The sequence below is a fragment of the Pteronotus mesoamericanus genome, unplaced genomic scaffold (assembly GCF_021234165.1).
Source record: "Pteronotus mesoamericanus isolate MK-2021 breed Mesoamerican mustached bat unplaced genomic scaffold, CSHL_Meso_final scaffold_21, whole genome shotgun sequence".
In the NCBI taxonomy this organism is placed as follows: domain Eukaryota; kingdom Metazoa; phylum Chordata; class Mammalia; order Chiroptera; family Mormoopidae; genus Pteronotus; species Pteronotus mesoamericanus.
The window spans coordinates 3,189,291-3,306,625 of NW_026555310.1; the positions used below are offsets into that span (position 1 = coordinate 3,189,291).

Here is a 117,335-nt window from a genome sequence, read left to right on the forward strand (position 1 = left end):
CAGCTTCCTCCATCCCACACCCCAGGGAAAGGCCTTTAGGCACAGACCTCTGGAGTATAGAGCGCCCACTCACACCCTAGACCTCAAAGCCACCACCACCCCTCTGCCTGCCCTAGTCACAGTGGCACCTTAGGGCTAAGGAGGGGGCCAGGGCCTCTGGGCACGGGGCCCAGCGTGGGTGGGATGGGGGGATACAGGGAGGCAGGCTTCCTGGGTCTCCATATGAAGACAAACAGCAGGCTTTGAGGCCTTGGAAAATCCCGCCCGGGATTCCAGGCCCTGCTAGCGTCACTGCCTTTTGACTATTGTCCCTGTCGGAAACGGGCCCAGCCCCCGGCCAGCCGGGACAGAGCGGCCATTGTGAGGCCCCACCAGACTCAATGCCCCCTTGTTCGCCCTCCCAGCCCCTAGCAAGACTTGGAGGCCAGTTCTTCCAGTTGCTCAGTGGAAAGAAAGGGCCTGTCTGCAGGCTCCAGCCCCTGGGTGGGGCAGGGCGGGGTGGGGCGGGGCTGCAGAAATCAGCCCCCAGCCCTGTACCCCAGCAGCCAGAGTTCTGTAAAGGAACCACCATTCCTGGAGCTTCTTTTATTTCCAAGGCCCTGGGCAAGGAGATCTAGTGGCTAGACACACCCAGCTCAGCAAGTACAAGCCAAGTGACCTTGGGAAAGTCATTTCCTTTCTCCAATAAGAATTCTCCTCTTTTGTAAAAACAATACTTATTATTATTGGGTGTTTGCTATGTGCCAGGCACTGTTTGAAACACTTTGTTGCATTCATTCATGTAATCATCATAGCAAGTTTATGAAATTGGTACAATTATTTTCTCCAATTACGGATGGAGACACTGAGGCTCAGAAAGGCGAAGTCACTTGCCCCAAATTCCACAGCTGTAGCCAAGATTTAAACCCAGGCAGTCTGGCTGCAGAGTCCTTTACCGCTATGCTGTGAGGTGAGAATAACCACACTTTCCTCCTCGGGTAACAGCGAGGGCTTGAAATAACAAATATGTGAAAAGAACCTAGTAGGCAGAGGAGTATGATATGTGGTAGCTATTAGCATCACTATGGGGCTGAAGAGACCTCTAGGGACCAAGATCCTCCACTGCCCACCCCATTCCCCAATCCTGGCCCCTCCTCAAGCGCCAAGTGGTTCTTTCCCTTCCCTAGGTGCTGCCCTGTGCCCCTCGTCTGTCTGGGCAAGAGAAAGGCCGGATATGGAGGAGAATGACACAAAGGCAGAAGGACTCAGTCCAGCTGCAGCTGGTGCGAGATTTCCCAGCAACCTCTGCTCCTACCCAGAGCGTGGCCACAAGAATCACCGCCCCAAGGCTCAGTGAGGAAAATGGCTTCTCAGAGAGCAGCGTGGAGATGAAGGCAGGGCTGAGAACACAGGCAGATCTCCAGGCAGCCCCACCCCCTGCCTTGCCAGGTGCTGGTGTTGCAACAAAAGCTCACTCAGGGGCTCTGGGGAGGGGGGTGGGGCACAGCAGGGACACAGGCTTGAAGTCCACACACTGCTGGGGGTGGCAGTCACCATGCACAGATCCCAGGGCTCCCCACCTGGGCAAGGATGCCTGGGGTTGGACGGTCGTCCCAGAACCCAAGTGAGGGCACATGGCTGGGGCTCCTTGAGGCCCTACAGACTGGCTGGCGCCCTAGGGAAGGCCCTTGACTCTGTCCTACTCCTGGGCAGAACCCTCTTTTGTTCGACTTCCATTCGAGAGGGGCCGCTCTCATACAGTCAGAGGCCTGGGGAGGCAGAGACTCACCCAGCAAGCGGATCCTAGGCCAAGGACACTATGGGTCATAAGGAACACGTGTGAGGGGCACTGCCTTCAGGGTTCTTGAGAAGGAAACTGTGAGGCTAGACAGGCGCCAAGAGCAGTGAGGGGGCTAGATGCTGCGTGGCCGCCACCTTGGGCCTCAGGTTGGGGTCTATCTAGATTCACACTTCTCGGAAGCGTGGCCCCCCAACCACCTGCATCGCTAGCACCTGGGTTCTTGGTAAAAGTTCAGGTTCACGGACCCACCCCTCACCAAATTCAGGTCTTTGGTGTAGAGTCTAGAAATCACATTTTAAGCCAGATGACTAAGCAACAGATGAGCTTGGAGGCTGGAAAACCTAGACGGGGACATGTGGGCACAGGTAGAGACCTCAGAACCTTTTGACAAGGACTGCCAGCAACCTGGATCCTGCTGCTGGGGCGAGCAGCACGTGGGAGGAATGCTGAAGATGAGGAGGGAAAAAAGCTTATACTGAGTAACAGCTGCTTCCACCATCCTGGGCTGCCCTGTACCAGCACTTGCTAAGTACCACACCCACACTCCTGGAATCCCAGCAACAACGTGAGGCAGGCTACGCCTCTGTTTTACAGACGTGGAAGCCAAATCAGAGATCATGGCCCCAGGTTAGGACTGCGAAGCTCTTATCCCAGTGGGCTTCCACCGCAGGCCTCACCCACGCTTTCCAGCGTCAGAATCTAGTCTGAGTGCTTTTGCATAACCACCCCATGAAGCAGATGCCATTATTATTCACCTGTTACAAAAGCGAAAACTGAGACCTGTTAGCTCAGGTGGTTAACATACAAGACTTAACCAATCACCTCTATCTCCTGTGTTATTGGAGTGGCGGGGGGTGGGGGTCAGTGTCAGAGATAGACAGGATGCCAGTGTTAGCTACATGTCTATTTTTTATTCAATATATTAAATATATTAATCAGAAAAGTCACATACTATAAATCCAGGAAAATACACAAATATAAATGTCAGAATCTGTCATTTGTCTTCCTCCTAGAGTGAGTTTATGTACATGTGGAAGGAGGTGGGAGGAGACAGCCAAGAGGAAGAGGCTGGGAAAGGCTTGCCCAGGCTGGTGGGGCCCACCCCTCCCTCTCAACTGCCCTCCCCCTACCTCACCCTCTTCCTTCCTGTATTTACAGCAACATTTGGCTTATTTACAGCATGGTGGTGTGTGTTAAAAATGGTTTATCTTACAAAAACACAAAGGCCAGGGCTGGGATGAGGGGTTAAGACAAATAGTAGGGGTCTCCCCCATGAATGCATCCCCCTGCCAGAGGGTGACCTCCCAAAGCAAGTGAGGAGGCCAGTCACTCCGCAGCTCCAGCCCAGGCAGGGGACAGTGCTCCGGGAGTCCAAGGGCCATGGGCTCAAGGCACGTGGGGTGGTGCAGGAGTATGCGTACACAGTGCACGTGTTCCTGGGCTGGGGTCAGAAGGGCAGCGTCTCCATAAAGATCTTGTCGACGATGGGTGGAGGGGGCACTAAGTCCTCCAGCTTGAGGTAGAAGATGCGCTGCAGGCCCTGGGTGCACAGGGTCCGCAGCTCGGGCAGCTTGCCCAGCAGGCGCGATAGGCAGCTGGCTGGCTGGCACTCGCCCGCCACAGCTGAAACGTGCTCCTTCAGGCAGCTGGCGATGCGGTTCTGCAGCTCCTCCACCCGCCGAGGCTCCTGCAGCCCATGCCGGTCTGTGAGGAAGGTACAGGATTCACCACCCATCTGAGAACCAGACCTTCCCAAGACCTGGCCTCCCCCCGGCCTCTGAAGCTCCTCTGGCACTTTGCGAAAGCATGTTCACACACATGACAAGCCCGTCAGAAGTCTAGGAAGGCAGTAACACTCATTATCCTCACCTTCCCGTAGGAGAAACTGAGGACCAGGGAGATTAAATGACCTGCCCAAGGTTACAAAAGAAAACAAAAATCCTAGCCAAGTTTTCTGATTAGGCCAGTGATTTTGGGGTTTTTGTTTTTTTTTCTCCCCAACTTGTTCGGAGGAGCCCTGGAGATGGGCTCTGAGGCATCCCTGCCTCAAAGCCCGCCACGCCCCTTCTGCCCAGGGCGCCTCAGGTTCCATCCCATATAGCTGGGTCCCCTGTGAAAGTTAAGTAAAAATGGGAGAGGGGCAAATTCAGGGGCTTTAAATAAAATGGAGAGATTTGAAAACCTCCATATTGAACACCCAGAGCCCACCCTGCATAATGATATTTACATAAAGCACACAGCTGGCAGGCACGGGAACCCGTGCTGTCGGAAGTCAGGACAGCAGTTACCCTTGCGGCAGCCGGTGACTGGGACACAAGGTGGGCTTCTGGGGGACTGGTCATGCCCGCCTGCGTCTTGACCTAAGTGCTGGTTATGCGAGTGTGCTTCGTTTGTGCAAATTTATCATTTGAGCAATTATGCAACATAATTCACTAAGACTTTAGAAAGAAACCACAACCCTAGGCTACATACAACACCTGCACAGTCTGGATCTTGGGTCACCTGGGATCATTGCACTCAGAAGCAGCTGGGCCTGAACCTGCGGTTCTGCCTCGTACCAGCAGCGTTGCTCTCAGCAAGTGCTGGCCCCTCTCTGCATCTAGTCACCCTAACTTCACAATGTGGGAGCTTAGGAAGTGTCCGATGCCAGCCCACCGAGGGTCCTCAAGCACCGCCCCCCCCGGCCCAACCCTGGGACTGCCCACTCACCTGTGATGAGGACAAGTGCAGAGAGGCAGGCGAAGGCAGGGACATCGACAACCAGGCTGTGCAGGGACCGAGAGAAGTCCAGAATGCTGTTGATCCAGTCGCCGAAGCCTCGGGTGCACTGCAGCTGGTGTAGCACCAGGCCGGAGCAGAAGATGAGCTTCCCCTCGGCCGGCTTAGACCTGGTGGACAGGGACACAGATGGCGGTCAGCGGGGCTCCGGAGCAGGGCAGCCGGGGAGGGGCTAGGCAGACAGCAGGCAGCTCACCGGTAGGCCAGGCGGAGGATGAAGAGCTCCAGGAAGGCCGACTCCAGCAGCAGGTCCCGGTCACCTGCACACAGCTCAGCGAAGCCAGGGATCTTCTCAGCCCACTTGCGGATGACCTCCAGGGACCCCGAGAGCAGGTCGTAGAACTGCTGCACATCCCCAGCATCCTCCTTCCCAAAGTGGGGCAGCACCAGGTCCTGGAACTAGGGGGCAGCCCAGTGGGGTCAGCACTAGGGACCTGGACAAGGGCCACGACGTAGAGCCACATCATGCACCAGAGGCCAGATCCCAGGGGTCAGAGAGGAACTGAGATTCCATCCACCCCGTGCCTGCCAATTCTCCAACATTCATCCACGATGGAGGCTACTGGAAGGAGCACATTTTTCTAATTGGCCACCCACCCAAGGGGGTATATTTTTCCATCTGGTCAGCCCACAGGGGCTCCTCTTTTTTCAGTCTGTCCAACCGGGGAGGGGCCTTTCCTAACGTGCACAGAGGCACCGGGTGTGGGCTGGCGGGGCTCACCTTGGAGTAGTCCAGCTTGGCCATGCTGGGCCCTGAGTCCAGGTGCGCCCGGACCAGGGAGGTGAGGAGGTTGGCAGGGGAGGCATCTGGGGGCTGCCTGGGCTTTGACGGGAGCCGCCCCCGCCGTCCCTTTAGGCTGTCTGTCCGGACAACTACAAAGAAATGGCAGGGGTGAGGAAGGGGCCCAGGGAAGGGCCTCTCTCAACTAAAGCTGTGTACAACAAAGCTGGGAAGCACCGAAGTCCCAGAGCTCCTGAGACCCAGGGGCTCCCTACAGGGACCACCTCCCATAAGCAAGGCAGGTGGACCAGAGGTGGAGTGGAAATATGGTCCAGGCACGCCCTTCCCCGCGGTCCACCAGGACAGATGCTTGGGGGACTCTGCCCCCTGCTTCAGGCGTGCCTCTGTCCCAGCCACCCACCTTCCTTCACCATGCCCACAGCCAGGCACTTCTGGAAGCGGCAGAACTGGCAGCGGTTTCTCCGCCTCTTGTCCACAGGGCAGTCCTTGTTAGCCAGGCAGATGTACTTGGCATTTTTCTGCACTGTGCGCTGGAGGGGGGACAACACGGAACAGGCTGTCAGAGTATGGGGAGGGGGGAGCCCAGGGGAGGGGACTGTCTAGATCCTGCTGCCATCACAGACAAAAGCGCCCTCTGTTCACAGCTATTTTTCTAACATTTGGGTGGCAGGGGAGGGAGAGGTAGAAGGGTGGCAGGAGAAAAAGTCTTGGGGACATTGGGGGAGGTTCTGCACCAGGAGGAAGACCCCTAGGACACAGATTAGGGGCGAGGGGCTCCCTGGTAGCCCAGGCACCTGTACTTCTTATGGGCCTGGATCCACCTGTCCCTTCCCAGGGGCAGACAAGAGAGGGCCGAGGAGGGCTGGGAGTGGGAGTGGGGACGGGAAGCTAAGCAGGCACCCGGGGCTGGGACAAACACACAGCCTGTTTCCAAGTCCACCCCCAGCCCTCAAGCACCAAGCCCTCTTCCCAGATCCTTTTATTTCATGCCAGGAACACGAGCGCCAGGGACCCCCCCTTCCCACCAAGACCTCTAGTTGGGGGAGGATGGGCAGAGAAAAGCAGAGGCTGGCCACTGAGCGGACCCTCCCGGGCCCCTCTACAGCCCGCACCCCCGCCCGTATCGCACGCCTCCCTCTGTCTCACTGTAGTCACACAGGCCATGAGTGCCCTAGTGTATGAATGTCCCAGCCCTGTGCCATCTCCTGGGAGCCCACAGAGAAGGGCTGCACCTCCCTGGAAAGCAGGACTAGTTGGGAGAACCCGAGAGAGGTTGTCACAGACCCCGCGGGAGCGAGAGACCAGCCCATCCACACTCCTCATGAAAACCCACACCCAGCGCAGCCCAGTACCTTGAAGAAGCCCTTGCAACCTTCACAGGTACGGACACCATAATGCTGGCATGAAGCGTTGTCCCCACACACAGCACAGCGGCCCTCGCTTCCGCCCGGAGCCCCACTCCGGGACTTAGCTGAGGTCACAGGCATATTGAGCATCCCCGGGCCATCGAGGTGTGGAGAAGTGGGCACCAGGCCTGGGAAAGCCGTTGGCATGGAATAGCTGTCTCCCTCCACCAGCTGGTGGGTGGCCTGAGAGGGGAACAGCTTCAGGGGGCTCTGAGCCAGGCTGGGGCTTGGGCCGGCGGTGGGGCTGAAGGAAAAGAAGGCTGGCGGCTGGGGGGGCCCAGGAGCCTTGGGCAGCTGCTCTGTCCATGCCCGCAGGCTTTCGTAAGTCTGGCTGGGTGAGAAGGGGCCGAAGGAGCCATCCCAGGGAGAGAGCTGGGGTGGCTGCAGGCCAGGAGTGGGCGGTGACGGGGCTGAGCAGGGGCTGCCGTAGTAATCGGAGCCGCTGGAGGACAGGGTCTCATCCAGTGGGCCACTCAGTGTGCCGGGGTAGCAGCCGTACACCTGGAAGTCCTCGAACTTGAAGGAAGCAGAGGCAGGGGAGGTGGCTGAGGATGATGATGTGGAGGAGGCTGAGGACGAGGCTGAGGAGGATGGCTGGGCCGTTCCCGGCAGCTGGTAGAGGAAGGTGTCGAACTCCCCTGTGTAGCCGTCCATGAAGGTGCTGAAGCTGGGCAGGGCGGTGGGGGCGATGGGAGCTGCCTCAGGGCTGGCCAGGTCCATGGTGGGCTTGCTGAGCTCGGAGGTCAGGGGGTCGCTTGCCAGGTGGTCACGGGGTCCTGGGCTTGGTGCTGGTGTCCCATATTGGGCTTGGATACAGGGCATCTCTGGAGAGGGAAGACACCAAGGCGGGGGTCGGGGGGAGGATATCAGTGTAAAAGGCCTGAAGCCTGACCTCTAAGTACAGACCCCCAAGCAGCCAGGTGGCAGGAACACCAGCCAGACATGGGACCCTGAGGCATTAGGGTCCCAGCCCACCACAGAACCCAGGAATCCTGACCCCTGGCCAGAGTACCGTCTCAAGCTCCGTGTCCCATAAAGCCCCTGGGCAAAGGCCCAGTGCGAGTGGGCTCAGTCAGAAGGCCGGCCACACCCAGTCAGCCTGGGAACCCGAGGGACGGCATCCAGCCAGCGGTTCTCTGCTGGAACAGGGGGGAGCTGTGTTCTTCCAGCCCCTGCCCTCCCTCACCGGGTAAGGCATGGTTGGGGGCTGGGAGAAGGGTGGGTGGGAGAGGCAGCCAGGCTCAGCCTTAGCCCAGTCTCCAGGAACAGATATACTGTTTCTCCAACCTAGCACTTCTAGGAATATTCCCAGGCGCCACCTAACCTCTGCAAAACCCCCTCCCCCCCGCCACAGTGCTGGGGAAGGAGGACATCCTGCAATGGAAGAAGAGCTGGGGGTGAAGGCCTCACTGTCTAAGAAATTGGCCTAAGCAGCAATGAACCTGTCTCCTATCCCTACCCCCACACTGCATACTGAGCAAAGCCTGAAGATCCCACATACACCCTGGTCCTGCCATCTGGGGCATAGGTACCCATTCTGTACTTGCATGGGGTGCTCCCAGGGGCCAAGAGGAAGAGAGCCCAGGCCTCTTCACCCCGTGCCCAGCCCCCCTGTGGACTGGGTAACTTGGCTCCAGACCTTTAAAGGCCATATGCTGAAAAGAGGCTGAGGGGAGGCTGGAGGGAGGAGAGAATAGCCCTTTGGACGTCCAGAAGAATGGACAGTCCCAAAGAGGAATTTCTTTCCAGCAGGCTACCCCCAAAGCATTTTTCTCTGTGATATTTATAAGAGAACTCTTGGAGTACGCCCGAAGACCTGAGGTGGCCGTGCACAGAGAAGCAGCCTGTTGGTGGGAGGGCAGAAGACATCCTGCCACAATGCCTGGCACCATCCCCCACTGAAGCGGGCCCTGAAAAATTCAGGAGCTCAGACAAAAGGGGGCTAACACCCCGCAATGCTGAGGAGCCTGAAGGAGAACTAGCATCATTCGGGGGGATCCTTAAATTTCCAGGCTGCTCATGAATTAGCAGAGAAGAAGCTCTAGAACAGTGACCCCTCCCACCTCCGTGCCTGGCGTCTGCAGGGCACCAGTCAGGGAGGGAAGCTGGGTAAGGAGCGAGCTAGAACAGAGCAAGAACCATAATCAAGGGGGACAGAAGGAAGGGGCAACGGCTGGCACCACCTCCTGGCCAAGAGTCCAAGGAGTCCTCTGGTCCGAGCCTGTCCTCCGCCTCCACGGGCCCTAGCGGGGTTAGCACCACCACTGACCTCACACTCCCACAACCAGCCTCGACGACAGAGCCCCCGGAAGCTCTGGCCCATCCACCCAGTGGCACCTATCCACAGGCACACAGCACCTGTGAGAGATAAGCGTGGCCACCTCTGCCTTCACTAGGAGAGCCTGAGCAGGGATGGGTCTGGGGTGGAGGAAAGGCAGCAGCCGCAGAGCGCTGGGCGTTCCAGCTTTATTCAAATCCTGTTTCTCCACTTGGACGTCCCACATCCGGATCAACCCCCACCAACCTATCCCTCCACCCCCATGCAGGTACTTAATGGCACAAGATATGGACCCACATGGGGGTGGGGATGACTGCACAGTCCCACAGGGAGGAGGAAGAGGCGGGGTTGAAGGAGGGAGGGGGAGAATCCGGCTTCAGGCAGGTCCTGGCAACAATGTGGCTTGCACCTGTTATGCTGAAGCTGCCTCAGGCTGCACCCTACCTGTTTGATCCAACAAGTACTATAGGGGTAGAGAGGTGACTATGGGGGTATAAGGGTGACTCTGGGGTAAAGGGGGGGGCTATCCTCCAGGTAGCACCACACCAGAGACTCCAACATTAGCAACTGCCACCCAGGATCCCCAGGACCAGGGTTTCCACATCTCTCTCTCCTTTACACACACACACACACACACACAGACACACACACACACACACACGACCCAAACTACAGCTAAAACAATCTTCCTTGTGCTTCCAAAGACCCTGCTCCCCAAGAAGACTCTTTTATTCCAGCATGCAGCAGCAGCCTCTCCACAGGTCAGCCACCAATGCTGGCCACTTCCTTGGGGAATCCAGAGATCTCCTAACATAGTTCAGGCAGAAGCTTCAGGCTGGATACCAGCAAACTAAGCCACAGCCTCTAAAGTGTTAAGAAAACTATTAGGGGCATGGGGAGGGGGCTGACAAGCTGGCAGGAAGGAGACCCTTTGGAAATCCAATCCTGGCAGGAGTTGGATGGATCCCAGCAGCTGAAGCTCTGTGTACCTTTTCCCCCACTGTACTGAGAGTCCCATCAGCACCCCAGTTCAGGGCGCCGTGCGCCCAACTGAGCACCCTGGGAGACTGAATTACGGCCAGCTTCCTACAGGACAAGTCCCGACTCCTGGCGCCAACCCTAACCCCCTGAGGCTTCCACCTTGCCCAGGCACCCCACCACCATCCCGTGTCGAGTAGACTCTAGTCCGATCTGGGTCCTCATCCCGTTCCAACTGCTCCTCACCCCAACGCCAGACCTGCACCCTACACCCCCCTCCTGCACGAAGACCCTTACAACATCCTTTCTGCCCGCGCGAACACCCGCCTCCTTCAGCAACACCGCTAAAAAACCAGAACAGCTCTGATGAGCTGCACGATCCCCGCGGGGATACCTACCCGACTGGCTCCTGCTCCCCCTGCCCGGGACCAGCGCCCCGAGTTGCAGCCTGATTCCGAGTGCGCTTCAGCAGTCCCGCACACTCCCCCAACTTTCGCAGCCTCCGCCACTGGGGCTCCCGGGCTGAGCCGACCCTCTTCTTAAGTGCTCCGTGACGCACGGAGAGGGGCGTGGTCGTCTGTGACGCACGGCCGGCGAGTCCTGGCCATACAAGGGCGCGGGGGGCGGTGCGGTTCCGGCAGGAGGCGGCGCGGGCCGGGGAGCCCGAGGGGGCGGAGCAAAAAGGGGGCCTGGAATGTCTGAGCGGGTGACGCACGCGGGGTTCCATTGACGCAGGGAGCCCGGACTGTTTGATCTATAAATAGTCCCCTCGCGCCCACTGCGCAGGCTAAAAATAGCAGCTCGTGGACTCCCGAGGCTCCCCCCGCCGGACTTAGGACCCGGCCCGGGGTCCCCAGGTCCGAAATAACCGGCCAGGGAGGGCCAGAGCCCGAGGAGAGGGCGCTCTAGAGCCGTGGCCGCAGGGCTTCCCCGACGAGGATCGCCTCACCCTCCAGCTGCTCCCGGGAGCCACGACTGACCGCGCCCGCTCCCTCCGGCTCCCTTGGCCCGCTCCGCCTTGCACCCTCCCAGGTCCTTCCTGGAGGGCTGGGACTGGGGCGGACAGTCAGGGACACACCTGGGGAATCTGCGCCCCCACCTCAACCCTGTGCATTTGATCAGTCTTCCCCAGCAGGGTATCCCCAGCAGGTTCTCAAGCTTAGAATCTGAGCCTTATTCTCTCCCCCCAGTTTCCTATGCAAAGTACCTTCCGGAGGGCAGGGGTTTGCCAGGCCGAAGATGGGCGGGCCAGTGGGCTCTACTCCACCCGTTGAACTTCATTTTTCACCAGTCCCCTCCACAGTCCCTTCCAGGTTGAGTGAACTCTGGTGGGAAATTACCGAATTTCAGAATCGGGTGGAGCCTGAGAAATCTTTTAGAATTTGTGCAAACTCTTCCCCATTTTATAAATAAACAAGCTCAGAAATAATGGCACTTGCTCAAGGTCACACAGGAAGGTGGTGGTTCACGGTGGGGGGTGGGGTGAAACCCAGGGCCACTGATTGTGGAGGTCTTTTCTCACCTTCCCCTGCCCCTAATGAAGGAGCACCCACACTCCAACCTCACCTCCAACACCTGTGTAAAGAGTAGTTCTGGCCTGCCCTATTGAAGCAGGAAGGGCCTTTCAGCGCTATACCAAGGCACAGACCAGGCTGTAGCCACCTGGAACCTTCCCTGGTCTGGCTGTAGCTCCTCCACCCCCATTCTGCCCCTAGCCTGGGGACCCCTCACCTGCTAGGTAAGGGAAGAAGGGAGGGCTAACGTTCATAAAAGAGAGCCATCCTCCTACATGTGGGGGCGCGCGCGCACACATGCACGCAGGGGCCCCACCCAGCTCCTTTCTCCCCTGCCAAGTCAACATGAAGAGTTTCTGCTTTCCCTGAGCCTGCACCCACGGACCCCAGTCTCACTTCACCTGGTCTTCCTACAGCAATTCCCTCTACCCTTGAGGCATTTCCTGCTCTCCACATCCACTCTCATCTCCCATCTCAGATTCCCCACACCCTTGTCTTCAGCCCCCACTTCTGCCCACTCAAAGGTCCTGCCAGCACCTCAAACTTCATCTGTTCCAGACAGCACTTGTCATCTCTGCACTTCCTGCCTGTCACCCGGTGTCTGCTCCTGATGCCCCACATGTAACTTTTCATTTTTTCCTGAATTCTATTTTGGAACATCTCTTGGATCCCACATTCCCACTGCCAGCCACAGCCCATGCCTCCCTGGTACCTGAAGGCGGCAGCAGCAGATCAACTGAGTGAGGCCAGTGGCCTCCCCTTTTCCTTGCCCACACCCATGAAGAAAACTGCCCCTTAACCAGCTCCTTTCCACTTTCCAAACCCCCCTGTGCACCCTGGATGGAGTAGTCTTCAGGTAATGCCAGTCTCATTCAGTGATCTAGTCAGGACCTGACAGAACTCCCCCATTACAATCTCAGTGTGGACCTGTCTTCAGAGAGCTCTGGCTTTTCCCAAGCCATCTTCCAGAGACCCTTCAAGGCTACCTGGGTAAAGGTGAAGCGTGGGCAGGATAATGCCAATGGGACCCATCCAGGATCCTCACCGCACTTCAGCTTAAAGTTTTTGTTTGTTTGTTTGTTTGTTTTTGTCTTGGGCTTTTGCTTAAGATTTTGCTTAGGAAAAAAAGGATCCAGCTTTTTTTTTAAGAACAGGCTTGAAGTACCAATATACTTTATGTTCTCCCATTTTGCAGATTAGGACCCAAGGGCTCCGAGAGGAGCTGCACCCTGCTCAGGCACACAAAGCAAGTTGGGGCTGGTGAAACTAGGCTTGCCACCCAGCCCCCAATCCTGCCCTGGGACACCTCCCTCCACCCAACAGGGCCTTCCTCAAAAAATAAAAATAATTTTAATATGTCAGCAAAAGATGACTCGCCAGATCAGCGTTCTTCCCTCCATCCCCCACCACCCAAACAGGTGTATTAGCTGTGGCTTGACTGGTGTGTGCTCAAGCCCAGCCTTAACAGTTCTTTGAGAGCTGGGCCAGCCTTGAGCCCTAGCACCTGCCTTTCCTCCCCACCCGTTTCCATCTGTAAAGAGCAGGACAGACCATCCCTACTCTCCCGTGGGGAGGCCCACCCCGGAGCCCCAGGGAACTCAGGTGTGTTGAGGAGCTGTCCAGGGCCCTGGCCTGAAGCTCCACATCTCAGCACTAGCCCCCAAACCTGCATCTGCAGCCCAGGCCCCACCTTCCTCGGCTGTTGCAGGTTTGGAGGCTGCGGTCTTGCTACTGCAAAGGCAGAGGGGAGGGGAGGCAAGTGCCTGTGCCACTTGGCCCTGCTTGTGGAGGTGGGGCATGCTGGAAGGTCTGAGTACACTACACTCTGAAAATAGGAGAAAAAGGCAGAGTCCATCTGTGGGAGCACAGCCAGGGCCACCCATTAGGCACCCATGTGGAAAGCCTAATCTAAGACAGAGGAGAGAGAGGTGAGAGGGGCTTGGGGACCCTGGGCCTTATCCCTGCTGGCCAAATGCCCTCCAGAGAGGGGGGCTGGAGCTCTGATGAGGGTGGCATCTGGCTAAGTAGGACTGGGGAAAGGCAGACTTTGGGAGGCCTAGAGTATAAGCTGGTCCCAGACTGGACAAAGACTCCCAAGGGACCCTTCCTCCTTTAAGAAGTCTAGCCTTTAAGAGCAAAATAGCTCCCTGGGGTGGGGTGGGGGACAGGTAATGATGAAGCAGGTAACAATGGGAAAGGTATCCAAAACTAGAGCGGAGAACCAGAAGGCAAGAAAGGGCTGTGATAACACAGGAAAGGCAAGGATGGAAGAAGTCACATTGGAGACAAGACAGCCACCCATGTCAGGTTCCCATGTCAAGCACCCATGGCAGGCCCAGGCCCACCAATCTACCCTCATGACCCTCCCCCTCCCCACTGCCCCCATATAAGGACCTTAGGCTAAACCTTCCCACCACCCCCTGGGCATATTGCTCCTCTTCCTTCTAACCCTGCTGAATTCCCAAGACCTCAGCTCATGTGCCACTCTCCTGGGCCGGCCTAACTTAATAATAAGCACATCCTTACTGGGAGTCGGGGGCTCGGGGGATACCACTCAAGGGTGAGCCCAGGGCCCTTCACACGGATTCTTCCACCTACCCCACTCCCCAGCCTTCCACGATTGATTTCTGACCGAGATTTTATAAATGAAGAGATGGAAGCTTGGGAACAGGACTCAAACTCAGGTTCCCTAACTCTCAGCTTTGTGCTGGACCCAGTGCCCCCTTAATTCTTATAAGGGGACCACAGAACCAGGTACACACAAGCATGGCCTATAAATTGAAAACAGCAGTGGCCATGAAGGGGTCTTTGGAAGGCCCGGGAGCATTCCAGTCACAGTCTGGAGATGGCCACCCACATGTGTTCACTCTGGAAAAGTCATCAAACTACACTTAAAATATCACACCTATTATTTACACACTTTTGGGTATGTATGTTATACTTTCAAAAATAAACATTTAATGAAAAAATAGCCATGTCTCAATAAAAGCAATATATATATGCAAATGGTACCGATGCTACTGGAATTTACTAAGTCCAAACTTATTCAAGCGTGTGTTCCTGAAATCACAGAGAAACAGTGGCTGTTTCTCATTCTTTACTTGCTCTATCGATACACAATCCGGACACAGCTACAGCTGGAGGGGCCATAATATCTGACATTAGAAAAGGGTCCTCATCCAGTGTGTTTTCTGTCAACATACTATGTTTTCTGGACAACTCAGTGGGCCCTTGCCCCTCCTAGTCACATCTTATGGGTCCTTATGTGTTCAGCCACATCCCCCCCGACCAATGTGTGAACATGAGGGCAAGGCCCTATCTCCCTCACCTTGGCAGGGGCACCCCTCATGCACCCGCAACAGTAAGTCGCCCAGGGCCGCCCCAAATGGGCAGCCAATGTTCCCCAGCCAAGAGGGAGGGCGTGGACATGGGTGAACAGGGCAGGAGGAAGCGGAACTGCACAGCCCCTTTCCCACAATGTCCCCGGCCTCAGGCTGGCCCCCTCCGCCGCTGAGCAGAGGGCAGGAACTTGCCCTACTTTCACCAAGACCATCCCCACCCACAGGCCTCCACACCCTTCCCTCCGGGTGGGCAGAGGGAGTGCGCTCTGCCTCCTCTCTCTGAGAAGTGGCCAGGGAGCTTCCCCTCGTCAGCCCCAGGCCCTAGCACCTGCCCTGACCTGGCCACTTCCTCTTCCGGCCCTGGCAGTGGGCAGGGGGATTTGTGCTGGGGGTGGGGGCACACTGCCTGCTGCCCCAAGGGGCTTCCCAGGGACAGCTCTGAGCGCTGAGGATACAGAACGAGGTCCAGGCCGCTGGCTCTGATCTCCTGGCCTGGGCTCAGGCCCTGCCGTGACCACACCTCTCCCCCGAGCCCCAGGCAGGGGCCAAAGATGGAGGAGTTCTCAGAGGCATCTGCGACCAGGAGCCAGCAAACCTGGGGTACGACGACCTGGGGCCAGTCCCTTGCCTTCTCCGGGACTGTTCCCTCATCTGTCCAATGCCGACAACATCTCAGGTCCCAGTGTTGTGAGAATTCAATCTGCTGCCCTGACTGGTGTGGCTCAGTGAGTCGGGCATTGTTCCGCAAACCAAGGGGTCACTGGTTGATTCCCCAGTCAGGGCACAGGCCTGGCTTGCGGGCCAGGTTCCTGGCTGGGGGCGTGTGGGAGACAGCTGATCCATGTCTCTTTTGTACATCGATGTTACTCTCCCTCTCTTCCTCCTTCCCCTCCCCCCTCTCTAAAAGTAAATAAATAAAATCTTTAAAAAAAAAAAAAAAGATTCTTCTCCCTCACAGAAGAGGGAGGCTCCACAGTGAAACGGAGCAGTGTCTGGGGGCGGGGACTCTCCGGACCTGCAGCAGAATCCCAGGCCATGCAAGGAAAGGTGACACCACCAGGTTCCTCAGTTCAGCTAAGGAGCCAGCGCCCCCCTTCTTAAAGAACAAGAGAGAAAAAGCAACCTCATCCCCATCTCTCCTCATCCAGGGCTTCAGTGAAAGGAAATGAGAGTGTGACCAGAGATGTGGCTCCACCTAGCACCAGAAAATTCCAGATTCTGTATGCAGCAAGTGCTCAATTACTACTCTCAAGAAAGCTAGTTAGCTAAGGAGGGCAGACCTCTCTCCATGGAGGTCATCTTTAGTTCAGTGATTTCTCAACCCCCACTCTCTTCTCAGGCCAGAAGGAATTAACATACAGCACAAAGGAATAAGATTAGACTTCAGGAAGAACAGCCAGAGCTGGGAAACCAGACAAGACCGTGGAGTTCCTTTGGGAAAGGTCGGCCCACACCTCATTTGCACCCTCCTCAAATCCCCTTCTATGCTCCTCCATCAGCTCAGCTCCTGGCCAGCTCCCCTCTCCTCCACCCTTAGAGGGTCTCCCAACACCCTGCAGAACGTCAACGTGCACCAAGTTCTCCTACCCCTGCCCAGGGTCTCCACCCAGCCACCTTGGGCAAAATTTCAAATTCCAAAATAAAAACCCTCTGATAATGAGCCCCAGCCGGAAAGACTGATGCATTTTCCTATTGTTAAAGTATTTTTAGTTGCAGGCTCTGGATTCGTTTAAAGACTCACGTTCAGAAAGGGAAGGGAAAAAGGTTGGGTTTTTTTTTTTCAAGAACTGAGAAGGAGAGCCTCCCACGTAAGGAGCTGCCACTTATTCCGTGCGGGTCCAAGCCCCTGGCCTGGGGCCTGGGGAGCATGTTTGTGGCAGACTGGTTGGCAGACCTGCCAGACCTCACTCCAGCTCCGCTTCTCAAGCACCAAAACCAGCTGGGAAGCCAGGCAGGAAAAGCAGGGCAGGGGTGCAGGGCTCAGGGAAGCCAAGCCCAGGGGCCTGCCTCCTAGTCCCGACCAGCTGGGGGACCCAGGGACCCTCCTCCAAAACCAATGCTGCAGTGCCCAGATGGACACCCAGCTCACTGCAGGGTCCCTCCCCAGCCTGGGCACACCAGGGCCTCCTCCATCCCGGTCAACAGAACAGGAGGCTCAAGACCCTGCTGGAAACCTCCAAGCGAGGACAGAGACGGCATCATGCCTCCAGCTGTCAATCACGAAGTGTTCCCAAGTCCAGCTCCCATCATCCAACTGTAGTCAAGCCCTTAACTCTCATTCCTTGGGATGTTGGCCACCTCTGCTCCCTCCTCCCCGCGACCCCCCTCAAGGCTAGAGGAACCACAAAGCAGATAGTCACAATGGAAAAAGCTCCCAAGAGCCCAGCTCTTGCGCCTCAGTTTCCCCATTCCTAAGACTCACCAGCTTCCTTCTCAAAATCTGCTTTGACTCAGAGGTCCTGGAAAGCCGCACCAAGGGAGAATCCCAGGACTGGTGGCAGGCTCTTCCCGGTGGCCTCAGGGAGCCCTGAGGGAAGAGACGTGACTACCCAGTCAGCCTGTCCTGCCCAGCCGAGGCCACGCACCAGCTGAACAGGCTCAGGACTTGGAGCTGTCTCCAAGCCAGCATGTCCTGCTCTGTTTATATAGCAGAAACCGGAGCTGGCCTCTGGGGACATGGGGAGCTGCCTCAGGGCCCCCTTGGCTGAAGCCTGACTTTGGCCCAGGTCAGCAAGAGCCCAAAATAGCCAACTGACGGGAGCCCTGGTGTGAGCGTGACGCTGGGCCCATGCCCAGGCCTGGCAGACAGGTGCCACGTCACAAGACCAGCAGCCCTTGCACTCGTGGGGCCCCAGTTGGCAGCCCCTCAGGGTGGCCTTGGCAGCGTATCTGGCACGAGAGTTCCACCCAATTACCCAGACAACACGGTGAACACGAGAAATTCTGCCGTGGAGGCTGCTAGGTACCCAGAGGGAAGCCTGAGAGCTCAGGATTCCAGGTTTGAGCTGAGAGCAAAGGTGAGGGTCGAGTGGAGAGAAAGATACCTGGCCCACTGCTGCCATCCTCACTCACGTGCTCCCCAAGTCATGATCTTTGGCTGACCGGGGACAACTGCCTCTCCCACTTACAGTAATTCCTCTTCCTGTCCCCAACCCAAGGTTGGTGGCGCAGAGCCCGCTGCCAGCATGAGGCCGGGTGCACACCCAGGACAGCCCCTGGGAAAAGAGGCCCTGCTTCCCAGGGCTTCCTCTTTCCATCCCAGCTCTAACCGGTCATCCATCCTCCCCATCCCAGCCACCTCTCTGGGGCTCTCTGCACCCTGAACACCAACTCCCCAGAGGGTAACAGTATTGGGGATGGCTAGGGGATACACTGAGCCAGCTCTGGTGTCATCAAGGGTCTCTCAAGGCCTGAGGGGGGCTGTGGCTCAGAGCTGGACCTCTGTTCCGGGGACGGAGACGGAATCACAGGGCCCCTGTGCAGGGTGCCAGGTTGAATCCCTCTTCCTCATACAAACTGGTAACCAGGACTGTGGAGTCCTTGGCCCCATCCCAGTATCTTAGGTCCCCAGGGAAAGGGCCGGTGGAAATGCCAGCCCACACCCCCACCCCTCCCTCGCAGATCAGCTGTGCCGTCTCCGGAAGCATGCTCAGGCAGAAAGGTGTGTCCTCACCAGCAAGTCAGGCCGCAGGGCTTGCCTGGAATCCAGGAGACCTGGATTCTAAGCTTGGCTCTACATGTCCTCACTGTTGGACCTTGAAAAGTCACTTCTTCCCTCAGCTTCTTCGCCCGTAAGGAGGGGAGGTACGCTAGATGGCCAAGGATCCCTCTGGCCGCGTCCACGAGACCGAGATTTTCCCTCTCAGGAATGCTCCATGAATACTGGAGGGTCTGGCCCTGCCCTTGGTTAGCAAGATCCTCCTCATTCACAAGGGCAGCTCCCCATACCAGGCCTCACGGGACCTTCAGCATGGCCACAGTGCGGAGGGGGTGGTCAGCACCCTTTCAGGGAGGGATGGGGTAATCCCCGCCTTCCCTTCCTGCACTCCCCTGCTCCAGTGTCTGTACCCTACAAACAAGCCAGCCTCTCATCCCCCGTGTCTGCCCCACTATACTCCCAGCCCGGCCTTGAACTACCCAACCCCACCCCGTTAGCTCCCTGGAAGCAGACACATGCTGCTTCGGGAACAGCTGTCATCCCCCACATCCCCCCATCACCCCATGTCACTAGGCCCAGAGTGCCCTCCTCTACCTGCCCTGCTAAGAAAATGAGGCTTCCCCCTTCCCCACCCCCACAGTACCTCCACCGAGAAATGAGACCCTCCGCCGCGCAGAGCAGCACCTCACCTACCGCCTCTGCAGGGCTTCCCCTTCATCCCCCAAACCACATCCACTTCAGGCAGCTCCGCACCTACCTCTACCCGCTAACCCCACCTGCTCGGGGGCCCCAGGGGGTACAAAGGACAACAGCAGAGCACTTACCACTCTGGATGGATGGCCCGACGTTGGAAATCACTCAAACCATCTTCTGGGCCTTCAGGGCTCAGCAAAAGAAGCCGAAACATCAGGGAGGGGCCGGGGCTGGCTTCTGTCCATGGTGGAGGCCTACAGAAGGGGAGTCAGTGTGACTGACGAGAAACCAGCCAGCAGGGCTATTCCCTGGAGACAACACAAGCCAGTAAACACAGCTGTGGGAACAGGGGCAGGACCTAGGCTACCAGGGGGAGATAAACCAGCCCAAGGCCAGGCGTCAGAGCCTGGGGCCCCTGCCCCAGGCAAGCAGTTCTTGGGGATGCGGGTTGAGGCCAGGGGATGCTGACAGCATCTGGGGCTTCTCAGGGCCATGGAGACAGCTGGCAGCACCTAACCAACCCCTCAGCCTTACACTCTACTCTGGGGTGAGGGTGCCTCAATCCAGATCTCAGCCCCTGATGTGCACAAAAGAGCATCTTGGAAGTGCGGAGAGAGCAGAATGCCCTTCTCTCCTTACTCCTAAGGTATCCCCACAAAGCTTCAGAGGCCCCACAGGGCAGGAGTTCCGTGTCCCCTTCTCCTGGCTGCCCAGCCTTCTCACCAGAACAATGGGGACTCTCGGGAATACTCTGTGAAGGGACTCCAGTCCCAAAACGGGAGGGCCCAGCTTAGAATAGAGTTCTTAAAAGCAAGCATGTGCTAGGTTCCAGACTGCCTAGGTTCAAACCCTGGCTTTATCACCTGTAACTCTGGGCAAGTTATATAACCTCTTTGTGCCTCATTTTCCTGATCTATAAAAATGACTGACATCTCTAAAATTAACAACCATAGGGTTATCATCAGGCTTGAAATGACTTATGTGTACAGGGCTTAGAACAGTACTGGACACACCTATGTGATGTCAGTTTGAAGAGAAATGAAACGCAGACACGTCAAACCTAACTCTAGACCGTGGTTCTGAGCCACTCCAGGCATGTGGCCTCTCCTTCTGGAGCCAACCGTGTACGCACCCCTCCAGCCTTTTCAAGCTCTCCCCGCTAACCCCCCTGCTGCCAAAGCCCCCTTCAGCCAGTGCACCTTAGATCCCACATCTCTCCTTCCCTTTTCCCACCGTTATTGAGCCCTCTCCTCTCTTGACTGGGCCCCAGAGGGCAGGACCAGCCAAGGCTCAGCCTTTTCTGGTTATCAGCCTGCCCTCAGGCCACAATGAGGTCTGGGAAAAGAGAAGTAGATGTTGTCATGATAGGATGCAGAGGGAACAAGGAGGAGAGGGCCCGGTTTGAGCTGAGGGTAGAGGTGACGGGATTCCTCCCCCTCCTGACTTCGGCCCCAAGGTCCTCAGTAAAGGGAGTTCCTCTGGCACACAGTGCACAGACTCTCGTCCTACAGAGCTCCCAGCACCCCCTTGTTCCTGTGAGTGTAATGGGAGCAGAGAGTGAAAGCTGAAAGAAAGGAGAAAAGGGAAAAAGAAAACTTCCAGGGGAGGGCAGTCCGGAACATTTGGAGGGTTTCCAACCCCCAAAGCAGGCATCAACCCTGCCTTGCCCACAGGCTACACCTGCTCCCCAGAGTGACACCATCATCTCCCGTACCCCAGACACAGGACTGAAGTCAGGCCGCAGGGCCACCCTTCCCTTTTCTCACTACCATCCCACAGCTGAGGAAGGGTGGGGTGGGACAAACACTGCCTACCAGTCAGGCCCAACCTGAGTGGCCTGGTCATCCCCACCTGTGTCTGAGAACAGGGGCCAGAGTCAGGGACCCAGTAGTACCCAGGAAGTGATTCCTAACCTCTTACAGCAGGTACCTGATCCCATCTCCTATCCCAGATCAAAGTCCTCTCCTCCACAATCATTCCATAAACTTACTGGGGCCCTACAGTGAGCCCAGCAGCGAGCCGTGAATGGTAGCAGAGCCAAGGAAGAACAAACCAAGATCCCTGGGCCCCGGGAGATTACAATAGGGAATGAATCAAGGTCAATTACGACCAGCACTGTGCAGAGGGCAAACCAAAGGCCTGAGTGGGCCTGGAGGATGAGAGGGTGATATCCCCCAAATGGGGTGGGAGCATCAGGCCAGACGTCAGTACCTCACTCCTGCTCTCCGTCCTCACTGTATTCCAGCTACATGGGCTTTCTAGCCTCACTCAGGGTTTTGTACTGGCTGTTCCCTCTGCCAGGAAGTCATTGCCCCGGATGTCTGCAGAGATACCTCCTCTCACCAATCAGGTTTCCATTCCCATTTCCTTGGAGAGCCTCCACCCTCACCTACCAATTAACCTATTCTTATTATCTCCATAGGACCGATGCTGTTTACTTGTTCACTTTCTCTCAGTCATTGCAGCATTCAGTCTCTGAAACAGAGTTCAGCACTAGCAGGTGCATAGTGAGCATTTGTGGAATGGGGGGAGTGCAGGGCTCCTACATGCCTGCACTGGAACTGCTCTGGCAGGAGGGTCAGCCAATTGCTTGGAAGCAGGTGGGAAGGACACTGCAGCTAAGGAGCTGTCCCTTCCATTTGGGGGCAGATTAAAAATCAGAGGGTGCTTTCCTATGCCAAGTCACAACTCTAACTCCAGGAGTCCTCAGCTCTGGGTCCCAGCTCTGCATGGGCCCACATAAAAAGTCCTTTTCTTTCCTAAAGTATTTGGGTCTTTTCTTAACTAAATTCCCCCTTGCAACAGGACATGGCTGACAGGCCCTCTGCAGCCCCGGTGGCCACCTAGGCATTAACTGCATTGCCCAATATCCTTACCCAGAAATGGGCATATTCCTATAACAAACAGTAACAACAGCTACTAATATATGTTGAACACCATTTGCTAGATTCACTAACAAGCACTTTACATGCATTTTCTCATTTCAGCCTCACAACACTATGAGGAAGGAATGATTTCTATGAACATTTTACCAATAAGGAAACGAAGGCATAGATATGCTAAGCACCTTGCCCAAGGCTACACAGCTAGGAAGTGGCAAAGCTGGGATTAGAACCCAGGAAGCCCAGCCAGAAGGCCCAGGGCCAGGCATTCCGCTTTCCCCTTGGATCTGTTTAGTGGGGAGAGGTCTCTGCACAGAGCAATCTCACGGCGGACCCCAGAGAGCAAGTGAGAAGCTCCAGGGCCTGAGCTGCTGGGCCTTTCAACCAGGCTCTAGGCCCGAATTCTTGACCTAATTTTCTTAACTCCAGCACAGGCCTGAACATTTATAATCAGTCACATTCATCTCGTTAGTCTTGGCCCATCCTTCTACCTGGTTGCCATCTTCTGGAATCTTGATTTTATCCTACTGTACACTTGTCATTCCTCTCAACTCTAGGTCACTACAAAGAATCAGCTGGCCTCCCTTTTAAGTCTTCCTCCAAGTCACTGATCTAACCATTCATCTGGAGTGGGTCTAGGGCCAAGCAAGCCTTGTAGTCACAACTCGGGCCCCTGCCCACGCTGTTGTCAGACCCCTAATCAATGAGCACCTTTTAGGACAGAACTGTTGTGAACTCACCTACCTCTGCCCAGCCTTCGTTTTCTCTGCATTCCCCTAAAACTAGCCCCAAACCCAAATTAATACATAACTGTAAAGCACTGTAAATGCCACCTTTGCAGCATTTCTAACCCCAGGTCTGCTCCTGACCTGAGACCCTCTCCGGCCTCGGTTTCTCGACTCAGTCCCACGAAGGAGTTGCACCGGGCAATCCTGGTCCGTCCCCGCTAAGTCCTGGCAGCCGAGCTCCCGAACTCCTGGAACCCGTTCCCCGAAGCCAGAGGGGGAAAGGAAGGAATTTCTCCGGTCTGGCCACCTCCAGCGCCCCTCGCGGGCCAAACCCCACCCTTGGCGGGCCAGGGAGAGAAAACGTTGGCTGCCGCAGTTGGGAGCTGAGTCGGTGCTAGCAGATTCTGCTGGGAATCCAGTCCCTACCCTCACGCTCCCCAGCTTCCAGACAGCACTCCCAGCGCGGCCCCAGCCGACCCCAGCGCATCCGCAAGACCCCCTTCTTCCCAGGCCTCTCCGGAACCAAATCGCCTCCTCTCCACCCGGCCCCCTCACCTGGCCTGGCGAGCTCGGCTCGCCTCTCCACCCTCCCCCCCGCCTTCCGGGCTCGCACACCAGCCGGCGGGGTGGCAGCTCCGAACCGCAGGGGCGCCCATGCCGAGGGGTCGCAGACGCCACGCGAGGCCCCCAGCAGTTCCGCCGCCGCCTGGCGCTTCAGCCGTCGCGCCCCCCTCCCGCCCCCAGGAAGCCCCCACCCGCACCCCGCAGTTCCGGCCTCGGCCGCGTCCCACCCCCCTCGCGCCCCCGCGGCCGCCGGCGCCGCCGTCCCAGCCCGGGGTGCGCCTCCCCCGGCAGGCGGGCAGGGACCGTGACGCGCGCTCATTGACGTCTCCGGAATCCCGGCTGCGGCGGCGGACGCAGCCTCATCAATGGGGCTAAAAATAGAGGCGCCCGGAATAGTCGCGAACGCCCCGCCCCGCGCCCCCCCATCCCCAACACACGCGCTGAACACCCGGTTACATAATCCGCCCCGCCGCAAGCTGGGCTGGGGGGTGCTGTTTTTCAAGCCGGGGTTCTGTGTCCTTGCTTACGCCGTCTGGGGCAGCAAACTTGCAGCTAAGGTATAAATAAATTTACCCGGGGCTTCCCCCGAAGAAGAGGTGGAAAAAGTGAGGCCCAGAGAGGCTTAGCAGCAGCCCAAAATCACACAGCAATTAAGCTAGCTTGAGAGGAGGGGGAAACAGCTCTCTGAGCCCTGGGCACCCTCACAGCATTGCTTGGCCTGCATGCCACCCCAAGGGCAATGAACCCAACTAGCAGAGGCCCAGAAGGGTGGTTAAGCCCTGGGACCCAGGGCAATCAGCCAGAAGGCAGCTCCTTACATAGAAAAGTAGACTTACTGGGAGGGTAAAATTTCTCCTGAAGAGAAGCATTCCCAAAGAATAGAGTGTACAGGCAGGGGCAAGACCCCCAGGGGATTGGATTCACTGATCTGGCCGCTCCCTTAATGCTGTGGGACCTAGGGCAAGTCACTTTCCATTCTGAGCCTCAGTTTCCTTACCTTAAAATGGGGATGATAATATTACTTACCTTTTCTGGTTTTGGGGAGAACTGAACAGCTAGAGAGGTGCCTTGTACACAACAGGCACTCATAATCTCCACCTTATCTCCTCTTAGAGTCTGACTTCCCCAATGGGCAGGAGTACTTAGTGCAAGAAATACCCAGAGGCTCACACCGCAGTGGCCAGGAAGCCCTGAGTGGCCCACCCTCTTCTGACCATGGTCTCCAAGCGCAGGCCTTCCCAATAAGAACCTTCTGACAGTGGGAGTACTTAGGTTTCTCTCTCCCACCTGACTGGAACACTCTTTGGAAATGGGAGAACCATCTTGTTCTGAGCAAATCTTTCTCCAGCAAGTACCAACTTAGCAGTGGCTGGTTCAGGGAGGCCAGGTCAGGGCTGGAGCAGGGGGCTGAGGTCTGGCTGAGTGGGGTTGGGGTTACCCTGTCTGCTCCTGTATTGCCAGGCAGGGACATGGGGAAACACCCATTCAGCAGGATCCAGTCCTGTGCTTTGCTGCGCCAGCCACCAGTGCCTGCTCATTTGGGGAGCCACCTTAAATTATGAGCATGCCATCCAATCCCCAGCACCCAGCAGGTCCCACGCAGCAAAGAATCTCTTCTGCATTCAAAACTCTCCATAAGAGGTCCCATGTCTCCACTCAGCCCTCATTCCAGGGGCCACATTCCTCTTCCCACCCCCTGCCAACTCCCAGAAACCCGTTTTCTGGACCTGTCCTAAACTCCTGCTACATATAGGAAGCCCCTTTCCCTCATTCTTCATAATGATCCCAAGAATCTATGGTTTGTCTCAAAATAACCTCTCAGGACCTTTACATTTTTCTTCCAAATCCAATGATTAGGCCAAAATAGAGATAAAGAAACTGAGGCTTGAAAGACAGCAAGGGCACCCTGACCGGGTGGCTCACATGGTTGGAGCATCATCCCATACACCAAAAGGCTTGAACCAAAAGGGTTCAAGTCCTAGTCAGGGCACATACCTAGGCTGCAGGTTCGATCCCTGTTGAGGCATGTGCAAGAGGCAACTGATTGATCGGGGTTTCTCTCTCACACCAATGTTTTTCTCTTCTGATATCTGTCTGTCTCTGTCTCTCTAAAAATAAAAATATAGTACGCGTGCGCGCGCGCGCACACACACACACACACACACACACACACACACACACTCTGGCTAGTGTGGCTCAGTGGACTGAGTGCCGGCCCTCAAATCAAAGGATTGGCAGTTCGATTCCCAGTCAGGGCACATGCCTGAGTTGCGGGCCAGGTCCCCAGTGGAGGTCGCACAAGAGGCAACCACACATTGATGCTTCCTTCTCTTTCTCCTTCCCTTCCCCTCTCTCTAACAATATATAAATTTTAAAAATCTTTTTAAAAAACACAAACAAAAAAAACCCATATCTTGTGTGAGGATTAAAAAACAAAAATGGCAAGAGGGGAGCCATGGGACTGACTTTTTCCTCCCTGTCACCCTCCTCTCCTTTCTATCCAAGGAGCTCCTTCCAAATGGACTTTTTAAAGTAGCCACTACCCCAACCTCTTCTTTTTCTTTTTCCAGAAATCTAACTTTTGAAATAAAATTTAAAAATATTTGCCTGTGTAGGAGAAATACATTTATTTGGACAGGAAGGATTTTTAAAAAAAAGGCTTAGTTACCAGTTTTTCCATGAAGCTTTCCAGCCCACAGAGGTCTCTCCCTTCTATAAATACTTTAGTACAACTTGGCTTTATTATATACTCTCCTGTTTTATAATCAAATAAAATATTTATTAAAATATGTAATGCTAAAAGATACCTGTGTGGCTCATGGTGGCAGTGTGAGGTGGTAGGAGCAATAGGCTCAAGCAGCCTGGGAGTGACACTGGTTCCACTATTTGCAATTGTGTGGCTTCGGGGAAGTTACTTGCCTTCTCCGAGCTTCAGTTTCTTCACTTCAAACACAGGGGTGATAACATAACCATCTCACAGGGATGTCATGAAGACAGCATCTTTGCTAGCAGAGATGAAGAATGGCAGCAAGGAATTGGACACATGTCGCAGACCTGCCATTTCCATACAGGAGGGCTTGGGGGAAGGCAGGCTGGGGAACTCATCTGGAAGCTGCTCATGAAAAGCACTCACCTGGTTTGACTCAGCTGGCATTTGGGGGCTTGAGGAGATGCACAGATGATGGGAGCAATGTCACCTCTTAGTGTCATTACAGATGTATAGTACATTTCAGCCCCCTTGCTGTCTCCTTGACTCAAGTCAGTGGTCAAACCTGAACCATGGTCCAGGTCTTCTGACTTCCAGATCAGTGCTCTAGTTTCTATCCGCCATCTTGTTCCTTCACATACCTTAGCCCTCGTCTTTCTACACAAATTCCAGTAACTACCACATAGCCCCTATCGCCCATGGGAAAACTGAGGAAAGAAAAGGTCAACTATTTGCATGGCTCAGGAGCTAGGACTAGAGGGGAAAACAGATGCCCTGGCCAGTGCGGTCCCACATTCTGGAAAATTCCTGAGAGAAGGACAAGAGCATGCCACAGAAAGCTTGTTTCTGATCTGATGGGGAGGCAGGACACAGAGCAGCTATGAACATACTGCCAAAAGGTCCAAGAGAAAAACTCCCGGAGGCCTCGAGCTGGCATTGGTGTGGAATCTGGAGAGCTAACCTGAGAGGCCTCCAGAGAAGAAAAGAACATGGGATGCAGTGAGAAGGGAGAGATTGGCCCAGGCAAGTCAGAGAGAAGGAAGGGCATCGCTTGAAGAAGAAATGCTGACCTCACAAGTTCATAGGATTGGGGGTGTGGGCAGGGTTTAGATCCTGAGGGTGGTTAAGCCCCTGAACCCCAGGTCAATAGGCCAGGCCCTTAGTGGCCTTTCCCATATGCCCCTCCATCTCACAGAAGTAGAAACCCTTGATTTAACTTCATCCAGTCAAGGAGACACCACCCTACCTCAGCTCACCCTGGCCCACTGGCGGCAGGGTAAAAGCATGCCAAAGGGGTTTTCCAGCCTATTTGCGCTCAGAAGCTCCCCTGCCCAGGCCCTGGCCCTGAGAGGAGAGGGGTCATGAAGGGGATTCCCTTTGAGGTTCCCTTCTTGTCTTGAGGAAGGAGAAATATCTGGCTGGGCTACCCCAACCCTCCCCCCAGGTTTAGGAGCAATTAAAGGGAAAAAAGGGGATACAAAGACAAGGCCTTCCTGAGGCTGTCCCTGGGATCCAGAGCCTTCCAGGGACGTCGCGGGGATGCGGATACTGGCTCTAAATTATAGGAGGAGGAGGAGGCCCAACTGGGGTTTTTTTTAAATTGCCTCCACATTCGCTCTTCCCTGGTTGCCATGGAAGGCCGGCAGGGCCAGCACGACAAAGTGGCCAGGGTCACCAGGCTGGAATTAAAGCCAGTATTTCCTCCAAATCCAAGCCAGGTTCTTAATAATAACAAACAGAAATCCTCTGTAACTGTTTTATGCTTTGTTTTGTTTTTTTAATTACAAAATCGAACACGTTCGTTGTAAACGAATGCAAAACGTTTAAAGAACTGCGTGATTACTAAGTGAGAGACCGGTAATCCACTCCCAGAGGAGTCGAGTTTGGTAATCATCTGGCGTCGGCTTCCAGATTCTGTCCGTACCTCCAGAGATCGGATCTGGCGTAGCAGGCCCTCTCCGAGGAGCCCGGACCAGAACGCCGGGCCCAGAACGCCGGGCCGGAAGTAAAAGGGCCAGGGCCCGCTGCAGCGCCGCGGCCTCGATCGTGCCCCACGCCGCGTTCCCGGGGGCGGCCACTCTGCCCCGCGCCAAGCCCGGCTGTGCCGGCTGGAGCCGGGGGAAGCCGCTACGTCACAAGGCTGACCGGAGGGAGCCCACGCGGGGTCCAGCCAGGATTCCATTACATCACCGGGCGGTGCAGAGCCGTCTCAGGGCAAATACTGCGGCAAACCATTGGCCGCCCTTCCAACCAGTAGCACGAGAATATGCAAATAAGCCATGGGGCGTTCTCTTCCTTTGGGTCTAGTGTACGCAAATAGACGTCTCCGTGAGGATGGGGCCCCTTGGATGCGAAAGGACGGCGGTCCCAGGATCCGCAGGCGGCTGGTTCGGAATTTGCCATCCTAAATCTGGTCCAGCCAGCCCTGAGGGGAATGGAGTGTAATGAAGGGTCAGCGCCCTTAATTCTTGAATTGCCTTTCCAGTTGACAACGAGTTTTAGAGATTCAGGTTAACATAAGAAATGATGCAAAAATTATTTAGGTAAACTTAGAAAGGAGGAGAAGGAAGAAATAAGAAATAAATAGATACAGAAAGCTGGAATGTACTTTGGAGAACACCTAGACCACAGCAAAGAACACAGCACACAGCCCCTGACCCCAATTTATAGCCCATTAAGGGAGGCTAATGTTAAACCACATTGCAAATAAATAATAGTGCCATAGAGAGAAAACAAAATGCAGGATGCCAATGAGATTTTTAATGTGGAGCTGTCATTCAAAAGGTGGGTGGTGAATAAGGAATGCCTCTCCAGGGAAATAATTTTTCAACTGAGGAATACTTGTCAGGTGGAGAATGAGGGGAAATGGCATGTGTTCCAGGGAAAGGAAACAATATAGGGAAAAGCCCAAACGTGGGACAGAGCTTGGTTCATCTGAGAGCAGAATAGGTGAATGAGTGGTAGCCACGAAGAAAGAGAGGAGCGCTTGGGCCTGTGGCGTCATGTGCTGGGCACTGTGCTAAGTACTTTCCTTGCTTTGTTTCTTTTTCCTTCTTTTAACAGCCCTGTGAGGTGTGTTTAGTACTGAAGGAACTGAGGCTATAAGAGGTTAAATAATGTGCCCAATGTCACACAGCTGAGAAACAGTAGAGTGTGGATTTGTATTCAGGTCGATGTGGCCCCAAAGCCTATGCATTGAACCACTAGTTAGTGCCTCCCAGATTGGAGTCTGAGGTTCAGACAGATGAAGTGATTTACCCCAAATTCCATGGCTTGCAGCAGAGTTGGGATGCCCAGGGAGGTCTAAAGTTTTTCTCTGGGCCGTGAGAGAGATAGCGCTCATGAAAGAGGTGAGAGACAGGAAGAGTAGGGAGAGAAAGGGTCCTCCCTGTGCAAACCTTGGGGTTTGCCAGAACTTGCCCAGATCTTGGGGTTTGCTGACATGGAAAGAGGTAAAAGTTTTTAAGTATCTGTCCCTGGGGGGCTGTTGCTGGCCAGCAGGCCCCTGGCCTCTAAGCTGTGGGGCTTGGCCTGCCCCGGCAGCTCGGCAGCTCGGATTAGCTGGATCTTTTGTGCTCTCCCAGTTGCCAAGCAACACCATCCCTCCTGCTCTCGCGATCGGAACAGCTCTGGTTACTGGTGACAACTCCCAGGGGAACATCTGGAGAGACCTAGGGGCAGGAAAGAAGCTAAGCCCTTCTCCTTACAGGTTTATCCGGCAGTGGGGTTGGTATCCCTTAGCTCTCTGGTGTGCCTTTGGAATCTGTCCCTCCCTGTGCCTCCATGGTGGGCTCACAAGTCCAGGACCCACAGGCACACAGGGAAGTTGGCAAAGACATGGGCAGCACCTCGGCACAGGCAGGGCCTTTGAGGCAGTTTGGCTACAGGAGATTGGAGAAGATTCCTGCCTCCACATCTGAGACTCAAGAAGAGCAGTGGTGTGTGTGCGCGCACGCATCCAATCAATCACTGAGTAGGAAATGCCATCAGGAAGGTGGACAACATATCCACCTTCCATTGCTCTTTTATAAAAAGTCCCACACTTTTTCCAGCTAAAGGTGGGGAGTTCCCGCTTGTTGTGGAGTCATGGGGTAAAGAGGTCCTAACTCCCTGGCTGTGCCTATCCCACTATGGGCTTAGGGAGAAATAATTGGGTGATTTAATTGTTAGGTAATTTAAAGCATTACTTTTATATTTTTAGGGAGAGGTTTCTTTTTTAAGGACTAGGTATCTTAAAGGCACAGGATTGGAATGGCCATAATCATAATTCTTAACACATAATCACCATGTGCTGGGAGAACCGCCCCCCCGGGCCCCGCCATGCCCCAGTGGCCTGCAGAAGTCCATTCAAGTTGCTCTCAGATACAGCGATGTGTGTGCCTGGGGTCTAGAGGGGGCATCAGAGTGTGGGGGCACCTCCTTTTATCCAGGGGCCATGAGTGCAGCGACAGAGTAGGCTGCAACAGGAGCAGCGTGGGCGTGGGAGTGGAGTGCAGCCCTGGAATAATGGAGCCTGCAGCCTCCAGCAGCCCCCATCCCACCCCAAATTCCTCAGGCTCCTCATGCTCTCTGCGGGGTCCTTAGCCGAGGACCCAAAGGAGCAGAGCTCCCAGCTCTCCCTGGTACTGGCTGCAGAGATCCCAGTGCACTTTCTCTTGGCAAGTCTCAGGCTCCCAGAACCTAGGGAGGCTGTCATGGGCGTGGCGTGGCTGTGAGCTGCCTAAGCCACTCAGGCTTGTGAGTGGAATAGTCCTTCAGACACTCATACCTTAAATGTCCAGACACAGAGTTACTTTGGAACTGTCCTCTGCAGGCCTGGCAGTGCCTGCTCCCAGGGCGGGCTGGGTAACCTGAGCTGCTGGCAGGCCCCCAGGTCCCTTCAGATGCAGTCAGCTGATGCTCCGGGGGCCATTCATCATGCCCCCATCCCAGCCCAGCACTGCCATGGCTATTTCCAGTCTCTGGGTATGAAGCAGCTTATATAACAGGCTGGCAGCCAGGGGCCGGGCTAGGGGCACTGTGGCAAGGGCTGGAGCGGCTCCCATCTCCCACTGTCGGGCCAGCCCCTCGGAGCCCCATTCTCCCTGCGGAGACGCAGGGTGGGGGAGCTGCACACCTGGGCCGAATCACCGTGGACAGCCTGGCGTCCACCAGCACACTTTTCACCCCCTCTCTTCCAACCTGAGGGCCCAGATGGTGGCGCAGCCTCCTTCCTCCCAGGAATTTGAGGCCACCAAGTAGCTCCTTTACCCACTCAGCCCTGCACAGCCTCTGTCCTCTCTCTCTCCCCTGACCTTCAGAGGAAGAGGCGGGTGCGTTTGCTGCAGGCCCCTCTGAGAGAACCCCGTACCCATCTCTGCAGCCCCTTTCTGACTCCAGTAGGCACTGGAAGTTCTTACTGGGTGGTTAAGCAGGGTTCAAACACACTTATCCACATTGTGGCTTTGTAAACTTCTTGAGCCTCAGTTTGCATCTGGGAAAGAGAACAATAATATCTTCTTTGCCGTGTGGTTGACACACGAGGGCTAAGGAGCACATTCCAGGAGGCAGAATGAACTCAGTTTTGAATCTCAGCCCTACCTGTGTGGCTGTGAGTAGATTATTTAAGCTCTCCAAGCCTCAGTTTCCACATGGGTGGAAGGTAGACAGCAATACTACCGAGCTCCCTGAATTGTGAGGATCCCGCGAGTCTCTGTGCAGCGCCTGGCACAGGTCAGCACCATCTAAGTGTTGGCTATAATTAGACAATGTTTGGAGATCACGTTCTTCAGCCTTGGCTCCTAATAAGCTCTTGGTGAAAGGTAGACGTTATTTTTAACTTCTTCTTTCTCCTTCTCTATCTTCATCCTCTTTATAAACCCACCTTCATTTAGCTGTGCAGTTCCTTTTAAGTGCCCTCTAATCTCTCCTCTTTTGTTGCTAATCTGCTGCTACTACCAATAAAGACCTGTATAAATTATATTTGTCTGGTGTTTACATTCACAAAATATGTCACAGGCACTCCTGTCTGGGCCTCACAGCAAACCTGTGACAGCAGTGCAGCTCGTGTCATCGCCCTGATTTTGCCGCGGAGCAGGGACACGGTGTGATCTGTCCAGAAGCATCAGCTGCTAAGGGGTGTGCCCAGAACAGCGGTCAGGGTATTCCGACCTCCGCCACGGGAGCACGTGGCCTCGAGGATGTGGCCAGGGCATGCCAGCTCTGCGTTGCCAGGGCAGATTAGCGCAGGGGGCCCTCCTGCTTCCGGTCCCAGCCAGACTGCTGCGCACCCGCTCAGTGGGAGGAGAGAGGCCTGCAGGATTTATAAATATCTCCCATCCCAACCCCAGCCCAGAGATCCCAAAATGCTGTGTGGTGGTGCCCTCTGCTGGACAGAAGTGGCATCTACTGAACTGCTGCCTTTGAAGGGAGAAAGGGGAGTGCAGCCTTTATTCATAGTCACACATAAAAATTTTCGCCGGGGCCTGCTATGTGCCAGGCCTTCTAGGAACCAGAGAGGTGGGGGAGAAAACTCACAAAAGCCCTACTCTCCATGGTGATACATTGGGCAGGGATGGGAGGGAGGCTGAATACAGATAAAAATGTATAATATAATGCCATGTAACAAGAAGTACTACGAAGAAAAATAGAGCAGGTGAGTGGCTCAAGAATGACTGAGCTTGCTATTAATAAAGAAATGTGGATAGAGCCCTAGAAAAGTGAGAGAAAAGACCCTTATCTGGGGAAAAGGCCAGCAACGCAGAGGATGAGTTGGAGGGCGCTGAGAAGGGGAAATTTAGGTGCACTGAAGGAATAAGAGGCCCATGTGGCTGAGAGCAGTGTTGGGAAGAGAGCAAGCTCAGAAATGGATATGGCTCCCTTTCTTACTGTGGGGGTGCAAGAAGTAATTTTCCTCCCACCTTCTAAGTTCTTCTACTGGGCTAATCATCATTATTAACATGAACTAGATTAACAGGCGAAAACTGTCCAAAGTTTATTATGGATGTATATGCCGGGGGTGCTGTGAGATCAGAAGATGCATTGGGCAGTTAAGTTTGATATGCCATTTTGGACAAAGGAGAAGGGGGGTTGAGGTCTGGGATTATAAGAGAAAGCAAGTAATTTACAGGGAATGAGAAAGAGCAAACACTTGGTAAACAAGACCTTCTGGGTCACCCAGAAGCAATGGGATGCTGAGGGGAGTCCAACAAACAGACGTCTGCCACATGTAGTTCATATATAATGCTAAGGTGATGCTCCCTTCCTTTGAGCAGGTTTTTCTATCTGAATTTCTGTAGGCAGGCTGAGGGATGGGGGCTGGTGGTATAAGAGTCCTTTGTGTCTTGTGTTTCTTTTTATTTATTTATTATTTTATCATTGTTCTATTACAGTCATCCCAATTTTTCCCCAGCTGCTCTCCACTGCCCCTCCCACTTCCCGCTCCCACAGTCAATCCCCACCCTGTTGTCCATGTCCGTGGGTCCTTTATACATGTTCCTTGACTTGACCGTTCCCTTCTTTGCTCCCTTCTCACCCCCTCGTCCCCTCTGGTCACTGTCAGTTTGTTCTTTATTTCCATGCCTCTGGGTCTGTTTTTCTCATTTGTTCATTTTGTTCATTAAGTTTCTGTTATAGGTGAGATCATATGGTAGTCTTTTGCCTCCTGGCTTATTTCACTTAGTATAATATTCTCCAGTTCTATCCATGCTGTTGAGAAGGGTAGGTGTTCCTTCTTTCTTTCTGCTGCGTAGTATTTCATTGTGTAAATGTGCCACAGTTTTTTGATCCACTCATTTACTGATGGGTGCTTGGGCTGTTTCCAGTACTTGGCTATTGTAAATAACACCGCTATGAACATAGTGGTCCATAAGTTCTTTTGAATTAAAAATATGCTGATGTGGCTCAGTGGATTGAGTGCTGGCCTGAGAACCAAAGGGTCACGACTTCAATTCCCAGTCAGGGCACTTGCCTATGTTTCAGGCCAGGTCCCCAGTTAGGGGTGTGTGAGAAGCAACCACACACTGATATTTCTCTCCCTCTCTTTCTCCCTCCCTTCCCCTCTCTCTAAAAATAAATAAGTAAAATCTTTTAAAATATATGGAATGCATCAAGAATTTGTGAGTCGTCCTTGCTCAGGGGCCGTGCTAATTTTCTCTGTATCAGTCTAATTTTAGTATATGTGCTGCCAAAGCCAGCACTGTTTCTTTTTATTTTTAAATTTATTGTTTCTATTTTTCAATTACAGTTGACATACATTATATTAGTTTCAGAAGTACAACATAATGATCAGACATTTATATAATATTCAAAGTGATCACCTCAATAAGTCTATTATCCACCTGATGCTATCTTTTGTTTCTCAATAACAAGTATAAAATCAATACCTCAAAAGGCATCATTTTAGGGTGGCAAAACTTTGGGCCCCTTTATTACTTTTATAGCACACGTGGAAGGGCGAGTATGGTGCACACTCCAAGAATCGTGTGACTGAGAATCGAGTCCTGCTCAAAATACAAGCACATTAACATCGACTAACAAGTACTGAGCTGGCTATGTGCAGGGATTAACCACATCCTGAAAAATTGGTACTCCTGGGGTTACTACCATTTTGCAGATGAGGAAACTGAGGTTGAGGAAGGTAGAGGTTATGCAGTTTGCCCAAGGACAGATATATAGAGTCAGAGAGCAGGGACTTAAATCTGGATTTGTCTGACTCCAGAATCCAGGCTTTTAACCATGAATTGTGCACTTGGAGAAAAAAAGTGGGGGCAGTACCTAAAACAGCACGTAGGGTATGGCAAAACATCGAAATGTGATGCCCTCCAAGGATGAATTATACCTGCTTTCCACTGTGGGCCAGGCAGGGACAGGGCGAGGAGGGGTAGATAATTAGCTCCCAGAAGGCAGGAGAGAGCATCCTTAGCATTTGCAACACTCACACCCTATACCCAGATACTCTCTTTGGACCAACTATCTTCCTTTATCGTCTTGCACTTAGTCTTCACAGCTGCAATTTCACAGGGTAGGAACCCAAGCCTCAGGGAGGCTGGGACTCAGATAGTTTGTAGCCTAGCTGGGACGAGGACCGACATCTACGTATTCTGTGTCCTTCAGGATTCAGGTCAAGGAAAGAAGAGGGATAGCAGCCCAAGAGGTCAAACCAGGCAGCCAAGGGGACAGGGCAAGGACGCAAGGACGAAGAAGTGAAGCAGTTCCCCAGTCTTCCCAGCAGAGGGCGACGCCTCCCCGAATGTCCTCAAACCTGCCGGGCCACGGCACTGGCCTGGACCGGCCCCTTCCGAGACCCAGGAAGCCGGGAGGAACGTGCGCGCGGTTTGTTTGTTTGTTTGTTTGTTTGTTTGTTTGTTGTTTGTTTTGCCGGATTCTGAAGGTCTGGGGGCGTGGAGATGCTGTGGGGCAAGGGAAGGAGGAAGAATCCGCGGGGGTGGTTGCCCAGCTGGGACGGAGTGGGTATCTGCGACGGGGTCAAGCGTGGTGGGGCGCCGCGCGGCTGCGGCCGGGAGAGTGAGTCGTGCGCGAGCTGGAGGTGCCGGTAGGCGTGGGCAAGGCAAAGGTCCTGGTGTGGGCGAGGGAGGGGGTGCAGAATGTCTGTGGGACTTCCTGGCGGCAAGATTTGCTGCTCAGGAGAGGCGGTTACTCACCCGGGCTTTGCCAACTGCTTCCCTTTCAGCTCCCAAATACCACCCAGAGTCCCCATCTCCACCCCCGCCCCAGCTAATAGCAGCTGCTCCCCCAGACTGGAAACTGCCTCTGCAATTTCAGCCCTCAGCCTCACGTTGGGCGAAGGTGGGGAGTAGGATGCCCAGCTGACTCCAGCTCGGGCACTGGAGTGCCATCCCCCAGCCCCCACCCCAGTCAACCAAGCCCGGCTCTCCAAGGTCAGTCCTGCAGTCCCTTGGCAGCTCCTGGGGCTGCTCCGCACCCGGCACCACCACCAGCAACCAGCCTAATTTCCCCGTGCTGACCCCCAACTGCTGGTCTAGACTTGAACCGCTCGCTGCTCAGCCCCAGCCTCCTCTCCCCTCACCTCACCCCTGAGCATCGGCTCCACCCAGTCAGCCCGCAAGTCCTGGATACCTACGTTGTGGACCAACCCCTGACTCTAACAGATGTGTTTAATGGGATCTCTTTGCCCTTCAAGAGCTCCCAGCCTTTGGGGGTGATAGCCACCATGCATACCAAAACTTACACCGTGACACCAAAGTGGCTCTGTGCGGTTGGAAGGGATCCCAGGGATGCGTGTGACAAGGATAATGGCCATAGGGGGACCTGAGGTCTGACAGTATTTGGAGTGCCAAGGTTCTAGGAGGAGGGAGCCCAGAGCCCTCTAGAATTATCTTCATTCAATATCCAGTCCCTAAATCCTTACTGAGCATCTGGGATGTTTCTAAAAATGCCAATGCTCCAATGCACCTCAGAGCTCTAGAATCAATCTTAAGGGGAGGGACAGGCTCACCTACTGTTAAATGTCCCCCAGGCAATTTGTTGCTGTAGTTGGTTATCACAGGCTTTGCATTCACTTAACCAGAGACCACCTTCCTCAGTCGGAGTGAGGTTTCGGGAGAACTGCAGGTGGGGCCTGAGTGGCGGCCACTCGGGCAGGGCGGGGACGGGGTGGCAAGGGTGCTGAATGGACCGGGCCAGCTGTGAGGGGAGCTGTTTGTTAAGTGACTCTGTAGGGTAGCAGCAAGGAAAGAGGCCCAGAGGGGCAGTATTTGCATACTTTTTGCGTAGATTTGTTTGTTCTCTCCGAAAGGCTAAACTCCAAGAACAGAATATTCACTGTGGTTTGGGAGGATCTCCCTTGGAGCAACATTTTTTGTCTTGCAGTTTTGCAAGTGTGCTCCTCCCTGCTCCCCACGTCCCAGTCCATGAGCCTATAGACCACGTGGGGTTCCACACAGAGAAGGTATGTTGGTCAAAATAAATTTAGTTTGATAACTGAAGTTCTGAACTCATTGTTTATTTATTCAGACATACTGCCTTCATCAGTGTTGTTTGCCCACTCAATGCCAGGCACAGCAAGGGGTCAGAGAGGTTAAGATGGGTTGCTCGGTTTAAAGGAGACTCCACTTACTGAGTGTGGGGCAGGGCCAGGGAAGGGCAGCGGAGGTGGTCTCTGGGAAGGAGAGCTGCCTTCCCAGCACCCTCCTACTGCTGCGCTCTTGTCTTTAAGGTCCGAGCTGAGGTGCAGTGTTTTGAGGTCACCACCAGGGGTCAGGCGCACCTGCTCTACTCTCCAGTGAGAGTCTCAGCTCCTGGCTACTTTATTCTATTGAGGAAACCTCCTTGGTCCCCTAACCTCTCCGTGGCCCCATGTTCCTTTCTCTCTCCCTTCTTGTAGCCCATCACTTCCTCCGTTAGGTCATCCCATCCAGACATCATTGCAGGACCAGGCGGCCTCCCAACTACGCAGCTTGAGGTTTCTCTTGAACTCTTGGGGAGTCCCGTAGCCTCTCAGTTCCCCAACTTCCTGAGCAATTAACTGGTAAACAGAAAATGACTTCGACTGTCTCACCTCTTCTCCTCTAGCTGCGATCCAGCTCAAGTTCTCTCGTTTTGTCTAATAGCCAAACAGGAGTGTTAGGTTCACTCCTAACAGGTTTTCTTACGTGGGTCAACAAAGCTTGTGGCCAAGACCAAGTCTCTTTTGTGGTGCCCAGGACCTCGTCTCAAGAGCTTTCCTCTCTGATGGCAACGTTCTCACCTAACTCCAGGAAAGCACCCACATCGGTGGAACCTTGCTCCCCTGACCCCAGCTCCTCCTCCTTTTGCTCCCTAGCACATCCCAGGCCCTGCTCCTTGAGGTCGCACTTTTCATATATGCTCCATGCTCCCACCTTCCCCCCCAAAAAGTGGGTCCCACAGCTTTAAAGGTTTAGCTCCTCTAAATAGTTCTTTCCCACCTTGGTACTGTCCCCACACTCCTTCCTCCAGGAAGCCTTCCCACTCCCCAATCCAGGCTCTAGAGACAAACATATGAAAGGATGCTGGCTCTGCCGGGTACCAGCTACGCTTCCTTAACCTCTCGAATCCCAGTTTCTTCATCTGTGAAATGGGGACATGATACATGGCCCTCAGAGATGCCTGAGGCCTAAGTGAGGTGGTAGATATGGAAGTGCTGACTTAGCAAGTGCTAGGTCCATAACAGGTGCTGAGGGAAATAGTCCCCTGTCCTTTCCCTAAGGTGTGGCTGCCACCCCCAGTGTCCCCCAACTCTGGCCTGCTGATGGGAACCTTCGTGCACTGGCTGCTTCTGCCCCCGCCCACTGCCCATGGGCAAAGGGGGAAGATCCAGGGGTCTCAGGACATGGCAGCTACCATGCTGTGTGGGGACCTCAGACCAGAACTACATCTTCAGGGCTGTGTCCTCGCTTTTCCATGCCCAAGACCTGGAGTGGTGTCTACTCTCCTCCTCCTCTCTGGCATTACTGGGGGCCCCTTCTGGCCTAGGGTCTGGGAAGGCTTCCCTAGAGTCCTCTGAGGCTTTGAGAGGACCAGAAGGCTGGTCGGAGGTGAAGGAGGAGAGGCAGGGCCGGGAAAGTACCGACCACACAATATTGAGTCCCTGCTCTTTTCCCATCCACCCCCACCCCTCCACCAAACACGATCCCTGGATTAATTTTTAGCATCTCAGCTCACACATTAGTCACTCCCTGTCACCCACCTACACGGCAGGAGGCTGCTGTGCTGGTGCCATCGACCCATCAGCTAAGAGGTGGGATCCGGCCCCACCCTGGGTACCCCCTCACCCTCCTCTGGGTGCACACGGCTAGTGGGTGGCCAGGAGCCCCCTTCGGCCTGGGCAAGGAGTGCTGCCATCATTCCCAAGACAAGCTGCATGGGGGAGGGGGAAAACCAGCTGGTAGGAAAGTGGCTGGGCATCTATTCTTGGAGGAGAAAGCCAGGGAGGCCCTTCTAGTCCCCACCCCCTGTAAGGTGCCAGTTATGCTCAGGCATCTGGTCTCTTGATAGCCCTGGGCTCTGGGAACAAAGATAGGGGGCCCCTCCCCTAGACCTGAACCCCTGGGAGCGGCTGTTTGTCATCACAAACAGAGCAGAGCAGCTGTTCAAACAGGGAGCTTAGGGGAGCTCCCTTTTCTTAATCCTATGTCCTCCCTCCCCTGGACCAGGCGCGGCAGGGCAGCCAGGTGCAGGTGCCCCTGCTGGAGCTGATGCCCAGCCCCCAAGGGATTGTGCGATGTGAGAGGGGCCCACAGCGGCCAACTCCAGGTGGAGCAGGGGGAGGGCTCCTCACCCTGTCCCCAGGGCTGAGACGGGGGAGCAATGGCCACCCCTATACAGGGCTGGCCCCAAAGAGGTATTCCCATTATCGATCACCTACTGTGTGCCAGGCTGCGTTAGGCCCTGGAGGTATAAGGTAAACAAGGGCGTTTCCTACCTTAGGAAGGCACAAGACAGATGCAAAAAGAAGTCAGGAAAATTACTAATTGGTAGTAAGCACTATAAAGAAAAATGGAGGGAGGCTCAAGATAAAGAATAATGGGGACAGGGAACGGCTTCTGATCAGATCAGGGAAACCTCTCTGAGGAGGTGATGTTTAAGTTGAGACCTGAGGATGACGGAATCAGCCTTGGGGAATATTCCACACAGGGAAATCAGCGTGGGCAAAGGCCAGAGGCAGGAAAGAGCTTGGCATATCTGAGGAGGACTAGAAAGAATAGTGTGGCTTAAACATGACAAGTGACGTGGAAGGAGAAAACATTTGAACTTGAAGAGGCAGGGACCAGATCCTGGAGGTTCCCATGCATAAGGGCTCCCCATGAGAAATTGTTGGGCTGGGTGGCTGCTGTAACCCAGAGGAAGGGATGCCTTTTTGCAATTTGTCTGCCCAGAGGAACATGTTATGGATACGCCATGGAAAACAGTTCGGATTTTATTCTTTTATTCCAGGGGAAGCCATAATGGGTTTTAAGCAGAGAAGGGTCATGATCTCATTCCTCTTTAGAAGGCCACCCCTGACTGCTTGCTGTGTGCAGGGATGGCCCATGGGGAAGAGGGGAGGCAGGGAGCCCATGGAGAGGCAATGCCGTGGTGCAGGGGGGAGAGGGAGCCTGGCTGGGGGAGGCTGCTACTAAGACCTCTTAAAGCCACCCCTGTGCATTAGTCGCTGTCAGGAAGGAGGACAAATCTCACGTCTCAGGCCCAACTCTGCCACTTTTCTGTTTTTTAAAAATTGATTTTAGAGAAACATTGATTTGTTATCCACTGATTTACGCATTCATTTGTTGATCTTTTTTCCTTTTAGGTTTTATTTATTTATTTTTAGAAAGGGGAGGGGAGGGAGAAAGAGAGGGAAGAGAAACATCAATGTGTGGTTGCCTCTCGAGCACCTCCTACTGGGGGCCTGGCCCACAACCCAGGCATGTGCCCTGACTGGGAATTGAACTAGTGAGCCTTCGGTTCGCAGACTAGCGCTCAATCCACTGAGCTACACCAGCCAGGGCCACTGGCTGATTCTTGAATGTGCCCTGATCAGGGATCAAATCCACAACCGTGGCCTATTGAAAGGACACTCTAACCAACTGGGCTACCTGGCCAGGGCTGCCACTTACTTTCTGTGTGACCCTAAACAGATTATTTAGAAGTGCTTTGAGCAAACACTGAATTGACTCATGTTCTACTATGCACTAGTTTTGGGCAAGAAATAAAGCAGTGAATAAGACAGAAAAGGTGCCCTGACCAGTGTGGCTCAGTTGGCTGGGTATTGCCCCACAAAGCGAAAGGTTACTGATTCAATTCCAGGCCAGGGCACATGCCTGGGTTGTGGGTTCAGTCCCCGTTGGAGCATGCACAAGAGACAACCCATCGATGTTTCTCTTTCTCTCCCTCTCTTTATCCTTCCCATCTCCTCTTTCTGAAAAAAAAAAAAAAAAAAATCTAAAAAAGAAAAAAGAAGAGGTCCCTAAGCCCTGCTGCAAAAGCAGAACATGTCCTAATGGGCAGGGAGGGCCAGGGAAAACACAAAACCTATAAAAATCCAGACAATTTCAGATGGCGATGAGTAGTATGATGGAAGTAAAACAGGGCTCCAGCACTGCAGAGGGCGTGACTGTATTCCAGGCTGCCTGGCAAGACCTTCAGGAGGCAGAGTTGAAGCCTGAAGGAGCCAGCTGTGGGAGGAGCAAGTGCCGAGACTCCTGAGGGAGGGGATCGAAGGTGTCTTAGGTACAAAAAGGTGGCCAGAGCAGGGACCGAGCTATCCCAGCCTGCGAGCTGGACATCTTATTCTGGGGGCACTGGGAAACTACTAAGGAGTGATCAGTGAGTGGGCCTGTGACAAGCTGGCTGTGTGATGGCTAAGGTCTCCTTAGCAGGAGACCCCAGGCACGGGGAAGAGAGGGTGCCAAGCACAGTTACTTACACAAGGGTAGTGAAGGACTTTAGATGGGGCTTGGCCACCATCTGCTGTGGGTATCTGGGGAGGGAGACCTCAGGATGCACTGAAACAAGAGGCCCAAGTTCTGAGGAGGGTGTGGGGCCTCCGGTTCAGGCCCATACATGTACATTAAAAATCCCCCAGACTATTTCCCTGGCTGCGGGTTCCAAGTAAATAAGATGGAAAATACAGCTTGTGTGTGTGTGCACACACGCGTGTGCGGGGGGGGGAGCTGGGAGGGGAGCGGTGGCGCCGGAGCCTGCCTGAGCCCGGCCCTCCCTGGCACGCAGTCACCACGCTGACGCAGGTGCAAAAAACCATCAATTTTATACACTTTGTGGTTCAGAAGCAACAATACGCAAAATGGTGGAACAGCCTGTGCTGCCCCAGCCCCACCCAGACATGCCCATTTCCGTCCCCCAAGGGGCGGAGAACCCAGGACCCCTGCCCAGCAGGACCTAAATTAGCTAGAGGCCCCCGGCAGGGGCAAAGCCCTTAGGTGTCAAGACCGGGCGTGAGGGGGACCAGCACCGTAGGCCCCCTCAGGGGCCCACTGGTTAAATGGAAGAGTGTGTGCGTGCGTGTGTGTGTGTGTGTGTGTAAGGTGGGGGAACTACCCACAAAGGGAACCAGCTCCCCTTGGCCATTTCTCCCCAAGGCCAAAGGGAGCAAGTAAAGCTGAGGAGAGGGCGTCGTGGGACAGGGTCACCGCCCCCTTGAAGGAGTTTTCCTGGACACTCCACAAGGCACCTATGACCAGATGTAGGATGGCACACCCCATCTTTGATCGACGAACCTCTCCCAACCCCGAGCTCGCCTGGTTCTCCCCTGCGCCAGCTCCCACTGTGGTTTAGGTAGGAGTAAAGGGGTCTGGGGCCTGGGTTCACTGCTAGGCAGAGACCAGCCAGGAACCTAGCAGGCCAGCTGGGCTGGCAAGGACCCTCTCCCACTACTCGGGGCTCCTGGGGTCCCTCCCCTCGGCCTGGTGCCAGCCTCACCCCACAACCCCGCCCCCCTCTTTCTGCACTGGCTGGAACGAATAAATAAATAAATACCTCCCCTCCCTGCCCGCCCCTCCCTTACAGCTGGCTCTCCTCCTCCTCCAGGGAGCGGTTGAGTCCGGGGATGAATTTGAGCAGCCGCCGGCGGAAGCTGCGATACTTGGCTTTGCGCAGGCCAGGGCCACACAGGGCCTGCTCGCGGGCCTCAGTCCAGAGCGCGCCCGGCGCGCCCCCGCCCCCGCCGCCCCCGGGGCCCGCGCACCGCACGCTGGCACTGCGGCTCAACCCTGCCCGCAGCCCGGAGGTCAGGGTCTCAGCTGGGCCCAGGCCTGGCGAGCGGGCAGGGGGCGGCGGGGGAGCAGGCGGCTCGGTGCCCTCGAAGAAGCACGTATGGTAGACGGCGTCATCTGGGTCACCCCCAGCCTGCCGCGCACCCCCACGGGGGCCCCCAGGCGAGGCCAGCAGGGGCCCGAAGGGCAGTGAGCCAGGGAGCAGGCCAGCTCCGTACAGGCAGGAGCGCACCGACTCCAATGTGTCGTAGATGCTTGGGTCCTTCACCACGAGGCCTGCCAGGGCAAGACAAGAGGGAGGGCCATCAGGGAGCACAGCTGGGAGGCTTCGGCAACTTCCTAGTAACCATCTGCAGAGCCCTGGGCAAGTCACAACCCTGAGCCCCGCTTCCCTGTCTGTAAAACAGGATTAATATATTCAAATCCTTATGAGTACCAGTTATGACACATGAGCCATGGAAGAAGTTTGAGACATGTTCTTTGAGCCCTGGCGTTCCCCTCTGTAAACTGGAGATGATACTATCTAACACTTACCTTTAGAGGACTATTGAGAATAAACTAAAAAAATGTGTGTGCATCAGCCCAGGGTGATATCGTATTCAAAGGAGTAGCTCAACAAACCTTTCTTCACTTTGGAGGGGAAAGTAAGCCACTAGTTCTGCGGGGGAAGCATGGCTGAGGGTAGGAGGGTGTCAGGAGGGGCACAAGTTACCCTTTGCACCCCAAAGTACTCACCATGCACCAGCCGCTGTTCCTGCACCATTAGGGACCTGTATTCTCCCCACTTCTCGTATAGGGTTTGCTGCAAGAGACACCACCCGCCTCACTGTCAGGAGCCAGCCAGAAACTAGCAGGAGGCGGGTACAGACTGAGCGATCAGGGAGTACACAGAGGAAAGTTTAGGGTTAAAAGGAGGTTCAGACCAATAAATGACCCCCTTGAAAAAGAGTGGGGCCTGCAGCGGCAGGGGCTCTGGAAGAGGAGGGTAGAAGCCGCGCAGTGTCTGGGCTGTTCTACCTTTAGGTACTGCAGACGAGCCTCCAGTTCTGCCTTCCGAATTGACCTTCCGTACAGAGTTTCCAGCCTGAGGAGGCAGGGGAATCAAAGGCTGAGCGAGCCCCCGGCGGAAACATCAAGACAGGCTGAGCTCAGGAGTCACAAGGGCCCTGGCACCGGGACATACCTGAGAACGTTGCCAGATGCCTTAATGATATCGACGATCTCTCGATGCCGGATACCTTCCACATTCAGGCCGTTGACACTGGCGATGGTGTCCCCTGCCAGGGAAACAGGGGGTCAGCATCTGCTCCATCGGTCATTGCAGAAGAATTCAAGGCCCATGCTTTAGCCAGACAGGGCACGGGTAATAACCACCACAAAATACTCCTGAACTCCCCCCTCCCCACTCCTCATGGTTACAGGGAGATCCTGTCCAGGCCCAGCACCCCAGCCTAGGGACCAGGGCCCTCATAAACCAACACTTTCTCACCACCTTTAGGAAGCTCTGTCCCCAAAGGCTGAGCCCTCCCAGCAACCTTGAGCTGCTCCCAGAGTTGGTTACTTCAGTCTAGCCTACAGGCTGTCGTGAGACCCAGTCAAGGCAGGAAGGGGTCAGGGTGAGTAGCATCAAGCTAAGGACTACCACCGGTCCCACGCCTGAGAGCTCCTGATACCCCGAGCCACTGCAGAGCCTCCTGACCTCAGGCAGGACAAGAGTCCATCTCTGAGGGTTCATTTCCCATCTGTAAAAAGGGGGTGTGAATCCCTGCTGTGCCTACCTCGGGGAGCAGGAGGGAGAATTGGTGCAAAACTACTTTGCAAAGCTGCAATATACTAGCTGGCTACCAGGAGTTGCTGGTAAGTGGGCAAGGGAAGAAAATGGTAATAGAACGGGGGCAGGGGTATCAATTCATGACGTTTCAGGCTGCCCCTCCCTGGAACTTCGGACTCTAGATTTGGCCAAGCCCAAGGGTCTCCTCCTGGAGGCATCAGTCGCTAGTTAGAGGACGCAACACAGGCACCCCAGAGTTGGAGCAGGATAGGCCCTGATCCCCAACATCAGGCAGATCCAATGAAATGTGGCCCCTTCCCCTACTCCGGCCCACGCCGGATCGCCGATCACCGGGTGGAGGCAGCGCAGCAAGGGCAACATCTGGCGTTTGCCAGGCCCTGGCTCTGTGTCCAGGGAACCCCCTCACCACACAGTCATGTGAGGACGCATTACTGTCCCCATCTACAAACGCGACTGCTCAGATCACACAGTAGATGGCAAATCTGCCTGGATCCGAAACCTGGAATCTACTCATTCTTCTTTCTGGCCTTCTCAAAATGGGACAAGGAAAGGGAGTTGACTTTACGAGAGATTTCCCACCCACTGTGCTTGGGAATAAGGTTATACCCCCTTTCCAGAGCCCCGCGTCCTGAGCTCAGGCCCCACCTGGTGTGAGCCCAGCCCTCTGGGCAGGGCTTGCCTCGTGAACCCGGCAGACAAAAGTCACCATCTCCACACGCTGCTCCTCCTGGTGGTGAAGGCCATAAGTCTGTAACAGACAGGGGGACTCTCAGCCCCGGGTTGGGGCAGGGTCCTTCCATTCCTCAGACTGGCCTCCCAACCCCTCACTTGCTCTGCACCCAGCTTCTCCCACCTGGATCTCAAAGCCGAAGGTCTGGTTTTCCTCCTTCTCCAAAGTCAGCACTTTCCTGCAGGAGACACAGGGGCAGTCTCATCAAGACCGTTCGAATTCCCAGGAGTGTGGCGGTCCCCGAGCGAGGTCCTCCACTGATGCTGGAGTCTGCTCTAGAACACCTGGTCAGGGCTCACTGTCTCCAATGACAACTCATTCTCATCACAGGTTACTGGAATGTCCCTGCCCACACCCAGCTGAAATCAGCTTCATCCAGCCTCACAGAATCAGTCTGGCCACCGGTAGGGCGAGGAACTGGGAATGTCTGGTCCCCAGAGCTGGTAGACTAGCTGAATTTTCCAGCCAGTCCCTCCTTCCTAGTGAGCCCCAGAGTACCACTTACTGAGTAGCCCAGGCTCCAAATTCAGCCCCAGCCTGGAGCCTCCTCTGATCCACAGCCTTGGGGAGAGGGCTGGCCCCACCCCCGATCCCGGTCACGAGGCTGAGCCCAGACCACAGCTGCTCCTCCCAGCAGCAGTGGGGCCAGCCCACCAGATGTGAGGGCTGGGGGGAGGGGAGCCTCAAAGCTGCCCCTTCCCGCACTGAAGGCCTGCCCACTGGACACAATGGTCTGGAGCCGCTCCAGATCCTCGCCTGCTGGGGGAGCCCAGAGTTTCCTCTGCTCACCCCCACCCCCTTCCTTCCCTCCCAGCCAGGGGCAGAGTTAAGGCAGCTGCCAAAGGCCCCTTCATGTCTCATAGCCTCAAGGCCCTGGAGACCCAGGTCCCCAACTCTCTGCCTGACCCAGATACTCCCCAAATGCTGTGTAACTCCCAGCCCCAACCTTGAGCTCCTCCCCACTTTGAACCCTCTGTGTGTGCTGGAGCCAGCAGCAGAGTGACTCAAAATTCTGTGTCTGCCCGTGCTCTCTGGTTTCCTGGAAGGGTTGGCAAACTTTTTCTGCAGAGGGTCAGGTAGTAAGTATTTTGGTCTTTCTTCTCAGGGCCCATTCAGCCTCTATCATATATGGTTCTTTGTTTTTATTTTAATAATCCTTTAGAAATATAGAAAGAACTTTTAGCTCAAGCGCCAAACAGCCCAATCTGGCCAGCTGGCTGGAGTCTGCTGATCCATTTTAGAAGAAGCCAGGCCCAAAGCAGGACGGGACGCGGCAGGGTCGGGCCTGAGATCAGCACCTATGCCCGCCCTTTCTCCAGGCGCTTCCTCAGCTTAAGGGCTGCCACAGGCTGGAACTGAGATTCTGGAAGCAGGGGGGCGGCCAGACTCAAGCAGGCTTGGCTGTGGTCCGGGCCCGCGGGGGTGTGCTGGAGCTGGGAGGGCATAGGACCTTGAAGATTTCTCTCATTGCCCCCACCTCCCAGGTCCACATCTTCCAGGGAGGGGTAATTTGCAGGGACTGGGGTGGGTTGAGGAGCACCTGATGACTCAAAAGGCCCTACCTCCTTTCTCCGCCACCCCTTCACACAGCCCACACCCCCAGCTGCACCTCAGTCCCGGTGAGGGAGCCGTGCCGAAAAGGTGGGAGAATGACTCCCCCTGGCTGGGCTGAGAGGCTGAGATGCTGTGTCACGCTGCCCCCCACCCCCACCCGGGACAGAGGCTAGGGTGGTGGTGACTTACCGCTGCTGTTCAGGACTCTGGTTGAGATTCTTCCATCGGAATCCTGAGCCCTGGGCAGGAAGACGGAGAGTTAGGAAGGAGCCGTTGAGAACAGGGCTATGCTTGAGCAGAAGCTAAGAGCCCTATTCTGGGAGGTCCCTCACCTGGTCTCCAGCCCTGGACCCAGTATACCCTGCCGCCTGGTCCCAGTTCCAAACCTGCTTTGGTGCTGGTGTAACTACTTGCTGAGTGCCACTCTCAGTATCTCTCCATGGCTTCCCCCCGAGGCTTTATCCTCGATAACTGGAACTGCAGGGACATAACAGTTCTCCTGAGTTCCAGATGCACGAACCTCAAAGCCCACGCTGGGGGCCAGGGGCTTCAATAATCTATATCGACTAGTCTTCACCCCCAGGACACATGTCTGCAAAAGCTCAGGCCTCCTAGACTCCTGAAAAGCCAGGCCAAGGCAGGGGGACATTCCCAAAGAGGGGCAGGGGCCCCTGGGCTTGCCTGTCAAGGACCCCGGAGTCCCCCTGCTAGCCAAGTCTCTCCTAATCGCAGCCACAGACATTTGCTTGGGCAAGCTGGGGTCAGGGGCCCAGGTCTGGAGGGCCAGGAATCCCAGCCTGACTGTGGGAAGGCAGGGGACAGAGGGGCCAACTACCTCCTCCGAAGTATTGGTTGTTTCAGGGACCAGCTGTGCCCAGCTCAACCGGGATCTCTCAGCATTGCCATATGTTTGTTGCTTTCTGGGACGAAAAATCTTAGATCCCAAACGTGTCCTAAAGTCTCACTATACTTAGGAGAGAGATCGAAAGCTCTTTTTATTTTTATTTATTTATTTTTTTGGCGGGGGGCGGGGGGGCGGATAACAGAGCTGAGGGTTCCGGCCTCTTTAGAGCCCTTGAGAAACTAAAGTAGTCTCTCTCCCTCCCTAAATTATTGGCCCTCGGAGGACGTCCTGTTCCAGACCAGCCCTTGTCCGGTGTGCCCTGAAGAGCCCAGGGCCTTCCCAGTTGGCGCCCTTGTTAACAACCCTCCTCCCAGGCTTCCCCAAGGCTAAGAAGGGGGCCCTCTTTCTCCAGAACCAAGGATTGGCCTCAGGGGTGAGGACAGTTCCCAAATGGGCCAGGGAGGAAAGACTGGGCAGCATAGAGAGAGACCCCTTTGTCTTTCCACCCTATTTTCATAAAATGCAAATTCCCAACAAGCTGTTCATTGTGTGTGGGGCGGGGGGAGCCAAGGGCCAGAGAAGGAGGAGGGGGACAGAGCGAGGAAAGGCCACCAGCTCCCTCTCCTTAACCTGGGTCCTGTGTCCCCCCTTCTGAGAGCTCGGGTTTCCCTCAGGCCAGAGGAAGAGCCCGCGGAGGAGGGGAGACTCGCGGAGCGGGCGCGGCCCGCATCCTTCCTGCCCCGCGGGCGCCCTGCGACCCCTCCCACCGCGTCCGGTCCCAGCCGAAGTCCAGGGAGCAGTGACCTCGCGCCCCACACCTCAGACGCGGGGCTAGGCGGCAGGCCCCGAGCCGAGGCATCCAGGTGGCCCCTCGGAAGGGCGAACCCTCTCCCGGACTCGGCGCAGCCACCGAGCCAGCGGCGGGACCCCAGCTCTCGGCCTCCCTGGTCCAACTGGAGGAGCCCGGGCGAGGGGTCCTCGGGGTCGCGAGATACCTGGGCTCGGGGAGGCGGGGCGTGGGGCGCGCAGGCCAGATGAATCAGGAGAGGGGGTGCTGGGGGGTCAGGAGAGAGGGGAGTCAGACGGGGCGGCGGCGCGTGGGGAGCGGCGCGGAGAGCCCCAAGATCGGGAGGCGCGGAGGTGGGGGCGGCGGGGGCTGGAGGCTGGCACGGTCCACGGAGAGGGCCGAGGGGACTCAGTAGGTTCCGAACGTGGCCGCGGGGGTCTGAGGGCTGGGGAAGCTTGCGGGGTGCTCGGTCGACCCCGAGAAGAATGTTGTGGAGGTCAGCGGGGGTGGGGGTGGCGATCGGGGTTCAGCAGGCACAGATGGGGGATGTGGAGGGGTCGAGCGGGTTGGAGAAAGGGACCCTGGGGGTGGGGAGCGGGTACCGAGAGCTGGTGCTGCGGGAGTTGGGAGAGTGGGGGACGCACCTTTCGGCGGGGCAGGGTACCCCCGGACACAGCGAGCGCGCGATACAGCTCGGCGGGGTGGTAGTCCTCCAGCGCCGCGTACAGCTCGTCCCCGGGGGGTCCCGGGCTGGCGGCCCCGGCGGGGGGGCCCGAGGCCGAGGTCCGGACCTGAGCGACTTCGGAGTCGGGAGCCCGGGCGGCGGCTGACGCCTCCTCCTTCGGCTGCAGTTTCCTGAGTCGGCGGAGGGTCATGGCTCCGGCGCCCCGCGCGGCGGGGCTGGCAGCAGCTCGAGGATGCCAGCCAGGCGGGTGGCTAGTCGCCTCCCTTTATAGGATCCGCTGGGCGGACCCGGGGGTGCGGGCGGGGAGCGGCCTTCGGTGGCCTCGCCTCCAAGCCTCAGGCCCCGCCTCCGGGGGTGCCGCTGCCGGGAGCCCGGCCCACGGGCGCCCGGAGCCCGACGCCCGCCCGGGCTGGGGAAGGTCTCCATGGGGAGAAACCTGGCCGCGGAGGAGGGGGTGCGAATCAGGGCGTCCCTGGGCGGGGCCAGCGATGCCTGGGGGCCGGCGGCGGGGGCGGGGTGGCCTGGGAAGGGGCTTGTGTGCGACATTTGAAAATTTGGGGATGGATCGCTTTGGAAACTCGTGGAACGTCTGGTGGTGGATGGACAGTAAGGGGCCATTGTGAGGAGGTGTGGAGATCCAGGGGAAGGTTCTAGGAGATCCTCGGGGCTGCAGGAGACTTCAGGCAAGATGAGAGGCAGCATGGCCGTGCAGAGGGAGGGGTGTGGTACCTGGGGAAGAGATGCCCCTAAAGGGACTGTGCAGAAGCCCCCGGGGAGTGAGAGGGCCCGGGATTTCCCCTTTACACAGTTGCCCCAGCAGAAATGAAAGAGGCTGCCTCCTCTTCCCAAGTCAAGGAGAAAGAGAAGGGTTGGAAACCCAGAAAACAGTGGGCTTAATTCTGGCCTGTCCCTCAGATGGGAAAGAGTGGTCCCTCTTGAATAAACCTCTCCTCAGACCTTTTTTTTTTTTTTAAAGATTTATTTATTTATTTATTTTTAGAGAGGGGAAAGGAGGGAGAAAGAGAGGGAGAGAAGCATCAATGTGTGGTTGCCTCTCCCGCACCCCTTACTGGGGACCTGGACCGCAACCCCGGCGTGTGCCCTGACTGGGAATCGAGAACCTGGTGACCCTCAGGTTCCAGCACTCAATCCATTGAGCCACGCCAGCCACGGCTCTCCTCAGCTCTTCATGTCAGAGCTCCCACCAGAGAGATCCTTACTATGGAGTTGACTTATGGGGACAGGGATGTGCCTGAGCAGAGAAGGTGCTGAGGGTTGGGCGGTGTGCTCAGCCACTCTCTGATAGTCTTAGGGACCATCCCCACGGAGGAGGTGGGGATGGCCCAGCTGAAGTCTCTGTCGTCAGTGGTGGCTGAATAACAAGTGAGAGGAGGAAGTGGAAGGTCAGGCTGGCATCTGTCGAGCAGATTTCCCCAACAGGGTGTCAGCACCACATCAGCCACTAAACAGAGGCTGAGGGCAGGGATGCACTGTCCCTGACTGTCCCCTCCTCCTCCCATCTTCCCAAATTTGTTAGCCTTTATAACTAACATTCACTGGGCATGTGCTGTGCTTACTGTTCTGTATGTGCTTTTACAAACACAAATTAATTTATTTGGTTCTGATAACTCTTTGAAATAGGTATCATTAGCATCCCTTACAGATGAGGAAACTGAGGCCCAGGGGGGTTAAGTAACTTGCTCTAGGCTACTCAGTGGCAGAGTCGAGATTCGAACAGAGGCAGCCTGATTCCAGGGCCTGCAATCTAACACTATGTGATGCTCTCTTCTTCAGTTCTTCGTTCTCTCTACATTTAGCCCTGCTCCCTGCCAGGTCCTGGCTAGGCTCCGGAGTTACTGAGACTCTTGGTCTGGTAGGAGCGGTACCTGCACAGGTGCTGCATTAGACACTTGGCATGAGTACAAAGGGACAAGTAGCCACATCCACTCGGGGCAGCCAGAAAAGACTGTCTCCTATGTCATTCACGGGTCTGTCTCAGTCTCCTTGCTTCCTAGACTCCTTGACTTTCTGTGTCTGTCTCTTCCCCGCACCCCCAGGCCCCTGGGGCCCCCGCCCTGCAGGAGGTGTGGGTGGGAGGGGGTGCTTCTCCATCCCTCAGTGATTACACAAGTCCAGATGGCAAGATGCTTGTTGGGTGAGGGGCAGGGGGGGCCTGGGGGCTGTCAGGAGAGAAGAGCTAACTAACTCCCTCAGTGTCTTCCTCTCCCTCCTCCCATTTCTCCCCTTGGCACCACCAAGTGGCCATCAGCTGAGGGGCTGAGGGGGTGTCGGTGGGGAAACATGGGACTCTATTGTGAAGCATTAGCACAGATGGACCCCTGGACCGTCTGCTGCCTGCTCCCGACAGACGGCATCTGTGCGGGGGGTGGGGTAGGGATGGGGAGGCGAGCAAAGGCAGGAGAGGCGATGGCAGTTTCTGTTCTCAGCACTCCTGTGCTTATCCCTGAAAGGAGCCACGAAAGAGCATCCTGTACCTCTTCTGGGGAGGACCATCACCCTACCTACCCCACAGGACTACCTATCGGACACCTCCCTACCTGAAACCTGGAGAAGTGGATGCCGTGGGTACACAGCACCTGTGTGTAAGATCACCCTGTTGAGATATTCCTCCTTCAGGCTGAAGTGGAGGCAGAGCCTTCCCCTCGGAGGGCAGGTCGGTCTGCCTCCCTGCCTCCGAGTGAGAGACCACCACCGGAGAAGGTCACACAAGTTTCCTCCTCCTGCCAGGTAGAGAGCCCTGGAGAACCCCAGAGTAAGGGTGGGCCAGGGAGATGCAGTTTCTATCAGGTTCGCTGCATGATTTCCCCAAATCCTGGAATTTCAGAGGTGGAAAAGGCCTCGAGGTCTGGAAGGTTACCATGTGGTCAAGCCCTCATTTAATGGAAGAGGCAAGCTGAGGCCAGGGAGGGAAAGATGGTGGCAGGAGTCACTAGAACCCCCTATGTCCCAGGTCCCTGACTCCAGAGGCTGTTTAATTCAGCTGCTGGCAGCTCAGAGACCTGCGCCTGCTTCCTCCACATGACCGCCCCAGTTTCTCCAGGGAGGGGACAGGGAGCCCAGCTAGTCACACCATGGGATAGTGGTGCCCTCTGGTGGTCATGCATCTCTTGATGGAAAATCTTCAAATCAGACTGAAGGGCTGGTGCCAGGACTCCATCTGGAATCCCAGCAGGTTTATGGATCCCCCACAACTCCTGCGGGGGTGTTGGGGCGGGTTAGAGGGCGCACGCTGCACACCACCAGCAACTTCCTACTGGGACACACCTCCCTCCTTTCTCCTCTCTCGGGGAATCCTCCTTGAAAAAGCCCCATCGTTCTGAGTCCTCAGACATCTGCGTTCAATCTGTACTTTATTCCCAAGAACAAGTCCCTGGCTTTCAGAATGAGCTCAAGTTTGGCTTCCTTTTGCCCCAGCTGCCCTGGCTCCTGCTCTCAGGAGAGGGCTTGGCTTGTGCTGGGGGCAGAGACAGCAGGGCCTCGGCTGATGGACAAGGCCAAGGTAAGACCCCCTTTTCTTTGGCACAATCCCTTGCCCAGACGCTTGACAGTCCACAGTCTCCATGGAGGAATGGGGGAGAGCTGGATCTTGCCCCAGTGACCTGGTCAAGCACTCTGGACGCTGGGGCACTGGGGGTGAGCTCCTGAAGCCCAGGCCCCCATGGAGCCTTGCTCGGTATCAGAGCTCTAGCAGTTATTTCATCCCAGAACTAGTCGGGATGACTGGTCTGCCCCTGGCGCTCCTCTCTGGGTGTTGCCACTGCTTCTAAGTGGGGGAGGTGGGAGGGAGAGGGCCTGGGTCTCAGCTGGCTCTCTGGTCAGGAATGAGGGGTTGGGCCCCCAGTTGCATGACACTGAAGGAGGCACGGACAGCCGGTGGGCAGCTGATGGGCAGGGAGTGGTTGTTTTTCTGAATGACTCCTATTGCTCAACAGTTTCCACGGAATAGTGTCTGTGTGTGGTATGGTGACCGGAGGAGCCTCGCTGCAGGGAGAGGATCCATTACAGCCCGGACCTGATTCTAGGGGACCCGGGAGTTGGGGCAAGGCAGGCGTGGCAGTTTATTTGTGTTGGATATGGGCGGCCTCTTGAGTCTTGTCCCACACAGAAGCCGGGGCCATCTTCACTCTTGGGTTGGGGGTGGCAAGGTGTCTCCAGCTTGAATGAGGTAGACCGGTAGAGGGAAGAGAGGGCTACCCCTCCGGTTTCCTTACAGTACCGCTCCTAGGACAGAGGGTAGGCATTATTTTACCCTGCTTCATTTCCAAACAGGTACAGCTAGGACAGAAAGTAACAGCTCTTAGGACCCCAGGTTCCCCAGATGTGCGTCCCCTTGGCAAACACAGCTGCTCTGGGAGTTCATCCCTGGTTCCCTCTTCCAGGGGACAGCGTTGTGCACCAGGCTAAGATTCTTCTCTTTATTGTGAACTGGCCAGCTCCCCTCTTTCCCTCCCTGTTTGCACTGGCTCATGCCCCAAATCTGTTCCTTCTACCAACAGGCCCCCCTTTCTTCCAGCTGTTCCCGCTACCACCACTGCAGTTGCCTCCTGACGTCAGCGCTGGGATTGTCCCCAAACACGTAGAGGATCACGTCACTCCCTTGCTTAAAACGTGGCTTTTTTTTTTTTTTAAAGATTTTATTTATTTTTAGAGAGGGGAAGGGAGGGAGAGAGGGAGAGAAACATCAGTGTGTGGTTGTATCTTACGCGCCCTCTACCAGGGACTAGGCCTGCAATCCAGGCATGTGCCCTGCACTGGGAATCCAACCAGCAACCTTTTGGTTCACAGGCTGGCATTCAATCCACTGAGCCACATCAGCGAGGGTCTATTCCCTCCATTAGGAATGACAAAGAGGTCTTATGGGACAATTCCACATAAGCATACTGTTGAGAAGAATTTGGAGACCAAGTCTAGACTCAAGAGGAAACATTACCGATAGATTAGCACCTGTCACAAGGGAAATGATGGCATTGGTGGTCCCCAGGATGAAGTCTTGACTTCTCAGCACGTGACAGCTCCAACAGACTCCTTCATTGCACCCGCCCTGGACTCCCTTCCTTCAGCCATGCTGAACATTTGTGGTTTTTGAATGGTGACATACTCCTTTCGACTGAAACCCCCTTCCCTTCTCAGTCAGCAGGCCAATGTCTACTCCAAAACAGATGAGATGTCACCTCTGTTGACCCCAACCTCTCGTCTGTCTGATGCTCCCAGAGCATTCCGTGTCTACCCCTCTCATCGCACTTTCCTCAACCCATTGTCGTTACCTATTTACTAGTCTGTTTCACCAGGTACGTCCCTGGAAGGGAGGGACCAGTCCTCTGTTTCCTTAGGCACCTCATCTGTGCTTCCACCACACATTACGTACTGCTCTGTAATGGAACTTGCCGAAGTCTGCCTTTTTGTTCTCTCTGTACAAATCCTCTGTCCCGAAGAGCAGGGACCAGATGGTTCATTCTGCCTACTGCTCTACATACCAAGGTTGCTCAACAAACATTTATTTAATAATAATCTATTTAGAGTCTAGTCTATCAAGTTGGTCCTTAAACCTTCCTACCCTATTAGTTCCCACCCGTGGCTTCCAAGGAGCATTCCCAGACAGACTCAGGGCTACCTGCCATATACCTTAAATCCCATCCCGTCTAATCATGGGATGCCCACCGGCTTTCAGTTGGGTATGATGCCAGTTTGGTCAAACACCAATCTAGAAGTTGCTGTAAAGGTATGTTTTAGATGTGACAAGCATTTAAATCAGTAGTTTCCGTAAAGCAGATTACCTTCTAAATGTGGATGGGTCCCAATCAATCAGTTGAAAGCCTTCGAAGGCTGAGGTCCCTTGAAGAAAAAGGAATTCTGCCTCCGGACACAAGATTGCAACATCAGTTTTTTGCTTGCTTTCTAGTTTGTCTGCCTGATTTCAGATTTGCCAACCCCCACAATCACGAGTCGATTCCTTAAAATATCTATTTATCCATCTTATTCTTTCTCTGGAGAACCTTAATACACCATTCCAGGCTGGATCCCAAACTTCCACCTTCTTTTTGTGCCCCTCACGTGTTCCTGAGTGTCCCTTGAATGCTGCTGCACCACTGATTTTGTTTGGGCTATGTTGAGCAAGCGTGTTTTCCAGACTGCGGCAATCCAAAGACATGGCCTGGGGGAACGGAGATTTAAAATGTGTGTAACAAAAACCCAGTGACACACCAAATGAATGCAAGTCTCCTGTATTGGGCCTTATAAAGGTGAGATACTGTTCATAACCTTCAAGGGCACATGAAGAGGTGCCAGAATGGTTGGCACTCTGACTTCCAGAATGAAGCTGACCCTGCAATCCACAGCCTAGTGAATTATAGGTCCATGCCTGCAAGATGACTCTTTTGAACTGGCTTGAGATTAGCTACAGGCCATTTCACCTTTCCTTCCAACAGAGAGGTACATCAAAGAGGTGCAGAAGCCGTATCTTGCCACATCAGCAAGCTACCTGGGCTTCTGCTGTTCCCTTTGTGCATCAAAGAATTATGACCGGGGTCCAAGGACAATTAGCAGCTAATCTGGGTTATGGCGATATATGACAAACTTAAAGCCAATTTCTAAAGGTAAATTACTCGATTTTCTCCAGCCCAACAGTCTCAGATGGGAGAACAGTGGAAAAGTGTGGATAACAGAATTTTAAAACATTGAGAGGCTGGAGCAATGGGCAGGTTCGATGGTAAAATTTAACAGGGTAAACATATGATGTCCTACACTTGAGTTCCTTCCCTTATCCAGGATGGAGAAGGTGGCTGGATTTTACTCAACCCAAGACACGAGATGCAGCCATGGGATGGGACCCGCAGGTGTCAAGCAGAGTCTGGGATCCTTCTTCCAGCCTGTGCTGTCAGTCGATGCCTACATGAAATGTCACCTGCCTGTCCTGGCCCCGGGCTCTGGCTAGGTTCAGTGGAGAGCAGCTAGCACGGGGTAAGAACACTGAACGTAGAGGCTGGATGGTGCAAAGGCTAAAGGGCTGCAGCCTGTGGTCACACATCCTAAACCCAAGGTCTTTTCCATCTGTGAGCTACGTTCATTTGATTTGACAATTTACTTGAGTACTCTAACCGTGTTTCCTAATCCATGAAGAGAGGACAATACCACCCACCTCAAACACTGTTTTAGGATTAAAGCAATTAACATACATAAAGCAGATTTTGGCACATTGCTTAGCACACAGTAAGTTTTCCGTATTTGCTAATATTAACTGAAGAAATTCTCAGCTTTGCCAAATTCATGATAACCCGACAGCTGCCTTCAAGTATTTCCAGGGACCTTATATGGAAGAGAAAAAGCTGCTCTGAGCCACCTCTGGGTAGCAGTCACACGGAGGCTGCCGGGTTCTGCCTAAGGAAGAGCTTTCTGCACAGCAGACACCTGCAGGTGGAAGTTGTGCTCCCAGGTGCCACAGCAGGAGGCACGGAACCACGTGGCCCACACCGTGTGGCAGGGATGCTGTGGGGAGTCAAGTGAGTGATGGGGGAGTGACTAGGTGACCTCTAGGGTCCCACCTACACACATGAAATTTTGTGACGCTAGGACTTTTATCCCGGGTTTCCTCAGCCTAGAAAGAGACATTCACAGACGCCCACACGTTGAAAATGCCAGGGGAACCACTGGAGACTCCCACCTCAAAGCCACCTAAGCATCCCCAGATGCACATTTATACGCCAGTTTAGGAGGGGGAAGAAAACACTGAGCCTGTTTTCAACACTCCGCGGCTTGTGACTAAGCAGGATCGAGACCTTCGTTCGTCTAAAGAGAAAAATGCTATAAAACAAACACAAAACCCAAGAAAAGGCATTCGGTGTCTTCAGCACCCTCACATGCCAGGCTCTCCTCTCTCCACAAAACGCAGAGGAAGTGTCTCAGGGGGCCTGACGTGAAGAGATCAGCTCCTCCTCGCACTGGGACCTGCTGTGCCTGGTGCTGACCCCATGCCCCAGCCAAGTGGGAAGGTGGAAATACTACCTGAGAACATGCGGCCATGCCCAGCTCCCCCAACTACAGCTGGGCGCAGTCCGCAGGTGGCAAACAGATGACACCAGAACAGCTCTGTGAATAAAACTTTAATAATGTACAGCAGAAATTGGACAGGCTCATTCTTATATTAAAACAAAAGATTTCCTATATTACAACTTATTTACATTTGCATACTGAAGAGGTAAAGTGTCTAAGTGGCTAATTTACAGTCCTTTCTAATAAAATGTACAAAAACAAACAGAAGTACCGAGAATGCCGTTCAGGGGCCTTGACGGCGACAAAAGAACGGGCTTGGACTTGGTCTGTGAATCCAGAATCCAGAGGTGCAGGTAGCCCTAAGGATCAGGGTTGGCCCCAGGGGGCCAAACACCACGGCTTCGGCTGTAGTTTCTCCCCAGCTCTCTAACCCCTAACTCAGTGTTAAGAGCGGTGCGGGGGGGAGGGGGGGAGCTTCCCAAAAACCTGCTCAGTCTTCCCCAAGGGTGGAAGGGCTGGACCACATGTGTGGTGAGGACAGACGGGCCACCGAGGGAGTAGGCTAGTGGCTTGGGAGTCCCTGGGTTGAGGAGTGTTGGCAGATCCTAGAGGCTGGTTGTGACGGCACAGGAGTCTAAGTCCCATTACCACTTAGAACCCGCCAGGTTCTGCTGCAGGGCGGAGAGGTGAGGGATCAGCGGGGTGGGGAAAGGAGGTCCCCCATGACACAATTGGTATTCAAGGGCAATTAATCAACAGCCAGTAAATTGGCCTAAATAGTTAGGGGAAGATCTCCTTTAACACAAGGAAAGAGGCAATACATCAGGAAAATAAATAGAAAGGCCGGGGGCATCAGGGAAACACGTAAGCAGGGAGAGGGCTCTCCCTGTCCTCCACAAGCTTTGGCAGAGAATCGCTGGGCTGGAGGCAGGGGTGCTGTGAAGCTGCATCCATAACGTGCTCCCCTTGGGGCAGGAAGGGAGCTCTGAATGCTCGCAGTGATTGGGCTCTCATGCCCCCCACGAGTCTCTTTGGCGCGGGGGGCACGCTTGCTCTTCAGTGGTCTTCTGTAAGAGCAATCATTCCAGGCTCAAAAGGCTCTCAGAACCAACTCCTATATGAAAACTTCTGGTCTCAAAACAGGCGCCCACTAACTTGGATCAGGTCCTTCTTCAGTGCTCCAAAAACAGGACCCAAGCCTTATTCACAGCTATATTCCCAGCACTTAGCACAGTGCCTGGCACCCACCAGGCACTCAACAGTGCAGAGTAAATGCCTGGAGGGGGAGAAGGTGCAACCAGCTGGACAATGCACAGAAGGCTAGGGCCCTGGCCCAGAAACCACTCCTGGGCCTGGGGGCGGGGCACAACGCAGGAGAGGCTGAGCCCCAGGGCAGGCAGAGACCCTCCCCCGCAGAGTGGGAACAGGCTCAGGTACAGGGACAGACATTTCCAGTGTGATTGAGCTATGTGCGTTTGATTGAACTATTTTTTTGTGGTTGTTTTTGTAGGGATTTCTTTAAAAACAAATAGATTGAGAGGTAATCATCACATAGAGATGGTTTTCCTTTTATAAAAACTTAATATTAAAAAAAGTTAAAATCTAGACCCTCCCAATAAAATTAAAAAACAACAAAAAAAAACCACTCCAGTTAAAAGTTATGGCTTCAAAGTTATTATATAGCTAAGATACGCTGACCAAACCACCACCCACAACCGTGCTTCTAGACGTCGTTAAATACTACACGCAGGTTAAATGCGATTCGGCTCAGGCTTTCCCCTTTAGCAGGGCCCCTGAAGTGGGTGTGAGCCTCATATCTTCCCTCCACCAGGATCGGATAATCCCGTAAAAGACCCATGCAGATGCCTCCCTCCCACCCCTAACTCCCTCCCCACTTCTTGTCCCCACTTCCCTTCCCCACCCTAAACCCACCACCACCAAAAATATACACTGCTGTTTCCAGAATCTGGGACATGAAAGACAGATGTGACATTCCAATCTGAGTCCCCAGATTTGGGCTTCAAATTCCTTGGCCCCTCCTTGATGCTGCTGAGGACGATGCCCTGGGCTGGCTCATTTCCCACGGGTGCAGCTGACCACAGCACCCGAGACATACGCCCGGATGCTTTCCCTGCCCACCCCGCCCCTCCCTCACACACGGACCCGAAAGCCTCGCCTGCCGTGGACAACTGGGCCAGCTTTGGTTCCACAGTCTGAAATGGGGGAGGAGAGTGGTGTGGATGCAAGATGGGAAAGGAGGACTGCCGTGGCTCAGAGTTCGGGGGAGGGGCGGGGAGGGAGACCCCTGGGAAGGGCACTGGGAAACAAGACACTGCTCACTACTGAACAGAGGCACCAGCACGCAGAGACGGCATGACAAACACCCCAGACCTGCACATGCACAGAAAGCTCAAGCAGGGACGTACGCACCTACAGACACACACACACACACACGCACACACGCACGCACGCACGCACGCACACACGTATGTAAGGGCATGGCACGGACCAGGCACAACAGGGGACGCACCTCGGCACATGCACACACAGCTGGACAGACAGGCGGCAGATTCCGTCTCCGCTGGCAGTTCCTCCAGACATCTGCACGAGGGTGGAGCGTGGGCCCGGAGCTGCCTGCGAGAGGGCTGCGCTTCTGGTTCCCCTGGGCCACCTCGGTGTGCTGGGGTTGGTCCCTGGCGGGAACCTTCAGTGCTGCTTAGCACTGGCGACGCTCAGGTTCACCTGGGCCCTCCCAGGCCACCCGTCACCACTCCTGGCATCCACCAGATGCACCAGGTTTGGCGGGACTTCCCACTACAACCAGTTCGAGTTGTGGCACCGAGTTCTCCACACCATTCGCTCTCAGAGTCTCCATGCCACTAGGAGGTAAGTATAAAAGGTGTCTGTGTCTCAAACCCAACATGGGAGTGAGTGGGTCTCCTGGGCTCTGTCCCTCTTTTGGACCAGAGCTTCTGGCCACAGAGGGCTGGGCAGAAACGAGAGGTAGGCCTCCATCGTACGCTCAACATGGCAGCTCTGTGTAGTCCTCGCTGCCCAGGGTTGCATGTAGGGGGAGGAAAGCAGGGTTAGATCTTCACATCTTCCTGCACGCTGAGCTGGGAGAGGGTCTTCTTTATGCGCAGAGCAGTCAGGCGGGCTGCGCCGTTGGCGTACCAGCACTCTCGCATCATCTTCCCCATCACTCGCAACGCCTGCACAGAGACCCAGAGGACATCAGTTTGACCCTTCCTGATGGAAGCCTTTCTGGTCCCCATCCTCCTCATTTCTCAGTGCCATGTGTGTCAGAATCTCTTCTCCCTTTCTGACCCTAGGGAAACACTTTGCAAACTTCCCTCTCCCCTTAGGTTGCCCTTCCTTAGGGGCCAGGCTGTGCAGGCAAATGGAGAAAACTTTTAGCCTGGAGAGGAGAGACATGCTCTGCAAGTATGGCCAGCCACCCCCCATCATCTGGGTAATCTTGAAAGAAATACTAGCAACTGCCCTCACTGATGTGGCTCAGTGGACTGAGCGCCAGCCTGTGAACCAAAGGGTTACTTACTGGTTCGATTCCTAGGCAGGGCACATGCCTGCATTGCATGACCCAGGAGAGTTGGGAGCGCACGAGAGGCACCCACATATTGATGTTTCTCTCCTCTTTTCTCCCTCCCTTTCTCTAAAAATAAATAAATAAAATCTTAAAAAAAAAAAAAAAGAAAGAAAGAAAGAGAAAAAAATACCAGCAATGGCCTGTGATCTGAAAATCATTTGTCAGGTTTGAGAATCCATTCTCACGACTGTACACTAACTGTTCTTTTAAAAAGTATATAAACCAGGGACACACTTTGGTCCCTGCATACACCTGGCTGTAGCCTCGAGGCACGAGAGAAAGAAGCTGGGAAAACTCCTTGGCAAGTGGAATAGGGAAACTGAGGCAGACAGCTGAACAAACGGGCCGAGTAATTTACAGCCAGATACAGAAGGCTTCCTCTTTAGAAATAACATCTAGGCCTCAGTTGTATTCTGGGCTCCAGGCCCAGAAAAACAGCAAAATCAGGCCAGCAAAGTCAGGACCAGCTGCAATGACTAACGACCTCCTGCCTGTGCTGACCAGTCAGTGGAAACCAGGAGCGTGAAAGGGCACACCTGGAATAGCTGATGAATATTCTGCCGAAACCCCGAGCTCCCAGCCTGTAAAATCCCCAAGACAAAGGAGCAGCCTGCTCGCCCTCCCAGAGCACACCCACACTTTCCCTCCCCCGAAGGCACATGCTCCTCCAACTCTAAGGGTCCCCACAAGACTTGCAGCCAGGGGAGCGATGGCAGAGGCAGCTGACCCGTGCTGAGCCGGACCCTGGCTCCAGGGCTCCCTTTCCTCTGACCTCCCAGTGCGCCGACAGCAGCCCCGCCTCGGCCCATTCTGTCTCTCTGACTTTTCATCTCAGTAAGTCCACACAGCCCCACCTGCGCTCATTTCTTCTCCAATTAACATTTCCAGAGAACCAAAGCAGCCCCACCGAGTCTCTCTCCTGTTGCTTCTTCTGTCCTAGGCCCGTCCTTGTTTCACTGTCCCCAGCTTTAATAAACATCCTCTCCAAGTCACCTGGATTCATGTCGTGAATCTTCCCTGCACAAAGTCAAGAACCCAGATGCTACTGGCTGGCCGTGGGCAGACCCACTCAGGGCCGGCCCCCCTCCCCTACAACACTCTCACGGTCCGCGGGCAGAGATGGAGGGTGGTGAAGCGGCAGGAGACCGGCCCCTGAAAGCAATCTTGTCAGAGGCATTGCCATTGCCTGGACGACACAGGCAGCCACCAGAGTCAGGCCAGGAGGTGACACAGAAGGTCACCTATGGGCGGCCGCTGGTTACTGAGGCCACGAAGCTCCCTTACTGCTGCCCTAAGCTAGTTGTTTCCAAAATTCCTTTTAGCAGTGGGACCCTCTCCCCTAAGCAGTCCCAACACATGAACAGCACTGACTGAACAGAGTGGGGCAGGGCAGCAAAAGCAGCTCTTCCAGCCTCACACTCATCCTCTGAAGTAAATCCAACCCGGGGTTCCAAGGCACGTTTTGGAAAATGCTGCTCTATCATGGAACAAGAGGGCATCCGCCTAAACTGTGAACTAATTTTGTTCATCAACGAGAAAATGCCCTCTAGTGGTTGCACTCCTGAGAAGCAGAGCTGCGAGGGAAAAAGGCGCGTGCGCACTGAGCCAGGAAGACCCATCCCCAGCAAAGGCTCGAAGACCCCAGAGCTCTGTTTATTAGTTACCCGTGACATAAATTTGTCCTCATTTCGACTCTTTCTACCAAATGTCCCCTCCTCACTTTATCTGCCATCTGTCCCAAATTCAAACGCTCCACATCCTCCTCCCTTCTTCTGAGCTGTTAGGCCGCCTCCCTCACAAACATGCACTTGCTGAGTCCTGTCCCTCATTCTTCTACCCCCTTCACGAAGGCCTCTTCTTCACTGGGCCACAGGCCCGGGCTTGCCCCTGTGGCTCCAGAGCCATCTTTCTAGTTAGACAGGTCTAAAGGCCTCCTCTAGGTTTTTGCTCCTGTCTCTCTTAGATCACCTATCTTATCTCTGTCCTGGGGGCCAAGTCATTTTCTTGTCGGCTGTCAATTCCAAAGGGGACCCTACAGTGCCCTGGACAAGGGACTGTGGCCCCTCAGGGCTTAGTATAAAATAGCACAGTGGCATATCGTAACTGACACACTCAAGGGGTGGCCCTGGGGGTTGGGCCCATTGTCAGGTGAGGCAGAGACATCCCACAGATGGAAAAGCAGGAGGAGGTAGGGGAGCTTCCTACCTCATAACTCTGCCACCAGTTGGGGATGTTGGGACGCAGCTTCTGGTCACATACAACCTTTCGCATTTCCTCAATGGAAGGGTCAGAGGGCACTAAGTCATAATATGGCAGCTGATATTCTTCATGGACTCCTGGAAAAAAAGAAAATATCCACCGAGCTTACCAACAGAAGGAACAGATTACTCAAAAGCCAGTGAGAACCACCCCACTGTGGTCTGCCAACAACACATCCCACTAAGAGGGAACATGGCTCCTTGGAGAGCTTGGCTGATCCAGGTGTGGGACGACATACAGAAGGTTAGCCAGGAACAACTTTTTCATACCAAAAAGCAAGGAAACTACCAAAGACTACTGAGGTCAAGTCAAAAGGCACCAACCTGAAACGCTCCCAGCTAGCTGAAGATGAGAACATTTATGCAACAGCAAGACTAACTTCAATGGAAACAAATATTTCAAATCCATCAGCTCAGCCCTGGCCCATGCGGCTCGGCTGGAGTGCCATCCCATAGACTGAAAAGTCGCCGGTGTGGTCCCCAGTCTGGGCGTGTATCAGAAGGCGGCCAATTCTTGTTTCTCTCTCACATCAATGTTTCTCCCCCCCGCCCCCTTTCCTCTCTCTCTAGAAGCAATGAAAAAGTGCCCTCAGGTGAGGATTAAAAAATGAACAAATAAATAAAAGTAAAACCCACCAGTTAAAAAAAAAAACCCTCCACTACTTCATAGTGATACTAAACAACAAAAAAACCCACAAACCACAGTCACCTTTGTAAGATGACAGATAACTCATTATTTTGATAAATGGTAAATAAATGGAAATCAAGTATTTTTCCTGCCTTTCTTATTCAAACTATACATTTTGGTAACCAAAGAGGCAATTAGGGGAAGTTTCTTTCAAGAAGAAATCTAGCTAATGCCTGAAGAGCGACAGAATCAAATTATTGTCATTTTTCAACCTCTAATGAATTTGGATTTGGACAATGATCATTGATGGCTGTTAGGCCCACAAAATAAGAACGAGCATTATGTGCCTTGTAACAGAAAGATTTTGGGGGAAAAATATACATATATATATATACACACACACACACACACACACACACTATTTTAGTCATTAAATATAACTATTATAGGAAATTCACAGGAACAGTAAAACATGCGAACTCCATGAAGGAGCAAACAGGAGAATTGACAGGACAAATGACTGAATTCTCCAATTAAAAAACGGTGGGGAAAAAAATGGAGATGAAACCTGTAGATTATATGAGACCTAGGAGGTGCATCAATCAATTGCAGTGAATGAACATTATTTCAACTGATTTTGAAGAAACTGTTTAAAAAGGAAATTAGGAGAAAATTGGGGAAACCTCACCAGCAACTGTTGTTAAGTGATATTAAGAATTAATGCTCGTTTTTTAAAGTGCAATAAGAGTATTATATTTTTGAAGTCTTTATCTTTTAGAACTACAAATTGATATTTTCCATAATAAAAAAATTAATTAAAAAATCCAATGTAACCTTCTCAAGCCTTTTTCTAGGAAAAATTCTGCTGTCCTGAGCTAACAGGAGAGCCTGAATTGGTAGTTACCTAAGGGGTAGTTCAGAGCGTAAGCTCTGGCCTCAGTCTCCCAGAGTCTGGATCCTATTTCATTAGCTGTGTGACCTTGGGCAAACTACCTTCTCTCTCTGGGACCTTCTTCATCTGCAAAGTGGTGGCAACAGTAGTACCCACTTTATAGTTTGCAGTACATATTAACTGAGTTTATATATAACAAGTGGTGAATGCCGGCATTATTATTATACACTAAGCCCCAATTTCTGAAAAATATGAGGAAGGATAAGTTAACTTACTCAATTTAAGACTTGTGTAGCAAGATTTTTCTTAATGTTTTCTGTACATAGGATCAGAATCTAAGTTATGCAATTCTATGAATAAAACCTGGGTGCCTGCTCCACAACTTGCATCTCACCCAACATATCATAGATGGAAAAAGAGAGTAATACCGAAAGGGGTTAGGCTGGAAGACTCACCTGTTCTACTTTTTTTAACCTCACCTGAGAACATTTTTTTCATTTTTTTTAGAGAGAGGGAGGGAGGGAAACTTTTATACGAGAGAAAGGCATCAACCGGTTGTCTCCTGTACACACCTGGAATGGGGATAGGCACCTAGGCTGGGGATCATACATGTCCGGACTGGGGGTTACACATAGCTGAGCCCTGATGGGGGATTGAACCTGCAACCCAGGCATGTGCCCTGACTGGGCATCAAACCCACCACCTTTCGGTTACAGGACAACCTTCCAACCAACTGAGCCACACTGGCCAGGGCACCTGTTCTTTTTAATTAATTTCATTTCATTTCATTTCCATTGACTTGGAATTTCTTACATTAGAGATAAATGGATGAGGGCTATATATAATATTTTAAAAAATATTATATATAGCATTCCAAGGTTTTTTAAAAGTGTAATTCTTTAAAAAGATTTTATTTATTTACTTTCACAGAGAGGTGAAGGGAGGGAAAAGGAGAAGGAGAGAAACATCAGTGTGTGAGTGATACATCGACTGGCTGCCCCTCATACCCACCCAAACTGGCCAGCAACTCAGGCATGTGCCCTGGCTGGGAATTGAACCAGCCACCTTTCAGTTCACAGGTTGGTGCTCAGTCCACTGAGCCACACCAGTCAGGGCTCTAGTGGTTCTTGAACTTGACTTCATAGCAGAATACTTGAAAGTTATTGTAAAATACTGATATACTAACCTGATGATAAAATGTTCTCTGCTAAATCGGGCACTACTTTTTACTGGATTCTTACATGAGTGAGCAGTTGCAAATTCCAAAGATTTAAGAAAAAAATAAAAGAAAAAAATCATTTTGAGAAAATTCTACACATTGGTAAGCTTTCTCCTACAAATTGAGAAATGACCACTATTAATTTATCAGTGAAACCCATGCTCCCAGGAACGTGGCTCGAGAGCTGGTGTAGCAGTGCGTGACGCCTCCTGTATAAAGGAGAACCCTGCATGAAGTCCCATGCTCTTTCTGTCTAGGACTTTCCCAACCTCCAATGACCAATAAAAACAATATGCTCCAAAAAGAGAAGCCTTTGGAATGGTTACCACAGTGTAAAACACTATTTTAGAAGCTGGTCCAAAGAATAATAAACACACCCTTAGCACAGCTACCTCCAAGGTTCACTCATATTGATAAGGACTCTGAGGGTGACTGAAGGGCTCTGTCACAAGGCATCTGACAGGTTGTGAAAAGAAAGGAGGCAGAACACCAGCACCCTTGACTGGGAGGCAGGAGCAAGAGAAGGCAGAAAAGGATCGTACCTCCAGAATTGCATCTTCGAGCAATCTCCCAATATACCAGCCCTAGGGCATAGATATCAGCACATTTAAAGGAGTCAAAGTGCTTCATGTTAATGGTTTCATCAAGTACTTCAGGGGCCATGTATCTGCAACAGCAAAGGAAACACGATCACACATTAACAAAAGATGACCTCTCTCCTTAGATCAAAGTATTGACTCAGGGGCCCTCTGAAAGTAGGCGAGCATCACCCCAAAAAAGCCCCTTGGGGAGGAGAAACTAGTCAATTCTTTTATTGCAAACTCCCATGTGTTTTGGATTTGAATCTAAATTCTTCAGCATATGTTTGGTCAGTATCACAGGCTACTCTTATTTGCACCTCTACTTTTCAACCATCATTTTTAGCATGTTTTGGTTTCTTGGCAGAAGTACTTGTATCAGGGGTCACAGGGCAATAATACATGATATCTAGTTACTACTGGGGTCTTGAACTTTATTAAATATAGTCACAATGATGGGTCCAGTTTAAATTTCATTCTGCACTTTTTTTTCATCTTACTTGATTACAGGTATAAGAAAATTAATTCTAGATAGCCATCAAAGCCCCCTCAGCTAATTAGTAATCTTCTCTCTCTCTCTCTCTCTCTCTCTCTCTTTTTCTCTCAAATCATGGGATCATCCCAGGCCTCACATTTTGGGGCCTGCGTCATTCATTCCTTCAGCTCAAAGGGAAAAAGCAGTAAAGAAACTTAGTTAAATTCATTCAGATTCCTTCCTATTAAAAGGCAGCTCTACCCTGGCTCGTGTGGCTCAGTGGATTGAGTGCCAGCCTGCAAACCAAGAGGTTGCCAGTTCGATTTCCAGTCAGGGCACATGCCTGGGTTGCGGGCCAGGTCCCCAGGTGGGGGCATGTGAGAGGCAACCTACTGATAATCTCTCGCATATCTGTTTCTCTCCCTCTCTTTCTCCTTCCCTTCCCCTCTCTCTAAAAGTAAATAAATAAAATCTTTAAAAAAAAAAGTTCCATTTCCGACTTGTATAATCAATCTGCAATCATAATTCCTTACTCCTTACTTCACTTCTGCAGGAAGCAGGGAGCAGGCCCGTAATCGTCAGGGCACTCGAATCTCTGCTCTGGATCACCTCTGCTCCAGCTTGCCAAACCTGCTCTCTAAACCCAGAGCAAACATGCTCTCTGCCTCCTGGAGGGTCTCTGCACAAGCCACCCCTCTGGACAGCAACTCCCCTCTCCCCCAAGGCAGGCCTGGTGCCCACCCCACTCCCAATCCTTGCTCCAGATTCTCTTCTCCACTGCTTCCCCTGCCCAATACTACCAACACCTACATGTATACAGTTCTATGGAGCTGTGCTCTTGGTGCTTATATATCTGTTAGATATAACTGTGTAGCCTTCCAGTGCCAGGAGTGGGTGTTCAAATTTCAGTCATCTGAGAGCCTGGACCACACCTCCTTTTTCTACACCTCCCCCTGCACAGTGGGGAGAGGCACACACGGGCTCCTCGCTATAGGCACAGGGCAAGGACAGAGGCCCAGGGCCTTCCTACCGTTTGGTTCCCACCCTCTGGTTTGGGGCAATGTCAATGGTGTCAGTGACAGCATCGTGACGGACGGCCAGGCCCAGGTCTGCAATGGCACACATGCCGTTTTTCTTCACTAGGATGTTCTTTGACTTTAAGTCTCGATGAGCAATTCCAGGCTTCCCTGGCAGAGATAAAAACAGCGATCTTTAAAGAAAGGTAGTAAAAATATTATAAGAGTCTGCAAACACAGTGAATGTTAGGAAGGCCGCATGGATTCAAGTCCTGGCTTTTCCTCCTACTAACCCAGGAACCCTGGAAAAGCGACTTAACCCATCAATACCTTTGTCTTCTCATCCATAAAACAAGACTAACACCAGTATTTAATTCATGGGAATGTTGTGAGGATTAAATGCATTGATGTAGGCTAAGTGATGAGCTTAGAAGAGCATGCGTATTAGCTAACATTACTATTAATACTACTACTCACCTTCCCTAACAAATATGCTCAGTAGTGAAGTGCTGAGGAATTCAGAGAGATACTGCTGTGTTGGCTAGACTCTTAGAATCAACCAAAATCACCAATCAATTAGTAAGGACTGCTAGTATCACTGCAGAGGCTAGGAACAGGACCAAACTTTAATGGCTCATTTTCTGCCAGCTAGTGCTATTGCCCTGGTCAATCAGGCATCAGGGAACACACCCTGTCACCCTAACAAGATCCAGGATATCCCAAAGAGCTGATGTTTCGGTCAATAAGCAGGGATGCTCAAGTCTTTCCCTCCAGGAATACCTTCCTAGGTTAGCAAAGCGGAGGGTCTAAATCCACCAAGCAGTCTTTGTAAGTCAGCTGCCCCCAACAACGAAAGTGTGAAATTACTGAACTGATGCTCCTGTCGCATGAGTTTTTTTTTTTTTATCTTCTCAGTTCCATGTGCACTGTGGGCTTCTGAGATGATTACTCAATGAACACCATCCAACAACTATGCCAGGCCATGGAAAGAACAGCTCCACTACAGTCCCTGAGGGAGTTCGGAGACAAGTGGCAAGAACCCTCTGGAAATCCTCTTGTTTTCATTCAAGTGAAGTTCAAACCTCTCTCCTTTAGATTAGACTAGAGTCCCTGAGGCCCAGCTCCAACTTTCTCAGTAAAAAGGAGTTCTGGCAACTAAATCAGGATAGTACAAGGTTTTAAAGCCTACTCAACGTCACTGCTCCTCGGCTGGGCCCACTCACCTTGGGTGCCCACGATCTCCATGTGCAGGTGTGCAAGCCCGCTGGCAGCAGACAAGGCCAGCTTAATCATCCCCTCGATCGTCACTGTGTACCGGTTCAGATAATCGAACAGGGAGCCATGCTCGTGATAGTCTGAGACGAGCCACAGCTGTGTCCAGGTGCCATTATCTGCAGAGAACCACAGAGGTTAAGGCAGGAAAGATGGAATATGTAGACTCCAGTTAGACTCCTGAATTTCCACTATTTAAAAAATATTTTATTTCTTTATTTTTAGAGAGGGGAAGGTAGGGAGCAGAGGGAAACAGCAATGTGTGGCTGCCTCTTGAGCACCCCTACTGGGGACCTGGCCCACAACCCAGGCATGTGCCCTGACTGGGAATTGAACCAGCAACTCTTTGGTTCACAGGCCAGCGCTCAATCCACTGAACCACACCAGTGAGGGCTGAATTCGTACTTCTTGCCTCCACACGTCCTAAGGTCTTCTCTATGCCTGTTTCATCTACGGGTGTCTACAAGTTTTAGGTTCCAGGAAAGACAGAAGAATACCTACTCCTTTATTTCTTGTAGGTGGCTATAGGACACTGGGCAGCATTCCATTATAACACCGAATTTGAAGTGTGAGGCATCCAGAAGAGGAAGCATATGCTTAGGAGAGTAACAGGTAACATCTGCGACACTGCTTTTGATCCTGATGAGGCCCACTCATCTACATGTTTGCAACAACTGGCTGCATCCACCACTGCCAAATAGTGAGGCTTCACAGACCCTGCTCTGTGCTCCAAGACCTTTTTATAAAAAATTGAACTTACTGGGATGACATCGGTTAATAAAATTATATAGGTTTCAGGTGTATAATTCTATAATAAATCATCTCTATATTGTAGTATCTTTTCACCACCCCAAGTCTCCTTCTATCACCATTTAGCCTCCCATATCCTCTTCAATCTCCCCCCCACCCAAGCTCCAAAGGCCCTTTGAGCACAGCCCAGCCCAGCACCTGTCTCATTTGTAACATTTCTATCCTAAGTCCATTGCTCTTACCAGGCTATGAGCTCTCTCTGAGAGAAGGAAAGAGTTCCTTCATGCATTATTGTAATCCAGGCCAAAAACACTTTTCAATGCATGATGAGCACACATCAAATATTTCAGAGGTCATCTTATCCTCAGAAGAGCAATGGAAGGCGGAAAACATACTTTTATATAAGGTGTGTCTGGTGTGTGTACATGCATGTGCATGCATGTAGTGAGGAGGGGGAGGGAGAGAGGGAGAAAAAGAAAAACCAAGCCCTGGCTGGGTAGCTCGTTTGGTTATAGAGTGATGTCCAACACACCAAAGTTGTGGATTCAATCTCTGGGCAAAGCACATACAAGAAGCAACCAATGAATGCCTAAATAAGTAGAATAACAAATCGATGCCTCTCTCTTTAAAAAAAAAAAAAAAAATCAATTAAAAAACTATTTTAAAAAAGGAAAACCAAAATTGAGTTATGCTGCCATCAATAGGAAAATTGGAAATTGAATTGAGGCCTAAATTCCAGGCCGGTGCTAGTTCCAGAACATCACACTTCACAGGGTGGGGCAAAGGTAGGTTTGCAGTGGTTCATATGGAAAATAATACAATAATAAATAAATAATAATACAAGAATAGACTGTTTCACATACTCACAACTGTAAACCTACTTTTGCCCCACCTTGTATATATCGTGTTAAAAAGGCAAGATCGAAGGAGCCTGATTTTTCTCCTGCCCTGGCCCTTATGTGGGCTTCAATAGCCAGATCCCTACTCACGCAGCTGCCAGAAATCAATAAAGGGAGTGGCTTCTGGAAAGGCGCCAATCTTGGCCTCTCAGATTATGAACAAGGGGTCCACCCAACACACCCTGCTTGCACCAACCAGCCCTAAAGTCTTGAGGACACTGCCAGTAAGTTAAAAGGGAAGACATCTTTTGATCCTTTAAAATATACGTAAAACTTAAATTTTATCAAAAGGTAATGTTGCTTTAAAAAGGAACAGCTTATTCAGAAAGAATAAAAAATTCTCTCTTCCCCTTTGTCCCTTGTGTACTGAGTCCAAGACTCTTTAGCTTGGGGGCAGATGAGGTCACTACAAACCCCCACAGCAACGTGAGGAATGTGCAGCCTGCTGTTGTTTCAGGAAGGAAAAATAAATACTTAGCATCTTCGTAGCCTTTGTAGACACTAACTTCTAAAAATCACTGTGCTACAGGAGCAAACTATGTCACAACTGCCAGAGGGACCATCGCCTCGTGCTCTTGGACTTCAAGTGTACTACCTGCCCACGTGTCTGCTGTCCCCTTCCCTGGGGCTGTACGGTCAGGGACTGCATCCTGTTCTTCTGTGTGATGACCCAAGAAACTGGCAGAGGTCAATGGATGTTACTGAATTAATGAATTTCAGTTGCCATCCGCTATCTCATAATAAACTACAATCCTCTCAAAAAGACCCTTGTAATCTGGCCTCCATGACCTCGCCCCCGTCTTTTCCCGTAACACAGCTGTCCCATGTTACCCGCAGGCTCCCAGACACATGTCACCTCTGCACACGTGTCTGGCGTGAACCTTCCACCGGTTTTTCTTCCTGACCAGCTTCTGCTACTTCACCTCAATCAAGTTCAGGTGTTGCCTCCCAGACCTTCCTCTCAGTCCCGGCTGTGCTCAGTAGAACAGCACGTTGCTTGGTCACGTCCTGTCATTACTTTGTCCCTTTGCTAGTGAGTGAGGTCCTCAAAAATGAGAACATGCCTGGCCACTGGCCACATAAGAGAGGCTCAAAAATGAAAGTAAAAACAGAAGACAGAGAAGGAGGGGATAAGGAAACTTGGGTACAAGCAGACCCAAAGCTGAGCCTTAAAGCCAAGAGGTAGCATGTTGGGGGCGGCGGGTGATTGCTCTGTCGCACCAACTCCACTACCAAAGTGTGTGTGCAACTGCTGTGTCACAGAACATGGACTACGTGCTTTCCTGGGGCCATCCTTTCCTGGCAGGAGCTAAGATCACAATTCTTCACTCCAGCTGTTGCCAAGATAAATTCATTCGGGCCCCTCAGGGACGATCCTGTGGGTGGGTTTAGGAGCGCCAAGGAAGCGAAAGTGAGCAGGTAGGACAGAAGCTTAATCTTGTTTATCTATTTATTTGCTTAGTAACCTGGGTTTTTTGAACAAGCTTTCTGCAGAAGAAAAGTCTGAAAACCATTACCTAATTTAGAGTCTCTTTCTATGGCTACTAACTATGAAGGCGAACAGAGCTGTGCTGTCCCGGGCACCCCCTCTGTCTGGGGCTGCGGTTGGCTTTGGGACACCCCGTATCCCACTCTAGCCCTTTACCTTTATTGTCAGCAGCAATAAATCCAAGGATGTTTTCATGGCGCAGCATGACTGTCTGGTATATCTCTGCTTCCCGGAACCAAGACCGTTCTTCACGAGAAGAGAAAATTTTCACAGCCACATCACCACCCCTCCAGCGGCCGCGCCACACTTCTCCAAACCGGCCCTTGCCAATAATCTCCTGTAAAACGATGGTTCGCGCCACTGTGCGCTGGACAAAAAGGGGTAACCCTGTGGACCAAAGAATGGAAAGAAAACTGACATTGCAAACTTGCTAAATGTTGTAACTCCCACTCTCGTTGCCACCTTGGAAAAGCCCTTACCACAGTGCCCCAATCTACACGGGTCCACTGACCATGGAGTGCTGTGGCCACCCCTGTACCATGGCCAGGTAGTCCGCCACACAGCTAAGCCAGGCAGTGACTGAGAGAGAACACGGAAAGGGAAATGCATAGGATTAGCTGTTCCTGATCTAAGCAATTTATCATCTCAGTGTGGACGACAGATTTGAATGTAAATCCCTGACCAGATTTACCAACTCTGTAACCAGCCTCTTGTGGGCCAATCCACCCACATCTGCCTTCTGCTGATGAAGAGGAAAGAGGGCAGAAAAGATGAAATGAGGGCTTGAACACGCGGAGTCCCTTCTGGCTGCTCTGCTCACTCACCACTAGAGGGCAGTGCTGTGTGGCCCATGAAACCCAAACTGTGGTCAGGGCACACAAGGATCTGCCCTCTCCCGGAGACAGCAAACTTCTGCTCACAGGTGGAGCTCCAGATGGAGAATGGGACACTACCAATGCTTATTCTAAGATTAATTTTATTGTCTTTACAGGACTTATTTATTGCCTCATTTGACTCATTCAACATCACCCTATCTAACCAATCACTCTTACCATCAAGACTAACTCACTCACTTCCTCTCCTGGACTAAAAAAAAAAAAAAGTTACTACCCCCCTAACTCTTGTGGATGTTAACTACCATTTACCATATGCTTAGTATGCATTAAGCACTATGCTAAAGGCTTCACATAAATTATCTCATTTCCTCACGACCACCTATAATGTGGGTATTATTATTATCCCCATTTTACAGATGAGAAAACTAAGGCCCAAAGGGGGAAGGTTAAGTAACTCACTCAAATTCATGTAAGCAGTAAGTGGCAATACAGGGATTAAAATCTAGGACTGTCTGGCTCCAAAGTTCATGCTGTTACCCAGTTACCTTTATCCTAGTCTATCACAACAAGGTCCAGTGTTTGGTTCAATTCCCTCATCTGAGAAAGGGGTTACCAACAGCATAGAACCACCAAAATGTTTCTCAAAGTAGAGCCCTTCTCCCCATCCTCTCTGTGCCAGTCCTAGCTCTGGCTCGTCTTTAAAACACTCCCAACTGGTCTGTCTCCCATCTCACCCTGGTCCTGCTCTCCTACCCACACGCAGCCCTGCCTCACCCTGCCCGCTCTAACAGGAGGTTGGTAAATGAATGAATTTATCCTCCATACCACTGCTTGAACTCCCTCCACAGGAAAATACGAATATTTCTTTTCATCTACTTGCAGTAGATGCCTCTCATCTTGCCAGAAAAAACACGGCACCCAAGATCATTTCCTCCTGGGTCAGCCTGCCGCTCCCCACCCCAGCGTGGCTGAGCCATACCAGCCTCCTTATCATTCCCTAAGCGCTCAGTGAATTCTCAGGCCTTTTTCGCCTTTTTCTCAGGAGATTTTCCTTGACCTGGAATGTTCCCTGCCCCCTCATTTCTCTTAAAACTTTGAACTCAGTCTTCAAAACCCCTCTGAACGCACCCTCCTTTCTGGGACCCTTCCCAACAATCCCCACCTCCTCTATCCAACCTTGGCCCAGACTCTTTCTCATCTCCATTCACTCTCTGTCACCCAGAGGGTCTTCCACATATATTTGTTCGTGTGAACTGAAAGTTACGTAAGCAGACAGGACTTGCTTATTTTAAATCCACAGTATTAAAACTCCAACATCTTGGAAGCTCTGCATATTCCAAATTAAGAATGGACTAAACCATCCAGAGGAAAAAAGTTATCGATCGTTTTACTCCAGTCAACTAAGTACCCGCCGTGCACCTTCCAGGGCTTCAGCTGGACTCTGGGAACAGAGCTACCTCCTCCAGCAGCAAATCAGGCCACAGGGTCCGCCAGGCAGTTCTAGCCACTGCCCCACTTCTCTCATCAAAGAACAAGCCATATATTTTCTCTCTTCCTCCAAGTATACAGCTTCTAAATACATGCATCATTAAGCTCCCTACTGCAGAGCTTAATTAAGGCAAAACCACTAAAAGTGAAGAGATGTCACAGCTCAAAGTATTCCTTGTGTTTAAGGAGGAATGTCTGGCTACAAGTGATAGCATCGTTTCTCTACAGAATAGTCTTGTCACATGGAAAAAAAATAAACACAGAATTCTCACAAATATGAGTTTATATGTTTTAACTAGAATGGTAATAATGACCTTTGTGGATGAGTTGTTTTTTCTTTTTTTTAACAAGAACAGATTACCACCATCATCGAAATAATTGAGACCTGAATGACCCAATTATCTTAATCCTAGTCTAGTTTCATGACAAAGTCCAGTGTTTGGTTCAATTCCCTGATCTGAGAAAGGCTCAGTTACCAATAGGTAGCACAAGAAATGGTGGTGACGCCATGCTGCCCTTATTTAACCCTCACCAAAACCCCTAGGCAACTGGTACAAGTCAATGATTCACCAAACCCCTGCATTCAGCTTCACTCAGTGCCCTTCAACTCCCCTTGTGGTTGCTCAGAGATCAATGATTAGCTGTCACCACCTCACAGGAACACGGCACACTCCTGTTTTTCAAAAGGGGCCCTTAAACTGAGCACTCCACCACTCAGGTGGAACAAGATGAATTTTAATAGATGGATGGTTCCAGAACTTGAAGAGAGGCAGAGCTTCTGGAAGGGAGAGTTTTGCACTTGGCCTCTGGAGCCCCAGGGAAGGAAAGATTTTTCTGTGACCCTCATTGTCTGATGTTAGTGCACGTCAGTCTCCAAAAGTATGGGGAAGTAGGAAACCGAATGACTCAATGCTGCTAGAAACAAGTGTAAGGCCCGGCCTTCTCCGTAAATGCTCTACTCTGCTGGGAAGCCGTGACGGGGGCCAACAAGAGACACAAAGCCCGAGGAACTCAGTACCTGAGCCAGACCCCGACGTGGAGAGATCGTAGACAAGATCCTGGAGCGTCTTGTCTTTGGAGAGGCACATCTCACATGAGGGATCTTCCATGTCCAGCCTCTGGCGGTTGTGATAAACACGCTGATGATAGTTAATGACAAGGAAAACAATGATGATGATGAGAAACAGGAGGAACACTGGGCCGGCAATAATGCCAACCAGCTCCACAGGGCCCCACATGGAAGGGTGCTCAGGCTCCTTGAGGTGACCTGGGTCAAGTGAGAGAAGAGAGGGAAAGAACAAAGAGTGAAAACAGGGTATGCATTGGCCTTATAAATCCTCGATGCCTCCCTCCAAGTGAAATGCCCTTTCCCTCTCCGCGTGCTCCAGGTATTCCTGACCTCTCCAGCCTTCAGGGACTGGTTTGCCTGCCTGGATACTCTCAAATGCAAGCCTCTCTAGCGAAGGAGCCCTTTGCAGCAGTCAAACCCATAACCCACTTTGTAACTTCACGGTACTTTTCCCATCTCAGTGCCCCAGGCAGATGCAAGGATCTACTCTTCAACATGTAACAGCTCCATGGAGCTCTGCTCCCGTCTCTCTGCTACTCCTCCGATCTCCCCAGTAATACTGCCTAAATGACAGACCTGCAGAGGGGTGGGATCTAGTATTTTCCCATCTTGATCACTGTCCTTTTTGCTCATTCTAGCCCTTTTCCCCATTGTTGCCCTCACCCCTACCCTAACAGCTCCCTTTATATGGCACTGGGGCCCTCCTTCAGGATCAGCCCTATATCCTCCCCTTTGGGATCCCTGCCTGGCTCTCCCACTCCTTAATAGCTGCCCGCTATCCAAAATGCAGCTTTCACCTCCGGGACCAACTTGACAACAATCTGTCTCCCTCATCCTCTAATCTACAAGCCTAACATGGGAGGAATTCCATCCCTTGTCACCTTAGGGAACTTCAAAGAGGTACCTTTATCTATCATCAAACAAAGTGATTGGGGAAGAGTAGAGAAGGATGAAATGAGAGGGGTGCCCTACCTCCATGATGAGCCAATAGTCCAACAAGGGTGCCCACTCACCACTGGGAACCCTCAGGTCAATCTTGTTGCAGAAGTCAGTATAGCAGCAGTGCGTGTTTCGCAGATCCTCGGAGCTCAGGCAGTAGAAGGGCTTCCCAGCGGGAACCAGCTCCACTTTGGGGATGCAGGTGCGCACGTGGTGCTCCATTCCATCCAGGTTGAAAATGGAAACCATGCAGGCCCCATCTGTTTCACACGTGTAGTTGGCCTGTAGGCAGCTGGTGCACGTACACAGTAGAGCTGCAGGAAATTTGGGAGCAGACGTTGATATCAATGATCAGATCTTATCCTAGGCCATTTTCCAGACTCAGGATATCATTCCTTAGCATGCTTGATCTTCTGAAATAAGGAGCTTTTATAGGGCTAGGGTCAGAAAGACGACATCGTCAGTGGAGGCACAACTTTTTCACCTGTTTATTTAGCTCACAAACAAGGCTTTCCAGGCCCTTCCATTTTCCTCTAAGTGCTCTATTTTATGCCTATGAGAGAGAAACTACCTTTTGAACCTTGCCTTAGACTTAATACAAATTATTTTGTGGCTGGGAAAGACGTTTTCCTTCAAATTTAGATGACTATGAGAGGAAGGCACCCTTTGGGGAATGCAGGTCCCTACCCCCAACACACGCTTGCAAGCGCGCTCGCATGCGCGCGCTCTCTCTCAGCACACCCAAAACCACCCAGGGTTTCTGGGGGCTTCCATCGCCCCACCTCCTTCTGCCAGCATTAAGCACGCCTGCAGTTTCCGGGATGCAATCTGTACGCATGCACTCACGTACTCTTTTGAGGCTGTGCTCTTTTTCCTAGCTAATTCTTGCAAATCCTTTAAAATTCAGCTTGCATGTTGTTTACTTTGAAGAGTTGCCCTCGACTATCCAACATCCTCTTCTTTTAGTCCCTGGCAGTTGCCCCTCTTATGAGAGGCAAAAACAGTATCCTCCAAAGAGGATAATATTAGTGGCTACCTCATAATGTTACTGTGAGGATTAAATGAGCTAATGCATAAAAAGGGCTCAATAAGTTTAACCCATCCTGAAAGGTCCATGTATATCACTTTAAGAGTATTTTTCATATATGCATACACACATACTTTTTTTTCCCCAAACAGGCAGTGTATGCAATCATCTCTGGGATTAGTGAGTTTTGCGGGGTGTGTAGTATACCTAAGTGTACACTAGTGACAGGAAATTATGGCAAATGAATTTGGTGCCTCTGAAAGCCAGTTCAGCAGCCCCGGAGTCTGAAACCCTTTATTTATCCATCTAACAAGAATAGCACAGACAGCAGCAGTTGGTGCTCCCCAGCACTGTCTCCCACGAGCCTAACCTAGCCCTGACCTCTTGGGATGGGCAGGAGTGTGGCTTCATCCACTACAATACTTAGGTTGGGACTCTCAGTGCTGAACGAGACTCTCACCTGTCAGGGGATGGAGGTGGGAGGGCCCACCCAGGCCCCAGATTGGACACTAAATGAATGCTATCTGGACACCAAGTGGGAAGGTATTCAAACTAGGGCCCCTCAAGAAGAGACATGTATGACCAGTTCCACGAACAACCAGCCTGTCATAACTCACCCCTTTAGGCTGTAAACAATCTATCTTTGTCTCTCCTCCAATACGCTGGAAGGCATCTCGTGGCTTTTCAAATCCAAAGACAGATTCTAAATATCTCAGTGTCCAACCCCTCCTTTCTCAGGCTTTCTAGAAAGGACACCCCTGGCCATTCCCAGCCAAGGAAACGAAGGAGGCAGCACTGACAGGTAAACGAGCAGCACAGGTCTTCACTGAATGGCCTCTGGTTATTTTTTTCACAGCATCTGATCAGATCCCTTTCTTCTGGGAGAAATTCCAAAGCATGTAGCTACCTGCTGAAGGGTTTGGGCAGTGTTACATTTTAAGGACAGAAGTATAAAGCAGGTACTCTTTAGGTTCCAAATCACAGAAGGAATTTTCAACCCTTTTAGCCACAAGAAAGATTAAGGAACCTCCTCAATAACTTTATTTGTTTCCTCTTTTACTCCTCTTGTTTAACAAATTTACTTCTATGACCTTCCAAATACTCGATCCAAATCTCTTGTGCTCATGCTGGAGCCCTGACTGTTACTCGGAAAGCTAACGCCGCACCCCCGCGTCAGTGGGGGCATTGGAGCACTGAGGCGGCTTCCCCACGGAGCGCACACCTCTCCGTAAGTGTGCCAGGACAGGCCCGGCAAAGAGAACAGCACTGGGTCTATTTTGGGAAGTGAGGAGGGAAAGCGAACAACTCCTAGAGGGCTATTCTGAGCGCGGTGGGACACACAGGCGGACCTGCTGCCACCTTTTAGAGAAAAGCTCACTCCAGAGCTGTCAATTAGCAGGCAGGCGAGCCAGGAGTCTCTGATTCCAGATACTTACTCTCCTTTCATTGGTTCACGGCCCCTTTCACAGTGATTCATCCTGGAGAACGAACACACCCACACGTGGCTCATTATTTTTGGGAAGTACTTAAACAATCTTGGTGTAAGACAGGAAAGAACAAAAGTGGTGAAATCTATGCTAGACAGGACGAAGAGCGGAACTGGGAGCAGGGCCATGTGAGTTTCTGATAAGGAACTGAGCAAGCCCCTGAATCTATCTGGGCCTTAGCTGTCCAACCAGAAAATACTATTTATCTTACAGAAACAGCATAAAGATTAGCCAAACATCAACTAAGTGCTGTGGGTACTCGAATAGAGAAAGACTCCCTCTGCACCCATCTGTGTACATCTACATATTTTCCGACGAATGAAGAGTCTGAAAAAGATCTGTTTGTAATATAACCATCGCTACTACCCACCCCCCTGAGAAGGTTTCAGTTACCATCACCAGAGCTGCAGCAGGGCATCACGGCAGGAAACAGGTCAGGTAGACCTAGGGCTCAGATGCCGGCTCCAATGTTAATTATGTGACCTTGAGCAAGTTAGGGAACTTTACGCACCCCGGTTTTCTAATCTGTAAAGTGGGACTGTTAATAATTATGTCACAGGACTAGGTAAGAATTAAATGACATAAAAAGTGCTTAGCAAATAGATGCTCAATAAATTTAAATCCCTATTCTCAATGTAAAGCTAAAACACACACACTTAACATGTGTCTCTTTAACCACTAATTAGAAAGCAGCAAGTTACAGCAAGAAACTGCTGTTGGAGCCTCAGCTCTGCCAGTAACTAGTCGCGTGGCATTGGGCAAGTCATTTAACCTCCCTGGACCTCATTTTCCTCATGATTAACCAGAAATAAGGAACTGAACTCGATGACCTCTAAAATCCTCCACTGAAATTTGAATCTAGTTATTTCTAAATTCACATTGTTTGCCTCGCTGGTCCAACACTGGGAAGTTCTGCTTTAAATTTTATTTACCTTTTCCTGCACTTTAAAGGCAGACACTATGGGTAGTCTTCTGTAAATACTCATTTTTCATTGAAACAAAATAAGTGATAATAAAAATATACAAACATTTGAATTTACTATAGATTTACTAGTACACTAAACCACAAACCTAATTTTGATGCCTTTGAGAAGCCGAATCTGCATTAATGGCAACAGCCCTTTATGTTTCATACCGACTCATCGAATCAGTCTACACACGTGCATAAATAATACACACCTAACAGTTACATAGAACTAACAACAATTAGGAAAGCCAATCACAGAAGAGTAACAAAATCATTCTATACACAAACAAGTTACAAAGTGGTCAGAATGAAAATCCTACTAGCAGGGCATTCTGTTATTAACAAGCTAGTCAAACCTGAACTAAAGACAAAACTGCTTTGGCAGGATCCAAATGCGATTAGAAGGTGGTCTGTGGTAGGAAGTAAATGCAAATTTGATTCGTGAGAAAAGCTGTGTTTTGAGGAAGGCCAACAAGTCCCAACTTGGGCAGACACCGTCTAGCTGCGTGTTGTAGAGGCACTAGCACAGCCAGGTCTCAGCAAGGTGACCGTACTGCAGGCAGGACGCTGGTTGGGTCCCCTTTCTTACCCACTGGCAGATGGTGGAAGGACACCTGGTGAGGCAGTGGCTCACTGGGAATTCCTAAGAGTCACATACAGGGCTAGGCTCATGCCATTCATCCCAATACTGGGCCTGGAACCACATCACCAGGGGACAAGGTGTGGGAGAGTGCAGTGTGGTGGCCAACCTCAAAAGGTAAGGGGCAGACTGCAAAACATGAACGTTTGTTCTGGCAGATAGAGGTCTGTGAATGTCCCAGAGTGTGTTAATGTTACAGTATTTATGATTTTTAGCTCATATTAAGTGTTCCTTGAAAATAATAAGTTTCATCAATTAAGTCCTTGTGTGGAGCACTGTCCTGTTGAGGCACACTGAACTTGCCACTTCTGAACCTCACCAGGCAACCTTCCAGTTCTAGGGTATCCAAGATTTGGTGTCCAAATCAGCTGTGCTACCCTTCCTCTTCATGATTTCACAAGCCGATCATAAATTTCCTCTCAGCCTTCATCCTTCCATCTGATAAGAATAGCCTAATACAACCCACGATTATTTTAATTATTCTTCCCCAGACCTTATCCAAACCCCCTCCAACTTCCTTAGAATGAAGATCACAACTCTATACAATGCTGTGGTCCTGAATATCCAAAGTGATCATGAAAAAAAGGAAACAAAAAACGAAGTTGAAGGATTCAGACTCCCTGATTTCAAAACTTACTAGGCATAAAAATCAATGAAATACACTTATCAGTCCAGAAACAAACATATATATCTGTGATCAACTGATTTTTGGGAAGTGTTTAGAACCTTCAGCGGTAAGACTAGTCTTTCACAAATGAGGCTGGACAACTGGACATCCACATGCAAGAGAACAAAACCGAACTCTCACTTTCTGCCATATATAACAACTAACTCAAAATGAATCAAAAATGTAAATATGAAAGCTAATACTTGTAGAACTTAAAAAAAAAACAAACAGGGACAAATCTTCATGACCTTGAATTTGGTAATGGTCTCTTAGTATCACTCCAAAAGTACAAGCAACAAAACAAAATTAAACTGGCCTCCATCAAAATTAAAAAACTTTTGTGCACCAAAAGAGAATATCAAGAGTGTGAAAAGAACCTACAGAATGAGAAAAAATATTTTTAAATCATATATCTAATAATGCTCTAGTATACAGAATATATAAAGAATTCTTACAACTCAACAACAACAAAAAACAATTAAAAAATGGGCAAAGGACCTGAACAGACATTTCTCCAAATATACAAATGGCCAATAAGCACATGAAAAGATAGTCACTCAACATGATCTAAAATGCAAATAAATTTCAAATGCAAATGCAAATAAAAACCACAATTAGATACCACTTCACACCTACTAGGAAGGCCAGAAGAAAATGAAAAACACAGTGTTGGTGAAGATCCAGAGAAACTGGAACTCTTGAACACTGCCGATACGGTTGCTATGGAAAACAGTTAGATGGTCCCTCGATAAGTTAAACACTGAATTACCATATAACCCAGTAATTCCACTCCTAAGTATATATCCAAAAGATTAAAAACAAGTGTTCACACAAAACCTTGGACACAAACGTTCATAACAGCAGTATTCACAATAATCAAAAGGTGGAAACAACCTAAATGTTCATCAAATAATGAATGGATGATTAAAATATGGTATTCATACAATGGAGTGTTATTCAGCCATAAAAATAAATTATTAACATATACTACAACATGGACAGACTTTAAAAAAATTATGTTAAGTGAAAGAAGTAACACAATGTATGATTCCATTTATATTAAATATTCAGAAAGCAAATTAATGGCTGTCAAGGGGGTGGCGGCGGGGAGGGGACTGACTGCTTAACTGGGTTTCTGGGTTTTCTCTGGGGTAAGGAACAAGTTCTGAAACGAGAGAGTGCTGACGGTTTGCATAACATTATGAAAGTACTTACCACCACTGACCTGTACACTTTAAAATGGTGGAAAATGGTAAATTATCTGTTTTATGTTTTATCACAATTTTAAAAATACCATAAATATTTGTAAAATATATATAAAATAACCTCAATTATAAAACAAAAACACCAAAAACTTAACACAAGAAACTGGAGGTACAGTGTTCTTCAGACTGTTCTTCCTCAGCCTCTAGGCTGGCAGAGATGTTCTAGAACCTCTGAACTCCACAAGGAGGGAACAGTATCCTTTTCGTCACCATTTCTCACTGGTGTCCAGCACAGTGCCTAGCAAACTGGAATGTGCTTAATAAATCTTATTCAATAAATCTCAGCCTAAAAATTGGAGAGGGAAGGGGGCTCTGCCAGAGTGGCTCAGCTTTTAACATCTTTATATATGTTTCTGCACTTTCATTTTAAACAGGGTTCCACTGCTTCAGCCCTGGCTGGTGTGGCTCAGTGGACTGAGTGCCGGCCTGCCAACTGAAGGGTCACTTGTTCGATTCCCAGCCAGGGCACATGCCTGGGTTGCGGGCCAGGTCCCCATTAGGGGGCGTGTGAGAGGCAACCACACATTGATGTTTCTCTCCCTCTTTTCCTCCCTCCCTTACCCTCTTTCTAAAAATAATAAAATGTTTAAAAAGAAAGGATTCCATTGCTTTAAAAAGAAAAAGTTGTTGAGTAATTATTGATCTAGAAACAGCCAATGTGTTTATAAAAATCCTGAATTAAAAAGTTGGAGATGCCTGGCATTAAACCGTCACAAAATAGAGGCAGTATCTGGGTCTCCTGGGAGGAGGGAGTGTTGGGGGGCAGTAACACGGCACTGACCCCGCACAGCAGCCAAAGCCCTAACTAATCCATGTAGAAAAATCTTGCAGCACTGCAGTAAAGTGATCAGAGGTTATGGGAAAAAAGGCCGCAGCTGCACCTTCACCTCTCACAACCATCAAAATCCATGAACACAAAACAAAAACTCTCAAGTTCCCAAAAGCCATAATAAATCAAATTTTACATGTGTAGCTGGTGGTGCTGAAAAAAAACACCCCAAAAATGTACTGGTAAGAGCACTTACGAAAAGAAATATAACTGACTTAATAAAGGAAGCTATTTGTATGGGGAGGGGAAAAAACCCCACAGATTTAACAATAAGACACTTGATAAGCTTTTGGTATTTAATTCCAATCTGGGAAAAGGTCTCAGAATGTAGTTTGCATGAGAGAAAGGTGTTTGAAAGCAAGCTTCACACTATATCTATTCTACAAACTGCCTTTCTGACATTCTACTTGGAGACGAACCCAACCTTGGAGAGCTGTTTAAACAAGTTTCCCCCTAAGCCTAAAGTCTAGAGAATGAAAGCTTTGTTCTCACTCAAAAGAGACGTTTGATGTTTATGCTAAAGAGACCTGTCACTGCAACTTAATTTATGGCTGACTGTAAATACCTGAACATCCAGCCAGGGCCCACCTGCTGCCCAGAATGTCAAGGTAAAACTTGAATGAGTGGCATCCTTACGATGCAGTATGTCCAATGTTCCTGGGACCTAAGCGTACAGACTCAGCCACCATATTTAGACTGTCTACCAGTAACCTGGTATTTCTCCTTTACTAACAGTTTATAATGAACATGCAAAAAAACATTGTTTTCTTTGTTGTATATAAGTAGACATATCTGTGGCTCATTAGGGTCGTGGAGGATATTTACCAGTGATATTTTGTATTTGCTTCCTGACCTACTTACTACACTATGGATGAGTGGAAAAGAGACAATGCACATCAGTTTTGAGTGAGAAAAGGGATAGGAATGGTTGCTTTAGGCATCGGAGACAATGAAGGAGAAAAAATAAACTCAGCCAGGGCTGAGACTAAAACTAATGAGAGTGAGAACAAGTGAATTTGGGTGGAATAAAATGGGGAGATGGCAGAATAAACAGAGATGAAAGAGGTGAGGTAGGAAGAGACACGATGATATTCCAAGTAACTCACAAATTCTGTAGTATTTTTGAGTAGCTGGAATAAAAACTGTATATGTAGAAGATAATAAAATTATAGGACAGAGTAGGAATTATTTACCTAGAATTTTGCTGAGAGGACAGAAATGAAGGAATTCAATTAAACAAATTTATTAAGTACTTAAAATATGCAAGGCTCTGTGACAGGACAAAGTCATGGAAAGAAGAACAAGCTAATTCCTAGCATCAATTTTTAGGAGATAAAATTTGGGGAGAATGGGAGGGGCAGACAACCACAAACCAGTGCGAACCTCTGTATGACCAATACGGACCAAAGAGAAAAGCAGAGAGGCTGGAACCACTGACGGGGGTGCGGGGTGGGGAGACAGGGGGACAAAGACAGTCTCACACCGGACTACGCTGCATTGGGCTACGAAGAGAAGGCCTAGGCCAAGAAAAGCACCGGGGATGTTAGGTCCACAGTGAATGGACATACACAAAAGTATCAAGGATCCAGCCAGAGACAGGGCAGTAAGGGAGACAAACCAGATTGGACGGGTTGTGATGCAAGGCTAAGGGGTCTAGGGTTGATCCTGGAGGCCACAGAAAAGCGGTGGAACCATCAGATGCAGAAGCCATATTTTCCCAAGTTAAATCCAACACTAGGACTGAGGGAAAGAGAGAGAGTGGAGGCAGAGACTGCTTAGGAAATTCCTTGAACAGGCATCACAGTATGTAGTAGAGCACAGTATCAACAGCACATGCTTTGGAGTCAGAAAGACCTCAGACCCACTGCTTAACCTCTATATGCCCCCGTTTTTTCCTCTGTAAAATGGGGATAAGAGTGCGTCAGAGAACAGCTGTATAGAGTCAACCATGTAACACAGTCCTCAGCTTAACACTTGGGCATGTAGTAAACATGCAGTCAGTCAAAACCTTCTGTTACTACTGTCATCCCAGTCAATAGGGTATGAACTCCTTGTAGTTTTATGGTTATTCCAACAAGCAGAAGAAAAGTTAATTTGTTTATAAACTTCTAAAGGCAAAGAGAGACCCCTTCCTCAGTATCCCCCTCACTCGGCTTGGTCTCAGGCATTAGAAATGAACACTGGTGGACTCTGACTCGGCCTTACCCCTACAAGTGTAGAATGTAATACACAGGCATATACCAAAATAATAAATGAAGATTTGGGGCAAGGCAGGTTCACCACAAATACTTAAATACAATGCAATAATGAACAAATACTAATGCAAGAATAAACCGTGTTCTGCGTACTCACAACTGTAAAACTACTTTTGCCCCAACCTGTGTGTGTGTGCTTCAATTCACAGACTCTTCAACTTAAACATCACTATCATCTAAAAAATCTATATCTGAAGCCCCCAAAATTTCCTCCCTCCTCCACTCACTCACAAATATCTAGGAAAGGGTAACAAGCAGTGGATGAAAGCCACATGTGGCCAAAGTGCTTCTCACACGCAAGGCCCAGCGACGCGATGGCTGGGTCCCAGGTCTCAAGGGCCCTCAAGCCCACCTTGGGATAGTTCTCTTATCCCCCTCTCCTGCTGTCTTTCTCCTCACCTCACCACATGACTCACCACACACACACACACATTTTTAGAAACACCACGTATTTACCATCTCACAGTTTCTGTACCTCAGCTGCTCTCTCACCTTGAGGCAGGACCTCTTTCAAGCTCATTGGTGACTGGCCAACCCCACTGCCTGTGCACAAAGGGCCGAGGTCCCCATTTCTGCCTCGCTGGCAGCCCAGGACCACTCTCAGCTCCTAGAGCTGGCCTGCAGCTCCTGGCCACGTGGCCCCACGGGCAGTTCACACACAGTTGTTTACTTTCTTTCAAGCCAGCTGGAGAATCTCTGCCTTCCTCTTCTGCAGTCAGCTGAGAAAATTCTCTGCTTTCAAAGGGCTAGCTTGGTTAAGTTCTGTCCACCATAACAGTCTCCCTATTTGAAGATCAACTGATTTGGGACCTTAATTACATCTACAAAATCCCTTCGCAGTAGTAGATTCATGCTGGACTGAGTAACTGGAAGAGGCATGTGTACACCAAAGGCTGGGCATCTCGGGGGGCAGGGCGGGGGGGGGGAGGTAAAGGATGGGCTATAGCTGCCAGAATCACCTTGTATTTTATTTCTTTATTGTCTAGCTCATGTGCCAAAAGGTAAGTTTCTTGAAGAAAAGTGTTTTTGTCTCCTTTTGTTTGCTGTAAACAACCGTGTTCAGAATACGGTAGGTGCTCAATAAATATGTTAAAGGAATCTTTAGATCACCACAGTTCTCTCTCCCTCTCCACATATGTACACACATGTGTGTGTATATGTGTGTGTGTATATATATAAATGTTTAGTTTATTTACAGGCTGAAAATGGGACTTCTAACTGTATACATTAAAATTCTGATTCAGTGAAACCATGTAGGGGTCCTTGGAATTCCATAAGACACAATTTTCTGCCACAATTATTTGAACAGCTTTCACAAAATACACTTCATCCTCATCAGTCATAGATTCCATACTTGTGAATCTGCCTACTTGCTACAGTTTATGTGTAAACCCAAAACAAATGCTCTCAGTGCTCTCGTGGTCATCTGTGGACATGCACCAATTGGTTAAAAGTTTAAACATGCGCCCATGTTTGAACACCCAAAGCACATGGTTCCCACTGAGGTGGAACAAGACAATGCTCTGCCTTCTTGTTTCGGCTCTCACACTGTAAGTATGCATCCTTTTCATGGTCTCTTTAGCGCCAGGCTTTTAGCCTTTCTGTGTTTTTTTTTTTTTTCTTTTTTTTTGGGGGGTGGTTGTTGTGGTGATTTCAGTTTAAAGTTGTCCCCAATAGTGCTGAAATGCTAAAAACATTGATGTGCCTTACAAAGAAAATACATGTATCAGATAAGCTTCGTTCAGGAATGCATTATAGTGCTACTGGCCTTGAGCTCAATGTTAAATAATCAATAATATGTATTATACAAGGTGTCTTTAAATATAACCACACAGAAGACAAGGTTATGTACTGGTCAGTTGATGAAAATGTTGGGACCAGGGGCTCACAGGAACCTAACCCTGTGTTTCCCCTAGGAGCAATGGTTCAGTGTTTGCTAATTCAGTGTTGGAGTTGACTTTACAGAACATAACTACCACAAATAACAAGGTGACTGTAATAGCCCCATTTTACAGATGAAAGAATAAAGTTGAGATAGATGTGAAATGGCAGTTCCTGGCACACTCTTGCACATTATCATTTTCTTCACAGCGCTCGTGACTGATAATTGTGTTTACTTTTTACTTTCAGTCTAAGCCACTGCAATTGTAAGTTCCATGACAGTTAGTGATTTAGGAATCTTTGTCCATCTTGTTCTCTGTTATTTCCCCATGCCAAGAACTATTCCAGGTACATACCCACCTGAACGAATAAAAAAATTCTCCTGTATGTAATTGTGTAAATATTAGGGGTGACTGATACTGTCAGGGGAAAGGCAGTTACTTCTATTATGTTAAATTCAATGTACTTACCAAGACAAATGCAGGCTTAAGATTAAGTGGAGAGGGAAGAAAACCAAAAAGAACCCCACAGCTGCCTGAAGGAGCACTGTCTGAAAGCCAGAGAGCAGGTGAGATCACCTGGGATGGAAACTTCACAACTAAACTCTGGCAACCCTACAGAGTGAGAGAGAGAAAGAGATATTCTGCGACAGCAGTTTTGCATGGTGTTACATTTATCCATGATGGAGAAGCCAGCAGGCAGAGAGAACAGACAAGGGCAGAGATGGTGCCTCTGGAGCCCAACTTCAGGTTGAGAGAGAGAGAGAGAGAGAGAGAAACACGGAGGTGAGCAAAAACCAAGAGCAGGTATTCGAACCTGGCCAGGAGGTACTGCCTGCAGAGAGTGCGTGCAAGTCAGACTCTGGGGACTGTCAGGCCTAAGCAGCTGATTCCTTAAAAGGTGTCAGCAACCCTGGACTAGGAGGAACCGGTGGTCTAGCAGCAGGGGTAGTGAGAGAGAGGACTCAAGGATTTTCGTTGTGTAAACACGGAGGAGAGAATGAGATAAGACCCCCTTACTTCAACCCCTCCTATAACAGACAAATAACATAAGAATTCAAGACAAAGAGGCGGGATTCCAGAATTACTGTTCACTGCTGCTCTGAGCAGAAACTGAACAGTAAACAATAAGGATTTCAAAATTAAAACAAAAGAGCCACTTTGGTATTCTAATTTAACCTTCAAAAATAAAGAACATCTAAAGCACCATGAACTGAGAATTCCATTCCACCTCAACACCCTGTACTCCTGAGTTATTATGAGAACAGACTGCAACGCAATTCAACTCATGTTCCAAAATGCAACAAGCGGCTTCAGCAGGACATGCTGAAAGCAGCAGCATGTCTCCTCTCCTGTTTTCTGATTCATATTTTGGTAGCAAGGTTACAATTAGCTCACCAGTGGAGAATAAACCTATTTATAACACAGCAGTCTACCTGAGAGACAATCAACTAAAAAGGTTTTTAGAGGAAAGTGAAGTGCTGCTTCTTCCTGTGCTGACTGCAGGTTCCCAAGGTCCTTTCGGATGAAGTCCTCAGTCTAACCTTCCTGTATTCACAGGCTTGATTCCGGCCACTTCTCTCAGCCACCATGTTCTTATGTAACATTTACATAGTGCCATAAACCTACCCAGAGTTGTGTAAGAATTAAAACGTTGCCAAACCAATAAAGCCTAAAGCAGGTCACTCCCTCCAGCCTGTCTTTGATTAGCACAGGTATGCTGCCCGGTCTAGATGTAAGAGCCTGTCAAAAGACAGAAATTAACCTGAGGAAATCTGACACATCTACAAAAAAATGCACAAATAAGAAGAAATTAACCACACTGTGACACGTGGTGCTTCTATCAATCCAAAGAGTATGTTACCCTGCCCCTTAAGATAAAAAGTAACCCAACATTGCTTGTTCACTGAAGTCAGAAACTGTGTCTAAAAATACCTCTCAGCCAACTGGCTATCAGTAAGTCAGTCTCACAAATGTCCCAATAAATGTGACAGGAATTATTTCCTTACTTTGCAGAGGAAAAACTAAGGCAGTCACAGTAAGGTTAAGTGACTTAAGGACAACCTGTAAGGGAACGAAATTCCGGGGCTGGAAACCAGTCTCCTCCCTCCATCTGGCTCTAACCTTTAACCGGAGTAGCCATTTTATTATGTTTCAATCACATCTGTTCCAGGAGCTCTTTTAACAAAACTAATCAGAGATTCTCTTTTCCTCTACAAGAGTTCTCTTTCACTGTAGTTCAAAACTATGTCCACTGAACAAAATTACAAGACTTGGCCTGACATAGGATTTTCAGTCTGTTCATAGAAATTCAAAATGTTCCTACCAAAACCTCAAATGTCACCTTTGTTGCTTTTGTCTTAAGAAATGAAATGTCTTCTGCTACTAACTAATGGAATTTTACATTTTTAAGTACTAATGTGAAAATTCCAAAGCTCAGCCTTTAAACATGGTACACCTATCAAATGGATGCTGTTTATAACCCAGAAGTCATTCTCCTTATCGCCGGCCTTTTACTAAGTCAAAGTTCATTCGCTAATTAATAGAAATGCCTGTCCCTTGCTGCACTCAAGTCATATCCAAGCACCAGGCATCAGGGCCACCCAGCTCTGCCGCTCCTCCAGCCCTCCCGGGGGAAGTAAGACAGAGTGCAGGGGAGGAAAGCAATCAACTTCTTGTTATCCTCAGCCTCTACGTTCCCAGAACTGACGTTTTACTTTGAGCCTTTTGCAACAGTGGTCTCTGTAGCATGCACTATTGGCAACTAGATGTGTCCCGGAAAAAACTGCAGTGTCTGGCCAAGAAGTTTAAAGGCCTTCGAGAATGTTTGCTGGACACACAACCTAATTTCCAATTTACCAAAAAAAGAAACTAATTCCTTATTATGACCACCCATTTCACCCCAACAAACATCCATTTCAGGATGGTTACCAAAAAAAAAAAAGAACTCTGCCCCATTCAGATCCAGTTGGATTATCAATTAAACATTCTTAACTAAGCTCACAACAAAAAAAGCCCCACAGACACTACACCAAGTTAACAGGGAAACAGTTGTTAAAAATCCTGCATACAGTAGAGACAGGATAAAAATTCCTATGAAAAGTTTAAAGATTTATTAATACACATATCAAATGACAAACCTGAAGGCCATGTCTCCTTATTTATTACCCCACTAGAGAAATAACATGTTACACTTTCCAAAAGCATGGCCCACAATAAGGCCCAGCAAACATTATTCATGAAAACCAAGATCTTACCACAAATGTCAGGTCGTATTCATACACCTTCCCTGTGTTGATCAGAATCACGACATATCAGCAGTGCACAGAGCAGCGAGACCCAGGAACACACACGAGGTGCTTAACAGAAGTATCAGCCAGTGAACAAAGACCCCACTGCACAGGCTACGCCACTGGAAACTAATATCAAAGCTGAAGATAATGAACTTGTTTTTGAGACGCCAAAGTGGGATGATGTCTTTTTGTTTTTTTTTTTTTTTTTTGATTGTCTGGCTTATTAAAGGAGACTGAACCCACCTGAGAATCATTATTTTTAGTGGAGAGGAGAGCCACAAAACACACACTTGATCTCCCATTGCTGGAAGGCCACGGGCTGCTGAGAAGTCAAAGCAGCAGGCTTTGTAATACATCAGAGCATATATAGTCCTGATAGTCTCTCCCAGATCCATCTGTGGGTCAATAATCACTTCAATATAACTGCCAAATATAACCTTCATCTGCTACCCCAATGCCAAAACACATTGGAGACAACTCTCTTAAATTAAATATTTTAGGGTTTCATCTGCTCTTCTTAGCCCCACAAAGCCTCATAAATAACAAATCCAGGTAAGGGTGCTACAGAAAGGTACCCACCTATATAGTGGGAAGGGTGGGGGTGGTATGGGCAGCAGAGGCTGTGGGGGTTGGAAGGTGAGGGGTGGGGGAGGGGGGGAAGGGTAAATAAAAGGGTGGTGTGGGAAGGTAAATAAGTACTGACCAAGGGCCAGGGAGCTGGTCCAGTGGTGGGATCTTTAAATAATCCTGGGGGTTGGAGCTTCGTTCTAGGATTTCACCTGAAAGGCATCCACGAAGTGAGCAACTGAATGGGCCCCCTGGGGTGGGGTGGGGGAGGCGAGATGGAAAGCAAATACACCTAGATGCAGATTAACCATTCTGGAACTAGGTTTCCTAGGGTTAGAGGGATCCCAAAGGCAAACTCCAAAACGGCTGAGGGGCCTATTCGTCCCACTTCCTCCAAAGAGCTTCCACACGTCATGTGTATTGGCGGTGGGGGGCGGTTTGCCCCACCGAACTCAAGGGACTGGGTGAAGGGGAAATGTGACTCCCTTTCCCAGAACCTGAGGGAGGAGAAGAAACGCCCAAGTGCAGGATTTGAAGGAAAGGTTAGAGACCCCTTCCCCTATCTTCTGAGATGCGTAAGGACTCTCAGCATCAGGATACCTTGGAAAGCAAAGACCTCATCGCCCCAGCCCCAGGATCTTGGCGGGAGAAAAGGCATCCCCCAGGAGCATCTGGAGGGAAGGAATGAGGACCCCGGCCCCTAAACAAGCGAAGGGGACGAAACATGCGCTCTACATTTTGGGAAAGAAACCGGCACTCCCCTCTATGGAACATCAGGGTGCTGGGAGCGCGACCCCCAAGAGCTCCCCGAATTCAGCTCCGCCTGGAAGACGACTCGGGTCCCCAGGGGCCCGGCGTGAGCTCTGTCGCGGCTAGGCGCGCAAGCCTAGGGGGTCGGGAAAGGCCACTGGCGGTCACCCCGACTCCTCTGCGCCCCCCGCCCGGCCATATTGTGCGCGTGGGGAGGGGGCGCGCTGTAGCCCAGGCGCCGCGGCGCAAGGCCTCGCCCTCGCCCGGCCCTCTCCATCCCGGCCTCCGCCCCCCGCCCCGGGACTCACCCTGGATCCCCCGGGGCCCGGACCCGCCGTTGCCGGCGAGCAGGAGGACGACTAGGGGGAAGAAGGAGGAGGCTCCGGCCGACTCCGCCATAGTAACCGCCACCGCCGCCGCCGCCGCCGCAGCCCAGCAGCGCCCAGCGCGCGCGCGCGCGCGCGCGCGCCCGGCGCCTCCCCTCCTCCCGCGGCCCGGCTCCCGCCTCCTGCTCCTCCGCCCGGCGCCGGCACGTGCGCTCCCAGCGGAGCCGGCGCCGCGGCCGCCGCGCGCGCCCCCGAAGGGCGGGGCCGGGTGCGCGCGGGCGCCCGCCTTAAAGGGGAGTGTCCCTGTTAAAGGGGTGGGAGGAGTGCTCCTTGCGCCTCTCGGCCCCCCATCACCAGTGGGTGAGAGGGCGTCGCCGAGGAGGCCAAGCGGAACGCGCCTCCTCCGCCCTACCCTACATCCCACTCAGGGCAGGTTACCTTATCAGCACCGCCACTTCCCCGCATCCAATATTCTAAGAGTCCCACGTGTTTTCTGGTTCCCTTCATCCCTACTCCCTATCCTCTACCCCGTCACGTCCCAGCGGGATCATCGCAACCGCCTGCTACCTGGTCTCCCCACTGGAATCCTTTGGACGCCCAGCAGCCTGTATGATTAATCATGGGATGCCCCTTTTCAGAACATACTAAGGCTTTTTTTCAAGCTGATTTGAGAGAGAAATATCGACTTGTTCCACTTATTTATGCATTAATGGGTTGATGCTTGTACCGTGCCCTGACAGGGGATGGAACCTGGAATTTTGGGGTTTGGGACTCCCTCTAACCAACTAAGCTACCTGGCAGGGCCTTTTTAATGATAGTACTCAATCTCTGGAAGGGTGCTAGTGAAGCACTCCCATTCTGCTCTTAGATAGAACCCTTTTGGTAAACAATTTGGCATCATGTATCAAATACCCTAAAATATTCATACCCACTGACCTGGAATTATCTCCTGTATTCAAGAAATAATAGAGAACAAATGTTTACAAAAAGTTTTAACTGTTGCATGTTTATCATTGTAAAAGGTTAGAAACTTAAGTAGGCAATAGTAGAAGACAAAAGAATTATGGCCCACCCACATCATATTATTTAGTAATAAAAAATTATGTTTATAAAAAGTAATGAAATTAGAAAATGTTAAATGAATGATAATAATGATAAATGAGATCATGTTAAATGAAAAAGCAAAAATACAAAACTGTTCATAGTGCTATTCTAATTTTATTGATACTATACATCTGCAGAGAAAAAAAAAGACCAGAAGGAAATTATCCAATATGATCAGTAGTTATTGCCAGAATTTTTTACTTTTTCTTTAAACATTTCAGTATTTTCTAAATATTTAACAAATAAACAAGTATTACTTTCAAATTTAGGGTAATGCTTATAAACGATAAAATCACCTCTATCCTTCTAAAAAGAATTCACTTTCTTTAGTTTGAGAAAGAGGTTGAGATTGTGAAAAAGGCAATTCTGAATCTGAATTCTCCTTTTCTTACTAACTGGCTATGAAAACTTGGGAAAGTTTTTTAACTGCTCTAAGCCCAGTTTTATTGTCTAAGGTTTAGGGGAAGAGATAACCAAAGGGTAAAAGGAGGAGTTTCTCAAATGGAGTCTTCACCTAGTAAATTGTCACCAACCTGAAGAACACCCCCCTTCACCAGAAAAAAAAACAAGATAGCAGACACACTCCACACGCACACATGCAGTCAGACAGAGGCACTGTCTACAAATGGGTCAGTGTAGCTAGATGAGTAAACACCTTATTTTTATACTGCTCTCCCTCACCCCCACCCGCAGTGGGCAGCTCCCTTCTCTAGTCCATTAAATTGGTCTCCTGGACTCTCCACCACCCACCCCTTGGGCTCCCAGCTGTGGTGGGCACAGCACTAGGTGACTGTGTTAGTTTCCTAGCCCTGCTGTAACACCACAAACTGGGTGGCTTAAAATAACAGAAATTTATTCTCTCACAGTTCTGGAAGCCAGAAATCTGAAACCAGGGTGTCAGCAGACCCATGCTCTCTCTGAAGTCTCCAGGGAAGAACCATTCCTTGTCTCTTCTAGTTTCCTGGCGGTTCCTAGAATCCCTGGTGTTCTTTGGTTTGTGGAAGCATAACTTCAAGCTCTGCCTCCATCTTCGTATGGTCGTCTTCCCTCTGTGTCTGCGTCTCTGTCCAAATTTCTCTCCTTATAAAGACACCAGTCACCAAGTTAGGGCCCACCCTAATCCAGTATGAGTCCAAGTAATTTTAACTTGGTGACATGTGCAAATATCCTATTTCCCAATAAGATCATATTCCCAGGTTCTGGGATGGACATAAATTTGGGGGGACACTATTCAACACAGTATATTCACTAACCCCTGCAAGTCGGGTAGGGAAAGCTGGCCCCTCAAGAGCACACATCTCTGAGGCCCAGGGAAAGAGACTAATCTTTCCTAAACTTTACTAAATGTTGCCAGTGTAGCTGAAAGACCAAGAAAGAAAAAAGCTTACCTCCTAAATAGCAAGGTCAGCCATGTACCTGAATATACAGCTCAGGGAACCAGGCCACTAGGCCCACAGATCAAATGCCACTTCAGTCAGCTCACTTGCTAGCATTCAATGTTAGCAAGGTATTTTACCTCCCTAAACCTCGATTCACTTACCTATAAAATGGAGCCGATAATAGTTCTATCTCAGAGATGCTGTAAGGATGGATAAAGATACATAAAGCACCTAGCATAGTCTGACACACAGAGGTGATATAAAAAGAAGAGCTATTCTTATTGTGATGATTTGACCTTTACTGCAATCCTGTGAAGTGGCTGAGGCATGTCAGGGTGTGCGCAGTTTATGGGTGAGGCAGCCAAGACCTAGGCAAGGTAAGCGACTTGCCCACGCTCACGTATAATTAAGTGTTGAAGCCACAACCTGCTCTTTCTGTACTTACTCAGCATTGAAGCATTTCATGCTTTTTCAGGGACTGGTCTTCAAGATCTAGATAAAGGTGGGAAATTAGACACAATAGGGTGGAGGCGGGAGATTAGTTACATCCTTCTCGCCCTATTCCTGAGAGTTTGAGACATCTGCTCAAGTCAGAGCTTTCCTAGGTGATGCATCTACCTTGCCTTTCGGTCCCAAGCTGCACGGGGACAGACTGACCAACCTACCTGTGCTTTCTGGGGCAGCCTAGCTCTCCTACCATCCCTGAAGACCTCAGCAGAGTGTCTGTTCGTGTAAGCCTCTTTAATCTTAGGGCTGGGCCCCATATCGCAATCTATAAACTCCTTGTTAGTCCTGCTCTGTCATGAGATTCCCTGGAGCTGTCAGGATTCACTTTTCCAGGAAGAAGTCTTATTCCCCAGGCTCCACTGACTAGGTCACCTGGTCTTACAGCTGCCACTTGCTTGCAGTGCACCAAGACTCTCCGCCTTCTTGGGGAGCCAGCGCAGTTTGCCTTGGTGAGCAAGGAGTGGTGTCATTACTACCAAGAAGGCAGTAGTTCATCTTCAGTCATTCATTCTACAATTGCTTATTCAATACTTGCAGTGTCCCAGGACAACATAGAAACAAAGATAAGTCAGGGTCCTTGCCCTCAGGGAACTTACAATCTAATAGAGACAAGCCTGGGAAATAAAGCAACCATGTGTTATATAAGCTCTAGCGTACACCTGTGATGGGTCAGTGAGGGCAGTTAAGAGGGCATGGGTGATTCAGCTTTGCAGGGACAGGCTGAGCAGGCAGGGAGGGTTTCAGACACAGGCCATGCTACAGCTGACTCTTGGAAGATCAAAGAAAGTTTCCTAGATAGACAGGCTTTTATGAGGCAAGGGAAGGCAGGAGATTATTCCTGGCATAGGGAGCAGTATGAGCAGGATCCTAAGATGAAACTCACCGGCATTTAGGAGAATCATGAGCAGCAGGGTAGCACTCCCAGGTGTACAGAGTGAAGAGGGCTGATGGAGGAGCTGAAACGTAGTGTTGGAGAGACAGAGAGACATGAAAATGCACTTGGAAATGTACTTTTCTTGGGGTTCTAAGCAAGGAGGTAGATTGATTGTACTTGTGTTTTAGAAAGACAACTTTTCGGAACCAAATGAACTTGGTACAGATGGTTAGAGGAAGGCAAGACTGCTGGTAAGGGAACTAAAGAGGCAATTCTAGCAACCCAGACAAGATAGGAGAGGAGGACCTGACCCTAGGCAGCAGCAATAGAGATGGGAAAGAGAACTAGATGCAAGAGATTTTAGCCCTGGACAGGTAGCTCAGTTGGTTAGAGTGTTGTCCTGACAAGCCAAGGTTGCAAGTCCGATCCCCACTCAGGACACATACAAGAATCAGCCAATGAATGCATGAGTAAGTGGAACAGCAAATTGATGTTTCTCTCTCTCTCAAATCAATCAATTGAACAATTTTTTAAAGAGATAGAAACTACAAGATTGATTGGATATGGGAAGTGAGGGGGAAGTGGGGATGGCCCCAAGTGATTCCCGGGTGTTTTGACTTGGGGGACCAGCTGCTTGGTGGCCCCATCTAGCAGATTAGCAAGAGCAGGTTTGGGAGGAAAACAATGAGCTCCCTCCTGGGCCTACTGAGTTTGAAGGGCCTCCTGAAGGTACTTGGAGCCATGGAGATATGGATTTGGAAGTCAGTAGCATATAATGGCCACCCCAACAGAGAATTCTAGAACTATAGCAATACCACAAGAAAGAGTAGACAGAGAAGGTACAGTCAGAGAAATAGAAGAGAACTTGGAAAGAACAGAAACATGGAACCCAAGTCAGGAGAGGATTTTAAGAGATCAGTAGTATCTAATGTTAAGAAGCATTCAAGTAAGATGAGGGAAGAGGAGTGTCTAGGATGTGATAACTTGAAGCCCATTGGTCACGTTTACCTGAGCAGGTTCACAGGAAGATGGTGTGGAGGCCTGTCTTCAGGGGCTACAAGTGAATGGAAGGTGAAGGCTTAGAAAGCCTGAACGTCATTTATTCTTTAAAAGAACTTGGCTGTGATGAGAAGGGGAGATTTGGATTTTCTTCAGAATGATGGACCAGGTTCCCTGAGCAAATTGGCTGAAGAAACAACTCAAAATGCTTGATAAACTAAGAAGAAAGTGAAAAACACTTAAGTCAAAACTAAGAAACAAAGAGAGGAGAGCAGAGCATGAAAGTTGGTTTTTCCCATGAGAACATCGGTATACCAGGCGAACTTGAACTTTAGTTTTCTAAAGTGAGCTGGATACAGGGGACGAGACACAAAACCTAGGACCGCCCGAGGTAGGCAATCTAACAAGTGACCCTCCACACAAGAGCTGCGACCCGCGAGAGTAATAATGCACTCATTTGACCAATGAACTAGGAACACTCTCCTTCAGGAGACTGCAAGGGAAATTGCCTGGCTTCAACCTTGGCTCTAAGTGAGAATGGGGGGAAATCTCCCTTGAGGGTTCCTAACCCCAAGGTGGCTTTCATGATTTTCATTTCATTCCACATTCACCCTACCTGGGTGGTCTGAAAAACCACATTATTTAGATTCAAGTGGTCCTGGCTGCTAGTATTCCCTGGCAGGACCTGGAAGGAAGAAGAGCAGATCCTCTCCTAAGAAACCCATCTTCAACTCAGGCAAGAAGTAATTCTCACAGACAAAATTCCAAGAAATATAATCTACACAGTCGCCTTGACTGGTGTGGCTCAGTTGGTGTGGGCGTCCCACAAAGCAAAAGTCATTGGTTCAATTCCCAGTCAGGGCACATGCCTGAGCTATGGGTTCTGTCCCTGTCAGGACATATATGAGAGACAACTGATTGATGTTTCTCTCTTGCATCAATGTTCCTCTCCCCCTCTTTCTCCCTTCCTTTCTCTCTCTCTAAAAAAATAAAATCTGTTAAAAAAAGAAATGTAATCTATATAGTTAAATCCAAAAACAAAAAATAACAGTCAAATTTAGAATTGTATGCTCATAGAAAATGTCTTTAAAAGTTAGAGCTTAATTAAAATGTATAGTTATGTATGAGTTTATGTGTACTTTGTTAATTGTTAGATGTTCGCTAATAGAAGAAAAACAGTATATAACTTCCAGGATGAGAAAAGGAAGGAAATAGATTGAGATAAAAATAATCCAAAAGGAAGCAAGAAAGGAAAGAAAAAAGATAATATTAAGTTGGAATAAATAGTAAGCACAAAAGAAGATGATGAAAATAAATTCAAATACATCTGTGATTATAATAAATATAAATAGGCTAAATAATCCAATTTTAAAATACAGTTCCAGACTGGACAAGAGAAAGAGAGGAAAGGGAATTTCTAGAAGGACACAGAACAAGATCCTTTGTTTGGTTGCTTTAGAAAGGAGAGACTGAAACTCCAATCGTTATTAAGGAGTCGAGAGTTGCTTATAGATACAGGAAGAAGGAGTGAGTGGTGGCCCCAGAACCCAGGACAGGTGATGGCACAGGATCAAGAACCAAAGATGCAGGGAGTAGGCCTTGACCTGGAAGAGAACATCACCCTCCTAGAGGCTGGAGGGACGAGGAGAACAAAGATGTTTATAGGCACGAGGGGGTCACTTGGCTGTTCTCAGTCAAGTTGCAGTCACGGCCATCTGTTTTGGTACAATATGGTCAGGAGGCAGGATGGCACGTGGGGCAGATGTGCTTTGAGAGAGAGGTGAGAATGTGCAAGGCCACTGTGGAGCACGGGAGTGGTATTCAGAGCCACAGAAAAGCGTAAGACGATTGCCAACGTCGCGCGCGGCCAGGCCTGCAGAACAGAGAGCGGGGTCATAACACACCTCTCTCTTTGATGGTATAATTTCCTCTGGAGGTGGTCAGCTGCTCAGGGTGGGACCAGAAGAGGGGATGTTTGGAGGCTGGAGGGCTAAGCGATGGGGGTTTGGGACTGGTGGGCCAGGAACAGATGGGCCAGGGAGTTGACTGAAGCAGAGGGAGGGCCCCTTAGGCAATGGAAGGAACTTGAACTTGACGTGCCTTGGGGCTGAGTTTGGGAGGCTGGTGAGCGGGACCGCTACAGGCCCAAGAAGCCCAAGGCCCTTGTCAGCGCCAGGGACCCGATGTGGTCAGCAGCACGCAGTCTGTGCTCCATGGTCCCATGGGATGGTGCTGAGTGTTTCTTCCTGAAGAAAACCCTCCCTGGGCTTTTCTCGCTCACTTTCTGCTCCAGAGGCCCCTGCATGATTTGAGAGGCAAGGCTTCTTTCTTTTCTTTAACCCTCACACTGACCTTGTTCTACCCCAGTACCTCCTTGGTAAACAGGCCCGGTACCCTCACCTCAGCCTTGCTGATTCATGCTTCAGTTTCTATCCAGGCAGGCCTGGTGGCCAGCGGGGTGGCTCTCCAGTCCTTCTTTTGTTTTGGCCTCGGAGCTTTTGCCTTTCTGGCCCTCCTTGTCTCCATGCCCTCGGTGAGGCCCCAGTCCAGAGCCTCACACCTCGCATTTCTGGTACTTCCAGTGCTACAACCGCCCTGTGCCCCGGCCACACCTCCCTGCAGTTACCAGGCACATCCCTGCATACCTGTGCTCTGAGAAGGGCCCTTTCATTGTGTCATCTGACTTCTTCTGAACACAGGCTCCCTACCGCCCCATAGCACCCAGCCAAATGCATGGCAATCTCAATCTGGAGCAGATTTTAGTCTGATCCCATTGTTTTACAGATAGAGAAACTGAAGTCCAGAGAAGATAAGGGCTTGTCCAGGAGAGAACCAAAACTGGCAAGCAAGACCTCTCCGTGACGTCCATCGGGCTTACTTCCCCCTACACAGTAGGTGAACGGAGACCAACCATCTACTCTCCTAAGAGTTTCATATGGATCATTTATTCAGTCTTCACAACAAGCCCAGGAGAGAGGTACTACTATTTACCCTTTGTAGAGATGAGGAACTGAGGCATAGAGAGATTAAAAAACTTGCCCAAGAACACCTAGCTAATCCTAGTCCTGACAGCTCCCCTATTGTCCTGGCTCTCTCTCTCTCTCTCTCTCTCTCTCTCTCTCTCTCTCTCACACACACACACACACACACACACACACACACACCCCCAAGTCCTCATTCAGAGTCTTCCCCTGCCTGGAGAGTTGGAGAGAATCTACTCCTTCTTTTACATCTGATGACAAGAGTCTACTGCTCTCACCTGCCTACGCCCCCTTCTCCTGGGTGAGTGCACAGTCTGCCCTCTGGCCACAGATGATTGCACTAGGGTTGGGCATCTGAACCAAGGGAAAGCAATATAAACTATTCAGCTGCTCTTTCATGAGAGTTTGAACTAACGAAGCATAGAAACCAAGTTACTTAGATGGTGGTGGGTGCTACAGAGGAGTACCCGCAAGCCATGCTGGGCCAAGTGGCAGCAGGGTGAGCCAGGAAAGGGGAGGGAGCAGAGGCAGGGAGAAGGAGGGGAAAGGAAGGGGAAGAAGAAAGAGAGAGGGAGATTACCGAGGTGTGCCTGCCCGGACTCGCTTGTATACACACGCCCTCCAGCCTCACCCACTGTAATAGTCAAATTGTCCTTAACACATATCCAGCCCCAGGTCTTGACAGGTCCCATGAGATTTGGCTGTAGTCCCCACTATCGGTTTCTTTGAGATTCCCATGCATCTTTTCAGGAAATCCTCTTCCACTCCCACTGCTGTGAGCATGCTTGCCTTGCAGACTAGGAGCCCTGGCTAGAACACCAGCTCGAGGAACGAGCTCAGGGTCTGACTCCTCCTCCAGGAAGCCCCTGCCTCACCTCTTGGGTGTGTTTATCTCTCCTTCCCCAGACAGATCATAAGCCCTACCGCTTCCATTTCCCTCCTGACATTCAATAAACACTTGTCGATTGATAGAATCTTCTAACTTTGAGGCACCTGTTTCCAATTTCGCCATCTGAAGTTGGATTGTATTGCTCTCATTTCATGTTCTAGCAAATCCATGTGTCCGCCCACCACTTATTTATCCTGGGAACAGGTATTGAATGTCTATGTGCTGGGCACTGGGCTAGGCCCTGGAAATGGTTCGGATGGAGTCCTCAGGGCTTGCCCTCTGGGAGTTTTCTACTACTTGTTCCTCTACGCTCTTCCCCACATCAAGTGCCCACCCATCTTCCACCTGTCCTCATATGTACACTGCTCTCGGCTGGGGAAGACAGCCTGGAGCTCTCTCTGTACCCTTCACTCTCCCTCCTTTTTGATCATTCTGTGGTACAGGAATTGACACTATAGTCTGAGTGTGTGTGCCTTTATGCTATTTTAAGACCCCAGCACTTTGCAAAAAACTAGTGGAGAATACTGCCGAAGCCGGGAGGGGGTGAAGGGGGAGACTGAGCAACCTGAGCCGTGGGCCGACTGGGTGTCTGGGAGCTAGGGTATCGGAGGCAGCTGCAGAGCCACTGGAACCTACGCTGTTAACCGCTGCTTGCCTGACCTGGTCTGGCCCAATCTGGCCTCTACCTCCTTTTTGGGGGGCCCAGCCCTCATTTCCCCCATGAGTTTGCTTAGGAGTTTGCACACCAGGCAGCATGTAAAATTGTTGTGTTTCTGGAAACACACACACAGAGAAGCCTTGAAATTCATCTTGGAACAGGTCCAGGGATTTATTTATGAAATTCCCAGGGGGTGGGAGAGACAGAAGTCTGGACTTTGCAGACTGAGTGCTGTGCCGTCATCTTATCAACATAACCACCAGCTCTAGTGTGCACTTACTAAATAACCACCGCGTGCCTGGGCAGGCCAGGGGGAGGAGGGGCATGCAAGGTGCTCAACACTCTGACCAGCAGGGATGTCCTCCCCCACCCCGCATCCCAACCAGAGGAATAACAAGCATTTGACCACTGGTCCTCCTGCTGTCTCTCCCACCAGCCCCCACTTCCTCACTTTCTGGCTCCCCTTCTTCCTGGGTCTGCGCCTCCTCGCCCACTCCACTCTGGAGGCCATGCTCTCCTGCGGATGGCCATCCAGGTCCTCTAAAGAAAGGCGTCGCAGCTGGTTTCTACCCAAGTGAGAAACTGGGAGCCGGTTGTAGTGTGCTCAGTCTTCTCTGATCCTTTGCATCTGGGCACGGGGCAGGGCTGGTGTTTATGCTGAGGCGTGGTGGGGTCTGCCGGCTGCTGGAGATCGCTGGGGTGTCCAAGCCTCTTAGGGTGGTTTTGAGTCCTAAGGACAGACTGTGGGCCCTTCAGAGGGAACTGGATGGAGGCAGGTCAGGCTGATAGAGTCGGGGAGAGGGCCTTAACTCTGCCCACCATCTGAGAGGGAACTTGGCAGAACTTGAGGCTTCTGTTGCCTCCCTTGTCTTTGTTGAGGTGGGAAGGGGTGGGTCTAAATGTGGTTTCACATTCCCATGTATAACCTGCCTTTGAAGGGGAAGGCATAGGATTGATATCTGTGCAATGACTGATCTTAAGCAAATGTGATATTCCTTCGAGACCTTAGAGGTAAGCTCTCAGTTGAAAATATGAAATAGCCTGTGAGTGACAAGACAGAAAGACAGATAGTGAGACAGGAGACCACTGCACTTACCACAGGGACTATAGGACTTTCAAACATCAAAGGCCACCATCTAGAAAATAATCAAATCAGAGGACAAGTAATTAAATATATTAAATAAAAAATGGACAATGGAAGAACAATAGGGAAAGTGTCCTTTAGGGATGACAGAAACTTCCCTACCATAAGCAGCCTACGCTCCAAGCCCTGAAATTTATACTGTTTAGGAAGAAGTCCCAAAAGTACCAGGGGCTTCACAGACCTCTGGAAGTTTCTCCCTCCCTTGAGCAGCCGGAGCCTGGATACACAGACTGGGTTGGGGTGGGGAGATGTGTCTTCTAGCTGCCCCTCCCAGGTGAGCAAGCAGGTGTGGGCAGGCTCACCGGCCTGGGAGGCCTGTTGTGAGGAGGCGGGCCCATTCCTGGCTGGGAGGCGGACAGCCTCAGTCGGCCAGGGCTTGTGTGCATGCGTGTGCAAATGCATGCCCGTGTGCGTGCATCCGTGGTTGTGTTGGGAAAGGGTCGGCACAGCGCTAAAGGCGCAGGAACTCCCTCCCATCCCCCGCACCACGTATCCCAAAAGCTATGCTAAGCATCATGACCTGCCTGCCCCTGTGAACACATCAAGGTCCAGATCTGTTTCCAGGCACCTCAGTAGAAGAAAGACCGTGGGCTTTGGGTTCAGGCAGATCCAAGTTCAAATCCCAGCTCCATTACTCACTAGCTGTGTGATTTGGGGCCCATCACTTCACCTCTCTGACCTTTGGGTTCCTCATCTGTAATACAACAATAATTTTTATCTTGCAAAATTTTTGTGAAGATAAAATGAAATCATCCTTTATCAATTGTCAAAGGCTGTGGACAGAAAAGTAATGCTTTCCTGGAGGTCTATAATGCTGACTGCCAGCGTGTAACCTCACCATACCGGCCTCCTCACCTGTAAAGCAGGGATAATGAAGGTCCTACCTCATATTTTTGTCGTGAGGATCAAACAAGTCAATACAAACACAACACATTTAATGGTGTCTGGCCACAGTAAGTACTCAAAACATGTCAGCTACTGTTCTATAGATCACTCAGCTCAGAGCCTGCACTCGCACCTCCGCCATCCTTTGTCTCAGGACCAGCCCCTGTCCCAGCTTGCTCTGCCTGTGGCTTCTGGCCAGTTTTTGTTTTTTTTTTTTTACAGTAAAATCTGGTTTTTCCTCAAGCTGGTCCTTCCCAGGCGTGCTGTTGTCATGGGAACCTCCCAGGGCCGCCTGGATTTGGGGGAGGAAAGGGGTTGTGGATTAAAGCCAAGGAATCCCAGCAGTGGGCCAGCCACCATGCTAACCCCCAGAACAGATGCAGACAGTGGGGTCCAGAGGGACGAGTCTGGGGGTCGCTCCTGCCCTGCCTCGCCACCACCACAGCTCCATCATCTTTTCAGAAACAGAGCCTGGTACTGAACATTGTTGTTTCCTTGTGGGGCTGAACAAATGCATGGCTTAGAATAGGGATTTATAATCGATTTATTACTCCTCTCTCTATTTTTTTAAATCCTCACCCAAGGATATGTTGATTGATTTTAGAGCCAGAGGAGGGAAGAGATAGAGAAAGGAGAGAGAAACATCTATCTGTTGCCTCCCATATGCGCCCAGATCGGGGATTGAACCCACAACCTAGGTATGTGTCCTGACCCGGGGATCGAACCTGCAACATTTTGGTGCACAGGACGATGCTCCAACCAACTGAGCCACCCAGCCAGGGCTCATCTTTACCTCTGAGACCAAGTTCAAGATTCCAGATTAGGTATAATTAGTCTCACTTAGATGGGGAAACTGAGGCCTCCGAACACTTAAATGACTTGCCAAAGTCATTTAGCCAGTAAAGTGTGAATCCAGCACCTGGGACCTAAGTCTTGTGATCTCCCCATTACCCTGAAATGCCTGGGACCACAGGGGAGTGTGCCCTGGGGGGGCGTAGCGGAAAGAGGGAAGAGGGCTGAGAGCTGGTCCCCAAAGCCCAGCGCACACCATCTCTCTCTCCTCTGAGAGGTGGTTCTGAGAGACAAAAAACTCTCTCCTCTCCTCCACCGCTAAAATTCCACTCTTGAAAATTAAGGGAGACTTTTTTAAAAGAGCAAATAATATATCAAGAGCCTTAAAGCATTTCTAAACCTGGAGCTCATAATCTCACTCCTGTAAATGATCCCAAGCGCATCCATATATTTCCTGACCCTACAATTCTAGTTGTAGGAATTCATCCTAAGGAAATACCGTAATCAAACCTGTGCATAAAGACTTGACTCAGGAATGACATCACAGTTTCAGCTAAAATAGCAAAATATTGGCCACAATTGAATATTCAAAAATAGAGAATTGTTCATGCAAACTACATCTATATAAAGGGTTATAGAAAAGTTTGTAATGACACAAAAAGATGATGATGATATACAGTTAAAGTAGGAAAAAGCATGTTATAAAATATATATTGTATAATCTATTATTAGATCTGAAAGGATTTTTTTTATTTATTCTTATTTTTAAAAGATTTTATTTATTTATTTTTAGAGAGAGGGGAAGGGCAGGAGAAAGGGATGTGTGAGAGATTCATCAATTGGTTGCTTCTTGCATGCCTCCAGCTGGGGACCTGGCCTGCAACCCAGGCGTGTGTGCTGACTGGGAATCAAACCAATGACTTTTTGGTTAGCAGGCCGGCACTCAGTCCACTGAGCTACACCAGCCAGGGCTGAAAGGATATTTAGCAAAATATTTATAAGAGTTATCTCTGGGTGGTGAAATTACAAATATTTTTTACTTATGCAATCAACATTTTCAAAAATGACTATATATTACTATTATAATTAGTCAATATAAACTAATTTAAAAGAGACTTACCCACAAAAGATATATATTACAGCATGATTTATAATACTAAAAACAAGAATATAGTCCTGGTTGGTGTAATTCAATGGACTGAGTGCCAGCCTGTGAACCAAAACGTCACAGGTTCAATTCCTAGTCAGGGCACATGCCTGGGTTGCGGGCCAGGTCCCCAGTAGGGAGCCTGAGAGGCAACCAACATAGTATCTCTCGCACATTGATATTTCTCTTCCTCTCTTTCTCCCTCCCTTCCTGTCTCTCTAAAAACTAACTAAATAAAATCTTTTAAAAAAGACTATATATGCTTAATAAATTATATAATTTAGTACATTAAATGTTATGTAATAATTCAATGGTTATGAAGATTAAAATGTTTATGACACATTAAGTGAAAAATACCAGACATAAAATGGAATGCACACCATGTTTATAAGTATGTAAAGTATGTATGCAAAGAAACTATTCTAGAGAAATTAGTACAGAGAGTTCTGGTATCCCTTCATCAGTCCTTACCTCATTCATCCATTGAATGTCAATAAATATATTGGGTTGGCCAAAAAGTTCCTTTGATTTTTTTCCTGTAAGATGGCTCTAGTAGCACTTAGTTGTCTTTAATTTCATTTGAGACAATTCGTTAGATTGTATTGTGACAGCTGTCATATCAGAGTGTATTAAAAAAGACTCTTCAAAATTGGTGAATTTTTGTATAGCAATTTTAATATCGAAGATTGAAGAAAATATGCAAAAAAGTTTTCGGCATATTATACTTTATTATTTCAAGAAAGGTAAAAATGCAACTGAAACACAAAAAGAAAGATTTGTGCAGTGTATGGAGAAGGCACTGTGACTGATCGAATGTGTCAAAAGTGGTTTGTGAAGTTTCATGCTGGAGATTTCTCTCTGGACAGTGCTCTGGTCAGGCAGACCGGTTGAAGTTGATAGAGATCAAATTGAGACCTTAACTGAGAACAATCAACATAATACCATGAGAGAGATAGCCAATATAATCAAAATATCCAGATCAATAAAGTTATTGGTGAAAATAAAAAACATGTCCCTTATTTAATGGAAAAAACCGTATGGACTTTTTGGCCAACCCAATATGTACCATACATACCTCATTTGTTTAAAAAATATCTTTGTTTATTTTATTTTTAGAACGCGGGGAAAGGAGGAAGAAAGAGAGGGACAGAAACATCGAGTGGTTGCCTCTCATACATGCCCCGATGGGGGGTCAAACCCACAACCCAAGCACATGCCCTGACCGGGAATCAAACGGGCGGCCTTCCCCTTTGCTGGACGATGCCCAGCCAACTGAGCCACACCGGTCAGGACCACACCTCGTTTCTTACTTTCACAATACCTCTGTATGACAGGGAAAGTACTTACAACTTTGTTAGTTCCAAGTAATAGAAATTCAGTTTAGCTATTTAAGAAAAAAAAAATGTGTATTTTTACTTTAAGGATGCAGGGGTTTCTGCCAAGCTCAGAGCAGCTGGTCTCAGTCAGTCACCGGAAACCGGATGTCCAGCGTACCAGACTCTGCTTCTACCTGCTCTTCCTCCGGGCCTTCGTTTCATCTGTGCATCTGCTTTCATCTCCTTTGACGCAGACCAGCTTTCCCTGCTGCCCATCCACACAGGAATGAATATACAGCTCCTGTCAGCTGTTGGGACTCTGCTCAGTCCAGCCGCGCAGGCAAGGCTCGGGTGTGACTCTCTGGAACCCAGCTCCTGATTCAGGAGGTAGAGACTGAGGGTCCAGGTTGGATTGAGTGTCCACCTCTGACCCAGCTATCTGTCGGGAGTGGATCACGTTTGCAGGAACATAGCTTCCAGGAACCACCACTGTTCGTATACAAATAGGGAAGAAGGAGCAATTCCCAGAAAAAAGTATGTGAGAGTGGCTAGATGGAGATGAGTTATGTAGTTGAAAAGAAAAATCAATATATGCCAGACATAGCAGGTATTATTATTCCTCTTTCTACCCATGAGAATACTGATGCTCAGAGAGGTTAGTCAACAGGCTTAATGTCAGACCTTCAGCTGGAATTCAAACCCAGGTCTGCCTCTCTTCAAAGTCCGCTCCATCACATCACCGCACCCATTTTCTCAGAATGCAAGTTAATTAGGCTAACAGTGTTCTAGACAGAGAGAGTATACACAAAGACCCGGAGACAAAAATGAACTTTGGGTTCAGAAGAAGCTGAAAGGAAGAAGTCAAGTGTGGTTGGAACACGGAGCAGAAGGAGGGCTGTGGAAAGAGACGTGACCAGAGTTATGGGCCTGGTCAGATTAAGCAATAGGGCCTACTGATAAGGAGTTTGGAATTTCACCTGCAGGCAGTGACATTCAGTGGAGAGCATTATGGAATATTGATCTGTATCTTAGAGGAACTTCTCCACCTTCAGTGTGAAGAATGAATTGGAGAGGCCAGATAGATGCAGGAGAGTAGGGGGAGGTCCCACTAACCTAAGTGAGAGGTGCTGGTAGCTGGGACCAGGGTAGGGGTGGAGAGAAGTGATGGAGAGAAAATTTGGAGGCACAATAGACAAGACTTTGTGCTTGCTTGATTGACTGATGAAGGGGTGATAAGGGAGGTAAGTCATAAGTCATGAATGAATTTTGTATGTTGCTTGGATAGTAATACTACTCTCTGAACATCTCAGATGGAGCAGGTTTGAGGGGACAGATACCGTTCATCAGACATGAATATGGGGTGCCTGGGAGACATCCCAGGAGCCTTCCAGAGGAAGCTGGGTCTTGAGGTCTGGAGCTCAAGATGGAGATGTGGGCAGGAGACACAGATGGGAAAGTCATCTAGGAGCATTGCAGCCAAGGCGTGATGCGCTCACCCAGGGGGCGTATGCAGCTGGAGAAGGGGACCTGGGACACAATGCTGGGAGCGCTAGCATTTACAGAAGAGGCAAAGGAGAAGCCTGTACAGAAGTCTGAGAAGGTGCCTCCCAGAGAGGCAGAGGGAGACCAGCAGCGAGGGGCCCCAAAGCCATAGGTGGGAGTGGCCAGCAGCCAAATGTTGCCCAGAGGGCAAGTTAGATAAGGAAGAGCAGGATTCCTCCACAAGAAGGCCAGTGGGAACCTCTGAGAGGTCAGTTTCCATGGCTGAGCCAGAAGGGAGTGGGCTGGGGAGTGGAAGGTAAGGAAGCAGAGACTTTTCCAATAAATGTGACCATGAAGGGGAAGGGAGAGAGATTAAGGCGGTTGGAAGAGGGTGCTGAGCTTTTGTTTGCAGCAAGTTTATGCTTTCGTAAACAGGGCCTGATAGAGAAGTGCAGGTTAAAGATTCATTCAGAAGAGTGAAGGGTTATTAAGGCTGAGAAAGCTGAGAGGCGGACCTGAGGAGGGACGGATGTGGATGCAGTTGAGGTTATAGGTATAGGTTTGGTGTCACCAATTGAGAGCACCCTGGGGCTTCCATTTTCTTGAAGCAAAAGGCAAAACCAGTGGAGATGGGGGAGTCACAACCTTCTCATGTGGACACTGTGATAAATCTGTTTTTGCCCCAATACTATGGGATGAAATTCTCTGAAATACAACACAAGAGTAAATTTAGACATACTGTGGAAAGACCAGTCTGAATTAGTGAATATTGATTTCTAAAAAAGGAAAGGAGTGATTTTATTCATTTCAGGTACCTACAGTAACACAAAATATTACCTAGTGGTTGAGAAAGAATCATTTGTAATTAGCATAAAAATTATTTGGAATAGTAATTAGTTTTTTTGAAGTACTTGACTATGCATAAAAGCAGTACTTGAGTATTTTAAGAATTCCCCTTGTGGGGGGGAAACCACAGTTATAACTCCTTTCAGGCCTTGTTAAGTCTGCTTAAATGTAGTTAAAAATTTTTTTTCCTGAAAAAAGATACGGGTAACATCAGAAAACAGTTTCTGGCAAAGGTAAGATTGTGCAACTGTGTAACCACAGGCACCTTCCAAAGGCCATTTCCACCAGAGAGCAGATCTGATTGCTGGAGATTGTTACTAAGGGAACAGTGGGGCGTGAATATAAATTTCATTTTACGAAAGACCTAAGTAAAGTATTGATCCAAAGGGAGCAGCCAGTGTGTCCAGGATGGGGAGCCTTTTTCTACTGCAAAATAAACACACGTGTACATATACATATTTGAGAGCAATCATTGGCTTTCCCCTTGCCCTAGAAACCTGTCCTTTTTAGCTACTACCCAGATGAGGAGACCAGTGAGAACAGAGAGCCAGGGGCTGGAGAGAGGTATTGCCTTTCTCTCCTCTTACTAGGTAGCAGAACAAAGTGACAGCATTGACACCAAGCCGGCCTGGAACCCTGCACGGTTGAAGCCCTGTAAGTAAGGATATCAGTAAGGATAGCTGCTGCTGCTGCTGCTGCTGCTGCTGATTACAGCAATTCTGGCCAGGCCCTTTGCCCAAAATGAGCACAACTCCTCACAACCACCTATGTCTTATCCCCACTTTGGGATGAAGAAGCTGAGCATTCTGTGCTCTTTTGTGCCCAGAATCACGGGCTGGTGAGTGGCTGGATCGGAGCTCAAACTCTGCAGCCATTGGCTCTGTTTTCTCTTCCCCCTGTATGGGCCTCAGGTTAATCACGTGGGAACGTGTTATCATCACTGGCCTGTGCGAGCCGGCAAGGTCTTTCTCAGGTTATTTGCTGTCGCTTTCCCCAGTCCCCTTTTTCAGTCTCCATCCACCTTGCCCCCCTCACCCCACAGGCACTCTAGTGAGCTTGCTCGTGTTTTTAAATACATGCTTATCCTTATTAAGAATGTAGTGTTGTTTTGAATATGTATGCATTCTATTATTGGTTTGTGTGTGTGGTAAGAACAGTTGAAGTAAGGCCTACCCTCAGCATATTTCGCAATGTACAATTAGTATTTTAACTACAGGCTCTATGCTATACAACAGATCTCTAGGATTTACTCAGTTTGTAGAACTGAAACTTTGTACCCTTTAACTAATAACACCACATTTCCACCTCTCACCAGCCCTGGCAACCACCATTCTATTCTCTGTTTCAGTGAGTTTCATTATTTTATATTCCTCGTGTAAGTGGTATCATGTAGAATTTGTCCTTCTGTATTTGGCTTATTTCACTTAGCATGATGTCCTGCAGGTTCATCTATGTTGCCACAAATTTTCTTCTTTTCAAATGTTAATATTAAAATCAATTAATGGCTGAATAATATTCTGTTGTGTGTCTATACCACATTTTCTTTATCCATTTGTCTGTTGATGGACATTTCGTTTGCTTCCATGTCTTGGCTCTTGTGAATCATGCTGCAGTGAACGTGAGAGTGCAGACATTTCTTTGGGATCCTGGTTTTAATTCCTTTAAGTATATACCCAGGAGTGGGATTGCTGGATCATATAGTAGTTCTATTATGCACTCTAAATTTATATAAAAAGGATTGTGCTATAAGCCTCATTCTCTTTTTGCCAATGAATTCTATATTTTTCAGTTCTATCCATGATGCTGTATGTATATCTGGTTCATTGCTTCTGGATGACATAGCATTCTGAAATACTTGTCCACAACATTTTGCTTACCCGTTCCCCCAGGGATGGAGACAAGGTTGGCCCCAGCTCTCTGCTATTGCTAGCAGCACTGTGTTGAACTTCCTCATGCATGACCTCTTGTGAACTTGTATGAGAATGTCTCTGAGGTATGGACCCAGAAATTGTATCACGAGGTCAAATGGCACAGGCTTAGTTGCTTTCACTAAATCACATCAAAAAAGGCTACACCAGTTTATGCTTCTACAAGGACTGTGCAAGAGTTCCACTTCCCCCACATTCTTGCCAGTACTTGGCATTGCTCACTTTCCTAATTCTGCCATTTTGATTAATGTTCATTGTTATATCATTCAAATGTGCATTTCTCTGATCACTAGAGAGTTTGAGCATTCCTTTCTGTACTTGGTCATTTGGGCTTCTTTTTTTTTTTTCTTTTTATTGACTCTTCATGTCTTTCGCTCACTTTTTTTCATTTTTTGATTGGGCCTCGTTGATTTGCAGGAGTTTCTCATAGATTGTAGATATTAATGCCTTAACAGTTTTAGGGATTGTACATATCTCCTTTTGGCCTACCATCTTTTTATTAATTTTATTACTTCATTAATGTTAAATTTATTTATGGTGTATAGTTAAAGAGTAAACTTATATCATTATATCCATACATTTATTTATTTTGCAGTTTGCTTTAAGGGTCTTGTTAAAGTCTTTTCCCACCCTTAGGTCACAAGGATGTTCTCTTATATTTTCTTTTATTAACCTTACCGTTTTACCTTTCACTTTTTGGTTCTTAATCCTCTGGAGTCCATCCTTCTGTATGATGTAAGGTAGAGACGCAACTGCATTTTTCCTCAAAACAGTCATCTGGTGTCCTCAACAGTATCTAAACAACCTGGCCTTAAAAGAAAAAAACAAAAAACCTAATATTTAAACATCCTTATTGAGGTATAATTCATGTACCATACAATTGACCTATTTAAAGTGGTTTTTAGTATATTCAGAGTTGTACAACCATTATCACAATCAATTTAGAACATTTTCATCACCCCCCCAAAAAAACCCCACTGCACCGTTTAGCCATTATCTTCACTAATTTTTGATGCCACCATTATCACATTTCAGTTTTCAGGGGTACGTAGATCTGTTTCTGAATTCTTTATTATGTTCCACTTGTCCGTTTGTCTATTTGTCCACTTGCCTGGTAGTATTCTGTTTCTATTACTATCACTCGTTTTATGTCTTATTATCTGCTGGGGCAAGTCTCCACACTTCTCACTTCTTCAGAATTGACTTAGCCAAATTCATATATCCTTTGACCCCAGAATTCCACTTTTTAGAATTTATCCTACAGGTACTCTTGAATTAAGCAAAATTATGCACATACAAATCTAGTCATTGCAGGATTATTTGTAATAGCCAAAAGTTAGAAACTTCCAAGAATAGGGGAATGGTTTAATTATGGTACATTGAAATAGTGGAATACTAGGTTGCTGTTAAAAAGGAAGGAAGAAAGAACTTTCCATATGTTGATATGGAAAGATCTCCAAGATATAATACTAAGTGAAACACGTAAGGTGTAGAATAATGTATAGACTACGCTACTTTTATACAAAAGGTCGGAGGGACAAAAGTCTATATTCAAATTCACTTAAATACACATAAAATTGAAAGGGACAGAAGTGTAAGAAACTAAGACTAGTGTTTCTTTGGGGGTCAGGGAACCTGGGCAGATGGGAGACAAGGATGGGAGGGAGATATTTCGCTGTCTACCTTGGAATCTCTCTCTTTTTTTTTTTTTTTTTTTGGCTTAAGCAACAAACATTAATTTGTCACAGCTATGGAAGCCGTGAAGTCTGAGACCAGGGCACCAGTACGGTCCTGGATCTGGGCGAAGACCCTCTTTCCAGTTTACAGACGGCCATCTTCTCATTTGGATCCTCACAGGGTGAAAAGAGCTCCCTTCCTCTTCTCATAGGGACACTGACCCCACTGTGCGGCTCCACACTCAGACCTAATCACCTCCCAGGGGGCCTGCTTCCAAGTACCATCACATTAGGGTTTCAACATGTGAATTTTCAGGGAACCGAATCGTTTATTTTTGAATTACATGAAAGTATAACCTATTATAAAGTAACCTAAAATAAGGAAAAATTGACTTAAGCTCTTTGTGAATTGATATTCTCCCATGTAAAATTGAGAATAAATTTGTTGCATTACTAAAAACAAACAAAAAAATCCAACTGGAACCTTGACTAGGACAAATCCTTTTTGCTCTTCACTGCTCTGCTCCTTTCATCAAGTGTCAGAAGCGCAGTGACAGATATGAGGGCCTGAAGCCAGGAGAAGGCCCTGCCCAGGCGGTAACCTGGACTGGAAACAGTTAAGAATTCAGGAGAAAGTGTCCAAGTTGTTTACGACTATTGTTTCTCTTTTAAACAATGGCCAGTTAGAACCATCTATTCCACTTCTTTCTGCCTGCATAACTCTTTCATTAAGGAATTAATCTTTGGGGAAGAGATAGAAAGGAGTATGGGATATAAGCCTTCAAAGCACCGCTCTGTGAGCCACGGCAGCTGTGTGTGAAGCACGAGCGTCAAGCGAAGCCTCGTCGCCCACCTGGCGGTGGGCTATCTTCACTGCAGGCTCAACGCTGGAGGTGGAGAGGAGCTGCCTTTGTCTAGCCGAGCTTACACATCCAAACCTGAGAACCGCAGTGGGACATGCTTTGCAAACTTGTTTGCTATGTTTATTTTTCAAAACATCAGTCCAGTTTCTTGTCCTGAAGAATCATAGATTCCAAATTAGTAGAGTCAAAATTAATGAGATTTTCCAGCAATGAGCCTGAGACTAAAATTATGGAAAATCCACTAATTATAGACTGTGCAGCCACCTGATCATGACTTGGATCCAGGCCTCTGGGGGGAAGGAGGGGGAGGGAAGAAGGAAGGTTGTAGATGAAACCTGTGCCTGACTGTCCTTCCTTCCTCCTGCCACCACCCTTTCCCCTAGGCTTGGTGGCCTCATAGCACCCAGGGCTTCCTGCCTCAGCTCCTAACGCTGCCCCCGCCACCTGGGTCATGCTAGGCACTACTTCTAAGGGCTATGTAAGGCTAAATTCCTGGAAACCACAAAATAGGGCCCAAGTGGAGGTGGGGGGCATGTTTTCCCCTTGGTTCTCGGAAGCAGTGGGGGAGGGGTGCTGGGAGAAGGAAGAGGGTAGAAAAGGCAGACAAAATGCCCATTATACCCAAGCCCGTCAATTTCCTTTTTTCATCTCTTTATCAGTGTTTGTGACTGAGCTTCTTATCAACAGGAAACGCCTGCCTAAGGGGATGAAGCAGGTCCAGGGGGACTGGACGCCAGGGACTGGGAATTCTGGGTAATACATTGCTGCTGTCCAGCCTGACCAATGGCCTCCTGATTCCCAGGACCCAGAAAGGCTCCCAGGCTTTTTACCTCAGCATCTGGGGGATCCTTAGGACGACGGCCAAGCAGACAGTCCCGGAGACCAAAGGGCCTGGTGGGAGCTCTGGGTGGGGCTCCAGGCCTAGCCCCCTGTGACCAAGGACAGGTCATCAAACAGCTCAAGCTATGAAATGACAATTGCCCTTGCCCCTAAAATCCACCAAATCCCTGGTTTCTAGCTGAGAGGACAAGTGACGTGACAAGTTCACAAATGACTTTGTGACAGTCATGCCAACTGGCCCTTCTAGTGTGTTTGCCTCCAGCCCTCAGCAGACGGTGCCTGAGCTGGGCATCCTGGCCTGGGACAATTAGGTGCTTGGCACAGGCTTCTGAATGAAAGGAGAGAAGGGGGACTCGAGCACTGCCTGACCTCCTACTGTGTGCCAGGTGCTTTAAAAACACTGATCATTGGATTAGGATACTGCTTTCCCCAGTGGGTCTCCCAGGAGAGAGACAGACTGGGGATCAGATTTCCCATGAGGCTAAAATCAAATCTTAGTGCTGAAAATAAATGCCCACGAGGGATGTCTGGGCCAAGCAAGGCGTTATGGGTGGCTGAGAGGAACAGGTTTATCTAGACGTCTTTGTATGGGAACTGGCTGTTCTCCTACCAGAAGAGGTAGGAAAGGGTTTTACAGAAGATAGGCCACCTTGTTTCTGGTCCCCTGCCCTCTCTGCCTATCAGTTGCCCTTGAGCAGCCACATTCTGCTTTTGATGTTTGTGGTCATAAAGGAAATTTCAGTGTGCCTCTCGACCTGCCTCCATGTCTCCCTGGACAACCCCACTCGCCCCCCACCTCACCACTTGCTCCTGCAGCTGGGGATCTAGGTCAGGGAGAGTGGGTGGGTGAGAAAGAACAGCAAAGAGACTCATCCAGACATGACACCCCACAGGGCAGCAGTGACAACACTTTAACCTGAAAACTGCCTGAAAATAGACTGTGTCTATGACATTATGCAAATGATATGCAAAGTCAAGAAGCCCTCTGTCTCTATTTCTAGCAAACTGAATGTGGCCCTGATGGAAGCAGCGTGTTCCAAGAGTCGCCCACCCAGAGTGACGACTGCACAGCTAGCATCAGTCCCCGCCCTGGGAGGCTGGCCTCGGGACGTGTGCAGCCCTCCACTCCACTGCCAGGGCTGGGTCTTGAGGCTTGAGGACTCGGCTGTCTCTGGGTCTGTTAATCTTGATGCGAGTGAGGATATGGAGGAAGCAGAGCATCCTCCTTGAAGGCTGATGTGAGGCAGGGCTGAGGGAGAAGGGCGACTAGGACGGCACCTAGAACGGTCCTTGAGGGCCTGGGTACCCCAAGGGGGAAGGGATGCTCTTCAATACCGAAGCTCTTGCTGCAGGATCCACCTTCATCCCCACTTGGGCGCGTTATACACTCATCATCCTTTAGGGAGGGTCCACACAAAAGATCCTCTCCGTCTTTGGAGAGGTAATAAAATTAGAAGCTAGGGCCCCCAGGAAAGCAGGGCAAAGCTGCAAAAAGTAATCAATGGGCCTTCCTCTTTCAGAGGCAGGCAGGTTCCCTGAAGCTCCGTGCGCAGACAGGGCCTTGGACCCTGGGCCTCCCAAGGACTCTTCTCACCCTGGAGGGCCATGAGCCATTTCTTCTCTCCCAGGTCCCAGCCAGACTTCTTGGAGCTCATTTTCTGCAATGTTCCTACTGCCTTTCTGCCCGCTCGCCAACCATAGTGTGGACATGGGGTGGGGACATTAAGGACCAGGGTCTGGCAGGCACGGGGGCAGGAGAAAGGCCGCCTTGGTGGGATGCCAGGAATGTCCTTGTTATCCCAGCGCTGGGAAGGAGGGCACTCACTGTCTGTTGCTTGGACCCCATGTGCACGGGCTCCTGGCATGAAGCCGACTTGGGGGCTCCAGGGAGTAAGGGGGAACCTCCGTGGTCAAAGGAATGGGCGTTCCCTTTCTGAGTACTCTGAGCATGGTGGGCACCGCATTTGAGGAGAGAATTAAGAACAGGGCATTCAGGCAGGCAGGTCCAAGCCGCCTCCGAGTGAGGAAACGGAAAGGTCCTTTTAAGGTGTGGTTTTCAGGGGACAGTACCTGCAAAACGGAAGCACGGGGGAGCTCACCCACTCTGTCGCCGGGGCAGGCGGAGAAGATCCCCGCCTCAGGGTCGTCGCGCAGAAGCGGGAGGGCAGCGACTGCTGTCCTGCTCACTTCCGCCAGCAGAGGGCGCTGAGGCCAGCGCCACCGTGCGGCCTGCTGCCAGCTCATGGTGTGAACAGAAATTTGGGGCGCTGCGGGGGTGTTTAAGCAGAGGCCTGAGCAAATCACGAGCCGTCAATTAAGGGCAAAGCCCAGGCATGGTACCTGGGACGCTCTTTCCCTCAGTTTCCCTCTACAATGGGTCACTGCAGAGGCGCCAGCCTAGGAAGACTCAGCAGGAGCTCAGGATTCCACCAAGGTTTTATTGAGGACCTACTATGTGCTCAGCACGAGCTAAGTGCTCTCACAAACAGTATCTCCAGGTAAGTGACTGTAATTTGGA

General features: G+C 50.4%; 3 protein-coding genes and 1 non-coding gene across 6 annotated transcripts; all 4 read right to left on the minus strand.

Annotated features, from left to right (window-relative positions):
- Window positions 1-2,654: 2,654 nt before the first annotated feature.
- NR4A1 (nuclear receptor subfamily 4 group A member 1) lies at window positions 2,655-17,430 on the minus strand. 3 transcript variants are annotated; one of them, XM_054591081.1, is made up of 8 exons: window positions 11,170-11,275; window positions 10,361-10,562; window positions 6,653-7,530; window positions 5,701-5,830; window positions 5,280-5,431; window positions 4,755-4,957; window positions 4,490-4,668; window positions 2,655-3,484 (listed from the first exon to the last, which is right to left on the minus strand). In XM_054591081.1, the coding sequence occupies exons 3-8, from the start codon at window positions 7,526-7,528 to the stop codon at window positions 3,228-3,230; spliced, it is 1,797 nt and encodes a 598-aa protein (XP_054447056.1). In that variant the 5' UTR covers window positions 7,529-7,530; window positions 10,361-10,562; window positions 11,170-11,275; the 3' UTR covers window positions 2,655-3,227. The 3 variants fall into 3 exon arrangements, with proteins under 3 accessions (XP_054447056.1, XP_054447057.1, XP_054447058.1); XM_054591082.1 differs by lacking the exons at window positions 10,361-10,562; window positions 11,170-11,275 and adding an exon at window positions 17,240-17,430; XM_054591083.1 differs by lacking the exon at window positions 10,361-10,562.
- A 16,689-nt stretch (window positions 17,431-34,119) lies between these two features.
- Window positions 34,120-34,226, minus strand: LOC129085150 (U6 spliceosomal RNA). Its single transcript, XR_008530654.1, has one exon. It is a non-coding gene; the product is annotated as a U6 spliceosomal RNA (small nuclear RNA).
- Window positions 34,227-42,528: 8,302 nt separating this feature from the next.
- TAMALIN (trafficking regulator and scaffold protein tamalin) lies at window positions 42,529-49,363 on the minus strand. Its single transcript, XM_054590795.1, has 8 exons — window positions 49,092-49,363; window positions 47,006-47,055; window positions 45,386-45,440; window positions 45,178-45,280; window positions 43,924-44,017; window positions 43,758-43,824; window positions 43,476-43,542; window positions 42,529-43,016 (listed from the first exon to the last, which is right to left on the minus strand). Exons 1-8 carry the CDS (start codon window positions 49,320-49,322, stop codon window positions 42,529-42,531), a joined length of 1,155 nt encoding a protein of 384 aa, XP_054446770.1. The 5' UTR covers window positions 49,323-49,363.
- Window positions 49,364-57,241: 7,878 nt separating this feature from the next.
- On the minus strand, window positions 57,242-92,628 carry ACVR1B (activin A receptor type 1B). Its single transcript, XM_054591084.1, has 9 exons — window positions 92,490-92,628; window positions 76,629-76,868; window positions 75,565-75,813; window positions 72,379-72,609; window positions 69,036-69,203; window positions 67,827-67,983; window positions 66,286-66,410; window positions 62,952-63,082; window positions 57,242-60,351 (listed from the first exon to the last, which is right to left on the minus strand). Exons 1-9 carry the CDS (start codon window positions 92,578-92,580, stop codon window positions 60,226-60,228), a joined length of 1,518 nt encoding a protein of 505 aa, XP_054447059.1. The 5' UTR covers window positions 92,581-92,628; the 3' UTR covers window positions 57,242-60,225.
- Between the last annotated feature and the right edge of the window lie 24,707 nt (window positions 92,629-117,335).

Coding starts and splice junctions, on each gene's coding strand:
- NR4A1 (XM_054591082.1), bottom strand. CDS start 7,528: ATGCCCTGTATCCAAGCCCAATATGGGACACCAGCACCAAGCCCAGGA. Junction 4,958..5,279: donor CCAAGCTGGACTACTCCAAG/GTGAGCCCCGCC, acceptor GCTGCCCCCTAG/TTCCAGGACCTGGTGCTGCC. Junction 4,669..4,754: donor ATCCTCCGCCTGGCCTACCG/GTGAGCTGCCTG, acceptor CCTGTCCACCAG/GTCTAAGCCGGCCGAGGGGA.
- ACVR1B (XM_054591084.1), bottom strand. CDS start 92,580: ATGGCGGAGTCGGCCGGAGCCTCCTCCTTCTTCCCCCTAGTCGTCCTC. Junction 75,814..76,628: donor TGACCTGAGGGTTCCCAGTG/GTGAGTGGGCAC, acceptor CACTTGACCCAG/GTCACCTCAAGGAGCCTGAG. Junction 60,352..62,951: donor ACTGGTGGCAGAGTTATGAG/GTAGGAAGCTCC, acceptor GTCTCTGTGCAG/GCGTTGCGAGTGATGGGGAA.
- TAMALIN (XM_054590795.1), bottom strand. CDS start 49,322: ATGACCCTCCGCCGACTCAGGAAACTGCAGCCGAAGGAGGAGGCGTCA. Junction 45,441..47,005: donor CAGAGTCCTGAACAGCAGCG/GTAAGTCACCAC, acceptor TGTCTCCTGCAG/GAAAGTGCTGACTTTGGAGA. Junction 43,543..43,757: donor CTCGTCTGCAGTACCTAAAG/GTAGAACAGCCC, acceptor TGTCTCTTGCAG/CAAACCCTATACGAGAAGTG.